General features: G+C 40.8%; 2 protein-coding genes across 4 annotated transcripts; one reads left to right on the forward strand and one right to left on the reverse strand.

Annotated features, from left to right (window-relative positions):
- Nucleotides 1-949: 949 nt before the first annotated feature.
- On the reverse strand, nucleotides 950-70,842 carry TAF4B (TATA-box binding protein associated factor 4b). Its single transcript, XM_032181134.1, has 15 exons — nucleotides 70,599-70,842; nucleotides 56,009-56,157; nucleotides 55,151-55,258; nucleotides 50,876-51,043; nucleotides 50,651-50,773; nucleotides 48,471-48,560; nucleotides 45,259-45,831; nucleotides 40,367-40,502; nucleotides 39,720-39,825; nucleotides 34,587-34,756; nucleotides 31,764-31,894; nucleotides 26,049-26,174; nucleotides 24,973-25,029; nucleotides 13,388-13,507; nucleotides 950-2,721 (listed from the first exon to the last, which is right to left on the reverse strand). Exons 1-15 carry the CDS (start codon nucleotides 70,840-70,842, stop codon nucleotides 2,554-2,556), a joined length of 2,469 nt encoding a protein of 822 aa, XP_032037025.1. The 3' UTR covers nucleotides 950-2,553.
- A 28,020-nt stretch (nucleotides 70,843-98,862) lies between these two features.
- SS18 (SS18 subunit of BAF chromatin remodeling complex) lies at nucleotides 98,863-137,536 on the forward strand. Of its 3 annotated transcripts, XM_032181662.1 has the most exons (11): nucleotides 98,863-98,953; nucleotides 99,532-99,608; nucleotides 100,784-100,868; nucleotides 112,827-112,980; nucleotides 118,323-118,544; nucleotides 127,072-127,239; nucleotides 127,939-128,043; nucleotides 130,184-130,276; nucleotides 130,998-131,120; nucleotides 133,616-133,749; nucleotides 135,859-137,536. In XM_032181662.1, the coding sequence occupies exons 1-11, from the start codon at nucleotides 98,885-98,887 to the stop codon at nucleotides 135,883-135,885; spliced, it is 1,257 nt and encodes a 418-aa protein (XP_032037553.1). In that variant the 5' UTR covers nucleotides 98,863-98,884; the 3' UTR covers nucleotides 135,886-137,536. The 3 variants fall into 3 exon arrangements, with proteins under 3 accessions (XP_032037553.1, XP_032037555.1, XP_032037556.1); XM_032181664.1 differs by lacking the exon at nucleotides 130,184-130,276; XM_032181665.1 differs by lacking the exons at nucleotides 127,939-128,043; nucleotides 130,184-130,276.
- The last annotated feature ends 6,643 nt before the right edge of the window (nucleotides 137,537-144,179 follow it).

Here is a 144,179-nt window from a genome sequence, read left to right on the forward strand (position 1 = left end):
TTTGAACCTGCAAAAGGCTTTGTCTGCTCCTGTCTGAAATTAGGCCTACGGACCAGCTGAAAAACTTTTTGAAAATGCCTGCTTTTCCTCACAGCCTGAAATTTTGAGGTTTCTTTGGAGGTGGGAAGGGAGAAACGAACTACCAAACAGAGCAAACTTGCTGTGACAGCAGTAATGAAAACATGTGACCTGCACTGCAGGCAGGCAAGCCCTAAAAGCAGTTGAATTACCTGTCATGCTTTATTACACGTATCTATTAATCAATTCTTTTCTCTGGTATCTCTCATTTCAAGTGTCTCGTTGGTTTGAAGAAGAGGCAGAGCCCATATGCAGATGCTCATCTTTGTTTTCCAACCTGCGCTTAATTAGCTGCGAGTTGCTTCAAGAACAATTTAGGACAATGCTTCCACTGCACATTGTTGAGGTCTGAGAAGCTTCCCGTGTTGCTGCTTCCCAGACACGTGCAAAGTGTTTACCTCTGCTCAGCTGTGGAAAAAAAAAAAAACCAGCCTCTGCACCAACTGACAGGGGGAAATCAGACAAATGAGGGGTTGCTTTTACTCCCTGTCCCCCTCTCCGCCCCCCACCTTCGAGCAATTCTTTCTCCGTCACCTAGTTCTGCTAAAAACCTTGGAAGACAGATGTTTATCGTTAACACTCCAAGTTGGGCAACCGTGCCAATCACTGTGATGGGCAGATAGCTGGGGCTTGCTCTCCGAACCACGCCATTAGTCACAGCGATGACAGCCTCAGACGCTGAGTATCTCAGGCTAGGAAACAGACAAAGGGAACTATTGCTTATTTTTAATAAAATAATTGCTTTAATGCAGTATTTAAAATAATTTTAAACATCTGATCAATAAGATACAGTACACAAATATGGAAAATGCTGCACTTTACATAAAAAGTAAAGCTAAGCATTTAATTATACAAAACAATTTTGCCTGACGCTATCAATATCTTGCAAACTATAGCTTAGTCAAAGTACTGCTTTTCTTTTATATATATATATATGCCATATATACATATATAAATAATTTACAGCATTCATTTGCTAGATTTATTATTCACTACTGTTTCAACACAAAAAACGTAACTGACTCAAAACTTACTGAATTTGGTAACTACCTGCAGTGGTTCTGATGGCAGAGGGCGTTTGAGTTATCTATCACTTTAAAGTTTTAAAGTTGCATGCCAAATAACCATAGGAAGCTTGTTCCTTAAAAGAAAAAAAGTTTCAGCAGGAAGCCATTCAATACAGTCAGTGCCTTTCCCACTGCTCCTGGGAAACAGCCATGCTATGCAGCACTGTGCCACGGGAGGCAAAATATTTGGAGGCTGGGGAGAAAGGTGACCAGGAGGCTTTCCCTTCTACCACAAGGCAGTCTTTACCAGCAGAGGAGATTTTTGAATCTATTCTAGCAGTCTTAATAATTTGGAGTCCTCCTCTTCATTGAACAGAAACCAGGCAACTGGCTGAACTAACTACTTTCTACTTGAAAAGTTTCCCTGTTATACCATATTAAGGTACTATAAACATTAAGATGACAACTAAATCAATACTCTCAATAAAGCAGTGAATCCTGTGCTTTCCAAATATTACTCTTCTCCTTAAGACTCTCCAGCTGTAAAGTTTCAGAACATTTACTAGATCTCAAGCTTTCATTTTTATATTTTTTTTTCAGTCAGCACAGGTTGTTTTGGTTCATTTCTTTCTAAATCTATACTTAGGCTCATTGCTATTTTTTGATATCTACATAAAGAAAAACATAAGGGATCAGTTAATGTGTTTTCTCTTCCTTTTTAGGCTCTTTCACTCCCTGTATTCAAGTTTAGTAACTGCACATTTTCCCAAACATCCAAGTATGCCCTGCCTACACCATTTGATGTACTTTAACCACAAGAACGACCAATTTGTTCACCTTCCCTCAGTCACTTCGTCAGCGAAAAGGGGAGGGCAGTTGAGGTGATGTAGGGAAGAGAAAGTGTCCCTTGTTCCTTTCACTTGCTACTCTGTTCTCCACAAAGTAGCACTCAGTAGTAATTCTAAACCCAGAAAACTGAGGGAGATGCTGAGTCAGACAGGCAATACATTAGCATGTTGACTGACTGCTGGTTCATGAATAAATACAGTTGTCATGCTATGCAGTGCCTTTAAAATGTTACTTGTTTCCCTATATAAGGTTGGATTAGAAGAAGGCACTACAGACAGAACAGATGTTGCAGACTCTGGAATACTGAAGCAAGTGACACACATAAACGAGGTACACATATCAAGCCCTCAGAGCCTGCGAGACAGTTAAATGCAAGCAGGTAGTCAGGTGCTTGTGTGTGCAGCTCAGTGTTTTCACTGGTTTACAGACTGGGTTAAACCAAGTATTATTAAAAACCCTACAGGTGCTAAGTTAGGTATTTAATAAAAATGTTTATCTGTAAACAAGAGTTATCCTTACAACGGATCATTTTCCAGAAATTGGAATTTCAAGACAGTGCAACAATGCTTCAGAGTGTTTTCTTTGGCAGTAGACAGCAAGTTGAAATGTAAAATTCAAATCACTTCAGAAGAGCACGGTACAAGGTAAGAGAGTGCTTCATCTCCCTCTCTTGCTCCATGCAGAATATCAAGTCCCTGAGACAGACACGGGTTATTCTTGGACGAAGCAGCTGCTTTGTAAGGCTAAAATTTGACGATCCAGGAGCGACTCCATTGCCATTCAAACCCTAAAAGTGGGAAGAGAGAAAAAAAATCATGTCAACACAAGTTTTTAAATCAAACTGGTTGGGTTGTACTGCTTGCTTGCATAAAAGTAACCTGTTGATGTTCAGCTTTACATGTCAGAAACCAGCCATCCAGATGTCCTTGTACATTAGATACTTCAAAAGACAAAGCAAATACCTGCCAGTTAATGGTTTACTTTAGTCAAAGCAATGAAATGACTTGTTAGAAAAAAAATCCTTCACTTTTTTTTTTTTAAACTATACTACTGTAAGATAAATAACTGCTGTTTCACCGAAGCCATACCACGAAGACCTGCACTGAGAAAGGACAAGCTCACTGTGAAAGTCGTACCACCACAGCTCCTGCGCAGAGCCCCAGGTTGTGCAAGGCTTTTGCTCCCAACTGCAAGCACCCAGTCTCCAGATGTTTGCACCTCTTCTTGAAGAAAACCACAGCTGAGAACAGGCACTAGCCTTGAAACATGGCCAGGAGACACTCTTATCCCAGCCATCACCTGTGAAACGTCCTTTAAGGAAGCAACAAATGCATGCAGTCAAAGTGTCCGGGTGTGCAGAGTGCTGTATCTAAGCCTATCCATCTCAGTCAGCTGCCTCACTCGGTTATGAAAGCACAGTCGGTGTGGAGATGATGTTTAGTAGTTGTACATTCAGGCTATTGGAATGAGCAACCCCCATGCATTCCAAAATGCCCCGAGATTTATTATTAGGGGTGGGGACGAGGAAGATTACCATGAGCTGCACAATAGACTGGCTACTTATCTTGGAGCCAATCTATGCTACACAGCCAGTCTCTTATCACTACTGGAGGGTTCTTGGTAATGAACGCAATTTGTACAAATACAAGTGCTCAGTCTCTGTAACTTCAGCAAGGCGATGCCTGCCAGCATCAACACCGCTTGGAGATGGTGCTGCTTGGATGCTGTGTTAACTATATCAATTCTTACCCTAACACTCTCTGCAAGACTTCAGCAAAATGACTTTGCCCACTTTGCTTAGAGAAATCTGGTTAAAAATATATATATTAAAAACAAATACCAGTGGTGGTCTATCTATAGTAGTGAACGCTACTGTTGTTAGGGGGAAAGCATTGAAATTTATTAAAAAAATAAAGATTCACCAGAGAGCACATACTAACCACAGAAAACCCAGGGCATATCACAGAAATGGAAGCTGTATTTCTTACTAGCAGCATGCAGGGTATTCAGCACCATTTCATTTGCTTTACAGTCAATACTATTAAACACTATGAAATGCCATCATTTGAAGCTTTCAGTTTGTTAAATGGCTTGGAACAAATGCGCGTGTGGGGAAGACTGCTGGCCACGCAGCACAGAGAGGGCACTGCTGTCCTGGTAAGACACAAAAGGGTCACAGTTCAAGTTTGTCATATGACAACCCCGAAGGATCCAGGGAAAAGATAGCTCTGCAATGCAGCTGCCAGCACGGGTTGAAAAGGAGGTCAATCCAACAGGATGCAGCAGAAGGCCTCAGGCAATGTTATAAATGAAACAAACCCCAAGGGTTTTCAGTAACCCAACAGCAATGTCCTTTATAATTCAAAGAACTTTCTGGAGGTGAAAGTATTTTCTCTCTAAATAGTCATTAGACCAGAAGCCTTACCTTTAAAAATATGCAAAACAAAGCCACCTCGATCCACTTATCTCCCTTACAAAAAGGAGGCAGACATCACAGATCCCTGAGCCTGCCCGGGAAGCTATCAGAGCTGCAAGATGTTACAGCAGAGCAGAAGCTCCGAGCCACCCATGTTTGAGACAGAGTTATGGATTTATTTATTCTTAAATTCTTACCCATCATACCAGGGCAGAGCCACGGAGCCACGTTGTGCTGTAAAATCACCTCCAAAGCCAAAGCTTATGTTGGACTTCTGTTTGCTGGATGCAGCTTGTATTTGCAGCTCGTATTTTTGTATTTCATGCAGCAAACGGGCTGATCAGAGCCGAGTACAGCATTTCAAGGGCTCTTCAACTAGTTACTGAGCACATCCAAAGCAATGACCACCACATCCAAGCCGAAAGAAAAGGCCCTTCTCTCGAGGTGCGGGATGGTTTAAAAATCAAAGAAGTCCGTCAGCATAGCCGACTCCAGTCCAGACTGGGACTGCAACTGGGCTTTGCCTGGTCAGGAAATTCACCCAACACATTATGGTAGGTTGCACAAAGCCTCCTGCACATGTCTCTGAACACAGCTTACACAGGGATGAGCACTAACCAACTGCATCAAAGTTCTGGCCTTTCATGGTTTTGTTCTGAACACCGGAAAAAATGGCAGAGGGTGATATACCTGTCTCTATAACAAATCATTTAAAGAACCTAATGGAAAAACATTTGAAGCTATGGTGCCATCTGCACACCAAAATAAACCATCACACATGCTTCAGTGTCCAGGACTTTAAGAAGTGCCCAGCTCTGAGCTCTTCAGCTGACACAAGGGAGGCTTCAGGGGAGGGCCCTCTGCAGCTGCATGCTCAGAAGCCTCCTCTTCAGCAAGTTCTGTCTGGGCAGCAGGTCAACAGCCCTGGGGTGCTATCAGTCCTTAAAAGAGAGGACTTATCTGGAGCATTAGCAGCCCTCCCCTTTCCATTTCACGTAGTCCTTGCCCAGAAGCTGCCCCATGCTGCTTTTCAGACCTTAGGACCTGCGCTAGAACACCAGCCCATGCCTTGCTCCCAGATCTCTCTATTACATTCCTCCAGTCGGGCAGCAAACTTCTTCCTAAGAAAAAAAAAAATATCTGCAGTCCTGTGTTTTGCTTATCCTCAGAGTCCAGTCAGATCAGCAACTCTGTCAGAGAAATACACTTCTGTGATCCTCACAGCCTTCTGTATATTCCTAGCAGAGATGAGTGACTGTCACCAATTCTGGCAAAAGAAAGCACCAAGGAGCTCCTGCAGTCGTCCCATATGTGTTTTGCAGCTAGCGTCAGGAGGTTGCTCCCAAAACGTGCCTTTAAGATCTTTAGAGCTCTCTCCAGTGGCTGGATGAAGAATTAAATACTGAATCTCTCTGGAAAGACAAGCATGAACTTGATTCAGAGCCACAGCTGTCATGAAAGGCAGTGAGACTTGCAGGACAAGAGTTGTCTTCTACCTGAGCTACCATCGTAGCCTGAATTCCTAGACTCCAAGGTATCTGGAGCACACGATCCAGAAGCCTGCATCTTGAGTACTGGCAGGAATATCAAAGTTGCTCGGAGCTACTGGATAGGACCTGAAACAACGTTCACGGAGGTCAGTAGAAACCTGCCTTCCCACCCACCTGGGCCAGGCCCAGTGGCCTGTTCCTGGCAGAGCACACGTTTCCTTCTCAAGTTTCGTGGCTGCACACAAACTGCATGCAGAATTTCAGACCTTTAGAGCAGAATTAGAGAGGGGCACTTTAAGGAAGCAAACTTCAGTCAGACGTTAAAAGTAAAGTCAAGAGCTCTCCTTTTAATTTCTGGTGAGGCATAAATACTTTTAAGTCTCCAAGCTAAGATCCCAAACAAGTGCATAACTGAGGCCAGAGAAAACAAAGTGAAAGAATACTCCAGTGACAAGCCAAGTGCACCGATGCCACCTATTCTACCAAGCCTCAGCTCAGTCTGCGAGAAATACTCCCACATTCGTAATGCTAAAATACTGCATTAAACAGTGTTTATAAAAACATGAGTTGTTTTTTAAAAAGCTGTTGCATCTTTTTTTAAAATCTTATAGGCCATTAGGATAGATCAAGCTGATGTCAAAAAGGCTTAGATCTCTATTTCCAGGCTGCTTCTCACGCAGCTGAAAACAAACATGTATATTTATGATGTTATCTGTAGCCTACAAAGAAGCCTCCCTGAGCTGTCAGATCCATACAACAGAGGATGCCGTTCAACTGCATGTTTTTCCTCAGATTTCAGTGCAACATTCCTGCAAGTCCCTTCAAACATAGGCAGCAGCACACTTTACATACTGAAACAAATTCCTGCGAGTGCGTCGTCAGTTTGTTCACCGTTGTGCCCGAGATTCATGTACGCACATCACCGCGCATGGCTACATCAGATGCTTAATCTGTACCTGGAGGTAATGACTACTATACAAATATATCATGTTAGTTAATAGACAATTATTAAGCTGAAATTTTCTGGCTCTTTGCCACATCATTTTAAGCATCGTATTGTCAACTAAATTATAAATCTCTTGACCCTTCACATGTCATCAACGTTTGCGCGTTACCAATATGTTCAGCCTAGAGCTACAACGCAATTAGTCATTTAAATTGCAGATATCTTTCACACATAAGAAGAATTAAGTTCATATCTAGCACAGAGAGAGCACGACACGGGCCGATGAACTGTACTTCTGAAGCTTATGACTGGCAGTCGAGAATATCTGTGCCTGTTTAAGAGGGGAAAGAATTCACGTCAAGTGTATGGCCTAGACTGACAGCAGCCAGGAAATTCGGAGCTGAAATTGAAACTCTCTAGCTGACAGGGGTGTGTGTGCTTAGGTCTTGCAGCACGTAAGATGCTGAAGCCGTATGTTATAATTAGAGCATGCTTTCAGCTCCCCTCTTCCCCAAAGGTACGACGATCCTTGTAGACTCTTCAGTTGTCCAACAGCTTGAATAAGAACTAGGAAGTGAAATCAAGAGTCTGCATACGTGAAGTAGAAAAAAAAAGAAAAAAACTCTCCTGTATCACTTCAGACTGAAGTCTCAAAATGAGCTGGGAAAGGGATAGTAGGGAGAGGGAGGCAGACACGTAAGAGAGATAGAGAGAAGAAAATCCCTCAAGTGTAGAAACAGATTTTGTAGTCTGGCTCTGAAGACCTACTTACATTCAAGTAGCCCAGGTCCAATTTAAAGTAATTGATTTCAAATTCATTTTCTGTACCTTTTAAGAAAATACCTTAGTAGACTATCAAGTACCAGTGCCTCTCTGTACCCCATGGATATACACAGGGCAGCAAGACCATCCTCATCCACTTTTTAAGTGGAGCCAAGTTTAAGTTCAATTAATTCATTCTGAGTCACTTCCTTTACACCAATAACAAAGCAGATGAATTATGCTAATGTATCCTCATTAGAGGAGCTTAAGGTCAGAAGGGTGACAGTAACTCCTAAAGCTACCACTTCCAGAAGTGCAAAGCCACTTATGTCCCTTCCCTTGACTATCACGCATCCCTCCCTCAAACACCAAAAAAACCCCAGTGATTTGATTGTCACGCAGTGGGAGAACAAAATGCTTCTCTTGCTCAATCATCTGTAAGGTGCAGGGTTTGCTTTCAGTTTGCAAAAAAGGACTTGTTGCTCGACAGCTTAGTTCTTCCTGGGTCAGCCTTAAGATCATTTCCAGAAGCTTAAACCTGCACCATACACAGAATGTGCTTGATCCACACACTGGCATCCCCATCCATAAAACAAGCAGGATAAATTTGAGTTCTATTAAGAATGATGAGATGTGGCACAGAGCTAGCCCTAAAAGAGAAGGTGACCAGCTTGCTTTCTCCACACACAACGGATATTAAAACTAGAGCAATGACTAGCACAGAAAACAAGGTATTTCTTCCATTTCTTCTTGCCAAACTTTCCACTAGGAAAGCACAAGCTTATTTGTGGCCCGCTGTATTGGAAGATGTGCATCACCCTGCAAGCATCGCCTTATTTTATGCTTGTTGACTGGGATTTGAATGCTCAGAAAGCATTTGAGCAGCTAGGCGCTGACCCCAGGATACTAGCTGCACCATTTACCTGAGCAGCGTGGAGGACCACAGGGCCTGCAGATCAGCTGAGGGCAGCATTTTGAGAAATACCTGCAGACCTCCTCAGCACTGCCGCTACAGCCAGAGGGATGGTGTGCAGATAGAGCTGCCTGGTGCTGGTGCACCTCTGCTTCCCATCCCTTCCATTGGGCAACTCAGCACAGCCACATTTACCCCAGAGAGACCTCCGGGACTCCCCAGGGGAAGGCTAAAAGATTATTTGTAAAATCATACTGACGACAGCCTACCGTATGGCAAGACCTACACTTATGGAGAGAGTAGCTAATCTAGGCTGCAGACTGAAGAGCCACCCACAGGATCTGGAGGAAGAACACTTCCTTTGCCATTGGATCATGCAAGAAATAAGAAGAGACAGAAGATTTACCTGTGATTCTGTCAACATGAGCAACCTGGGAGAATGTAAATGAAGGATACAACATCAAGGGCACTTTGGGGCACGGCAGACTGCATCTCTTCCAATTGTTTAGGGTGTTATCGTTGAGCCAGGAAACAGGTGAGAAAAAGCACTTCCCCAAAAAGTCAGACTGACTGGGAGGCATCCAAGTAAGTTTTCCCTTAGAAAGTGAAAGAATGGTCCTACCACAGCCTTTAGGTGCTTACCACAAGAGTAACGTTCGGCCTCCTAAATCAACTTTCAAAAATGTAGGTAGAGCTTTTTCCTCCCTACTGAGTGGTAACACACAAAAATGCTGCTCTCTGTTCAAGGCGGATGACAAGCTGGGAAACAGAATACCTTCAGTTGAGGAAGAAAGTTTACACTCAGAGCTGCAGCCTGTTTCCTCACAGGGAAAAAAAAAAAAAAAAAAAAGCTCATTTGCATGAGTTTTCAAACTTTTAAGACTCCAGTTATAGTGAGAACTAGACAAAGACATTCTGAAAATGGCTTTGTCATCAGAAAAGCAGAGAAACTTAAATCAAAAATAACCCTCAAATATTTCTCAATATTGGGAAGTGTTAAGGGGCATTGTACCAACCAATAAAGAATGATGAAACAGAACACAGAATCAGAAAAACAAATCTGTGGCTTCAAATTTACTTTTTCTGATTGTTTTTTTACAAGAAGCATTCTCCCTTTTCTTCAAGATGAGTTATGTTTGAAGTCTCCCCACCCTTTCATTCATTAGTATTCCCCACATGCACCCAAAATGGGAGAGATAACAAAGTGGGTAACAAATACACATACCCAAAAACACAAATTAATCAGATCTAAAAGACTGACTCATTTGTATCCAAAAGTGTCCAGAGGGACCAGAATGAGAGGGATGAAGATATTACCACCTCTGGAATACAAGTAGCACCAATTAGCACATTTTCACAATAGATGGATTTTCTTAGCAGGGTTTTTCTTAAATTATTCTCTCTGAACAATGCCATTCAAATGTTAAGTTGCAATAAAGTCAACAGGCAAAATAAAGACAATATGCAAAACTACCCCAACTAGTGTCTCAAGCAAGAAAGGCACAGGAATTCCCATTATAGTGTTTTTTGTTTTGTTTGTTTGCTTTCTAGGCTTAGAGCAAGCCTTATTTTTTCTATTCCATGATCTTCATGGAGTTCCCTCTACTGCTGTTTCAAGTGTAGCAATACATAGGCAATAACAAGGGCAGAATACATTTTACCCTTTTTTAGTCTTTTTTTTTTTTAATGCTTTAGGTCCAAAATAGTTGACAAACAAAGTCTCCTGGGCAAGAGCCTCTTTCTTCATTTGTCATCTGCCACTCTACAAAACGATGTGGCAGCTGGTAAGCAGGGTCTCAGTTGTAAAGCACATGTTTGTGCTATACCACATTTTAGTTCCCAGATTAAAATAATTTTTAACAGGTCATTTTAAGGGGCTAAGTAAAGAAACCATAATTTAAGAGAAGAAAGTGGGGTGACTGTGTAGGAATTAGATATTCAAATACGTGAGGAAAAAGACTTTCCAGAAGAGGTGCGAATCCAAGTGGTTGAGCGTGGAGTGAGCAGATAGCCGAGGTGGGGAGAACCATTCCAAACAGACAATTGTTTGTGGAGAAAAGAAAGAGTATGCTAACAAAATGCTGGTTTTCCACCCTTCACACTTACTGTTACTGCAAGAGAAAGCATCAGATCCATTCTGACCCAGTCTGTTGAGCTGCAGTCTTCCAGTACCAATTACCTTTTGGTACTGGGCAAAAGCATATATGATATAAATTTGCTTTCAGCATCTCGCTTTTTCAATACATAGTGTAACTGGTTATTTCTTCCCCGTCTCCCCAAATACCTCAGGGATTCCAGTTTACATCAATAATGGCTTGAAACCATTCATTTCCTTTAATTATTATGGTAGGCAATTATAAAAAGCTGAACACACAACTTCGTTCTAACACAGACTTAAGAAATACAAACACTGTACAAAGAACATTAGGCTAAGGCAAGCTGAAGAAGTCTTATATTAAAAAAAAAAACAAAACTAATATGGTTAACATCAGTGATTTCATTCAATACTATCAAAGGATCCTTCACATTCAGGAATAATTCCTTCCATCACACCTGTCTGCCAAGATATTAGGCTTTAAAAAATGGTCACAGGAGTATTATGCACAGATTTACTCTTTGACATTGCACAGTCAGGAAGTTCTGACATTTAAGATTACTTGTGAGTAAAGCTGTCTGTATTTGCAATTTGAAATGAGAAAGTACATCCTGCCTGCTTAAATTATTCTCAGACAGGTTGCCCAAAAAGATGATTTTAAAGATGCCCAAATGTGCATCAGCCTAAGGCCATATCGTACTTGCTTTCAGTTTCAAAGACCTCCTTTCATCTCTGAAGAATGGAATGTTGTTTACTGCTCAGAATGTTTTGCCATGTTATCATGAACGTATTACAAATGTTCTGCTTCTTGAAATATAGTGTTTGTCTAAACCATTTTTTATCCTACATGAGAAGTCTTAAGCCTTTTATAAATCTTGTTCAGATATATTGGGACACTTAAATGCTTAAGTCTAAACAGCCTTCACAAGTTTGTTATCCTGCATAATTTCACAAAATAAAAAAAAAAAAGAAAAAAAAGAAAGGTCCACAGAGAAGCAGAGAATTGCTTTCTGGTAGCATGAAGCCTAAGCACTAGGCACCGGAATGCAAAACTGCATGTGAGAAAAAGTAGTTTCACTAGCAGAATTACTTTCACCTACTGCCCTTACAACGCAGCCTAGTACGGCAACCTATGGGAGAAGCATCTTAAAACACAGCAGGTAAATTTGTGACAATGAAGTGCTATCAAGGTTTATGGTCAGTTTTACAGATGTGGTCTAAAAACATGCTCTTTTAAAATGGCAACGTAAATAATGGATCACCACCTTACCGTGTCAACACTGTTATGTTTCACTTTATTAAAGCTTTACAGACTTGTGCCAAAATAGACACATTGCAGATGATGAGAAATAACTGAAAAGCACCTAAACAGGCTGCCTTGTTAAATATTCAGAAACAAACCCGGCATAATTACAGAAAACCACTACGAAGAACAGGAATAGTTACTCGATAGATGCTTATGGGAAGAAAAGGACAAGGAAAACTGTTCTCATGATGAATTATTTTTTTTTTTTTAATTTTCCAAGGGTATTACAAAAAAAAAAATAACTGCACTTTCAGCTTCATGTGACAGTGCATTAAAAACATCAAAGTGAAGAGCAGCTACCAAAAAGCCTGGCATGTTGTTTTCTGTAGCTTGTTTAGATACTGATTTCTTCACTTCACTTGCTGTAAACAGTGAGCATTCAAGGAGTTGTTTGTGTCTGTGTCCATGTCAGAACAAAAATCAAAGAAACAAGTCGACCTTCTCTCCTCAGAGAGGAGTCTTGACACAGCCCAGGCTGAGGGGAAGCCTAAAGGCCAGGTGCCATTACTGTCCCTGTTACATTACAGGCATTAGCTGAGCTTTATTAAAGGTCTTTATGGACTCCACCATGCAAAAATGCTAGAGTACTTTCATTTATAGGCTTCCTAGGACACAGGGAGGGGGAAGGAAGCCTTAAGTTTTATTAGACAGGAAAACTTCACCACCATTTCCACCACACAAGTTACTTCCCAAGGCTTTTCTGCTCGTTGTGCCTGGGTCACACTCCAAGCACCCATTTGTTCACACGGCGTTGAGGCTTCCTGAGAAAGAATGGCAAAACTGGCAACAACACTTGTGGCGAGGCATTTCTCCCATCTCCAGCCAAGATGATGATCTCCAACAGAAGCAGGCTGTCAGACTCCTTGTAAGGAACTTCTGCAGCCTCGTAAGCTATCCAGGTCCTGGAAACAGCTAATCTCCAGCACAACACTAAGAGGTTCAGACCAAAATCTGTTAAAAGCACCTTCAAGGCATTTTTGAAGTGCTGGATGAGCCAGAAAAGGAGAACTGACACACTGCAGGAACTGAATGGTCTAGCAGTACATATTCATTTCTGGTGCTTTTTTGGTGACCCAGCCAAGGCAAACTCGCAGCACATTTGATAAGTCCCTACACACTGCATGTGGAAAAAGGCATACAGACAAATGTGAAAGAGCTGTTTCAAAAAGCCATCCAAAACTTGCATCATGAGTTCAACTGCTGGTCCATTACAACCAGCTGCTGAGGAAGACCACCACAGCAGTGTTACCCTTCCATTGCAGACAGAAGTTTTGAGCTACCATTTCATTTAATCCTTTACACACAGTGCTCTCACCCACAGTTCTTCATATCACACACAAACATACCCATTAACTTTACCAGAAATAAGCTTTCCAAGCATCTAGCCCCTGGACCACTTTGCTTACAGCAGGTAACCGGTCATTTTGTCAAAAGTATTTTCATTTTTTCCTACAGGGAGGGATGAAAATAATTTTATATGAAGATACACCACCACCACGCAAGTCATCACAAGAAATCTCAGTACCTCCAGCCCAGATCCAGCGTTTGATGAATCCAATGGCCTCTTCTTCCTCGGTCCAATGGCTGCCAAAGCTGTGAGGTTGGCTTCTCTTTGTTGCATTTGTGCTAACTCCAACTGTTGCATCTAGTTTAAAAAGAAAACACATTAATTGCAATGCAGAGTATCCTAAAGGGTTTGTTCTCTTTATCACAGCTTCAGACAATTCAGTAACGCTTACTGCAACAACTCATTTGACAGCATTTTTTCCTGTCTTTCTGGACACTCTTGACAAATTTCAGTAAGAAGTTGCTCTTAGAGCCTTGAAACGTTAACAGACCTACAGGAAACACTGCATAATAACACTTTTTATGGAGATTGCATCGTCGTATCAACACACTCAACTGGAGCCTCATTGCTGGTTCTTTAACTCCAAAGCCATTTCTGATTAATAGAAAATATTTCATCGGAACTGGTTTATGTAGCTGCATTAGTATTAAAAGTTGAAATCACCAAGCTCTGCGAAGCAGTCATATTCTTAATTCACAATGTCAACTCACAACTGTACAAAAGCAAGACATGCTCAGCTTCTCCAAACTGTTTTATATGAACCCTGAAACTCAGTATTACTGTTTTGAAACATATCTAACTGAACAGGTCGCTGTCAGTTCACCAATGTTGTCCCCACACCTGCCCCAGAATGTATTTGAATATTCAAATGCATCTGAAGTAAGTTAGAGATGCATTGCATACACTTATTTTCACTCAGCTCTAAAAACCCTCAACACAAAGATATCCTCTTTGAGAGGCAGAGAACCTCTGCTTGGGTTAGGTAGACTTTGGGTAGGATTATTTTTTATTTAAAGCCTGATAAATTAGCCAGCAAATCTCAACGATATTTTAATGAACTTCAAGTAGCACAACAAGGCTTCCTGTTCTTTTAAACATTTGGGGATAGGAAAAAGCCTATAGATCAGAAGAGGAAAGAGAAATCCTTAGTCAAGAGCAAAAAATAAAGGTTTATATTTGCATTTTGAGGTACATACTACGTCACTCTACTCAACTACAGATGCCAGTTGCTCTGGAGCTCAACCCCAGGCAAGCCTGCTAAGAGAGTTACTGGCCTGGGCTGCCCTCTTGCTAACACAGCTACACTGCATTCAGATCCTTCATCTGGGAGCACAGGTGGAGGGGAGCGCTCCCTCTGTGCAAAAGGAAGCATTTCTGTTTTGTCAGGCTGGGTTTGTCCTTCAGCACAAACCTCTGGGTTTGACATTAGTCCTTGGATGATCTGACACACAACTGCACCAGCTCCTTGGCCAATGCTCTCCCCACTCTCAGAGCTTACAAAATGTATTTGGAGCGGAGCTCTCTGCGTGCATGCACGTGTTTTTAGAAAAGAGCATACGGCCACATCATGGTAGTGAGTTATCCAATTCTCCTCCCTTCCTCACCCCCAGTCATTAAAAACATTAATTGGAATTCCTTGTGCAGTCAGTACAGATACTTCACTTACTAAGCCTGCAATGCACTATGTCTTTGCTTGATTTTCTGCTGTCAGAGATCCTGCTTGAAGAAAAATTCAGCTCGTAAGAAGACCTGAGCTTGTGGCACCTACATACACATTGCATATCTTCTCTCCTTGCTGTTACTACTAAAATAAGAATCCACAATAAAGAAGTACTGCTGTTTGTTGGGGAGGAAGTTATCGCTGTGGTTTGTTGGTGGTGGTTTGTTTTTTTTTTTTGTAAGTTGGCTAATTTTATTTGAGCAACCATTTTACTTCCGATAGGTAGACTCATTCTTTCTTCAACCACACTATCAGTTTCACATTGAGAATAGCATTAGCTAGGCTACTTTAAAAAAAAAAAAAAAAAAGGCATTTCAGCGCAAGAACCCTAAATGGACATCATTCCATTTAGGACTCCATTAATATATATGCTTGGGATTTTTCAACAGAAACTGTGGAACGCAAGACTTTGATATACATATGTTATGAGGAGTTTTTCTTTTCTGAGGATCAGACAAATCATTCAGTTACAAAAACACTACTTACAAGTCAGCTTTGATCACACTATGTAGGCTTTTGCTTAGAGAAACGTAGCAGCGATCCTGCAACACTAGGCACCATCATTCACCTACCGTACACACTACTCTTGCTATATATAAATATATAAATTGTTAGTTTAAAATGTATTGCATATTTTTATGTGCAATAAACATACAGCTTATTTATTATATTACAGCATACTTATTTTTTACAGCATAATTATATTCAGGAACACAATGCAAATATGACTATGGGGGGATATGGGAGAAATACGATTAAAAATCGACTCTGGGGGCCGATTAAATTCCAAGCTTCAAGAAAAGGCTCCAGTGGAAAAGAAAACCAAGGGGAAAAGATGATTCGCTTTACTTCCAGGAATCACTGCACCTGAAGGACTTTAAGATGACTGAACTTGAACAAAACAAAGTAAAAGCCTTTTATTAGCCCAAGCCTGTGCTTCCATCCTTGGGAGAGGCATTAGAAAGCACAGCACAGAATCATAGGATCACCCAGGTCAAAAGGGACCCACAAGGACCATTGAGTCCAACTCCTGGCTCCACACAGGACCACCCCAAAATTAGACCGCGTGTCTGAGGGAATTGGTTGAAGACTGGGTAATACACAGGCACGAGCACTCCCCTGCCTTGCACGATTCCAGCTGAGAAAGCACGCAGTCGATTTGGGCTCCCTGAGGGGGCAAGTGATGCTGCTGGAGGGCAGTGCTGGAAGAAAAGCCAGCCCCACGAAGGGCAGGATGACACTTGCTGGGAGGTATGAAAAGGATGCATTTTCTAGAAGCAGAACTGATGCATCTTTGACCACACAATTCCCAAAACGATGCTGAAAACACATCAGAGCTATACCATCTCTTCCCAGTAAGTTTTCCACCTCGTAAATTGTCATTTTTTTTCAAGTCAGTCAGAATCTGACCAAGGCTTCAGAGGAAAAGAAAAAAATAAAAATCACTCTTGTTCCATTCTAGACATCTCGGGGATTTTCTGAGAATATAATTAAGACAAATGAATTTAAACGCTCAATCTCTATAATGGACTCAACAGATCCCCATTAAGACACGTGGGCAGTCATCCAAATTACACTGCTGAAGCCAGCAAAATCATTTTTTCAACAAGTTTTGTTCCATTAAAAAGCATGGTATGAAGTGTCCAAACATCTTGTGAGCAGTTAAAGCAAAGAGGATAAGAAGATGATAACATCAAGGGACACCTGGGGGATACTGGCTGGCTTGCTACTGTTGGATTTTCCTAAACAAGATTAGGAAAGAGTAAGAGGCAACTACATCGAGTCAAATCGGTTTTTAACAGGTATTTCTGTAGTACACAAGTTAGGGCAGAAAGATCATTGCAACAAGTGAAAGACATTAAAAGTAGTATATAAGCTGCATTGAAATATGAAGCAGAGAAGTTGTATCTAGCATTGTTTCCCTTCCAGGGGCTGCTTTTTTTAATATCAGTATCTGACTATAAAAAAGGGTATAAATAGAAACTATCACACTCAGGTATGTACCTTGAAAACAGATTTTTTTTTTTCCCCTTCAAGATAGAAGTGTTTAACAGCAATTCGAGAGGAGCAGGGCAAACCTGTCATACATTGACCCGCAAACTAGCGGGTTTCCCCCTTCATCTCCCGACAGATGCTGTTGTTTCACCATGACACCGAAGTCGATTGCATGTTCTGCCCCAAATTCATTCCTTGGGAACAGCACGAAGAGCAGACAGGCTACAGGCAAGAGGCAAATGAATGCTCCTGCTCTCGCTCCCCCTTTCTGATTTTTACATACACAAAGAACCACAGTACAAAGAGTTCTAAAAACCTGTGTATAAAGATCAAATTGCTATGGAAAACGTCTCAGAACTTGTAAAATAGTCTTTGTTGCTGCTGGCCTTTTTAATAATAAAAATAGGGTTTAAAGTCTGGTCTTGCAGCAAGCAGGAATCTCTAGGGTGACACAATAACCATTTTAGTTAATCTGACCTGCAGCATAAATCAAGAAGTAAGGTATTTTTGAAAGTCCTCCCTTATAGTGAAATGGCATTTGCAGCATGGCTGTAATCACACAAAATGAAAGGTTTTAAAATTGACCTCTCTGTTCTTCACGCAGTCCTCTACCGAGAAAAACATTTCCTTTTCTGCTCGCAGAAACTGTATCTCGCTTACGATGCCTCGCGTTCCACGTTTCAGAAGATATGCATAATCTATTTTTACTATTACATCAATGGCGTTTTTGGTGGCATTTTAATATTAAAAATTAAATTTCAAGTCGCATAAGGAAACAAGAAGAACTTCAGCTATGAGACGTGGAGACTTTTTAAAGCGATACTACGTGTTGCTTTTGAGCTTTCTCAGTTAGGAAGTACATGATAAGCAATTGTTCAAGTAATCAGAGCTTCCTATCGAAGTCATGAAAATTTAGCAAGCTTTTCCCTGAACTCTGCAAGGAAGAATGCCTTAAACACAACAAATGAAGTCAACTCATTCACACTAACCAGTCCATGAAGTGTATAGCAGCAGGTGACTGTAATATCAAGTGGGCCAAAGGGGTAACAAAAGCCCTTGTGCTTAGCCACAAAGTGGAACAGGACTGGTGTAAGACTTCACAGAAGGCAAAATACATGAAACCTTTACTCTCTAGGTCTTCAAGAACAGTTTTACCAGGAAAGGTTTTTGTAAAGCTAGAGACAAGATGTTAAGCATCATTATTAGTCAGCATTTGTGGATCAATAACATGTCTGAGGTTAAAGAAAAGCCAAATAGATGGCACTTGTCCAGCATAATGCTGGCAGATAAGACGCACCTGAAGAAATTCATCCTGCTGCCCACATCTGCAGGAATTCCAATACACAAAGGTACTAGGAAAAACCTGGAGAAATATTTCTTTCATCCACTTCTCACGTTTAAGTGCTAGGAAGCTTTGTTTAGGAAAACAAAATAGTCTTAGCGATGCAATAGCAAGTCAATAGAGCCATGCGGATGGAAATGAGCTCACGAGAAATGCTTGTAAGACAGATACAGTGCTAAACACCGCAGTTGTGGATTTGGGTATAAATTATACAAAGGAAGAGACTGAAAAGCATACGTACATGATTCTGGGTTTAATATCAAGAAAAGAGAGCAGGGACTGGGATGTCTCCACCTGTGATATTGTAGGCTGACAGAGTATGGGACAGATTAAATAAAATATTTAAAGTAACAGAAGAACTGGCAGGAAAGGAAAGCAGGGAAGGCTGCAGACAAGTTAATGTATGCCTAAGGGTTATGTGTGCTATCCAGCAATAAGTACATCAGGAGTAATAAAAGCACTAAAGTAGATGAACAAGAATTTGTATAAGACTTGCAGGGGGAATAAAGCAAGAACTGTAGGCATACAAAAGAGGTAGAAGCCCCCAATTCTTCCAGCTTCCACAGTAAAGAAATAATAAATTTATGAATATTGAAATATTACAGATAAATCAAAGCACCTGTCACATGTCAACATTTCCTTTTTACCAGCTTGCATCCACGAAAAGGGAGCCTCAATGTATTTACTACAGCACTTCAGTATATATTTTAAAAGGTAACTTAACATTTAGTTCCTTAAAAGTGGGGCCACTTAGCGCCCTGAGTTCTCTCTCTCCTTTTTATCCATTCATTTTCCAACCACCTTTTTCAATTAAGTTTCACCGTGTTTTAATGCATCCTCCATCTAATGTTCTGAAACTGTTCTCAGTTGCTTCTCCCCTTCGTTGTCTTCTGAAGAAAGCACTCAATTTTTTTTTAATTTTTTTTTTTTTTGCATTCCCTTTAAGCATTTTATAGGAACTTGTGATGAAAATGAAAAATAAACCTTAACAATCTGTTTGCGGTTCCGAGCCTCTCACACTGGTTCTCATAAAGCTCAACGAGCACCACTGCCTCCAGCCTCTACCTTTTCCATAGGAAATTTTCTGCCCTACAGGTTGAGCGCCGCTGAATCGGAGTTCTCATATGGGGGGCATTCTCCGAGGAAAACTGACATTTGAAGGCTGCATATTTAAACACTTACCATCCTCTCCTCTTGCCTGTAATGCAATTTCTCTTCTCGCAATTGCTTCCTTTCAAACTGTTTTAATTAGCCATACGATTAGTTTCCAGTGACTTTTCCCTCTGTTGTAATTTAGATTTAAAACCAGAAAGGCAGAATAGCATGTGCCGAGCTGAAACGCAGCCTAACTCACAGAGTTGTACACCGTACTGTGGGTTTATTTCACATTGATATTCCCCACAGACGTTTCAGTGAGAAAAGTGCTTTTGTTTTATTTCTCCTTCAACCAATACTTGACATTTTCTAGCATATAAATAGTGAGGTAGCCACAAAACTTGAGAAAAAATCCAGGGTGCAGCAACTTCATGACTCCTAATTTTGCTCATTCTTGTAAGGATTTCCTAGGTTTAGAGTGCATGGTTTCCTTTTTCCAGCTTTTTAACAATTACAGGTGCATTTTTGTGCACTCTAGATCAACTAGAGTGTGGTTTAGCCTGTACAGTCCCATCAGCTTGCCTTACTTGGAGGCCCAGAGAAGTTCCTGGGTGTCTAATATCCAGCACAAAGATCTCTTTATGCATGTTGTTTTTGACACAGCCTAGGCTACTTTTGTTGTGAAGCCAAGAAATAGGCTACAGCACCACATCAAAGCAATATATCCAGTAGTTTTTATCATTTCAGATGCTATCCCTTTTGATAAAACTGCTCCATCGCTGTCAGCAGACTTGCATTATCACAACAGGACTGTGTCCAGCCCTTAAAAGACATCACTTTAAAACCATTACAGCTCCGGCAAACCCACACTATTTTGAATGATTTTCAGCTGATGTAGCACTGCGTGTTCTCCCATCCTCAAGGTCTCAAAACCAGAAAGCGCCTAAGACATCTTCCATGTGCAGGATCCTCCATCTCACCACACACTCTTCACCCAACATTTCTCGGTACAGAACTCTGGTTCTCAGCTCTCCATTATTGTATTTTTTGGTCATGTTTAGTGCTAACACGTTTAGTGCTAACACTTCTTCTGTTAGCGTTTCTAATCCAAGGCCATAGACTTTCAGATGGCTACACATTCATTACAGCTTCTTGGAGAAACTGCCAAAAGGCTATTTGAAAACCAAAGAACATGCTTAGTAGGGTGATGGGGGGCTTTTGTTTTTCAAAGATAAAGATAGTTGCTATCACTTCCCAGCCAGCTGGGAACTTCTTATCTTATTCTTCTTCATAACACAGCAATGAAGGCCACATAAATAGGGATTTGGTTCACTTTTCAGTTCATTTAATAATCTAACTTTTTACAGGATTTCCATTCTTAACATTCTGGAAGACTCCTAACATGGATTCTTAGACCCTTTCTTATCGGTAGGACAACTCTGCAGAGTAACAAAACGTATGCCTGTTCAATGGTCATCTTTTTTTCAAATCATGCAGAAGCAGGTAAGAAACACTACAGAAAAACAAAGGTGATATAAGTCAGTTAATTGAGTAGAAGCTCTCAGAATGTCACTGAAGGGTCATAAGAAGTCCATTGATTGTGATGAGAACTTACTTACTTTTTTGGCAGGTTATGTTTCACGAGGGAGTTTCCTTTTTTCCCTGCCACAAGAGTGGTCTTACAGAATTAGAACCATTAGGTTCAGAAGACTAAATACAGAAGCAGAAGAATTGGGGGCAGGAAAGGAAATAATTCAACAGCTTTAAAACTGAGGGCTGGGGATGGTAGGGAGAATCGGATTACAGCTGCTTGTTACCCAAGAATGCATGTGGGAGAAAAGGGAAAGCTAGGATGGACACATGTAATAGACTTCAGTGTTTACTGAGAAGTTTTGTTGTAACAGAAAACTAGAGTTTTCATCCCAATCAGTTGATAAGTCTTCCTAAGATCTCATCTGCTGCCATCTTGTGACATCCATGTCAAAAATCATAACAATAAAATGCACAAGTGTGTCCAGTCTGTACAAACAAGGGACTAAGAAGACCTGTGCAGTCATAAGATCTGTGCAAGCCAGAGCAGGAAGGGAGCAGGCAGGTTTGCTGCCTATCATCAGGTACTGCATATGCTCCTTCCCCTTCTTCAAGACGTGGCTGCTCGACTTTTTCATTGATAAAGGCTGCAAGATGCATCAAGGTAAGAGCAGAGGTGAAGGCAGCTGTTAGGGAAATAAATAAAGATACTATTAGTACAATACCCGTTTGCCTGCTCAATCCCGCAGGTATAATCTGAAAGGTACAAAAGATCAGAGTTTCTTTAAATTTACAGCACACTTGCATACTGCCTTTTTTACAGGTCCTCTTTGATGCACTGCTCACATCGCATGCTTGCTCATTTGATAGCATCCCACACCTATTCAATTTAAGTAAGCTCCTTTCAGGGAAGAAAGAAGTCTGCTGATAAGCTACAAATATAGCTGCAAGAATTATTGTATCAGCTTAACATTTTGTTTATAACTAGAGGTATAGGTGAAAGCAGAGCAGGACATAGCAGAAATCACCTAAGAAAATAAATTTTAAAAGGACAAGCATCAGGGACAACAGAGCAAGGACTGTATCCTCTCAGCCTGAAGTGGCAGATAAGGCTGAATGAAAAGCAGGGGCAATTTACCCAGGCTTTGGGAATGCTGCTACACAAAGAGCTGGCCTGTGAGGTGAGCAAGGACAAAATTCTTGAGTGGATAAAGGAGCAGCTTCGGGCAAGCCCAGCAGCTGTCTCAGAAGGAATGTGCACTTTCTGTAGGTATTAAAATTTGCTGAAACAGGAGAAAGGGGGAAGTAAGTACAGACTCAATTCGTGGCAAGCTACAGAGACTAAAAATACAGGGAAAACTGACTTATCACTGGGGAAGTATGAGGTAATAGGTTATGTGAAAAGGGACAAAAAAGGTCACAGCAATTATGTACAGCCTGTTGGATAAAAGAATCCACTGCCACGTCTCTGGATGCACTTCCAGCAATTTCAAGAAGTTGCCTACAGCTACTGGATGACAGCACATCCTGGATTTAAAAGTATTCATGGTCATCGTGTACACCTTGCATTCTGGGAAACATCCCTTTAGAACATGCTTGGGATGTCCAGTGGCATTACCCCACGCCCTCTCCCTCCTCCTAGTAGGTTACCATTAACATAGAGAAGACAGCTCTGAGGAAGAAAGACCCATATTTTTTAAGAACTATAAGGGGACAATCAGGTTAGGCGTTCCAGTGAATACTGGACCAGAATGGCCTGGAAAAGATCCATTTCCAGCTGACAGAGGTATCGAAATTCCCATCTCAAGTGAGCCTTTTCAGGCATTCACCCCAGTATACCCTGCACTTCTGAATTACCTGTTTCGGCCTCAGGATATTTGTTGATTTTTATTTTGATCTTATTCCAGTTCTACTCATGCTTGTACTTTTTTACGCAGATGTGAGCTGATCATTTACCTACAAACCACTGATGAAGTGTCAAGACTGACCAGCTGCATTGGGGCTCACTGCAACTCAGCCTTGAAGCAGACAGAAGAAAGCACTCATGGCACAGAAGGTGGGTGTCCTGCACATGAAACGCGGTGAGATTCTGGCTGCCTCGTGGTCAGGAAAGAAGAGGAAAAGGCAATACCAACACAAGAGATCTGCATTGTCCAAAGAGGAAAATCTGCCTCCTTCTCTTTTGATGAAGCAGTTGGAGATGATCACTGTGAGCAGCACAGCACAGACAACGCAGGACAGATGTGAGGAAAGCTGTGTTAACCTGGCACAAGATAAGGTATATGAAAGGATGCAAAGTAGAGAACTTAAAATAACACTGAGCACTAAGCTCAAGCACCCTTCTCCATGCTGTTGGCTCCTTTTTTGTTTACCTGTAAGCCACTTTTAAAGAGATCTCATTAGCAGCACAAATCAGTCCAAAACCAAACCAAAACGCACACCTAGCTTTCTTCTATTCTGAATATCCACATCACAGAACATTTTTCAAGACCCTATACATTATTGTTCAGAGGAAAACGGCAAAGCAGCTGCAAAAATGAATGGTTTAAATGCAGAACTGCAGTGTTTTATTAAAAAGAAAAACACCTCCAGAAACAGTCAGATGATGCAGAGGTAAAGCCACCTACAAGACAAAACAAATCAGCGTTTACCCACTGATTGTTGATCCTGGTGGCACTAGAGGCAAACTGGAAAGGGCTTTAAGGCAACTTCTGTACTCACAGATTGGAAGCATGAAGGAGGAGTTGTAAGGAGGAAAAAGAAGTAAAAGACAGATAGTAAAAAGCAAGTTCCTTCTCTCCTCTTCTTTTACAAATTTCTTCTACTTTGGTATAAATCCAGAGCATTGATTTTAATACTATTTTACTGGATTTCCATTTGTTTTGCCTCAGCTCCTACATTAATCCAAACAATAAGGGCCTTTAAAGCATTCATAAATAACCTGCTGCTGCTGCTGGCACCTAGGAGCCAAGTGCAGCAATGTTAAGCAGCAACAAATTTCATAGTTCAAGAGGCACAGTTAAGGAAAAAGGTTGCTCAGAAAATCACTCTCATTTAGCACAAAGATCCTTAAAAATTGCATGAAATCAGTCAAGTAACTATAGAAACCAATTTCTTCAGCTCTGTATCACACGTCTCACACCTCAATTGTCTTTATTATCGTCTGCTGTCAGATCCTTAATCAGAAATGTGAACAGGCTTGATGATTTATTCAGCAGGGAAAAGAATCTGTAGGTCAAGTGAAAAATTTCACACACACATACACACGCACACACATCTTCAACCTTAGGTACTTTCATTTCATTCTGTTCCCAGTAGCTCTGGGGGCAACTCCAGTGAGATCCAATATTAAGGCTCAATTAAAATAAGCTCCAATTAGTGGAGCTTTTTTCTCTCAGGCTAGAAAAGTCAGGAAATGGATATTGGGAAATGTAAAAAGTCAGCTACTGAGAGAAGGCTGCAGACATAAATGAACTTATTTGTTGATTTCTACAGTTGCTATGCAGAGGCCTCTGGGAGTAAAAGCTTAACCAGTCTAAGCTATAAACTAAAACCCCTGCAGCTAAACATGAACTGTGTGAAACAAGGGCTCCATTCCAGAACAGAAAACTGCTGGGCCCAGAAAATTAAAAGCCAGAGGCATTTTCCATTTAAAACTAAATCCCAGTACCGCCTCCCAGCCAAAGAATTATAAGCAGTATCAGATTTACAAAACGAACAATTACCCTGGAAAAATGTAGCCTATTGTACAGTCCCAGATGCTAAATCTCAAAGTTTCTTTTTTTTTTTTTTTTTTTTTCTAATCCCACATTATATTCCTACCAAGTGTACTGCTGTAAGTTTACAAAGAGCCATTTCTAGACAGGACTGAAACTATGAAAATAAAATGTTAAAAAAGAGAGCTCATAACTCATTGACCTCATTTGAAGCACTGCCCTTGCCTGTAGCAGTTCCTGTCCTTCCCCAAGGCCTCGGCAAATGGTATGCAACAGCAAAATAAACCCTGACCTAATTGCCAGGACAGGGCTGCCAACCTTCTCTCAACACACAAAGGCAAGCATGGTAACTTGAAAGTCCTACCTCTTTTGCTTTCTGCTTCAAACGCAGATGCTCTGGATCTTCTTTATTGGAACGGCTCTACCAAAGGAAGAGGAAAAAGATTGAACAGAAATTACCAGCATCCAAACACCGCTGCATCCGTTAAATATTTAATAAATGACAATTTTCTCTTGTGATTGAAAGATTTCGCTCCAGGGGTGAATGCCTCCATCCAGACTGGCTCCCCTCCCCCTCCACACACAGAACTCCCCCCTCCCTCATCTGGGCCGGCTGCCTCTGCTCTCGCCCGAAGCAAGATTAAGCTGAAAATGATGCTAACGCTGTCAGTCAGGTCCAGTCTAGGCATGATGCTGTTCATGTCAGCAGCAGACACTTACAAAGGACAGGAAGTGCAGGAAAGAAAAGGAGTCCTACTTGTGCAAGTACAACTCGATTCTTTCGAGTCTAGATTACACGTCCACCCAAGAGGCTCGAAACAGAAACAACAACGGGAAAGGATCAATTCCCATCTGATGTTGCAACAGCTACAGATCTGTTATTTACTCCTCTGTTCTTCAGGGGAGGTAATGAGGAAGGATACTTATTCTGTACTGTCACTGTCTTGGAGCAGGGATTCTCAGATGCAGGGGTACCAGGCTTGAAGGTAAACACTCTGATCTGACTACAGCAAAGAAATACACCTGGCAGAGCAGTGGATCTCACCAGACACCAGCCTGGACAAGTATAGAGAGTCCGTATTTTCTAACAATGCCAAGCACAGCTATGGAGAAAGGCACAACAGTTTTGGAACCAAAAACTGAGCCAGAAATTAAGTTTATGGCTATGTAAGTACTTACTTCATTTTGTCCAGTAGGAATAATCTTAAAAGAAGATCGAGATCTTCCCCTACCGCTTATCTAAAAGAAGTCCTGTGATCTTTAGAAGGTAAAAAGCTAAAATCCTTTTCTGCACAGCCCAAGCTGTCCTAACCATTAAATTTCTCCAGTTATAAGGTTACTGGTTATTGTATCTAAAGCAGAAACTGGAGAAGCCTACGGATGTTCACCAGTCTGAAGGACAACACTACTTCCTTGGAAAGCAAGGAATGATGTTCTTACCTTGGCTGCTCGTAGTAACATCTCACGTTCTTCTTCATCCTTTCTCTGTTTTTCTAGGTGATCAAGCTTTTCGAGAAATCTCAGCTGTGCTCTGGTATCACTAGATACGATATACTTATCGCTCCCCTGGAAAGAGAATGTTGTTATGGACAATCAGATTTCTTTTATACACTACTAGAGATAACAAATGGAAACAGCCTGAAAAGAAGAATATTCTTTTTTCAAAGCCTAAAAATTTAGGCTGTTCTAGGAAGATTTCAGGTGGCAAGTAGCCATTCACATATGTCCTCCCCACAAATCCATGCTTCTTTGGATCCATGACTAGTAAGAGGTTATGGAACAAGTGCCGTTATCAAGATCTAGTTCTACTGTCGATTGATTATAACAACAATATTAGAATTTTAGTCTTTACTAAAAGGCTATTATAAATAGCATTTTCATACGCAGTAAACATATATACAAGATTGTGTTCTTGATGGGTTATTAGGAGGAGAAAAAGAAAGCAGACCATCATATCCTTTCTCCTTTAAGGAGAAAAAAAAGATTAAAAATTAAAAGTTTCTGACATTTAATCCTGAATTTGAAATAAGCCTCACCTGGTGGGGAACAGAACTAGTGGTGATGAATCTTGGGGTAAGTAAAGTGAGGTGATTAATTACATATGGTTTACTGTAGCTTCAGGAATACACTATTCTGCATCAGTGTACGTTCTCAAGTCAGAGTGGTTTATTTTGGAAGGTAACCTGTGGAAGTCATCTGGTCCAACACTGTCCAAAGCTGGGCCAGAGAATACTAGCAACTGGTTCCAGCACTAGCTGAACATGCATGCACTGAAGCAAGCCTGCAGTCATTTTAGTTTAGATTGAAAAAAGCAGCCATCAGTAGTTTGATTTTCTGATCATCATCGCCCTCTCTGGAAAGTCTGAGTGAAGTGTAACCTTAGTTTGCCTAGATAGGAACTACAATGGCAAAAGGAAAGTTCTCAAGTGGTGTCAGCTGGCAGTGAAAACCTAGCTTTTAGTGCTTCTGCTCTTCCAGACAGGCCACTGAAGCCATAAATTAGTCAAACAGCACCAGACAAGACAAGGAGTCCGTTCCAGAAGAGGCACATCTGTGCCACCTAGCTGAACCACTCTTTCAAATGCACATCACTCTTCTGCCTCTGTTACTTCGTCAACTTCTCTCTTCCTAAGAAATTTACCTTTAGGCTTTTACCAGCCAAACACACTGCACATTTTCAAGCAACCCTTTTTCCTTCTACATTATCCCAGTCTCACACTTCAATGCAACAGCCCTGACATGCAATTATTCTGGAACAAGCACAACACATTTTACAATCACATTTTAGGCAAGAATATATTTTACATATATGAACTATCAATGAATTCCATTCCAAACATTTAGTTTTCAAACACAGCATACTCGAACTCTTGTTCCCACACCAGTCACATATTTTTTAGAAGCTGGAAGGAAAGTAAAAGTCCTGTTGTGGGGTACTGCTGTTTCCCAAGCTGAATTCTCACAACGCAGCCAAAGCATGAAATCAATCCCTCTTCTTGTATGAAGTTTGGTCTTTTCAGTGAGCCACCACATTGTCACGTATCACCAATTGTGGCTCAGACCACACCATGTGTTGCAACTAAGGAGACTTTGTCCTTCCCAAGAAGAGTCTGTGGTTCTGCAGAAGTCTGACAAGCCTTTTGCCCCCTCTTTTGTTACTGCTCTTGACTTTTTACTGCTCCCCACAAAACATACATTACTTCGTGAGTCAGCCTCAGCACACCAGTACAATTTGTTTTGGAGGAGTAGTTTATAATGCACCACCATGCTGCAACACTTTTAATGGGACAAAGAAGAAAGCTGTATTACCAGAAGATTATTTTTCAAAGTTTAAAAGTGCTTCTCTAGAATACTGAAACTCAGAGTTAGGTAATTAAGTTTTTAACATCAAATCAAAGACCCTATGCTAATTAGCAAAGCAAGTTGCCCAAACAGAAGCACTCCAAGGCTTCTTGTCCCCAACCTGTATGGGACAAAAGATACGAGCATTCTTTACACTATTTCCACTCAGGAAATACAGGTGTTTAAGATACCTGATTTCAAGTCTCCTAAGAACATCTGCAGTTATGTTTTGTCCTACCTACCCAGCTAACTTGCTCTCACTGATCTTTTAGCACCGTAATTGCTCAGACAGAAAGTACTGTGTTGTGCGCCTGTGCATAACCCATTACCATTATGATTACGAGGAAGCAAGCTGCATTCAGTTTTTGTTCATGTAACAGCTTAAATTTCTTCATGTAAGGCCAGATGGTTCCCAGATACAACAGCACAACCGCCACGAAAACCAGAGTTACAGTTAGTGATAGGTAATGCAGGTAACCCTAACACTAAGCATGGTTAGATTTGTACATGCCAAAGCTGAGCTTGCATATCTGACACTTTAGAAGTTGCTTTTACTTTAACAGAGCTAAATTTAATCTGGAGTTGACCATAAGTGAAAGTTTTCCCGCTGTCCTGCAACAAGTTACTCCTTTCATACAACAGCACATCAGTGCATCTGTACAGACTTACAAAATTAATTCCTCCACACCTTTTTCTTCAAGAGAAATGAATATATTTGAGACTTCTCCACAGATGTGCTTTAAAGTGCTGCCAACTTGTCCCAGAATTTGTACCTTAGCTTTGCACGTATTTGAAACACGCAGCATTGAGGCAAAATGTTCCCAGGTATGTCTTCAGTGAGAAGACCTGGCAACATTTTCAAAAAGAAGCTCTATGCCGTGTCCATGATTTGCAGGTTCCTTCCTAGATTGTCATGTACTTGACAATGAATCTGAAAATCTAAGGCATGGGCAGTTTAGCACCAAGAATATACTGTATGCCATGGGGCACAGAAAAAATAACAGGTGTGAGAATCACACTCTACTTCAGTCCACCTGGAAAGAAATTGGAAGAATCCCATACAGAACAGTTCTCCTACAGGAGCTCAACAACTTCAGTTGTGCTGAAAAGCCTTGCTGAGGACAGAGCGTGGACACCAGATGGTACAGAGGCGAAGCTATTACATGGGAACCTACACAGCCTTGGCTTTCTACAAGCAGTTCCTGAACCAAGTTCAGAACAGAAGTCTCTTTATCTCCGATGAGTTACTTCTGCACTCTACAGTTTGATGGCTTTGGGAAGAGAGCAGGCAGGAGGACAAGGGGAGGACGAGAAGAAAGGGAAGGCTGTTGGCTTTCACATCTAGGAGCATTTGCCCCTAAGCTATACTACAGTTTATTCCTTATGCCAATGGAGCTGCCACGTCATATTGCCAGTACTGACAGTACAGTGCAGGGTTGCCTTGTTTTACTGCTACTGCACACTAGGAAAACATGGTCTTTGAGCCCTGTTGACAACGCAGCACAGGATGCTCAAAGACAGGAGCTGAAGCCCCCAAGTACAGGAGCATATAACAGTCATCTCATGCTCTGCTGAATTCAACCACAATAAGCATGTTTTTAATCACTGTACTGTGTAATTGTCATGGCTAATTCAGGTCTTTACTATCACATGATGTCCCAAGTCTCCAGATTATAGGAGAGGAGCAGCTGAACCAGCTAGCTGATCATCTTCATGGTCTTACCTGGCCTCTATACAGGCACTGCAACTAGGAGCTGCAGCACAGGCAGCAGCTCACAGCAATTTGCAAGGCTGTTCACTGCTTGGGATAGAAAGGCCATTGTAACAATTCTACCCTAATTAATATAGTAACTTCTAATTACACACATACATGTGTGCACATATGTATTTATTTATAGTGAAAAAGGGCAAAAGTGAAAAAGTGTACGTAGCAGCAAGCTATGACATAAAGCTTTTACCCTGTCCACTCTCTCTGAAGGGCCAGCCACCAGATGGAAGCTTCTAGGCAACAGCTGAACAAACTGGGAAAAGTTTCCTGAGTAACAGCCTATGAATTACTGGCTGCTTACACCAACTCCTACCTTTACAATAGTTACCTCAGTTGCACAACACTTGCCATACTGCTATCTTTTTGTAATGAAGGCAGCCCCACGAAAAGCCTTGCAGGGCAACTAACCAATCCTCTTGGAAGGTCTCTGGATAATTCTCCAAAACATGAGTCCACATCACACAATGGTACCTGCCACGTGGCAAAAGAGCAGCAGCAAACACTGTGGGAGATGGAATACAGGAACACACAGATACGTAGCAGGGGGCTAAAAACCTGAAGTGTTCTGTTCTTGAAGGCAGGTTTCCAAAAACCTGTTGGCATGCTTTGCAATATTATTCATGTGGGAATGTTCACCCATGTCATCTTCTAGAGCACTCCCCTGCAGTGTAATACATCTTCCTGCCAAATGAGGGTACCCGTGTCTCTAAGATTAGTATGTCCAGTACAGCCTTTTCCTCTCTCTCTTTTTGAGGAAAGGAAAAGCAAATAAGTGTATTGCAGCCTTACTATCTTATCTTGGCTTCTGGCAACTCAATCAGACCAAAACCTATCAGATTTCCCATCATTTTAGTTCAATGAGGAAAGTTAGCTGTAGCCATATCAAGCCCACTGTCCCAAAACACCCCCTTGCCACCTCTGGTGTTTGCAAGACATTAAGTCCTACCAGTCCCTTAAGACTTCAGCTTCTACCTCATTTCTGTTCACAAACTTCAACAGATATCCCGCTTCACAGACAACGCAGAACACGCAGATTTCTAAAGACTTCTCATAGAAATTGTACACTTCTGCATTTTTTTGAACTCTTCTGGCAAAGAACAGCATACTCCAGCTGCTCTAGACATCACTATAAATACTTCAAAGTTTCTAAATAGTTCCTGCCCTTTAATATTGCTTCTCCTCTGTTTAGAAGCCTATAAAAAGCATTCTGTTCAAAAATAACTCCCACCCCATCAGTTGTTTATACTTTAATATAACAAGAGCAAAGTTCCTATTAAACATCACAAAAATTCAAAGTTGACTGATTTATAACTTTTCTTTTCCTAATACAGTTTGTTAATGAAAAAAAGATTCATATTAATTTAGGTAGACAAAAAAAAAGGCTTTGATGCACTTCTTTGGCCACTGTTAAGTTAGTGTTTCCCATTTGTACCATACAAACATCTTAAGGAAACCTGGCTCACTAGCACCTGATCTAGCTTATACTGAGTGGAGCTAATACCACAGGGAGGGAGGTAAACAGCATTGGTGGGACTAAAAATCTGGAGACTACGATCAAAAGGGTCTCTGCCTTCACCATTCACATGAAGCACTATAAAAATAAACTGCTCGATTCAGTTTCTCAAGGCCTTTAATGGAGACAATACTGCAGTTCCACCCACAGGACATGCATAAAACAAATACAAGCCCCTGGAACAACCCAACCACCACCAACAGCTTTGTTGGTGTTTACCAACTTACACTGGAGGTTACCAATTTAACGTTACCATGTAAGGGAGATTTTATATGACAACCACCACCTCTACGGAACAAGAAAAATGCATTTACTCTTACGGTGGGTTTTAAAGAGCGCTTATCCAACAAGTCGAATAGAAAGCGTAAGGCATAGTTAGAGGCTATAAACAGTTAAAACAAAAATCAGCCTTTGGTAGATACTGGAAATGCACATATTGCGTGTGATGTACCTATGCTTGGAAGAGGTTTAGCTTCAAGGCTGTAAAGCAGGAAAACTTTGGTGCAAAACTTGCTTAATGATTTCCTTTTACCTTGTGGGTTGATACTCTGTGCTGAGCAATTACAGTTAGTTTTTCTAGGAGCCCTCGTAATCTCTCCTGTGTAGCATGGGAGATCAAGTTCACAACATCAGAGTTAAGTTCCATAATGTCATGCCTTTTACCTGTGGAAGCAGAGAAAATCCATTACGTGTTTTAGTAGTAGCTGATAATTGAAATAATTAGCACAGCAGGTATTCTGTTCCCCCTGGAAGTCATACCCATTATGAATAAAGGTTTGGAGATTATGATTTTCCTGGTAAAGTCACAACTTCAAAGATCTTAGACATTACATTAATAAAACTTAGCCTGGAGCTTCAGAAAATATAGACATTGTTTCACTTAGCCTCTAGAATCACTCTCCTTGCAAGGTCATTTATAGGACAAAGTTAATAAGAACACAAATCAAGCTTCATGTTCGGGGATGGGGAGAAGTGGTAGCTGTAGAAATTAGTGCCATATTCTGTTAATTTCAGTAATTAAAAAAAATAGAGAATTACATTTTGCCCTGCTTGACACCGTGCTTGTTAACAACTCATGACATTTATTCAATGAATAGGGATATTTTTCGCAGCGCTCTCTGGGCGTGCAAGACTCAGCCCTCCTCTCGCCTACCTCGACCAAGCGGCACATGGCAGACTGACCCAAGCTGGCAACTTGGAAAATAAGGGATCTGATCCCATCGGGGTCATCATGCCATCGCCTCCAACCCACTCCCTGGCTGCCACTCTGCAACCTTCCTGCAGACTGCTGATGGAGAAGTGCTCCTGTGCTTGACGTGGTCGGTCACTCAACGTGGCTCCACCAGGACACCTGGACAGTGCTGACTTCTCCCTTATGGGCAAGGCAGGAGGCTGTTTCACCCACTTTATAAGTAGCACCCATCAAAAGCTCTTTTCCTTGCCCCTCACTGCATTTACAGTGGCTGTAAGACTTTATGATGCAGTACATAGCGTGCATTCAAAATCCATTTTGGTATTTATTGCCCAGTGAAGTGTTCAGAATGGATAAACAGCACACTGTAAAAAACTAATCACCTATTTCATTTGCCTTTATTACACATTTTTAGTTGGCACAGCAATCTCACCAGACAGGGAAAATCTACAATGTTTTTCCAGATAAAATCAAAACGTTCTCACTGTTTGATCTCGGCTGGTAAATATTAGGCTGCACTTTAGCTGAATGCAAAGCGCATTTTGCTCAAGCACCTTTCAACGCTTCCTCTGTAATTCACCACTAGACAATCAGGATACCTGAAACATCAACTTAAAAGCAAAATTAAGCCTCCCCAAACCTCAAGACCACCCTTCCACATGCAATTCCTGAACAGAAGAGGGCTCTCCATTCAAGACCAGAAGCATTTGTTTTCTAAATTGGTGCACTCCCAGACAGCATTCGTTTCCTTCCTATCAAAACATTCTTTCAATAATAATAGTTCATGTCATAAATGTGGAACAGCTATCATGCAAGCCTTCAAAGAGCTCTGCCTGTATTTCCTATCTTTAAATAAACTGTCCAAACACCACAAAACAGTTATTCTAGAAGTTATTCTCCTTCAGTTATTCTCCTTCCACTTTTTAAGAGATCCATTATTTCCTTATACCTGCCTCCCATAGATGACTGGTTAACCATCCATCAAACTTTGAAAAAAGCTTCTAAGGACCAGGTCCAAGATGTCTTTTTCCCCTTTCAACTGGTGAGGGGGCACCGACCCCACTGAACCATGCCCTGCGCAGCCCAGATGGCACATCAACCAGGCTAACTAGCGTGGGGTGTACAGAGGGAGCAGGTTACATACTCCTCACAAGCTAGCTGCTTTCCTTGGACTAGAAACAAGCTGCATGTAGAAACAGGAGGACTTTGTGACCGTGTGATTAGACCACTGCAACAGAATTAGGGCTGCACACATGAACAGCGGGCTTTCTTGAATGCTCAGCTGTGAGCCCACTGTTGCAGTGTGACACTGTACCAAGCAGTGAACATTAGCAAAGGATTGAGCAACATCCATCCAGTTTGCAGGAGATGGCAACGTGATGCTGCACCAATGCACACTCCCTGCTCAGACATAACACACCTTGCCAAGCACGGGTTACAGTTTTGCTCAGAAACTAATGGCTGAAGCAACCTATACAAAAAAAAAAAAAAACCAACACCTTCCTATTACATTTTAGGCTCAGGCATTCAACATTCATCCCACAGTAGTATTCACTGATACTATTCACTGATACAGACAGATACCTTTAACATCTCTTTTGTATAAAATCAATGAAAGATTCTTCCGCAGAGGGAGTCATTAACAGAAGTCTGCCCTGTGCATATTGGCAGTATGAAATTTCTTTCTAGCCACATGTGCAGGATGTGCAACATTGGGCAAGAGAGTACATATACCCAAAAAGGCTGCGGAATGCAAAAGCTGTTAAAAAAGCGAATTTAATATATCCAATCAGGAGCTGCGAGAACAGAAAAGCACACTTTAGTGTTTGAAATTAACATCTCTTATTTTTTTGTGTGTTCCAGTAAACGTAAAAGTAGTCAAGTTGCTCACTTCATCGAATTCTTACATGTAGAAGTGGCACCAGCTTCTTTTTCCTCTATTGGGCTTCAGACTACTTCCATGTAAAAAAAAAAAAAAAAAAAAGTGTATTTCTTGATTAGAGGGGAAGTAAAAACTCCGTATAGTTTGGTAGAAATTTGAATGGAGATAGCGGATCTTGGAGTTCCAGCTCCTTCTTCAAAGATCAGAGGTTGGCTGATAAAGGATGCAAGAATACAACATTATCTCCACACACACGTTAGTTACACGTGCTTTGTTCTCACCAATGTTCAAGATCTTCTTCTGAAGTGCTTCTGAAGAGAGAAAAGGTTCATCTGCACAAGAGCGGATCACTGTACCAATCAGTTCAGAATTTGTTGCCAGAATGCACTCGCTCTCCTCACTCAGGTTGACCCCAGCCATAGAAGTCACATCATTTATGTCATCTTCATCTCTACCAAAGAGAAAAACAAGAATGTTTTATGTTTCATTCAGAATGCATATAAAGACAAAACCTCTTCTATCAACAAACAGCCATGTTCACATATTTTGGAGGCTCTCTACACAATACATTTTTGGTATGGGAGTGGACAGGGAAAGAAGACTCCTATAAAGCTTTCACAATTCTCTCACGTAGCTCAAACATTAGCTTGATCAATGCCTCAGTTGCTAGGTACGAAAGTTATGTAGAAGAAAGTCAAATTTTGAACAATCTTGGAAACAACGAGCTGAGGTAAACCTGGGTTAAAAAGCCCCACAAGCTTCCCCTCCACCACTGATCTTCTAGCAGTGGAATTTATCAGCAATAGTATTCAGAAAGCAAAGTCAAAGTTACTGCTGGAGTCACAAAGTTAATGTCACAAGTAAACTGAGAGCTGTTCTAGAAATCCAATTCACTGGGCAGCACCAAGTGTAGAACAAAGTTGAATATCGCCTCATGAAACTATGAACAACTCCATTTTCTAACAATGCCTATCCTATCAACTGAAGCTTATCACAGAAGCATATTAACAGAAACGTGGTTAACTATTCTGTCGGTGAGTTCCCTTAAAAATACAACAAATACTTCTTGTCTGTACACTACAACCAACCCAGACCTTGCTCTTTGAATTGGTTGTGTTGTACAATACTTCTGCACAGAGCAGGGAAGATGCTGTGCTTCTGCAGAACAGCAGCAGAGGTCTAATTCTCAACATTCCTTCGTTACCTGGATTCTGTTGCAGCAGCTTTGGACTACATGCTCAAAATAAAAATCCAAGTCTGGCATAGCTTGTACTAGCAGTAACAGCCAGCTACCACCATTGCAAAGCTCGTGTTAAGCAAATTTTGTTAGAATACTTAATAAATCTTGTATGGGAAGTTTTTGGAGGAATTTTACAATGAAACAGTTATTTTCAGAAAAGCTTAGATCACCAAGAGAAAGCCTTTTTGCTTCATGAAGTGACAAAGGTCCTAATGTTGGCCTCAAGGGTTTAGGACCGATCCATAATAGAGGTCTGCAGTATTAGTACAGACAAGTGGAAGCACTCAATCTGAAAGTATTTTGATCTGGAATAAAAAAAAAAAGTATTTGGAAATGTGCTCTCTGGCAAGGTTCAACTACAGAAGTCACTGTATGGCCTAAGTAACTCTTGAACAAGGGGCAGGTCAGAAACTTCCCATTCTCAGGTTAAATGGGATCTCTTGGAGGCTGTTTCCTGACTGGCATTAAGAAGCTAAAGTTATCAGAAGATGGCTTGGGCTTGAGAGATGCTCAAAAGACACAAGAAAGCACTGTGTCTTTGTGTGTGTGTGTGTTTTTCCTTTAAGCTATAAATGGATTTTCTCCTTCAGACTTCAGTAGGTTTCCTTGGTGTAAAGACTTCTCCCATAACATTCTGAACAGGAGTCTGGCTAGGAAAGGAATCCAGGTGTTCCCTACCCCTCCTGCCTTTCATTTGTGTACTCTCATAGCAGGCAGCTTCTATATAATTTGTTTAGGGGAAAAGGAGACCCAACGGATTCTCAAACTGGCTTCGTTCATTACGTCTAACTAGACATAGCTTCCTGACTGTGCTTGTGCCCCAGATTTATCACTTTAAGGAAAGCACTAAGTCCCAGCATTGTCAGAACAGCTGTATGATCACCCTTACAACTTAAAGTCACCACTGTCAGAAGATTTTCCCACCATTTAACCCTTCAAAACTAGCAATTCAACTATTCCAAGAGTACAGTCGTACTCTATCAGCTTCAGTTCTCTACATTTATCCTTTATCGAGTGACTATTTTCTTTTATCTTTCCAACCACAGTCTCTCTTGTGAGTGCACACATAAGAACTTACAGGTAAGCACGTTTTTGCCTGTACTGGTTTTGAAGACCAATTCCAACTTCTTCACTGCTGGACATAAGATTGCATTAAGTCACCAAGTCACTAGCCTTTATGACAGATTAATTTGCACAACGGTAAACACTGCTGCACTTATTTTATTTAACCCAAAGAACCTACCCCTAAATGTTCTTAATGGTAGTGCTTACTACAGATTAACATAACTTTCAAAGGACCTGTGAAGTTTGCACTCTTTACTATTATTTTGTCCATGCTATTTGAACAAACCTCAATCATTGTAAGTATCACATTACATATTTAGAGTAAGTTATTAAAATCATTCTATTAAAGTGATACATTAAAAATATTCCCTGTATTTTGGCTGGATACTGACGTGCTTTCATTTTCAAACTCTCCACGAAGTCCCTCTTCTGCACTACATCCATTAATACTTTTTGCACATTCCTATCACACCCAGAAACCAACAAGAAACACTCTCCTAGCTGTTACAAGCCTCCAGCAATTGAAGTTGTCAGTACAAAGGGGAAAACAGCACACAGTTCTCTATGCTACCCTGTACAGAGTCAGATTTGACATGCAAATTGAATATTCAACTGGAAAAAGCAGCTCAAGCAATGCAGACGCACCTCGCATCTACGAATTTGGTTGTAGTGGCTGAAAAGCGAGTCTGTGGCACCCTCTGGTGTTGGAACAATGCACATGTTTTCTTCTCAACCTATCTATTTAATACGTTTTAATTGTAGAAATGATAAAACTACATAGGTATCTTTAACCCAAAACTCTGTGCATTGTCACAAACAATGACACGGGACAGAACAATTCCAGCAGAGCAAGAGCCACCAGAGCTCTGCTCCCAAGCACCACAGGGCAGGAGGCACAGCTGCCCAGATGTTCTCCACCGCTGCCTCACTCCTGGCTTGCCCAGTAGTTGTGATTTCTGGCACCTCCCAGACTAAATGCACTTTTGAAAATAAAAGTATTAAGTATTATACGTAAGTGTTCTAAGATGCAAATATGTGTCTTATTTTTTCCAGGGTGCTCTGGCATACACTTTACTTTTAGGTATGTAAAGCCATTTATAAAAACTCTCGATGCTTTTACAGCAGACCGCCCTTTACAATGCATGCCATAGGACAACCAAGTGCCAGCAATGCACAAACTTATGTTACTTTCCCATTTTTGGGAGGATTCCTTTTCACTGGAACAAGAAAATCATCTTTCCCCCCCTCCATCCCTTTCTCTAGCAACAACAACACAAAACATTAAAGAGCAAAAACAAGATCAAATTGCAGCTTATTAAGTAGAGTTTGGCAAGTATTATACTCTCAAATCCTAACCTAAATTAGGCACACAATGGCAAAGGGATTCAGGATTGACATTACACTGCAGTGAGAGGCCACAGTTGTACACGGACACAAAATCACATCAGGTATGAAGACATGCTCTCTGCCCATAACAAATCCCATCACAAAACCTGAAAGGGAGCCATGGTGTTCTCTGCCTCATACATGATCAGCTAGTTGATGGATCATGGGTCACAAAGAATAGCTGTGATGAGAATATTAAAAGTTGGGATAGAAGAAAGCAAAACACTTCACAGTTTACTGGGGAATGTCTATTGCCCAGGCCAGAACAACACTACGTGGAGCTAGACCTCTTTGGTCACACTGGGCTGTGGAAGCATCAGGGATGTATACAAAGAGAAGTTCTTCAGAGACTAGAGACTTATAGAAAAACGTTAGGTAAGCTAGAGATTTCACATCTGAATTATCATGGACTTGAGAGACTTCAAAATTCCTAGTCCAAAAGTAGGAAGAGAAATCTATTTTGGTTCATACTGGAGAAGCAGAGTTTTTCCTAAATAACTCCCTACAAACTTGGTAAATTGAAGAAATAAGCTTAATTCAAACTTTTTAATCCAAGACAGTTGATACATTCTGATCGGAAGAGCACAGAAAAATCTTGTTTCTAGCGAGGTTTTTGTTATTTTTTTATTTTTTTTTTAATGATGATATTTGTAAAGTAAAGCTTGGTTTGTGTTTTTTTTTGTTGTTGTTTTTGTTTTGTTTTGTTTTTGAGGGATGTGTTGTTTTTTTCCCCAAACATCACTACACAAAATTACATCCCAACTTATATTCTGAAGTTTATTTCATAAGAGCTTGAGGGAGCTAAACAGAGCAATTGCTTTAACATCTTTTTCTTTCAATTTCTGACTACCAATGCTTTAAGTATTTTGTATGAACTGTATGTTACTATAAATAACAACAGGTGTCTGTATCTGTCCACACCAAGCTGCAGCTTTCAAGAGAGAAGTCAATTGGTCAACAAGAAACAGGTATAATAACTGCTTTTATCCCTGCAAGACTAACTTCAAGTCTGCCTTAAGGTCTTAAGACCAGTAATGCATCCTCACGACAGTTTACACTTCTGTCCTAACATTAGATTTTAGAGCTACAAAAATCACTTCTTTTGAAAAGTGAATCAGTTATCAGAACTAAAAGCTTCCAGTGTTCTTCTAATCTGAAGGTCTAGAGAATATGCCAGAAGCCATAATTAGAGATGTAGTCAAAGACTTTCACCTCTACATACAGAAATGAGCTTGTACAAAGAACTAATAAAGATATTGTAATACAGCACACAGCTTTAAACAGGTTACTAGCCAGCCCAAATTACAGCTCAATGCTATCTGGCTGTCTGTTAAAAGCAGAAGTTGTATCTGATTCAATCCTGTGGAAAGCTTTTAATACAAGGTAACTTTATATTAGTTAATAGTATTCACAGGATCAAGATCAATATGCCTCCTCCACAAGTGAGGAACTGATACATACCGATGCACACTGTTTGTGGAATTACATTTGTGTAAAATCACATGATGAAAACCCTAACTCATCAGGACAGTTTTCCTATAATAAGAGTAATTAAGATCTGCTATGAGGTCATAGTTTTTAGGTCCCCCTTGCCAATTCATATTATACATCAATTGTAAGTCTCTAGAGAAAGCTGCTTTCATCTGGGCTCTGTTCCCACCTCTACATGTGCTGTCTGTTTCTTTTGTTCCTTCCAACAGTAAACTATATTGTTCATTTTTACCTGAAGGATGTTGTTCCATTCTCCTTTATTTTAGTTTTCTGAACAGGAGATGCTTGAAGCGACAGAATTTTATTTCCTGGCAGGGTAACTTGTTTCAGGATGGAACCTAGAACAAAACAAAGAGCACGCCATAATGGAACGCAAAATGCTCAGGCAACTGTTTAATCAGTTCATACGTCTAACAAAGGCTACTGCAGACTCAGTAACAACTAATTAGGTCCATTTGAAAACCAGACACTCTAGAGTACTACGTTCTACATGTTCTGTATAGCCCAAACTCCTACACTCTCCAACACCCTCTGTGCTGATCAGCAGAAGGCTTTATTGAGAACTGGCTTTTGAAGGAAAAAGTAAAGTCTGATGAAGTGATGCTCAAAAGCACGACAGTTCAAAGAAAGTTTATTGCAAGGAGCAATAGTACATTAAAATACCACAGTATTTTAAAAAGTAACAATACTACGGAGCGACATGTTCTTAACAGGCAATGGAGGCAGCCATGGCGCTGAGCTACTCATCTGTACACCAGTAAATCACAATCTAAGTAAAATTAATACAGAAATGTTTCTCTCGACAGACAGCCACCTTCCTACAATCTACCAAGAGTCTGTACTTATTTCTGCACCCCCATAATAAAGGTACCACCATACCTGCAGGAAATTTGTTGGTTTGAACAAGCGTATTCAGCGGCATCCTCTTCTCAGCAGATGTCTGGAGAGTCAGCGTTGAGGGCTGTGGGAGTGTGGATACTTGCTTTACAATGGCTCCTGACGGTTGTTGGACTACCTGCAAGTGGAATATCCAATATCAAGAGTGAGAAGAGCTAAATATACAGAGAAGTAAATAGTATCAACATGTTCATTCAGCCAGAAGTGCTGCAGGGCAGGCATGCATGTCTAGCTTTCAGTTTATAACAAACAGCATGCTCAAAAAAAAAAAAAAAAAAAAAAAAAAAATCAACCATCACTGCTTTTGACTTTAGTGACGAGAAACAAAATCTTAGCAACTGGTGGTGAGCTTAAAGCTCCAGCTCATTCAGCAAGCTTTAAGAGACATTTCACCCCTACTCTCTATTTATAGCTATACCAGAAAATTTTCACTGAATACCACACGATCTGTTACACTAAGAGACTTTCCTCTCTAGGCCTCGTTTAACAGACTGCCAATTGAATATTGTGTCTGCCTGCCAACGAGTTCAAAAGGGTAGGTATCACATACATCTAGTTTAAAGAAAAATAAAATAATAATAAAAAAAAAGACACAGCTAAAAGTCTTGCAATAAATTCTTTTCCTGTCATGAGGAATCCACCCTACGAAGTTCCTAATGCATTCGTGGAGCTGCAAGGTCAATCGTAAATTGAGATGCTGAGCTTCAAAGTGCTAAACAACAGTACACTGAGCATACCAGTCAGTCGGAGGGCACACCAAGTGCTAACCAGCAGCACCTACACTGCGTAGAGCCTCTACACAAAAAGTGGTACACTGCTGAAGGGTGAAAAGGAAGAGGGTCGATAGTTTTGTTTAAAGAGGTTGTTGAGAGAAACAACACCAGCCAGCAGGGTGTCATCACAACAGACCTATAGGCACAGCCTATAAGTACTGATTCTTCCTCTTCAGGAGCAGCCATTAAAATGCATGGAAGGAATAAAAATGCAGTATTCCCAAAAGCTTCATGCTCTAAGCCTCCTTGGAAAAGCAGAATATGGACTGCAGCTTCTGATACATCCTTTGCAAAATTCTTGATTACAAGGAGTCAAAAGACTTTTTACCAAACGCACAAAATTTATCAACATCTCCAGATTGAATCCCAGCTGGTTAGGGGCAAAAAAAGCCAATACAATGAGTTTAAATGGTTGAGGAAACTTCTTCTCTAAAGTCTTTTAGTCTAACTTCAGGAAGTCAGAATACGCCCCCCCAGTTATTACTGCTCACAGCATGATGGCTTGGCATCGCGGTGGTAATGCAGAACAGCCGAGCTGAAGGTGGTGTTCGAAAACCAGACAAAGAACAGACAACTCTTGAAGGGAAGAAAAACAAGCACACACAAGATCCATCTCTCCGAGTTTGCAGGCAGATGGAAGAACCACAGGAATACAGGCACTGATAGGGGACAGGGTCAGGTCTCACACATACAGCACTTCATCACAAACGAGTACAGGCACTAACATTTGCTTCTACTGGGGTTTTAACCAAAGACACAACTTGATCTTTCTGAAAGATCCAGCTTCCACAGGCTGGAAGTCCATGAACAACGTGGGGAGCACAGTTTGTACGTTCGGGTAAGTACTGAACCACCAAGCAGCTTGGACAAACTACTCACAGGATCTGCCAGCATCCATGCTGGCATGCACCTAGAGATCCTCCCTACTGCCAGTGAGAATGAGGCTTCATCTTCAGCATACAAAAAACTGAAACAGCACAGGAGGAAACGTAAGCATTGGAGAGCACTGAGTGGCAGACAAAAGAACAAGAGATAGGCAATGTAAAGTCAATAGCCTAGGTGGAGGCTGGGAAATACATCAAGTCACGGAGGACACTAGATCAACCAGGAGCAGAAAGGAAGGGCTGGCAGTAAAGCTGATTTTCTCTTTGCCATTCTAGCTGCTAGACTTACAAAAGCTGGACATCCCTGGTACTGGCAAAGGGCATGGTGCTAGCAATTTCAACAGGGACCTAATGCCCCCAAAAAGTATTACAAAAACAGTATCTATGAGCATTAGTTTCTATTACTTCTTGCTGCTAACCTGAAGAAGAAAGAAGAGGGACTGTTGCTTCAACCCCCTTGAGTAAGTTCATAAAGACATCAGCATAAAAAGCAGCAACACTTGAGCAAAAAAAGCGCAGTGCAACGTCCAGCTGACAGCATGAAAGGCAGCTGCCTGGTGGAGGCGTTGAATAGCACGAATGTGTTGTACCTTCATAAAGCAAAGCTCGGAGATCAGCTGCGAGGTGTTAAAGTATCAGCGTGCACCAGAAGCGACACCGCTTTATGAAGGAAGCCCTGGGAGCAAAAGCATGCACCCAGGACAAAGCGCAGGCTTTTTCCTCATGGTCTTCATGCTTAGCAAAGCTCTAGTTTCGTAGCAGCATTATCACCATCAGAGACAGGGGCTAGTAATATAATATTTAATTTTATTATGCTTTACTATGGCAAGACACGCTTTATTTCTAAGGTGAAACTTCTTTGGAAGTCAATGCCCTTAAAGGAGTCCGTGTTAATAAAATCACACGGGGGGCACCCTGCAGAACATGCAGCTGCCAGAGAAGCCACGAGCAATGCTCACAACCCAAAACAGACCCCTCAGTGCCCACCACACAGACCCAGAATCCCAATAACCGTGTCATGAAAAGAAATGGGTCACATGCAGCATCTCTCCCATCACATTTTTCATCCAAGACCGCTGCAGTGTTGCATTCTTAAGCATCACAGATGGAGCTAGCACATGAAAGCACAGAAGATGCTTCCTTTCCACTCCTCAAGCACAAGAGACAAATTAGGAACGGGCATGCAGAGGGAGCGTGTGGCATCAGACAACCCCGAGGGCTGGAAAGGGAAAAAAAATTGCTGGCAGCACTGTACGGACAGATTTGCACAGCTGGCGTGTGCTTCCTTTCAGCTGGCAGCAGCACCCTCCTATTTAGGGAGGTGAGGTCCTGCTTTGTTTCCGTGTGGGAGCGGACAGGCCCTCTGTGCTTTTAAAAGGAAAGTCATGGGGGAAGCCCTAGAAGATGCAGCCTCTCCTACCAACTTGCTAACAGGCTGCCTGAACAAACACCGAGCTCCTGATATGGCTGAGCCGCCAGTGGTCAGCTCCGTCCCGCGACTACATCCAAGACCAAAATTAAACAGCAGCTCTGAAGAGCAAGAATTATAATCACTATGCCTGGGATCCACCCAAATGAGGATAAAACATGCTTTGTATGCAGGTCAATGTTTGTAACACACAGTAAAGAAAAGCATTGGGCTGCCACGCTGCCGTACTGGAGGAGGCAGAAGTCACTTCTTGAGCTCACCAAAATGCTATTCAAGAAGCATCTTGACTCCACAGCATAGAGTTAAGCTTCCTCATCTATTTGTACAGATGGTCAGTCTTTCCCCTGGATTACAAGGCTTGCTGTGGAGCCAACAAACCTCTCTCCAGCTCTTGTACAACCTAAGCAGCCCTCATTTTCTTCTGGCTAGAAATTCAGATACAGTCCTTGAAGGCAACAAGGGTAGCAACTCTTTTTCCAATTTGGCTGTAGCAACTACTACCAAAGTTTTAGTACATACGCAACAGCAGTTGTTTAAAAAAACAAACCAAAATACAACAACAAACCCACTCATAAAAAGAAATCTCCCCATATAGTTCGGTGCTTTCTTTGTTTTAAAAAAGTCTGAAAAGGTGAAAAGCTGGCAGAATAAGCTCTTCACTTAGAAGACATTCTTGTACTACATCCACCTTATGTGCTTTGAAAAAAAAAAAAAAAAAAAAAGGAAAAATGTGGAACACTGGTTGGTCTGAATACTGTTAAATCAAGTATACAAATAAACTACTAATGGAAATACACACAATACAATAGCTGTGGAAAGTAAGTCTAGCTTCAGAGGAAGTCTCACATTTTCCCTTTGTTGGAAGGAACAAATCTTTACAAGGAAGTCCTATTCAAGAAGAATCATCTGCCAAAGGAGATAGCTCTCCTGATAGTCCTGAGAGCACTACATGCAGTAGACACAGCACACTGCTCAGTACCTCAAACACCCATAAACCAAACCTAACTTATTTTACAGTGGTGCTCTGCTGGGTATGCTGGTGATCCACAGCTTGCTGGCATTTAACACTAGCATCAGTGAGAAATTAACCTGTGCCAAGAGAAGAACGTTAATGCGTTGCTTCTGAGCGTATTGTTTTAATACAGCATTTATTCCTTCTGAAATCTGTTAGCTAATGAGGCCTGATAGAAAAAATTGACTTTTTGATGACTTCATAATTAACAGGTCTTAGTAAATCTGGAGGTCTGAGCTCTCCTCGAGCTTGTTAATACATTCCAGTTAGCGTATCACTACAGATCATCACACTACCTATTCCTGCAAAGCATCCAGTGCAGGATCTATGAAGGTAAGGAAACTGGAACCCCTGGGGGCCAGCTGAGGCACAGCCCTCACAGGGCATCTAACAGTAATTAACGTAAGCATCCCATCATCAATTTGTTTCTGACACAGGCATTTCCTGCCTTTTCCTTCTCATACCAACCGAGCCCAGCTGCACACGCACCAGGAGTCCATGCACATTCCCTCCTGTCTCTATCTGGATGGTCAGGCTGGTTGAATGGTGGTCAGCTCATCTTGCAAGAGACCTAGCTTACAGAGTGGCTTTAGATTCACCTCTTTGGCAAGCGTGCAACACTTCACAACTCTCACAAATGTAACTGGTTAACTCATGACAGGGGGCTTCATATGACAGAAACACACCTAAGATGCAAATTGGTATCACCCTGACAAAATGTTAAGAGTCAAAGCAAAAGAAGCCCAGTTCCAGAGAAGGAGAGAAATTCATCTTACCAACTGTTTCACTTTTACCACCTGCTGAGCGCCCGCTGACTGCGCGACGATGGAGTTTGGCTGGGAGATTTTAATACTGATGGGGGTGCCGATGACTGGTTTCAAAGGCTGGAGAGGGGTTGCTGCTGAGGACGCCACCGCGGAGACAAGCACTGGCTTTACAGGCTGGAGAGAGGATGTTGCTACAGCAGAGGTGAAGACCGGCTTCACAGTTTGGATAGCAGTCAGCCCCGATGTCACTGTCGTCGTGGTGAGGACTGAAGCTGCAGGACGGAGAGAGGCTGTCACCACTGCAGAGGCAGGAACAGGCTTCACAGTCTGCAGAGAGGCTGTCACCGGGGCACTGGGAAGGACTGGTTTTGTGACTGGAGAGGCTGCGACAGTTGCAGAGGCAGACGCTGGTTTTATAACTGGAAGAGAATTTGTTGCTACAGCTGAGGCCGCCACTGCTGCAGGAGTTGGTGCAGAGGTACAAGTTGAAACAGCTTCTTGGGTTGGGGCTGGCTGCTGCATACACTGCTGGATAAAGCTTTGGGCATTTGGCATCAGCTGCCGTAAGGCAAGCATGCTTTTCTAGAAGACAAGAAGAAAAAACAAGAAGAAAAAGTGGCTGTAGCACCAGAACAGTCTCCCACAATACCAGATCTTACATTAGCAACTGAACCTTCTTCCTCAGCTTTTAATTCTTTTTTTTTTTTTCCATGAGGCAATAAGCTGGTCATTCCAGACAAGAAGTTCTGCGACAATTCAGGTAGCACAAATACAAGTGCTCTTAAACTGATGAAAGTTTAAGTTACAAATCACCAACACAGGCTGAGCAAAGATCAACAGTCACCGTGTCTTCCCTCCCTGGAGCAAACCCCATCTGTAGGGAAATTTACCCCAAAATTTGTTCTTTCATTTAGATTGTTTCAACGTGGAACTTATGCACCAGAGCAAGACCAGCTTAACTATGCTACTATCTCAATTTTTTTTTTGTTTTGCCGACAAAACTGCTCTCTCATAACAGCTGTGTTTATTCCATTGAGCTCCTCCAACAGAGAACTACAAATTATCCAATAAAATCAGAAACAAGCTCTGAAGACGCATGCACTTGTACACCAATACAGCTGTACCTACACTAGGGGGGGATACCACTTTACTAATGTCTGAATCGCTGCAGCAGCACAGCTTAAGCCGGAGAAGTTCCCTGCAACAGGAGAACATTAGTAAAAGTATCTGGCAACATCTCATTTTTAGTACAGCTATGTTTGAGAAGGTTAATGGACAGAATAATCTTCAAGCCCTCTACAGATTTCCTCCTTGACTATTTGCAATCTGTTATGGCTCAGAACCAGGGGAAATCATTTCTGCAGCTACCAGTATATTCTCACAAAACTTTTTTCCCCTGACAGTTTTTGAAGTCTGTAAGAGCCTCCAGCATAGTGCTGTTGCTCTGGGCTTCATATGAAAAGGAACACGTTATCTCACTTGCTAATATATCGAGTGAACAAATCGTTTGTACATCTGGACTTGCCATGGCACTTCTATCTTTAATGTTACCTTCCCTTTCTTTCAAAAGGCTGCTTAGCTTTCCTCATGCTCTTGATGCAGTTTATTCACCAAAAGCATCCAGCAGATTTGAAAATAAAGTTGGCTTTACAGTGTGTTTTTTTTTTCCAATTTTTCTGTTGTTTTTTTAGAATGTGTTTTTTTCCAAGTTATTGGAACAGGCAAAACCAAAAACATGCAACAGCTCTGTCAAAAACCTGAAGCGCAAGAGATAAGAGCCAACTCCACCGAGAATCCTCCCTAAAACTCCACTTTACTAGCTAGAAATGTATTGCTGCTTCAGGGTCTTTGCACCAAACCTACCAATTCTCCGTGTTGGGGGACAACTTAGGAACCCAGGTAGAGCACTTTCACAACTTCTGAAGCCAAACTTGTCCTGGCAGCTAGCAGAGCTCGAAGACAAGCTCTGCCCATTGTGCTGACCCTGCATGCACAGCCTGGTCACCCTGCAGCCAGAATGAAACCGTCCACAAGTAACAGAGCTGCCCGTGCTGCGGTTGTTGCGCGGACTGCTCTAGGAAGAAACATGAAAACTCTGAACTGCAATAGGCTGTAATAGTGCAGATTGGTTTTATTTTATTATTTTTTACTTTTTTTTTTTTCCAGGGGCTTTTAAAAAACACCAGGAATTACATTTTCGAAAATATAACAAATACTGACATCTCAAGCCCTGCAGAGAAGACCCTAGTCTCCTGACAAACTTACTAGCAAAGCATTTAAAGGCTGTCACTGTAACAGAAATATTCATCCCATACTTGAAGGGATTAGCACCAGCTATCTAAAGCAATAGCAGCATTATCAGATGTATTGTTACGTGGACTGTCAAATACAAAGAAAGAGGGCAAACGCCCGGAAAACCTCTATCACAGCTTTACCACGTAACCATTCTTCCTTGATTCTCTGCTGTGCCTTTAATGAATGTCAGAGGAAAGTACAGATCTATCAGGTCTAACAACGCTGTGTGCATTGCAGTTAAGCAAATACAGCCAAGTTTTCCAAGTTTGCACTGGGATTTGGCGGTCGCTATATAACAAAGATGTTCATTTTTATTTTGACTGCCAATAAATTCTATTCTACAACATGCTTTCAAGAAAAAATTAAAGACAGCACTTTCTTATTTTCATGATTACTTGCTTGAACAGCGTGGAGTTATCCCGGGTTACTCTTCTTAAGTGGCAGGAGTCCCGTGGGACATTTTCTGGGGAAAGGGGTGGTTTTTAACCCCGCCTCCCGTTAAACAGAAGCCAGCAGATGAGTGAATATGAGCATTATGCAAATTCTTTAAGGTCAAGTACTGCATAAGCTGGGCACAGCCTCTATTGTCACTCTTCTGTATTAGAATTCAAACCAGCTACAGTTTTGCTAAGGAAGTAAAAGGTCATCTTCGCGTAGCTGCTCTACGGTAGATGTACCAGCTTCCAAAAGACTTGTCTCCAGTAGTTACTGGAGAGTAATTATGCTCCAACATGAGAATACAACTGAAGTTAACTCTTCTGAAATCCCTCACAAAAGTCTCTCCATCCTTCCAAGAGCAGCAGTCAGACAGGGTCAGGCTAAGCACCATTTCCTCAACTGATCTGAGCAAACAACTACTTGAAAACTCTCTTTTCGGGTCCTCCTTCCCCCCATTAAATACCATATATCCACAATCAGACACTTACCTTAAGAAAAGGAACTAAATACGGCTGTGGAGAAGACTTGAGCTCTATGTACAGCTTCTTTGTAAATTCTTCTGGTTCAATTTTTGCTTCCTAAGAGGGAAATATAATTACAACAGTAATTTATAACTGAACCTATCTCCCTTCCTCCCCCCAATATGTGTATTAACAATTCATGGAAGTTTACATTATCACGGTGTTATTCAATTTCAGTATTCTCAAATGCTTTTTTCCTCCTGTATATTTAAAGAACACATTTTAGGATAGAATGATGTTATAATTTAGATACGCTATTTTAAAATTAAATTCCTTTGTTCAACTACAGGCAGTTAATACACTTAAGGATATCTGTTCAAACACCCATTCACTGAAGTGAACTGATAGAAACAAATTTATAAGTAACACTGATCCTTTTGAATATCTCTTTTATGCAGAAATATTTTAAATCCATCAAGAGTACTTTATGCCGTAAAGGTAGTTTATCTGCATAAGGATCAAAATTTCAATAGATCGGAGACAAAAGACAACTCAGTGCTGTTTTTGTTAAACAATTCCAGTCTAATGCTCACTAAAGCATAATAAAGCAGCATACTTAACGCCTTCTTTCTAAAGCGGGAGAAGCCAAACATCAGAACATCACTTTTGCATGCCATCAGGGCAACACTCCTCTGGCTCACAGAGCACAGTCTCCTTGGTGGGGCTCAACAAAAACCTTCACAAACACCTGTTTCAGGGGCCCGAGAGGGTTAGGAAGCCACAGCAGCCTTCTGGGACCCCCTTGCATCAGTGCCACAGCAGTGGGGCTGAGGAGTGGGTAGCCCCAGACACTGCTGCCACTTCTCACCCTCCTAGGTGAGACCATACCTTCTTCGGGAAGGTACAGAAACACATGAAGAACAGGGACCCTAGTGCCAGTCTCTCCATCAGCAGAAAAATTATGCCTTTCAACCTTATCCCCCCTGAGGACAGCTGTTCCAAGGAGCTCCGTGGTGAGAGGAGGGGGTTTAAGGACCAGATATTTCTTAGAAGAGAACTTTGGGCAGCTCTCCTTTTCAGTGGGAGCTGCAGATACAGGTTCCCCCTGACACAAAGGCAATGATTTGGTACACCACATCTCAGTGCAAATAAGGTGCTTGACACCCACTCCATGAAATGCAGCCTTAAGGACCACTTTGCTTCACAGCTGGTGTTTACTTGTTTCCCTCATGCATATGAAACATTAATTTATTTTGCATTTACATCATACACACAGACTGAATGGCAGAAGAACAGCATTTTAAAAATACTGTAAAAAAAGCAAAGAAATGCACAGTTAAACAATTTATTAATGGCTGGTAATTACTGTTCTTTTTAAAAAAGCACTGTAAGCACAAGAAGGATTAATTCTCATATGTTCCCATGGAAGCATGGTGTATAGTCCAGCAGGGACACACAGGCAATAGAAGAAGGGGAATCAAGTATTTCTGCAAGCCCGCATCTTAAAACAATCTGTTCCCTGAAAGGATCCTTCTTTCACACCTTGCTTTTCCAGACCAAAATATTCCTTTAGTAACACAAAGCTGTCCCCCTCTAGCTGCACACAGCCTTCTGCGAAAGTGGAACAAAACTGCAGCAGTGGTCAAATGCCAAGACCAGGAGTGGCAGAAGAAACTATTACCAAGAAAACCCAGCTGTGCTGAGGTACACCACAAGGCAAGGAAAGAGACATTGGCAAGCCACCACATTATTTTCTCCATCCTGTTGTCTAACGACAGATAATTTCACGCTTGCTTCACTGGAGCTTCACCACCAACGTGCAACTTGGGAGTGAAGAAGTGAAATGGACTCAGTACTGTACTAAAACCTCCAGAGTAAAACCCTTGCCACTGAGGACCCAAAACTACACTAGCGTGAAAAAGCAGCTCAGACCCAAAAGCTATGTAAAACATATCAATGCTTCCTGTCATCAGATACCTGTGTGCATGAAATGAAATGGGAGTGCGAGGGAGAAAATACAGTATGGGATCCAGCTAAAATGAGTGTTATAACGTAAGACTTAAGAGGCTCAGATGTATTCTGCCATAAATCCAGCTCTTTAGCTGCTAAAAAGAAAAAAGCAGAAAGAAAAGGAACAGGTTTACAAGGCAATGTCAAAAACAATATACAAATGACAGGCACTGCTTTAAAAAAAAAAAAAGTCTCACCAAAAGATTTTGCACCAGATTCTTCACATTCTGCCCCATCTCAGGGGCTTGAGGTCCACTAGATGCCAATTTTATCAGCGTAGCAAGGAAATTCTTGCATTTCTTCACATTCTCTAACATTTCCTAGCGCGGAAATAAAGAGAAGACTGTTAGGTGTTGCATTGGCTCTCCAACCTCTGATGAATATAGAGAATGTTAATTTTTAATTAAATTTTTTTTCCTTACTGCAGAAGCGCTGGTCTGTGCTACTGTTGTGCCCTCTGCTTTCACAGAGACTGCCTTCTGGGAGATGGATTGTGCAGGTGGTCCTGTAACTGGAAGTTTTACAGGTGTTCCAGTACTCGAAGGCTTTACAGCAGTAACTGTAGTAACACTAGCTGTTGCAGCTGCTGGCTGAATAGAAAAATTAACACTTTTTAAACCAAAGATTAATATGACAAACACATACTGTATTCTGCTAGCATACTAAGTAGCATCTTTCCTCCACACTCGAGATTACTATTTAAAACATAAATGAGCAAGTCTTCCGATTGTTTTTACAACTTCTGATTCATTTCCTTTGAGAAGCTCTATTTAATGCAGTAAGTGACAAAACCAGCACAGCCATCATTCTGTTTTTGAGTCAGTGGGTGATGGGGAAGGACAGAGGCTCACACAGTCCGAAGTCACTGCCTACAACTTCAAGTGAAAAGAGAAAGGTAAAGCTGTCTTGAAGAAACCTAGGCCTAACTAAGCCTTCACTTTGTCAAGCTTCTACAGTTTAAGACTAATCAATTTAATTCTAAGCCAAGTTATACTACTCTGAAGATAAAATATGACTTCAAGTGATTATTTATCTCACTTTTTTCCCCCGCAGCTCCTCTCTCAGTTGCAATACCCCTTACATTTTCCTGTCATGCATGCACCAGGTTAAAGATGTCTTCTGTCCACTTTAGAAGGATGAACGTGCTAGTGAAAGCAGCCAGTCAAGCAGAAATACCCAAGTTGTTCCTGCTTTTTCCTTGTGGACACCGATTTGGATCTCTCTCAAATCAGCCCAGACACATAACCTTTCAAAACTCGTTTATGGGACTTTCAGGTCTTTTTCAAACCTCTTTATCTATCAACAGATTCAGACACTCCAGCAGCACAAGAGTCGTGAAGGTTTACAGAAAAAAAATGAACTACAATTACCCTTTGCAAAGCAGGATGAAAAATAATAGCTGCCAAAGAAAACTTACTAAACGTGAGCATTAGTATTTCAGATACATTAAAAAAAAAAAAAACAAAAACGAACTGTTCTTCTGATATAATGGTACAAGTAATAGATTTTGTCTCTAAAGAAAATTAAAAATATGCTTTTTTTTTTTTTTTTTTTAATGTGTTAACTAAAAAGCCATAGATTGACCCAACAGAAACAAGTAAAAATTCCAGTTCAGATTTGAAGCCTGAAAGTACGTAGTTTTTTCCCTCCACCCATTACTCATAAGGTGGTAATGCAACAGCCCAGCTTACCCTGTCACAGATAAAACAATAACAAATCAGAACTGGATAGAGTTCATGTAGAATATCAAAGTGTCTTTAAACCCATCAGAACAGGGAAAATTAGCGAGCCAACCTTTAGAGCTAGAGCAAAACACTGGCACTTCTGTCAGGCTCTTTTTCCTGGGTGGATCCTTCTCCCCCACTACACCTCCCCAGGCTGCTGCCAGCTTGACATGAAAGAAGCAGGCAGCTACCAGAAAGCTTTCCAGCTTCGGCTCCCACTGTTGGTAACACTTTAATAGCTCTCTGCAGGATCTTTGCCACCACCACTGCCTCTTCCAAGGATGAGGCTCAACAGCTCGAAGACCACAGGGAGGCAAACTGGGCACGAGAATCCCACAAACAGATGGGAGGGAGGAAGGCGGAAGGGGACAGAGCACAGAACTGTCAAGCTGCAATGCCTTGGGCTTTTAAAAAACGAAAACATGAGGTTTGCTGGAGCTGCTCTCTTGCAAATTCCAGTGTGTTTACACATCAAGACCAGAACAGTATTTTATCAGCTGAGGGAGGGAACAACGGGAAGTCTGCTGGACCCTTTTCCCAGAAAGATGAATATATGGGAATTAACTTCTGTCATCTGCCCTCAACCTTTCTCGCTGCTGACAATTCTCATTCTCACTTTGAGCAACAGAGAAACAGTCACCACACACAAAAAAATGGCATTAATCCTGCATATTTTGAAGTCATTTCAAGAGAAGTGCTCTGCATCTAAATGAAAGTGCCCCAGCATGATGCTAATTAGATACTTTGCAACTCTGTTATCCCATCTGGGAAGAAGGTAAAAAGATTTTTTTAAAAAGAAGTACAGGTATTTTGTCCAACCTCTGAGCTCAAACACTCAGGAATGATGACTAACATATGCTTTTGTGGATGAGAAGAATAACCCTGCAGTCAGTAAAAGGAGAGAGTTTTGCATGCGGTAGTGTACCAAGTAACATTCAGCACAGGATAAGAGACACAATCAAGCCAAGTACTTTTTCCTCTCCACCGTCTCCCACTTTTTGTCATGACATTGTATCTCTACACCAACACTCCTCTTCTGTTATCTCAAAAACCCTCAAGCCTAACACTATCAAGTTCTTTTAGGACTGATGAATGAGACAGCTGCCAAGGAAGCCAGGCCCAAGGGTTCTTCCTTTCCTTCCCTAGGCAGTTCCTGCAACCTGCCACATGGGCTCCCTTGTCAGACCTCTTTCATCTCACCTGCCCCAGGATGAGGACTGAAGCAGCCCTGTGATAGCAGTATGGATCCATACGAACCTATTTACTCTTTATTGTAAAAGAGACTTGTACAGAGGGGTTTGCAATAGTCTACAGACAGGCAGGCTCAGAGGAAGCTGTTATGAACAAAACAGCAGCGTGCATTTTTCCTAGAGTCATCCTTCTGGCTACTCAAATCCAGCCCCACACTCATTAGAAGTGTTTAGGTTTTTACAGCCAAAAAAAATAATTAAAAAAAATGCCAAAAATACCCTGCCTCTTGAAGTATCTCAGAAAAATCACAAGTTGAACTGATTATAGCAAAACTGAACTAAGAAAGTACAGAAGAACCAAGTCAAAAATGAAAGTTAAAAACAGAGGTTAATAGCATGATGATCCTCAACATTGATTCACATTAGACTGTGAGGATGCAGGCAGCTTCATCCATCAGATGCAAGAAAACTCTCTTTTTTCCAGGTAGTACAATAGATGACTATTATTTTTATATCCTAAAGACTTCTTTCTATGTGGAGACCATGAACACATGGTTTGCAAGCTAGTAATCCAAAATAAAAATAGGTCAGGAATACATGCTACTGTTCTTGTTAGACAAGAAGAATGTGTTGTTTCTACTCTAAGTAAAACAGAAAAGGTATTAAGAGATTTCTGGGTTTCCCCCTTTAAACCCAACATTATCCATTTGTAGTGAGAAGGAAGAGAGAAAAGATCACAGACAGAGCTGCAAGTAATTTTCAGTTACTAATACAGAAAAACAGCAGGAGGACAAATCTGTAAGTCAGACTGTTAGTTACTGCTGTCAGCAAACTTATCTCCCCATCTTCCCATCTTTCAAATACACTCAAGGTCAAGAACATGCATCCAACATGAGTTTGTTGTTGTTTTTTTTTTTTTTTTTGCTCATTTTCTGAATGCTTGGTCAACCACTCCAGTCCCCCTTCAACCAGTCCCCCTTTAAGCTCTTCTACAAAAAAAAATTTAAAAAAAAAGTGAGTACAAGAAAAAAATTCTCCAGGGATAACAGTATACTTGAGCTGCAGAAAGAAGCATTTTCATCACACAGTGCATACCCAGAAATCTGGTGCCCAAGAACAGAGAAAGAAATGGACCCAGAACTCTCATGCTGTACAAGTAGAAAGGGCCTCTCCAGAAGAGTCCTACAGCATTTTCCTCTGGTAAAAAGAAATAAGTTGGAAAAATAAAAATAATGCGGCATTTCCAATCACTATCTACAGTCATATCTTTGGAATCTGTCTCCCAAATTCATGTAGAGAACTGATGTTTTCAGCTATGATCTTCCTTCAGCCTTTAGTAAGAAAAACAAAAAAAAAGTATCAAAAGTGCAAACTTGAAAAACAGTGTGACTGGTGCAGCTAGCTCATCTTCCCCTCAGCAACATCTTAAGTATACTTGTTCCCCCTAAGAAATTAGGGAACCTAAACAAGAAAGCATTAGAAAGCCTCCATCCCCCAGAAAAAGCCTCATCTAGAGCTTGAAGGAGCTCAATCACAAGGCACAAATGCACTGAAAATGGTTCTTTAAACTATTTATTTTACCCATTGTTCACTGACATTCTGCAAGTGTTTTCTCCAGCAATAAGGGAAGACCTGATATGCACTGGCAGAAGCATCATTAAATTAAGAGCAGAAGTTACAAGGTTAGTGAAAACCACAGAGTTAGAAATAACAAGAACATATCCATCCTTTTTCCAGTTTTCTCCATTACTTATTCCTTTGTGCAATGAAGCTTGCTACCTACCTGTATTACAGCAGTTGGCTGAACAGTAGAAACCACAGCATTTGTTGTTTGAGATAATGTTTTCACAGGAGTAACTACTGCTTTCTTTAGTAACTGGGTGCCAGAGTTCTTAAAAAAGAATAAATACATAAATAACAATTATGCACACACAGAAAACACAGGCACTGAAGTTACTACCTGCTCTTGTTCGATATAAACCAAGACACCTGTTCTTACAGTAATGAGACAAATATCTTTCATATAACCCGTATTGTGAAAACACTTTTCAACAAAGCTATTTGCCTAATAGTTTATGTAAGAACATACTCAGGGACATTTAGCCACAATGCCTAATCAGAATAAAATGGTTAAAGGATAAGCTTTTGGGGAGTATTATGCAGATGGTTACTTTTCTGAACCTTTTACTTTGTGTGCTGACTACATAACAGAAGATGGAAGCAAGAAGCCAGCAGAGCTTAGGGAAGGAGAAGGAAAATCCTGGGGACCTGGGAAAGGTTCTCAGCTTCACTTTGCTTCAGAGAAGTATCCCATAAGAAGATCGGAAGGTTGCAGTTATACTAGCCGTACCCATATAGGTAGTGTGGGTGGGTTTTTTTGTTTTGTTTTGTTTGTTTTTTTTAAACAAACATCTTCTTTCTCATAATAGAGGAAATCCTTAAGTTGAACTATACCATATGCAATGACTAGCAATTCGAAAAACCTAAAAAGCAAAGCACAATTATTATGTGCAAAACCCACCAACCACGATACTCAGGAAACATTCAAATGCTTAGTTAACCCATAATAGCGTATTTGCAAACCCAGTTATGACCATGTAATATACAGCTACATGAAATGTTTAATTAGGAGACACTTTACCTGTACAGCACATATTCTGACTGTAGGTGTGCTGCTAGGTACAGACGGTTGTACGCTTGTGTTATTTTGTGGCTGAGTCTGTGCTCGTGCTATTGCTTGTTGAGATACCAGCATTAGTTGACCATTACTGCTTCTGATAAGAACAGTTCCTGTTGGAGAAAAACATCCAGACTGTTAGAAATTCAGCGATATTATGGCTTTGCTATACATCTGTGGAAGAAATAGCTAGACCGCACTGATAAGCTAATGTAATATTTAGCTTCTTACTCCAAGGAACAATTGCCAAGAAATATAAGAACTAGAAAGCCTACATCAGTTTTACACTGCATTTTATCATAGAAAGCAACTCCCGAAGTCAAGTGACAAACTTGACTAGACAGCCATATCAAAACGTTATGTGTGTACAAGATACAAATTGCAAAGCAATTCATTATTTGAGTCAAAAGATGTTTGGAACATGAAAAAAAAAAAAAAAAAGACATTTCCCCCACCAGGACACACACACACTGGAATTACTTTAACTGTAGCCTCTTCACACAGTCCTTCAGCCTACAAAAAGGCATATCACCACTACTGCATGGACTTCAGTGCCTCTATGAACATTTTCCCTTCCCGAGCATTCAGGCACAAGCTTGCAGGTGAAGATGCAGTTTAGAGGAAACCTGCAACGGGAACTGCAGCCTGAGTAATACCAGCCTACACCAAGACCATGCTGCCCCTCAGAGGGCAGTGGTCCCCACCAAAAGTCATTTCAGACATTTCCAGCTGTCCCTCTGTCAAGGATCTGTCCACAATTATTTGAATTCATGGATATAAGCAAAGTTGCTTACAGCCAAATAGGAAGATCCCCATGAAAAAGTAACTCTCCTGCCTTGTTTCCTTGGGTTTCATTTTTCTCTTTAAACATACAGCAATGTCAGCCCAGCATGATTGCTCCTACAGCCCCCCTCCTGACCCACCAGCTATAACGACCAACAATTGAACAGTTAACAAACAATGAGGTATTTTTACTCAAGCTTTCGAATTACAAGCACTCTGAGGGGAATCAGACGCCACAACAGAGTCCCAGCTGCTCTGCATTTGGGAGCCACTCAGCTACCAGTGCCACCTCCTTCCTCCCCGTCCCCCCACGGGTTGGACTGTGGAAATCCAGACATTTCAGCAGGGTCACAACTACAAAAAGCCAGCTGGGTTCCTGGCCTGGTCCCCTGCAGATCTTCCACAGGAGCTACAGATACAGAGCACCTTCCCTTCGGCCTCACCTCCTTTACCTTCAACAGCCGCCAAGTCCACCGCTACCATGCCCACCACTGCCCCTTGCGCGCAGCTGGTTAATGAGGGCCTCATGCAGGAAAGGAGGAAATGTACAGAAGAATGCTAGATAGGTAAATAAGAGTACTTCATTTTAAAATATATGTATTTTATGTATTTATTTTGAGGACCACACAGATCTGTCTTGCAGGTTAGCCAAGGTTTGAAAAACCCCAGTTCTTCTGCCACGCTCGTGGCATTTGCCCGTGTGTAACAACTCTGCATCATGGAATGGTCTTCACTGGCTGGTTCATCTGGAAGCCCTCAAAACACGCCACACAACCCAACCTAAGCCAATTTTAACCGAGTTGAAATTAATAGAGCAGTTAGAGCCGCCGGCTCCTAAAAAAAAAAAAGTTGATAAATGTGAAACTATAGCCAGGTGCTTAGAGGAAGCTTTTCATCCTTCACATCTAAAAGCATAAGGCAACAAAAAACTTCATCTAAAATCCTGTAAGACCAGCATCCTGCCATTTACACAGCACAAACTAAGGCTGCCAGGGCTGCATCTAGATGATTCCCCCCATTCTCAACCAGCCTTTACTTGGTGAGGTTGTGTATCTTGAAAAAAACTGATACTCCATCCAGCAACTCAGCTTTCCCCTTCTTCACTGAAATCTTGACTGTAGTTACATTTAGGTACAGATGGATCTTTTAAATTAATCAGTGAATGCCTGGAATCACAGAAGATTTTCAGTTTTCTTCTCGTGATGTCTTATTTAGACAGCAATTCATAGCATGCAATTTCCCATCAGTCAAAAAAAATGCCTTTTTCCTTGTTCACATCACATGCTGATGATGCCACACATTTAGATAGCAAAAGCCTCTCTCTTTGCTCTAGGTCTACAGTCAGGATTGTAGAAGCAATGCTGCTGGAGGTGTTAGGTTTACCTTTCTCAGCTTGCTGAAAAACATCATTGCTACCTCTAGTCTTATAAGTTTATCATTTAATTCCTTTAGATAATTGGAATGCATTACATTTGTTTTCAAGTATTTGGGTATTTTTGTCACTAGCCATTGTATTTGATGTTGGTTTGTTTTTTAAGCGTAACTGAGAGAAGCACAAATTGTACTTCACTGAATCATACTGCATACAAGACACAGGTTCATTACCAGCCAACCTAATTAATTATAAGGGTGGTTTTCATACTACTGTCATGAAATTTCATTTAAGCTCTGCCAGAAACAAAGACCATGCCTGAAGAGCATCCCTTCCTCCAGTCACTCGAACAGGGAGGGCTTCCAGCAGGCTCCCCTTGGTGGGAAATTAACTCAGATACAACACAGCTGGAGAGCTCGTGCAAATACTACACAGGGCAGTGTTGTTCAGTATTTTGAACAACAAAAAAAGCACACAAAAACCAACCCTCTCCACCAGGGGACAGGTCCCAGTAGCCGCTTTACATTTGACCACGACAGCAATGGATTAGCTTATACAAGGACACTCATGCTTCATCAAAACAGTTCAAGAAGTCCTTAAGTCTTTTAAGTTAGTGCACCAGGTGATAGCACACACAGAAGTTACCCAAGGCCACTCCAGTGCAGTCACACAGAACACCCCAGTGTAATACAAACCTTTCCACCTGGAGCAAACTTATATTTTGCTATAATTGTACCTTTTGGCAATTTTTATAAGGTGGTAGCCTATTCATATGTTAATAGCTTTTTGTGACAGCTAGTGAAAGCAGAACTGTGAAACCAACAAACCCAACACGATGGTAATCTGCTACAACTGCTCTTGCAGGAGCAGCACTAGAAAAGACTGATACCAGCACAAATAAAGATGAAGACAAACTTGAAGACAAACTACTACAAATCTATACAGTGAAAAGCCACAAGATATCACCTCAAAGCCTCAAACACAAGAGTTCGGGCAGTTACAACCTGATGTTGTGAAGTGACAGCAAACGCATGGATCGTCTGAAACGACTTGAAAGCTGCTGAGAAGGGCATTTTCCACTTCTGGTTGTGGTAAGCTACACCTTTTCATAGCTGAAAACAAAAAAACACAAACTTTTGATACTTCCTTTCTGCCTCGAAAGAAATGCAATGGCCCAGTGACGAAGTCAATAATGAAGGCTCCAAGAAGAGACATAGGAGATAACTTCTGCCAGGGCAAAATTGCACAGCGCTCAGATCTTCATGCACTGCATATAGCTGCATGAGTGTGAAATAAAAGAAAAGCAGGCAATGGTATCCCTGAGGTTCTCCAGGGAAACTCACTACAGACTTGTGCAGCTACCAAGATAATACTATTGGAACCGACAAGAAAAATATTGCTTATCAGGAGCTCTTTTCACATTCACTAGAAAGCAATTTCTTGCCAAACTACGCAGATCAACTCTTGCAGTCAGTCACTACAATGTAACTCCACAGAAATAGAGGGGAAAAAAAACCCTGAAGAGGTGAAACTCAGGTTTCAGGCTACCACCACCCAGCACTTTTAAAATCTGAAGAGATACCTGTGATCTCTGCCCAAAATATTGAACATATTTACTGAACAGTGCTAGGCATCTTCCTAACACCAAAGGTGCCTCTTTCAGGCAGCACTGCCAAGACAGCAATGCTTACAGGAGATGCAGCTTGATAGTTTTACACAAGTTGCTTCAGTGAAAAGAGCTAACACATTCCTACACTTTAGTAGCCAGCCCAAGGCACAATCCCTTCAGGGTTGCAAGGCTGTTGTTCCTATTTTCAGATCCCAGGCAGAAAATGTAAGTGACCAGGTTACTGGCAGGGATGAGTTATTCATGGGCTTCCTTGGAAGCCTCTGGTGCCTCTCTCAGATTAGAGGCCGTTTTTACAATTCACTGACTTCTGTCACTAGGAATGCTGCCTGCCCCTGCCAGAAACACCTTTTGGGAAGCTACTTATTTTTCCTGACTGCCATTGAACCCGTCTGAAATAAGATCAGCCACTTCATGTAAACCTTGTGCTCCCTGCACACCCACCTTCAGCCATAGTCCTGCAGGAAGGAGCTGACGATGGACACCTTACCTCAGCTTCCCTCAGAGCTAACCTGAAGGAGCCAGGCTACAGCTTCACAACTTAGGGTCTCACTGGGAGCCTTGCCCTTCATCCCCAGCGAGCTGCCTTCTCCTGAAGAGGAGCTGCTCCTTCAGAAAGAGCACCTGGGGTCACTCCGACAGGGCATAGACCGCCACCACCCACAGCAGCCTTTACACATAGGCACACCAGCAGCACGTGCCCTGGAAAACCACAAAATAAGCCTGAAGCCATTTCAGAAGGAGGACATCCACAAGGAGTTTCTGTCATTTTGTTTCCCAGGTTTCACCTGAGGTGAACTAGCTAGCAGGGGTGCTCCTGTGGAGGCACCGGTCCCTCCTTACGTGGGAAGCTCAAATTGTCACGTTAAATCACCACTTTGCTCACACAATTTCCAACACAACCGCTTAACACAACAGCTCTTTAGCACTGCTTTGCCACGGCACACTGCAGCACAACACAAGAAAGCAAAAACCAGTCTCCTACTTAGGAAATCATACCTTTCACGCCTGCCCCCTCAAAAAACATACAGGCAAGAACCAACAAAATCCGACCCACCTCGTTTAAGAGTTACCACAGCTGCTTTCAAACAAGGGCGAGTTGTTTATATTGAAAGGAGGGGTGCATGCATCAGATTTGTTCCCAATGTTAGCAAAGTTCCCTTCAGGAGTGCATTGAAATGCAGAATATAGGTAAAAAACAGGAATTATAAAAAACCCCGGGTTTAAATGAGACTTGCAGATCCCAAATCGATGAGTGAATAGTTTAACAACAAAAACATTACTGCTGTTTTCAAACACGTAAGCGCTCTCTGTTCCTAAACAAGTCTCCTATTTTCACTGAGCTTCTCAAAACAAAGGGACAGCTTTAAAGGCAATTACAAGGTACAAACAAGTTTTCAAGGGGATGTTTTTAGCAGGAGCTGAACGTCAGCTTGAAAGGAAAATTAGTTTTAAGTTTCTTAGCCTGCCTGTTTAGGATGAATCAAAATCCACAAAATAAAGAGCCAAATATTGATAATCCATGCAGCTACTCTGAAAACAGTTTCTCCCTCTAAATGCATCCTTAAAAAAAAAAAAAAAAAAAAAAGGCATTTTTTCTTCTTCAATCCTGCTTCGATCATTTAAAAGTTACAAAAAACACATTAGAGGACTAAGACCGATCTAAAATAGACCTTATTAGAGACTAACTATTTAAATGGTGACCATACCAAGGTGCATTGTGTTGTGGACTGGCTGTAAAAGACTGCTAGACAGGCAGGAAGTGTTAATGAAATACTGCAAAAGACCCGGCAGGTGAGTTAGATACCGGTGTGGCCCACTTTTGCACAACTCATATAACCACTGATACATTGGAGTCCTGTTTTCAGGTGAAGTATGGACTGTGCTGCATGCAAGCTAACTGCTTACTTGCTCACCTGCTACTTGAGTTTTCCTCAATGTTGACTGCAGATTCCTGTACTGAAGAAGAAAAAAGGATGAAAGCCCAATCTGGGGGCAACACCAGTGACAAGTGCAGCCTCTCGCTACCTTAAGAATGATGCTACGACAGTGGTTTGGCTGCCACCTGAGGTGACCCAGCCACAAGCTCCCAGTGACGAGTGCCATCTTCTATTCCTAAATCGAACACAGTTGTGTTTAAACAACTGATCTTCCGGGGAGGCCATGAATATTTCCTGCTCAGGGACATCTTGAGGGAAAACATGTGATTGCTCTTAGATTTCCTAGACAAGCAGGACAGAGGGCTTGTCTACACATGGGCCACACTGAGTTGCTCAGCTTGCAGTGCACTCCATTCACAAAGCACTTTATTGCACATGACAGATCATCACCAACCTCTGGAAGTCAATGTTTGTAGAGGCAAAAGGAATTCAGCCATGGTCAACCAATAATCACACCGGTCTGGTAGCAACCACAACCACTCACCACAGACCCAGGCCTCCAAGCAGTTGATTCTCTTCGTATGTCATTTCACTAACTGCATAATTACATATCTCAGAAGTCACTCTTTGCATTCTTTCCTTGTTCCTTTGTATACTAATAGGTCTTTGTACCAGTGGCTCAGAAACTGTGACTAGCATGGGGATGCTGTGGTACCACCGTGAGGCATCCAATTTTTAGTTCTAATTCAAGACACCTTGTTTTGCCCATAGGTATGGAAGTACGTGAATTTCCAGGTCAGGAAAAGCATTCAAAGGTCGTAATTCCCACTTGCTCTCATGCAACAACAGAATAGAGAGAGGCTCAACAACATGCAAGGGTGCAGAGAAATGCCACATCCCACAAGTACTTTAGAGGAGCTGACTGCACCTTTGCCAATCACACAAATCATGCAGACTCTGGCCTACAGCTTTTAATGTTGCACCAGCTGTGGATGTCTGGTTGCATCTCAAAGCATTTCAAAGCCAGCTTTACCCACACATATCGCTGCCCAGGTGATAACAGTACTGTTTTACTAGAGGCACAGTTTCCCGGATTACCTGTATTATTGTGAACAGGTTCTTGAAGCACTACGCACCCACAGCTCTGTCACACTAATGGCTCAAGGGCTGCACAGCCCAAACCTCCTGAAACGCCAACCTTTCTCCAGTAAGCTTCTGGACTGACACTGGGCACCAGCTCCTGAGATGCCCTGCACAGGCACAGCCTTCTCAAGCATACAGAGCCAACAAAGGGATGAAGAAATCTACTGCGTGCAGGACAGAGCAGAGTCAGGTAACCTATTATTTCAAGTAATTTGGCATAACAGATATTGTGCATCTTTCTGAAGAGTACAAAGCCCCCTCTCCCTCCCCTACTCCAGGAAATAGACTGAAAATGCGAATACTTGAAGCCAAGTTTCACAAGTTTCATAAGTCTTATCCAAAGTGCTGGAGCCTAGCTGCTCACCAGTGCATTTTTGGGGATATCCGTTCCATGGACTAGCAGTGGGGTCCCCCAATAGCACTGATGCCTTTTCAAGGAATAAAGGCCCATGCTCCCATCAAGAGTTCTCCTAGGCTCACACACAGTTGAGCTTCATTATTTGAAAGTACATATTACTGAGTTACAGTAGAACTCCTATGCAAAAATATGACTGTCCCAGATGCAAGGTAGAGTACCTTTTATTTATAGCAAACAACAGATGTCCATACCAAACATCTGAAGAAAATCTGGACATTGCACTGATTCTTGGAGGGGCTGTAAATAACTGAGATCATAGATGTTTTCTGGGCATAGTTCCAAGATGGCACTACTGTTTCTGTTCAAATTCAAAGTGTATTTATTACACTTGAATCCCAAGAGTTTCTGTTTTTATTATGGGTAGGCATATGGGATTCCAGGCCAACTCTGCGTTCCACGAAGCAGTCTTATTTGATACCGTGAGAACATCCAGCTTTTGTCCTTGAACCACAGCTTTCATCCTCTGGGATTGTTTCCCATCAGCATTTCCCCATCTCATCCTTGTGGCTTGCAACTCTTCTACTTGAGGCTTGGTTGCTTTCCTGCCTAAGTAATCAGGCAGTTCCAGGACTGTCTACAGATAAGATAAACTGACTTCGAGTTCTCATGGACCCAAGTTACTTCATGAAGCAGCTCTGTGTATTTGCAGAGAACTCAGCTGATGGCAACGATACAGTCTCTCAAAGGAGCTAAAGTGACATTTCCTTACCTTCAAGGGAACTCCTACTGCAACAAGCCACTGAATCCATACACCACACCCTCCTCTAGCTTGCTGCGACCTCCTAGTATTCGCTGGAGTCAAATTCCTTAAATAGGGAGTTCAAAGTCTGACACATGGCAACACACAGCTCTATAACAGGCACAAGGTATGCCAATACCCTGCACTTAGCACTTCTAGAACACCAGGAGGCAATAAGCTGTTACAGGGAAATCTGAAAATTATGGTGTGTTTAATTATGAATTTTAATTTTAGATCAAGAGATGCTAAAATCTGAACCGGTGCCTTGACAGAGTTCTAATAAAAGGCAGTATCACCGCCCCCCCCCCCCCCCTTTAAATCTGTCTCCATTAAATAAGAGGAGAATTAACTCAATTAATCCAGACTAAGCTTGCAATGAGACACTTGTTCCCTTGATGTTCACATGGGGACCAACAGCAGGTTGAATTGCACTTGATTTCCTCTAAATGCACGCATTTACCCCTTCGTTGCATGGATTTCCACGTATTTCAGAAAGGCAAGCATGGAGATCAACACAGGATTTTTTTTTTAACACTGGTTATCCCCTTCTCCTAAATGGGATAGGACTAACAAAAATCCGTGCAGAAGACAGCAAATCTTTCACAGAAGTATTAGCTCCTGTCTACATGGATACTGTTGGAACTGTCACCAGAACTGTGTGGTATTTGTGATTAGGATACAAGCACTATACAGGTGTTTTGAATACACCCACCATCAGCTGCCCTGAGAGGACTCCCTCCTGATACACCAAACAGCAGGACCTGACTTCTAGAGGGCTCCGCTGTAGCTAAAAGGCACCTGCCACTTGGCAAGCTGCAAATGAAAGCCTTCAAGAGCTCTGCCAACCAGGACACCCTGCGTCACCCACTTCTTAACCCTGAACATCCACACAAGGAACCTAAATTTTCCAGGCATCACCTAGGAGCAGCCAGTACCAACAAACCCATCTCCTCTGCCTCCACCCAACTGGGGGTGTGCACTAGATCGTACCTGCAGACATAAGTCATGAAAAACAAAAAACAACTGCTCTTAGTTCAACAACTTACCCAGAAAGATCACTGGGCTCCATGAGTTCTGCAGTCTTAACAGAAATTAGACCTGCTCATGAGTAACAAGGGTTTTCCATCTGCCATCGGATTTTCCCTACTTCAGTTCTGATCACAGTATTTCCCTGAGACAAGACCTGCTAGTGGACTTCATTCGAAAGGTGACAAGAGATAGCAACACAGACCTGAATCATCTCAATCTGGATAACAAGCAGCTTACCTACATCTACTGAGCTCTTTTCTGCTTTGCAAATTAAACAGTTTTCTTGTAAGATCACCAGAATTTTCAGAGAAGTAGCTTCATGCAAAAAAAATTAAGATGTCAGAAACACACAAATACTTCAAGGGCATAGGGCAGGACATATTACTCATTTTTGATACATGCCAGAAGCTTTGCAATTTACAGCCAGACTTGCACAAACAACTCCATGGTACAGTCCTACCCAATAAACATAGCACAGATTTCCATCACATGACAGGGCAAATACTTGGTGCTCTAAGAGAACTTAAAAAAGGCTGGTATTGCAAACTGCTTGATATAACAACTCAGGAGCTTACCTACTTTCTCAGCAACTTTGGAAAAATAATTTTGAAATATATTTAGTATTTTTTCAGCTGTCTCTTGTGCAAGGATGATGCTATTTTTACTGCTATAAGCATCCTTTAAATTCAGCAAAAGCAACAGAAGTCAGGCTCGAGTTCTCTCTTCTAATGATTAAAAAAAAAGTTTAACATTCACCAATCATTAGTTGATTGTAAAATCTGAATAGCAGATAACATTAATTTTACTGTGCATCATATTTCAGTGCTCCAGTATTCACAATGCATCTGCTTTTATGTGAAAACCATAAATACAGAAATCAGCTTTATATCTACTGCCAAGATTTAAATCATAATTCCCATAAGGCAGTGCCTTTAACGATATGAAGGCATTGTTTCACCAGACACATTCAGTCACAAAAGTAAAACCAAACCCTACAGACCAGCTGAAGTTTCTACTGGTTGCAGCCGAAGACATTTACTCACTGTCTTTTAAGTGTGTTTTAGTTCCACAGATCTGCCACAGCTTTGCTGACCCCTCCTCAGAAAAAAGGTGACTGGCGTTGCCTCTTGTGAAGAGAGGAGTTGGCAAACAATCCATCCTGATAGAACTACTAAACAGAGGATACTACTTGGATAAAAAAAGGTTAAAACCATGATCATTTAGCAGCTACCGGTCATCCTACAGTGTAAGCATTACGCTTAGACTTCAGGAAATTATCTACATTGAGAAACAGAAGACTTTGAAGGAAAGCCTCTAGTTTCTTGACACGTTGAAACAAGAACGCTTTGGATATCCTCCTCCTACACAATCAAAGTAGAAAATAAGAACTTATTTTTAAAATCAGCACTTCCTTCTATTCCAAAGTGAACGACCCGATGCAAATATGAAAACATCAAATTCCTCCTGCAGTTTTACAACCAAGAGACAACAAATAGGACAGGAGGAGGGAGACAGGAGATGCTGTACTTGAGAGCCCCTCAGCCAGCTTCAGGAGGCGGCAGTGTGCAGTTTTGCTCGCCCTCACCTCCGCAGATGACCTTAGAGCTACACAATTAAGAGAAACCCGAAGAGATCGAGCCCTGTGCCAGACAGCAGCAGAGCTGGGACACTGCATAACCTTCCTCCCTCCCTCCTTCCCACCCACAGGTGCCTGCTTGCTGGCTGCCTGTCTTCTGCCAGAAAGCAGAACCGTGCTTCCCAGTTACTCCCTATCAGCCCAGATAAGCTGTAGGCAGAAGAGAACTCGGCAGAGACAGGCCAAAATACACAAGTGAAGACAACTGAGCTGCAAACAGGAGCCACGGACCTGTACCTGCTGTTGTTTTGCCTCTGAGGAGGATGGAAGGGAGCAATTATACAGCAGCTGAGCCTTGCACCAGCCTGCCAGCCTAGAGCAAGGCACAGCATGGACCCTGCCAGTGGACATCTTCAGCAATAGTTTAACAATACAGACCTGAGCCAGGTGAACCAGCGCTCTTCTAAGGTAACAACAGAGGACGCTCAGCATCCAGCTGAGTTCTGCATTTTGTTGTCCCATCACAAGAGCAGGTCCAGAGGAGGGCCACGAGGATGATCAGAGAGCTGGATATAAGGACAGGCTGAGGGAGTTGGGGTTGTTCAGCCTGGAGAAGGGAGGGCTCCGGGGAGACCTCATAGTGTCCTTCCACTACCTAAAGGGTGCCTACAGGAAAGCTGGGGAGGGACTTTTTGTCAAGACAAGGGGGAATGCCTTTAAACTAAAAGAGGGGCAATTTAGATTAGGCATCAGGACGAAATTCTTCACTCAGAGGGTGGTGAGGCCCTGGCACAGGCTGTCCAGAGAAGCTGTGGATGCCCCATCCCTGGAGGTGTTCAAGGCCAGGCTGAATGGGGCTTTGGGCAACCTGGTCTGGTGGGAGGTGTCCCTGCCCAGGGCAGGGGCATGAAAGTAGATGTGCTTTAAGGTCCCTTCCAACCCCAACCCTTCTGTGATGCTATGTCTAACTGTCCTTTCAACACCTGCCTGTCATCGATGCTGTTACACTGCCCACAGCATTTGAGGCCAGGGAATAACTTAAAACCCACATGGGCAGACACAGAAGGGACAGACGTTCAAGAACAGTTAAGAAGGAAACCATGGAACAACACTCCCTCATTGTTTTTATGCTCCTTCTCGACCTTCCACCTGTCCCAAGTGGCGTCAGGCCCAAACACACTAAGGTGAGCTATGAACATACCTCACGGCCCTTGAAAACATTTAAAATTACTTCATTAACATAATTTGTCCTACTTGGCTATGACAGAGAAGAACCAGAAATGCCATAAGTGTTAAGAGAAACCTCGCCACTTCTTCCCCTTCCCAAGCCTTTAGCTATTTCCTCCTGTTAGCAGCACAGCCCAACCATTTCCCCCCCACAACAATAAGCTTCAGTTAACCGAGGGTATTATAAAGCCCTGTTGAAAAGCCCCACCATCCAGTCTGAGAGTATTTAAGGCCAAAACGCCACAACCAAAGCTCCAACCTGTCCTGTTGGAGGCACATAAAAGACAGCCCCCAGCTGAAAACACTGCACAGACCTGCATGGTCTCCCACCTCATCACTGCTGGTACACGAGATACCCTTAAGGGCAAAGGAGGAAGGCCCTGAGTACACAGCACTAGTCCTACAGCTGGCTACTCAGCCCCAAACCTGCATTTCACAGAACATGCTGGAAAACCCTTGTTACTCATGAGCAAGTCCGGGTGCTGTATGCACTAGAGAACATGTGAAGCTCAGTGATCTTCCTTGGGAAGCTTGGTAAACTTTGGCAGGAGGATAATCTGTGCTCAGAGAAGTGAAGAGCCGTATCTGCTCATCAGCCAGTAACTCCCCCACCTCCTGGCTCTGCTGTGAGCGAGGGAGAGAAAAGTAGAAGCTGAAAAAGAAAAAAACAGCCCAAATCCATGATTTTCAAGAGCCCTCGCTGCCCCTGAACAACGTGGTTGAACACAGCTATCCTGGGTGCCTCACTTTTCCCCAAACTGCAGCCCTCTGCAAGCACAGGTGCAACACCTGCTCCAGGCTGCACTAAGTTCCCAAGTACTGCAAAATGCCTGCTAAGAGCACTCCCATCCACACTTTCTCAAAACAAGCCAATGCAAACATCCCTGCCTGAAGCTCAGAGCGAGCCTACTGTCTGCATGCATTTCTCATTACAGCTTCCACGGGTACCACAGGTTGAATGCCATGGTTTTAAAGCCAGCTGAATTATCCCCTGCCAATTTTAGTCTGCGCGGCTAGATTTTATCATTTCTTTGAAACAAACTTATCAGGATTCAGTGGTTTTATTCCACTGTCTTTTCTAAGCAGATCAGCACTTGCAGCTCTCATGCTATACATCTTGCAGTTAAGTATCTGGATGATGTTTATATGGATTCCATATTTAACAAGTAATAAAGACAGAGGTGGAACATTAACAGTTTATCAAGCAAGAATGCATTTCTAAGTTGTCTGTAGGATGATTATTTTGAGAAATTTCCCTGATCCATGTGAAATCTGATGACAACTGTGCTCCTTCTGCAGTATTAAACTCCCTGCAGTTACTTACAGTTCGCAGTGCTGCACTGCACTGGCACCTCTCAACTTCAACACAAAGTCTGCTTTCTTCATTTCTTGTCCCAAGAGCAAGGAAAACAAGCTGATGCAACAGAAAGGTAATGCTCCTCCTGCTGCATCTGCCTACCGTCACAAACACAAGTCAGGTTACACGCAGGGTGCCCTCACATCACGAAACCAAGCTCACAGGAAAACGACGACGAGAAGTACTGCAGAGCTGTACTTCCCAAATACCAGCGCCTCGCACGTGCCTTCCTTCACCTGCACGGAAAGACGTTTAACTGAACATCTGCCAGTTAAACCAGTACGTTCTGAGGGTCAAAATACCATGTAGAAAACCCGAAGATACAGGGGCCCGTACTATTAAATAACAATATTTCCATTGTGGTTCATTTCTGAGGAAAGCTGGCAAGGAGTTAAGACTCATCCTTGACTGCTGAATCCTCAGATGTTATAGCATAATGCGTGTGTGAGTGCTGGGAAATCTGATGGAAAACTTACTTAATGAAGACTTATTTTTCCTTATTAACTTCTTAAAGTTCCTGGAGAGGCATATGTCTTTGATACAGACGCGTGAAAAGAAAAATGAAAAAGAAACGAAAAAGAGGAAATGCACACATGCAGCAGCAGCAGAGGAATTAATGTTAAGTCATCCATCTAGGCAACATCCCACCTGAAAGTAATTGCAAGAGATGCTCCAACAAAGGAACTGTCCTGGCAGAAAGTACTTACAGCAACAGCAGCACTGAACAGTAACATAGCCTGGGATGTCAATGTAGTAAGAATAAGGTTAGTGGAACCGGTCACTGTATTTAAATGCTTAAAATAAAGGAGTCTGGCAGTGAGGAGGAGGAAGATCAGAACCAACAGCACGATCCTCTTGGGACAAAGCGCAGGAAGGACCACCTGGCTAAGCTCCGTTAGCATCCGAAGCACTAAGCCATCTTTATCACCACTGCATGCTTCCTACCCTAACCTTTCCTTTGCTGCTGCTCTAGGAAGCATGCCCACAAATGTGGTGCTTCTCTGAACTCTGTGTTTGTGTTTCCCACCGATGCTTTATGAAAAGGGAAGCTTTTCAGGCTTCATCGCAGACCTCATGCGGAGCAATGCTTCGCCTCGGCGATGGTCCGTGGTGGCCTGGCTGGCTGTAGCAGCAAAAACAGCCCCTCCAGAAGTGCCTGATAAGAGCAACTCCTCCGAAACAGCCTGCTTGGAGTAGAAGTAGCAGGAGACTTGCATGCTGAGGGCAGGTCACTTCCACAGCTTCTGACACAGGTCCACGCTTCGCATTATTCATCCCTCCATGCAAGCCTCAGCCTTCAAGTCCCAAACTACCCCATAACTCAGCCGGAGGGCAAGGCTCCCGCCCCAAAACCCCCCCAAGCCAAGAGCAGCGCGCCCCACGCAGCCCCCTGAGCGACTCACCTGGGGGCAGCTGCAGGCTGGCGGGCAGCTGGATGGTGGCGGCGGGCGGCCCCTTGGGAGCCACCGCCGGCCGCGGAGCCCCCCCGGCGGCCACCCGCAGCACCGCGGCGGGCGGCGGGGCGGAGGGCGCCTTGGACGAGGAGGAGGAGGAGGAGGAAGAAGAGGAGGCAGCCGCGGTGCTCGCCGCCTGCTCCGGGTGGCCGGCGGGCAGCAGCCCGGCTGGGGCGGCCGCCGGGGCGCTCATGGAGGAGGAGGAGGCGGCGCTGGGGGACGGGAGAGCGGGGGCGGCCGCGCGGCGTGCAGCCCGGCGGCGCCCCGCAGCATCGCTCAGGCGCTGCCCCGGCGGCGGGCACACATGGCCGGCTCGGTCACCCCGCCGCTCACCGCTGCTGGCGGTGGCGCACACGTGGGCCCGGCCTCCCCTGCCGGCGGCGAGAAGGAGGGGAAGGGAAGGGAAAGGAAAGGAAAGGAGGCGGGCGGAGGGCGGGTTGGGGCCGCCCAGCTCGCCCTACTGCGGCGGCGCCTTCCCCGCCGCCCCGCGGAGCGCTGTGGCTGGGTGTCGGAGTGACCTTGGGGTGCTGGAGGGGTTGGGGGCAAGCCCCGAGCACCTGCTACGAGGTGGTTGTAGGGTGGGGGCTCGCTGCCCGTCTGGGTTAACGGGGAGAGCAGGAGTCGAGGCCTGGTGTGCAGCACGGTGCCGCTGAGCAAGCCCCGCTGAAGCCAGCCGAAAAGTTTCGTTTCAGAGCCCCTGAGGTTGCTCGCCCGTCGCAACCGGCTGGAAATGTGCACAAGAAACGCACATTTGGGGATGGAGTGGGTGTGAACCCAATACAGTGTGAACCCAGTACAGTGCAGCGCTGCTCCGTGCCCTGGCAGATAGCTCCGAGCGCTGCTGCTCATCGCCTTGTCACGCTGCAGCAGGAGGAGAAATGCTCCTTCTCTTGCCATTGCCACCACAACCTTGCTCGGTTTCAGTGTTACAGCTTTAAAATGCTGTCAGCAGCAGCTGGAATGGCAACAGAGCAGGAATCGCTTGAGGACCACCAGCACGTGGCCACAGCGCAGGTAGCCAGACCCTCCCAAACTTTGCTGGTACGGACAGCAACAGGCTTGAGGACACGTCGCAGGGGCTACCTGAGGAAGTGCCTCGATGTTTATACGCACGTCCAGCACGATCTGCCACACTTTCACCACTGTTGTAACACCGGTAGCTGGAACAGGCTGCAGAAAGTCCTGCTATCCCACCTTCATTTCAACATACCAGCTAAGAGAAATGGCACCAGAGACACATATTCCTAAATCCAGGAACCTAGCAGAACTACTTAGGATCCAAACTTACTGTTCGCTCGCTCACACAGCATCCCCTCACCCTCATCACCATGGCCTTTCCCTTGCCTCAGGCATTCTGCCCTTCCAGAACAAACTTGGGCCAAAATCCCAGAGAGGCAGCAGCAATACCTAGTTTCAAAGTGCACAAGTGGAGTAGAAAGACTCTGGAAGAGGATGCCATGGGGTATGGCAGGGAGGAGGTAGTCTCTGCACCCCTTTCAGATCTGCCAAGTCTGAGCTAATTAAATTGCAATTACATGCATGAGCCAATGTTACACGCCCAAGGTAACAACCAGGGTATTAGTTACCTCCCATGTGCCCAAGGATGCTCAGAGAACAGAAAGGGAAACCTCTTCCAGCAAAAAAAGAATGACAGTGACTGATGACAGAAGGAGTTGGATGCACAGGCAGGCACGCTGTCCTCAGAATAAGCTCTGCTCTTGTGGGACTTGAGAGCAGAATGGAGTTGGCTCATTACTTAAGACCAAGTTTCCTCTTCTTGAGGCCATTCAATTTCTGAAGGAATCTTTGAGACCACTATGAGAGTCCTCAGAAGGGAAAGCATACCTGAAAGAGAAGAAGAAGGAACTGAAGTGAAAGGGTATGCACTAAAGCTGGAAGGAACCACAGTGTGAAAAGAGAAAGGGGAAAATACAGCACAGTGTGAGAAAACATCCTGCAAAGCAGCAATGGGAGTGATATGAAAGACAACACAGGAGATGGTATAGCACATTGATAATAAAGAGGAAAAAATAAAAGAAACACTGAACAAATCCCAGAAGATTTAGAAATATACACATCTTTAAAATAGTTTTAAAAATTACTGGGCTAAGTTAAGTGCCATAAACGTCCTCTCCAAACAAAGCAGGCGTACCTGTTGTTCTATGAAACTGCACAGGAAATAAAAGGAAGAGTTCTTTCTCCACACTGTGAAAATGTGCTATAATAAAGGAACTCATATTCCACAATTCCTGTCCAGACAGCAGTCCTTAACTCTTTCAGAAACAGACCTTTATAAAGTCCGTAGATCTGAAGGCAGTTTCACATCCAACACTTTGTTTTAGTTTCCTACAACACTATAATCCATCTAACGTGCTTCAGGGTTTTTAATCTGTCAGTAATCCTCTTTACAAAAGTTTTATTTTCTCTCTGATTGATAAATCATCAATGAAATACAACCAGCAAATTAGCTGGAATGAGAAACTTGTAATATTTGCCTTAAGCTTTTCTTAAATGACAGAGACTTGGCAGCACTATAGAACTAACTTATGCATGTAACTGTGACACAAAGGGAAGAAACGTGTGAAGATTTAATCTCATTAGTTAAAATAGACAATTTTAATGGGACAAATGGAAGGGTCATAACTAGGTTTACCATGAAATGTGTTAAATAGCAACAAAGAACATGAGCTCTTCTGGAAAAGATGCTGAAAGAAGTGAGATACTGTAGATAAGAGTAAAAAACATCAGGGAAGAGAAAATTTCACACCAAATAAAAAGAAAATAGAAAAAAGGAAAAGAACGAGAATGAGTAGGTTGGAAATGAAGAAATAGAAGATATAACCAAAAACATTAAACAATGAGAATGCATTTGAAAATGTGAATTTATTTGCTAATGAAAATGGCCAAGTAAAATTATGACTGGCTACTTAATATCCTCAGGAACTACACCTCTACATTAAGTTTGCAATTTGAGTAGACTTCTTTTATTTATTTATTTATTTATTTATTTATTTATTTATAGTCAGTGTCACAATCTGCCTTGTTTTTCCTTGACTGATGATCTTTTATGGAGGAGACTTTTTCTCTTTGGACATTCAGGCTGACAGATGCCAAAGCAAATATTGCACTTCCATACACTTACACACAAACACATAAGTCAAACTCTTTGTTGTATGAGGTACAGTACACTGCAGCTTTAAACCTTACAAAACATTCACAAGTAGAACAATAAGGTAGAACAAAAGGCTTGGGCTTATACTTTTATTTTGTTCTAGGCTATAAAGCTTGCTTGACTATCCTGAGCTACTAATAACGAGCGAGGTTCCTGAGCACGGAGCTTAGCCATTAGGTAAGCCACATTAAGCAGAAGAAAGCCTACCTGGATGTGCACCTGCTGGTTTGGGAAACCCAAAGCTACATTATGAAGCTACAGAAGTGATCTGATGCAACGTGAAGGTCAGGCAAGCATATGCATCTCAGAAACTAGATTTTAAATGAGGAAAATGGATCAGAAAGCTAAACAAAGGGAGAGAAGGGAGGGATGAGCACAAGCAATAGAAATGTGTAACTGAAAATATGCAGAAGCAAGGAATAGGTACAATTAAAATGCCTCTGAAAGAAAGATTCACAGAATTAAAGTCTTAGTTATAGGCAGAAATATATACTTAATGGAATGCCGAGATCAATGTTACTGTTCTTTTGCTAAGGCTTAGCATTGTAAGAATTGTATAACTGTATTAAGGAGTCAGGCAGGACACCACTTGCTTTCCGGTAAAATTCACTAAGAGAAAGCAGTTTCCATCAGCTCCTGGAAAACACGTTAATAAATTTTTGTGGCAAATAACATGTGCACGCAAAAAAGAACAGGTGAATGAATGCCTCTTTGCACAGCATACAGTGAACAAGCATCTTAGGTTTAGCACAACTGTAGCTCCATCAAGTTTCAGGAAAACTACAGAGTTCAGTTTAGGAAGAAACAAATCTGTTCAGCAGCTATAGGCCCTGTAGACAATTACTGCCTATGAGAATTTCAAAAACATTGTAACAGCCATCACAACTGTTCTGTGACTTGGGTATTTTTCTTCTGTTTCTTTTCAGATTCTTTTTCACCTCGCTATTTCTGAAATTTGCATTTCAGCATCTGTTATACTAAAAACTTGAAATGAGACAAAAAAAAACACAGTATCACTGATTTCCATATGTGATGCTATAATCTATTTATTCAGTTATGTTCCTTAGCAAAAACTGTGCTGCTAAATATTTGTGAAACATTTCAAAGAAAAATCAACCATCAGAATCAGATTTCATAGAATCATAAATCATTAATGCCAGAGAAGACCTCCAAGATCACCTAGTCCAATTGTTCCCCTGCTGCCAATATTGCCCATTTGCTTGATTCTGACATGAGAATTGGATGATGGTCGATGAAGAGACTACCTGCAAAGAGCAGTAGGGTCACCAGAGGGACTGAATGGGACCTTTCCACCCTTTATCGCTGTGCAGCAAGCATAGTCTGTGTTACGAAGCAAACCAGCAGCTGAGGATCACCCTAGCCACAATAAGGCTGAGCAAAAGCTCTGACACATGTGCTATCTATCAGATGCAGACAAATCAAAACTGGCATTGTCAATCACCTACATCCTTGAGCAGACACTGGAATTCTGTTGCAGTAGATAGGGCGTCTTCCTGTGCCCTGGTATGAAACAAGTTTAGATGTCAGGTGGAACTGTACTCCACTGGTCACTTTCCAAAACTTAAAAACATGTGCTCTATTTAATTGTGTCAATCAGCATTTTATAAGCACAAAGGCAGCCATCCCAGCTTTTAGACATTTTTATTTCTAAATGAAAACAGAAACCTCAAGAAATAACATTCTAATGAATATTCCACCTTTGCTGGGAAAATAAGTCTACAGTACAAAGTTATTTTTCTATGGAAAAAAAAAAAAAAAAAAAAAAAAAAAAAAAGAAGTTTTATCAGGGTACATCATGAATTCTCCTTCAAAAGACAAGTTTGTCTCCTTTCTTTCCTGGATCCTCAGAAGTCTCATGTTGTAGGAAACCATTGCTGGAGTGCTGCACTCATTTAATTTCCACCTTCTCATGCTTGAATATTGTCTCGGATTAAGTATGTGCATGTTTTTTAGCTGAACGTGTTTTTTTAGCTGGGCTTCTGCTGGCAATTTGTAATTTGATTCACCCTTAATACATACAATACACAAAAGTATGGAAATACCCAATTTCTGAATCTGAACTGTGATCTTTCTTCCTCCTTTTAGTTCCATGGATGTTTCACACAAGTTGGTTTACTTGGTCAGAAATAAAAAGAACACCTAGATTTACCTTCTTTATTGTTTTGGTGAATAATAAAAATACAGATTTTTTTCTTCTCTCTTCTTCACCTTCCCCCCCCACACATACTTCTCATATTTGGAGGGACAGAGAGGGATTATTAGCTCATTTTAAACTTAGAAAAACTAAGAAAAAACAAAAACAAAAAACAAACCACTAATATCAAAAGCATTAATGCAGAGCAAATGAATTAACTTTTTTTGCATACTTGGGAAAGTGTGTCTACTTACTGCTCCTTCTCCCTTTTTCTTTTTTTTTTTTTTTTTTTTTAACAATGAACACAGTTTCAAAGATTGTGCTTTTTAATATTTTATTTTATTTTCACTGGCAGAATCACAGAGTGGCTGAGGTGGGAAGGGACCTCTGGAGGCCAAGTGCTCCAACCCCTTGCTCCAGCAGGGCTGCCCAGAGCAGGGTGCTCAGGACACTGTAGGCAGCATTTGAAGATCTCCAAGGAGGAGACCCTACAGCCTCTCTGGGCAGCCTGTGCCAGTGCTCAGTCACCTGCACAACACACAAGTGCTGCCTGATGTTCAGAGGGACCCTCCGGTGTTCCTGTTTGTGCCCATCACCTCTTGCCCTGGCCTTGGCACCACTGAAAAGAGCCCAGCTCTGACCTCTCTGCTCCCTCCCTTCAGGTCTTTATACACACTGATAAGATCCTCCCGAGCCTCTCTTCTCCAGGCTGGACAGTCCCAGCTCTCTCAGCCTCTCCTCAGAGGAGAGATGCTCCAGTCCCTTCATCATCTTGTTGGCCTTTGTCGGATGGTCTCCAGGAGCTCCAGGTCTGTGTTGTACTGGGGAGCCCCAAACTGGACCTAGCACTCCAGGCATGGCCTCGCCAGTTCTGCTGGCAGCACTTTGCCTGATGAAGCCCAGGATAACTCTAGCTTTCCTTGCTACCAGGACACATGGGCGGCTAATGTGCCTTTCTCTTAAATAGTCAAAATATTTTGTTTATCGAGACCCATCTCTAGAGCTGGACTTCTTTAAGATACAGGATAAATAATTGCAAGCTACAACATTAATATTTTCCTTTGAGACTGTGTTGTTTGGTAGCTTAATAAAGTCCTGGGTAGCTCAGTTCAGTATTTTATGTATCCTCTTTTTGTAACACAGTTTTGAGAACGCAGCTGTTTGAAAAAGGCAAATAAAACAGAACAAAAAAGCCCTACTGCATTCTCATCACACTTTTAATGTGAATTTTTGTATATACTTTAAAGCCTGCATTTTCTACTTGTGAGGGAAATGGAAGCTATTAAGCTATGAAGGGACCACAGCATGTCAGAAATACGGTGATAAGGATCGCTACAGGATAAAACATTCCTAGCACTTTCATCATTTTCAAAAATAATGATAATGTCTTATAACCAATGCAAATAGCATGTTGCCATACACCTTCCTACACGGCTTTTTGGATGAAATGTTCCCAGCAGTGTCTTACACTATTATAAATTAGCAGCAATCACTATAGCTCCCAGCACTATCAATCTACAGAGACACTACAAAAGTTACCTAACATTGTACCAGCAGATGTTAGGGGAGATTTCATACATCAGGCTGAATGAACAGGTGTCACCTGGAATAATTTGTGAGATTTTGTATAAAGTTTTATACTTATTTCCTACAAAGTCATTACCACATACCTGTGGTGGCTCGTTTCTCCTTATTATAGGAAGCTCAATGTTTTTTTTCAACCAGATTTCAGAGTGCAGTGTACAACAGAATCATTAAAACAAGTATCTTTACCAAGCATTTTACATTTTCACAAATGAAAGGAACCCAAGCTTTTCTTGAAGCATTTATCACACGCTTTGTCCTGGATCATTTACTTCTAGCAAGGATGATGGTGTCCTTTTGAGCTTTCTTTTCAAAAAAAACCTATTACACAATTTTAGCATCACATTGGCCTATTGAGTACAGAAAAGGAGTCATAGATCTCACCAAAACGTTAACTAATTTATCTGCTGGAATCAATCTTATAAAGGCCTGTATACATTTCACCCTGGGATTCCCCAAATATCACTATGCAATATGCAGATCAGAAATTGCCTCTCTGCCAGGCAAGATTTCCCCTTGCAACTTCTACTTGGAGTCTGATAATGTTTCAAGATTTGATCGTATGTTTATGTTCCCAGATACTCTACTGGAACAGCAGTTCTCCATCTTTTCATGCCACACAACTTTGTCTTTACATTTACTACACTAGCATCTCTGTATTTGCTGAAACAACTTCTGATACAGAGCTAGTGGAAGGGCATAAATTTCAAAACCCTTCAACACTGTTCTCTGAGCAACAGTTGAAGAAACTCAGTCTGTCTAAGAGAAAAGCATTCTGAGTAAGCACAATGTAGAATACATCACTAACCAATGTAGATCCATATTCAGCATTTTACAAACACCCTTTTTGTGTGTGTGCAAAAAGAATTTCTGTTCTGAAGAACAGTCAAAATTTGGTACCTATTTCTTTACATCTGATAGGAGGGGAAAAAAATAATAACAGGATTTTCCTCAAATGGAATTCAAAACTTACTGACTTCTGAATTATTATCATAGTTTCCTGGTGAATAGTGTGGACATCTAAATTACTATCATAGTCTCATGTGTTTTGTGTGCAAGATTGGCTTCTAGTGCTGAAGCTATAGTCTTTTCTTGCAATATCTAGGGAATAAATATTTGTAGCAATTCAAGGGTTATCTTTCCCATTCTAAAGTTTAATAAAAACATAATAAGAATAGTAAAACTCTAGCACTCGTTCTTTTAAAGGAAAAGGTGGGCAGAAGTTTCATCTGGGTTTACTGAGGAGCTGATTACAACAACCCTGACGCATGGCATTGCCAACTAACCATATCCCTGTTGGCCCAAGTGCTAACGCACCACTGCCAATCCTGTGGTCAAGGATCCATCAACACTTTCTCAAATGATAAAGAAAAGGGCAAAATTGGGCTTGGCACTGTTTACAGTGAAACAAGTACATTCAGAAGGGATCTTTTTTCATGTTTACAACACAGTCATTAGTAAAACAGTTGTCAGATTCTGTAAATCCTCAGCTTTTCAGGGGCTCATTGCTTGATCTATCTAATGCCTATCTGTAGGCCCCAGAATTCTTGCCCAGCTAGCTCAAAAGCTCCTTTGAAGTATTATGGTAGCTCGTGAGTACTGTGGTCTGTGTTTTGGTCTGAGTTCATTAAAGATGAAAGAAATCCACAGGAAAAGGGAAAAGCAGATGGTGACTAGAACTTTCCTCCTTTCTGGCTCTTGGGAATCAAGCAGAGAACATGAGCTGTAATCCAATTAACTACACCCTTGAGGCAAAAAAAATAGGGAATAAGAAGCAACTACAGGCAGGTCCTGGCAGGAGAGGGAACCAAAAGAAAGTGTGATGGGCATATCACAGTAAAGAACAATAGAAGACTGCAAAGGAAAAACACTGCCACTTGCATCACTATGTTAACTTGGATACTCTACACCCACCTTTGGAAAAATAATAATTAAAAAAAAATGCCAGAAGAAAGAAAGGAGGAAACAAGGAATTAGGTCTTCTCCTTGCCTTTTGACTGTAACATCCAAGGAGATAATGGTAATGGCAGGAATAGCTAATACCTGGCATATTAAAAATATTGGGAGGAGGGAGATACCTTTTATGTTAAACAATGACAACACAAAATGTTTATTTACTTGCCAATACCAGCAGCTATGTTAAAGCCATCAAAGGCATTAAGAAGTGTTAGGAAAGGACAAAAATATCAAATTGATAAAACTAGCATTTACAGTATCAACACAATAATGAGAAAAAATTACAGCATTACGACTATCCACTTGGAAACAAAGACAGGCCAATACAGAAGTGATATTCACATTTTAACTTTCTCTTTTGATTGTTTATTCCATTGGTAGCAAGAAATTCATAAAATACACAGAAATATATGTACAACTAGCGTAAGACTTTAAAGAAACATTATGCCTTTCAGTCCTTTGCCTCAAAGCAAACACGATCTCTGATGTTCGCTTCACTAAGGCATTTACAGTTCTAATCCACTCTGAAAAAAATGGTTCTGATTTACAAGTAACCAAAACACGGAAGGTATTAAAATGTGTTGGCTTACTGTCTTTCTCCCTCCTCTCCTACTACGTGTAGAAGGTCCCTGTATCTTCCTACCACAGAAAATTAAACCAAGCCATTCTGAATGGTAAAGGTGGACGCTGCTCCTGTCTGCGCTGGAGAGATCAATCAGCTGCAGCAGCTAAGGTGCAGCCACCTCAGCTGTACCTATGCCAGAAAAGAGTTGTCAGTGCATGGGCCCAGACACTGGGACTGGATTATCTCTATTGCTACAAGGGTCTGTGGCAGTCTTTCAATATTTAAAGGGGTCTTACAAAAAAAGATGTAGAAGGACTCTTACTTGGGTAGATAAGGATTGGACAAAGGGGAATGGTGGTGGTTTTACTTGGGTGGACAGCCAAGCTTCACCTCAGCCACTCTCACTCCCTCTCCTCAAAGAGGAAGGGGGAGAAAATACAATACAAAAGACTCAAGGGTTGAGATAAGGACAGGGAGATCGCTCAACAATTATCGTGTCGGGCAAAACAGACGCAGAGTAGGGAGATAGTAAGATTTACTGCCTATTGCTAACAAGCTAGATAAGTGAGAAACAAATGAAAGAAACCAAAAACACCTCCTCCACATCCACCCTCTTCCACCTCCTCCCCCTGAGCAGTGCAGGGGAACAGGCAATGAGGGCTGTGGTCAGTCCCTGATGCTTCATCTCCACCGCTCCTTCATGGTCACTCTCTGCCCCTGCTCCCCGTGGGGTCCCTCCCACAGGATGCCGTCCTTCCCCAGCTGAGCCTGCAGGGGCTGCCCACAGGCAGCAGCTCTTCAAGCACTGCTCCCACACAGCTCTGTACCACGGGCTTTGTCTGTCATGAGCAAACTGCTCCAAAACGGGTCCTCCACAGGCTGCAGCTCCAGCCCGGGGCCTGCTCCTGCGGGGGCTCTCCATGGGCCGCAGCCTCCTCCAGGCCACATCCACCCGCTGCACAGGGAGCTCCTCCACGGGCCACGGGCTGCTCCATGTGGGACCCATGGGCTGCAGGGGGACAGCCTGCTCCACCAGGGGCCTCTCCACAGGCTGCAGGGGAACTGCTGCTGTGTGCCTGGAGCACCTCCTGCCCTCCTGCTGCCCTCGTCTTGGCGGCTGCAGGGCTGCTTCTCACTCCTCTCTCTCTCCCAGCTGCTCTGTAGCAGCATTTTTTTTTTTTTTTCCCTTTCTTTAATCTGCTCTCCCAGAGGCACAAACAACATCACTTATTGGCTCAGCTCTGGCCAGCAGCAGAGCCCTTATCTAACATGGGACAGCTTCTAGATTCTTCTCACAGAAGCCACCCCTATGCCCCCCTGCTACCAAAACCTTGCCTTGTAAACCCACTGCAGCCTTAAACTAAAAGAGGATAGATTTAGATTAGACATTAGGTGGAAATTATTCACTGTAAGGGTAGTAAAGCCCTGGCACAGGCTGCCCAGAGAAGCTGTGGATGCCCCATCCCTGGAGGTGTTCAAGGCCAGGCTGGATGGGGCCCAGGGCAACCTGATCTAGTGGGTGGCATCCCTGCATATGGCAGGGGGGTTGGAACCAGGTGATCTTTAAGGTCCCTTCCAAACCAAGTCATTTGATGACCCTTTGTTTCAGCTTAACCAGTGCTCTCCCAGACAATTCCCCAGCAGCATTCAGGAACAGCATGTGTTGGGAATGCTCAGCCAGGATACAGGTTGTCCATTTCAGAAACAAGGTATGACTATGGTGTTGGGGACACAACTTGGCCTTTGGCAGTCTTGTTCACTAAAAGAGATGTACCCCATGAGCTCATGCACTGGAAGAGCCTTCAGAAACCACTAGGCACAAAGCCAGCAATGAATTTACTCCAGTAAGTTAAGGTGGTAAATAGCCAAGTACAAAGTACAGACTGAAATGGGTGAAACCACTTCTTCAGCCAGGGTACTTCCCCAGCCCTGCCTCAATGTGTCTTCCTTTAATAATAATAATAAATAAAATAGATACTCTTGGTCATAGCTTCTATGATCAACCAACATATTCAACAATTTCTCTGCAGTTGGACTGGAAACCTAAGTGTAATCGTACAGATGAGTTCTCTCACTGCTGCTTTCAGTGGCACAGCTGCAACACCAATAAGGAAATCTTTTAGTTTAATCAAGCACTTCACACAAGGGAACCCACAGCATATGTGTTCCAGGCCATTGTGAGTCAATTATGAAGCCCATGATCAAGAGCAAGATGTGACTCAAAATCCACTACCACAAAACTTCTTGTAATGTTGTCCACTACCACAAAACTTCTTGTAATGTCCTCTTAGTTGCTGTTGGTGTCCCTTCAAATACAGTTAATGTGAGTTTTCAATATCTATAAAGAAAAGTTTCTATAAAAAACAACAAGTAAACAAAAGAACCATAAAGAAACACAAGACAAATTTCAGATTGAATCCACTTATTTTTTGGTGTATGAACAGGCTACCATTTCTTGAGGCAAGTATCAAGAAAAGCTTGGTAAAGCTTTTATAGCTATTCATGTATCTTTGTTGTAACTTATTATAAATGTATTTCCCAAACATAGTATGCTTCCATAGCTCGCTCCACTTGAACTTTCTTTCTAATCCTGCTGGTGTTTGGTTCAGAATTCAACATCCAATTTTTGATAAATGCACTGACTATGCAAATACTTTTGTTGCGTAGAAGTGATTGTTCATATGGTCCATACATGCAGTATGTACTTACTATATATACATACATTAAGTTAACACTAACCTTCCAAAACTGTTAGCTACCCAACAAATCTACCCAGTACAGCCCAGGACTCCCACTGATATCAAAACCCACAATCAAAGGAGATGCACTAAAAAGTCTACAGCCATTGTTTTGTGTCCAGCATTGTGAAGAGGCCAACCAGTAGTGGCATTCCAGAAAAGTAAGATTTTTACACAGGAAAACCACAAAACTGAAAAAGCTGGGTACAGGTACTCACCACAGAGCTACTCATTTCTGATAGACCAATAAATTATTTTGGGTCTTGTCCTGGTTTCAGTTAGAACAGAATTAATTTTCTTCCTAGTAGCTGGTGGAATGCTGTGTTTTGGCTTAGGATGAGAAGAGTGCTGATAACACCCCGATGTTTTAATTGTTGCAGAGCAGTGCTTATACCAAGCCAAGGACATCTCAGCCTTTTGCTCTGTCCTGCCAACAGGCAGGCTGGTGGTGCAGTAAGAGCTGGGAGGGGACAGACCCAGGACAGGTGACCCAAACTAGCCAAAGGGGTATTCCATACCATCTGACGTCATGCTAAACAATATATAGGGGTGGCTAGCCGGGGGGAGGGGGCCGGACTGCTCGGGGTTAAGCTGGGCATCGGTCAGCGGGTGGTGAGCAATTGCATTGTGCATCACTTGTTTGTACATATTATTATTACTTTCCTATTATCACCATTGTAACATTATTGTTATTATTGTTATTATTATTTTGTTATTATTATTTTCCTGTCTTATTAAACTGTCTTTATCTCAACTCACGGGCTTCACTTTCCATTTCTCTCCCCCGTCCCAGAGAGGGAGGGGGGAGGGTGAGCGAACGGCTGCGTGGTGTTTAGCTGCCAGCCGGGTTAAACCATGACAGGTCTTCAGAGGCTGGTTTATGGTCAGCATTCCAGTTTTGCCCTTACACTCAAGGCACACAGAAATAACTAGTGAAAAACTAGTTTCGTAATGCACTGTGCATTCATTCCCTGTTAAAATCACACAGACCTCAGAAATTAAGGCTTAGTCACATTATCCTTTAATGTGACCTCAGGCACAGTCGTGAACAGATTCAAAGGAATATCTCTGATGGTTGTGATCAATCCACTCACTAACAGGTCTTCAGCATTTGAAATTAAGAATCCATATCTACTAGTTTTCCTTTCAGCTTTGCTGTTCACACTGCTCTCTTTTGAAAGAGATTTTATCATTGTTTTCTTTTTAAGTTTACAAGTTTAGCTCAACTCTTTTATATAGTAATATTGTTTGGTGTCTCTCTGCATTATTATTTCCAAATTACACAAGAAAGTTATTCGTCAGATCTGTATACAAGGAACAGATATGTTTGCTGATGCTCCTTAAAAGAGGTAATAATAAAAAAATATATATTTTATTGTGAAAAACAGTTGTTCTTCTCAAGGGATATTCACATTTTTAAAGAAGTCATGCAAAGAAAACTTAACCTGACTTCCTCTTTTTACAGGTAAAAATAGAAGCAACTGGTTTGTTTTTGATGCAAAGGATCATCTGAGGCTTTTACACAAAAGTCTAAAAATGTCAGACTGTTTACCTGCTACAGTTGCAATGCTGTGTAGGATGTATTTGACTATTTCTGGACCCTCAAGAGCCCATTAATGGTTCTGTTAATCACTACTCTGGCATCAGCAGTCATGTCTGCATAAGCATAATGCTAAAGAAATCGCAATGACTCTTTTGTTAGCTAACAACAAATTAATATTCACGAAGGAGCAAACTATTGCAAGGATTTATTTAAGTCAGAAACTGCTGAAACAGCAACGTAGGTGAGGTCAGAAACACAAATTTAAAGCAGTGCACGGAAGTAACTTTCCTATTCTAACTGAAAACCTGAAATTTTAAATAAATTTCAGGCCATAAAAGATTTTTAAGTTTACTGAAAGTTAATGTAGAGCATTAAGTACGGATTTAGAGCCTCCAAAGCCATGTTAAAAATAGCCAGCTCCCTACCATACCACACGTCGTGGCTGTGGCATTGTACCACTGCCTGCACCTCACAGCACCAGGAAATTGGGGTGACAGGACCAAGAAGAGAAGGAGATAAGGTTGCCAACGTGCATCCTTGTTCTTCTTCACTACGAGGTACTGTAGAAAATCCAAGACACAGTTTCAGATTATAACTTTCCTGACAGTAAGGCCAGTTGAATAGGTTTCTGATTTCCCAATTTTTTAGTCAGTTATCCACTCTGACTGTGTTAGCTCTCACCTGGTCTGGGTGAGACACTGCACGAAACATTTCTGCCTGGCTTATCTGTCCAGCAGCCAGACTTCTAGCCTGGCTTATGCCTCAGCCAGGCAGCAAAGCCACCCCAAACATGACAATGGAAGAGGACAACCTTCATCTTGTAGTGGCAGAGAGCCATGACCAGTCAGTTTAGAGGTCACACCAAGATGAGGTGTACACTCCAGGCAGATGTGCTAATGAATCTGTTGAGTTTCCATGCTATCCCTCCTTCATTCAATCCTCATCTGAAGACAGACATTGTTTGAGGAGACAGATGTTCACAAGGGTTAGTTCATTTATGGTACAGGGGTCTCATAAATGAGAAGGCCCTGTCAAGAGGTAGGTCGGAGGGCAGAGGAGGAGGACAACAGCACAGGTTGAAGCCCAGAGTTCTCTTCCAACTCTCCAGGAATATTTCCAATATCATCCTGATTTGTTCTGCTTAATTTATTCTCTGGATTTGCCTTTCTCCACCCCTCCAGTCTGCTTACTGGGGTTGCAACCAGTCCAGAGCAGCTTATGCTCTCCAAGGGGCTTATCCCAGCTGATGACATGCAAACAGCCCAGTGTAAGATGTTTTAAAAAAATAACAAGATATCAACAAGTGTTAAAGATCAAAATACTTCCCACTGGCCCCATAAGAATCCTTCTGCTATATTCAAATCAGTTATGTAGGAACCCAAGCTTTCATTTCCTAATACCAAGCTCCTAAATCACTGTGTCTGTGTCCACAATGTATTTCATAAATGCAGCCTTTAAAGCCCTTTTTCATACCCCATACCCACAGAACATATAATGGAGCCATAACACTAGGAACAATACCTGCACAGGCCAAACAGACATGACCATCAAGTGTATAAAGTTTACAGTTCTTTCCTCCTGAAGGTTGGTGACAGATTTTTCTCTACGTACCCAGCACAGTTGTATACAGCCCTCAAATTCCAAACTGCTAGATGAGAATAAAGAAATTCTTCTTATTTCCAGTATTAACTTTATTTATATTATGCAGAGGAGGTGTGATAATACTAAGCCTTTTTACAATGACATGGACAAACAGCTCTGTGAAGGCCATGTCATCCTCCCCAACCAGTAACTAATAATGTCTGACAACTGTTAGGAAGGAAAGATGATACGGTGTGGTAAAACATCACAGCAAAAATTTCACAGTTTCAAAATTTGTGGTTTACATATACACTACGGAGAGGCAACCCCTGAACAAAATGCTTACAACTAAAGTAGCAGACAAAGGAAATAAGGTGGTTACAGGCACATGGGCCCAGGGAGATAGCAGATCAATGTGATAAGCAGCATTCTCGGTATACTAGCTATTTATAGTTGCAGTCATGGCTAAGCTGATCTAAAAGCTAACTTCTGACAAAGAAGGGTGATTCTGCTCCACTTTTGTGCCCCAGTAATTGCCTTCGTTTGCTTTGACACTGAAACTCATCTGCTCCCAATTTGTGAAATTCAACGGGCAGAAATCTACTTGTATAGAAAAGCAATTGTTTTTCTGCTCATTTAGCTTACTTACCCATCTCACTGCAAGATCAGATGAGTAACAGTGATGGCACAGGAGGCAAAGTGGGAACGTGCAGCCACAAGTGAGCGTGGAGGGGGCTGAAGGGAAAAACATGGCCTTTGGAAACAGCTAGCTGTGAGGTTTACTTGGCTATACGATAATGCCAGACTGCGACTCATATGCTGTCACCGGTTTCATGGGTATTTCAGTGGGGAAAGGTTTTAAGGGTGGCAGTGATGTAATGTGGATGTTTATGAGAAGCTCCTTCCATATTATACTGGTAGAAGGAAAGAAACATGAAAACCACTGCTTGGAAAACTTCTAAGAAAAGCTAATGGAGAGGATGCTAGACTCAACACCATAAGAGCTGATAAGAACCTTGTTTCTTTAGTGGTTGGTATGAACTTCAGTATTTCCCCTCATAAAGCCTTTTTCTTAGAACACATAAATCAATCCATGCTGAAAAAGAAAGAAAATTTTGTTCTGTGCTTTGTCAGATCCAGAAATGGGTAGAAGAAAATAAATGAGTGATGTGAGTGAACAGTGATAATTTAAACAAGGATTTTAAGCTGAAAGTCTCAGGCTTGACTGAGATAGAATATAAGCATCCCTTCCTTCGCTTTCTCAAAGTCTTCCTAAAAGATTCTCTCCTACCAACACTTAGGAATTGATGAAAAACAGGACTTACAGGAACAAAGGAGTAGCCCTTTCCTTGCAGAAATTTATCTTCTGGTCCAGCACTCAAGAAAGAAAATCTCGTTGAGTACCTTATGTACAAAACTCATCCATTTTTCACGTGGCTTCCTCGTGATAAATATTACCTGTATCACTTGACTAAGACCAAAGCTTGGCTACATCGCAATGTTAAACTTCTCACCATTTCTATTTTATATAGAAAACACACAATGTAAAACACTATGCAAATAAATGCAGAAAACTGTACATTACTTTGAAAGATATAAGCTGGTATCTTTGCACATTTGGGAAAAATGCAGATTGTAGTTTCATACTATAACATGTTTGCTCTTAAAAAAGTCCAAACCAACAGGTACTTAAAATCTACCCATCAATTCCATGTTTTAGAGCTCATACAACTGCCATTTTAAATAGGCCAGCAAAAGTTTCCACAGGTAATTTCTTGTTACGTTTTCAATCCATTACAATATTTCTTCTCTGTTCTAGCTCTGCAATGCATTACTTTGCTCTCTAACCAATAAATGCCAGTAAACACTCATCTGCTTCTCTTCACTAGATGCAAACACTGTCTCTTCCTCTTGTCTCTCCTGGTCATAATTTCTGATGAATTTCCATCTTTTGTTTCCTATTCTCAGAGAGCAAAATTACCCTTTCATGGCAATTATTCATTCGTGGTAATTATTCATTAACCCATATTCATGGGTTATAATTTATTGTCTGTGTAAGCGTCTAGTAAATTTTTCAATTTGATATTGACCAAACACTACAAGAAACTCTGGGAAAGACAAGTGTCAACCAAAAATAAAATCTGCATTTAAAATTTTCCATAAATATATAATCCCTGAATCCTACAAACCAGACTTGTTCCAAACTGAATTGTTCCCCGTGGCTAAATCACCAACGTAAAGCTATGCATCACACGTGGCAGAATGAAGACCCACTTGGAAGGAGTAGGAAAGAATGGGGTGTTTAGAAAACTGCATAATGAACTTATGTGAGCTGCAGTACCTCATTCCTGCAAAAATATGTGCATAGTAATAGCCAAACTGTGAATGTATTTAGAAAGTTATGCAAAATCATATTTTATCATTATCAGAAGACTAGTAGTCTTTAATAATAATGTTTAAAATATGTTATTGAACAAAAGGCTCATTTTTAATGCTATAGAATCAATACAAGAGAGGCACAGGTGTTATTATTGCCCTCTTTCCCCTCAGCAAGGCTTCTAATTAGTCTTTTAATCTACAATTTTTCTTACTGATAATCAGAGCAAACTCAACTTGATTTTCCAACAGATTCAATAGTAAGATAAATTGCTATTTCACTTGCAAAAGAATATACAGCAATTATGGAATAACACCACGATACTTTTCTAGAGTATCTTTTTAGACTACAGTCATGCTTTCAAATTTCATGCAAAATAAAAGGAAAAGATGGGGAGTGGTAAAAAGGACTGTTACATACTTAAAGCACAGTAAATATTAGAAATCAACACAGTTACTATATTTTTTTCCATTTTTGTATGTTGCCTAGAGAAAATTACAGTTAATTCCTGTCTGTACAGTAGTTCAAAGGGCATTTACCTCTTTCTAGCATGCATCCCTTATTGCCTTTATTTCAGACAAGGCAACACCAAGGCCTATAATAATTATTTTGCAATTTTCCACCTTGATGCAAGCACCAGCTATTGACATTGGAATTAAAGTCTGTTTGTGTGTGCTCCCTGCTTCTTGTAGAGCTCAACCTTTCCACCACCTTTTGGTGTGCCTGCTCCTGTGAGCACGCAGGGAAGTTCTCCTGGGCAGGCAGGAGGACACCTCACATGCCAGGGGAATACCTGAACAGTTTGTCATCATTAGGATGCGAGTAAATGGCTCCAAGTTGCTCCAGGGGAGGTTTAGATTAGAAGTCAGGAAGATTTTCTTCATGGAAAGAGTAAAGAGTGAAGAGAGGCACTGGAATGGGTTGCCAAGGGAAGCAGTGGAGTAACCATCCCTGGAGGTATTTAAGAGACCCGTGGATGTGGTGCTTAGGGACATGGTTTAAGGGTGGACTTGGTAGTGTTAGGTGATGGTTGACTTGATGATCTTATGGGCCTTTTCCAACCTAAACGATTCTATGATTACACATGCCAGGACTGGTTGCACATCTGCTTTCCTCAGTGGCTTAAGGGGAAAGGGCAGTGTTCCAGTAGCCCCATGGTCCCCATGGTCCAGACTTCACCCCATGAATGCAATCTTCTGTTTGCAGCAGGCCTCCTGTACTCTGGGACCCTCCTCTCACAGACTGCACACACAACACAAAGTATCTTCCTTCTCCTTTCTTTTGCTTCTGCTTGAAAAGAAACACACCTGTATAGATGCATATTTTATACATATATCTGTGTAACACAGGTTAGAGACACTACCATTTCAAGTGACCATTCCCTGTACCTCCACAGTCTACGTTAGAAATTTGGAGTAAAAGAAACATTTCAAAATATCTTAGTCATTTTTCCTAGTGATTTTTTTGGCTCTTGAAAATACATACCACCTCTGTTTTCACTGATGTTGGGACTGCTCAGGACAGAAAGGTATAAACGAATAAAATTTCACAGGAAAGGAGTTTTGGCCTTCAGTGAGTCAGGTGCCTTATGAAGTCCTGGTGGCTAAATTACTGCACACATACCAAATGCAGAAATGGGGTCAAAGAGAAATGGGGACCCTTCCATAAGGCTGAAGACGATGGTACAAACAATGATGTGATATGTGTCTTCAACATAAGTTTATCTAGATTTCTTCTTAAACATTGTAAAATTGGAATATGCTGTATCTCTCACTCCAAGCTAAGAGTGAAATGCATACATAGTGTGTGTGAGAAGTGTTAAAGAGTCTCACCCTGCAACTGGATCTCCCGTCGTAATTATTTTATCCTTGAAAACATTTGGAAGGTAGAAAAAAGCAAGCAATAAGCAAAAATCCCACAGACATTGAAAGTGGAAAACAATAAATGTACATTCAGTACAACAAGATTTCAGTTAGCGTATATTTTCCCAAATTGGTTTCAAGCACAGTAATACTCACAGATCTTATTTACAGGAATCTGAGTATATTGTTTCTTTGCTGTGTTTTGTTGTCACTAAGGTGCTGTATAAGAGAAATGGCACCACTGGTTATTAACAGTGACAAGACTCTCTCTGTAATCTATTTTTGAACAGATATAACTGTATTCCCTGATTTATATTTCATTTCATAATTTATTATTTTTTATTTATCAAGAGAATAAATTTCAAAGACCTTCTGATAAAATATACAGTGACTTTGAGATATCCTACGTATAGAAAGTTAAGGAACACAGTGTTAAATGGCAATGTTATTCTTCTGTGATTTAAAAAGCAATACATAGAGTACATAAAGAATCAGCAGACAGAAGAGAACAAAAACAAATGCCATTTATGTGTGACAACAGCAGAAATGGTGCGTGGGGCTCTGCCTTGGGATGGATGAGGCATCAACTCAGTTCGATTTGTCCAAAAAGTAGATTACAGAGAGAGTCTTGTCACTGACAATGACCACTAGTGCAATTTCTCTTATACAGCACCTCAGTGAAAACAAGAGGTGCAGAACAACATTGGTGAAGTTGTTCCTTCTGATCACGAAGAAGAAGTAGATGAGGCCTTCTTCAGATGGATGGAAGAAGCCTCATGTTTGCAAGCTCTGATCCTCATGGAGGACTTTATCTGTCTTGGTATCCACTAGTGGAGCACCACAACAAGGCATGAGCAATGCCTTGGAGAGTGCATAGATGACAAATTCCTAAGAAAGATGAGCAATGAGCCAACAAGGAGAGGTGCTCAGATGGACCTCACACTTACAAACATGGAAGGATTTGTCAGGGATGGGAAGGTCCAGGAGATTTCAGGAGAGCAGAATTCGGCAGAGCCCCATGGGATATGGCCCTGGAGAGAAGAGGGATCCATGAGAGATGGTCAGTTTTCAAAGATCATCTTCTCCAAACTCAATAATGGTCAAGCCCTACATGTGGGAAGTTGAGCAAGGAGACCTGAACAAGGAGCCTCCTTGAATGAACAAGGAGCTCCTGACAAAACCCAAAGATAAAAAGGGTGGAAGCAAGGACAGAGGAGGAGTCCTGGAGGAACACAGAGACACTGCAGGGATGGGGTTAGGAAAGCCAAAGCCAGCCTAGCATTGAATCTGCTGAGGGATGTGAAGCACAAGAAAAGCTTCCATGAGTCTATCAGCAGCAAAAGGAAGGCTGTAGAAAATGTGGGCCCACTGATGACTGTGGCAGGGACCTGGTGACAAAGGACACTATAAAAGCTGAGGTACTGGATACCTTTTGTCCCTTGATCCTTAGAGTAAGACCAGCTTCCAAAAATCTCCACTCCTCAAGACACATGGGAAACTCTGCAGCAAGAACAACATGGTGGAGAAGGATCAGGTCAGGGAATACTTAAACTAAGTGGACTTACACAGGTCCATGGGATCTGAAGCACTCACAAATGCTGAGGTAGTTGTTTGATGTTGTTGTAAGCCCACTTGATTATCTCTGAAAGTTCAAGAGAGGTTCCTGAGGACTAGCAGAAAGGCAGTGTCACTCCTATCTTCATGAAGAGCAAGAGGGAGGACCCAGGGAACTACAGGCCATTCAGACTCACCTCGTTCCCCAGGAACGTGATGGAGCAAGTCATCCTGGAAACCTTTTCTAAGAATATTAAGAACAAGAAGGTGGTGGGGAGTAGTCTGCACGGATTTATGAAGGTTACCCTTCATAGCACTTGGCCAACTCGATAGCCTTTTGGTTTGGTGGATAAGGGGACCGTCGCGCGTTTTTTTAATCTCACCCTTAATAAGACTTCAAACAGTATCTCCCATAGCATCCTCATAGACAAACTGCTGCAATACAGGCTATGTAAGAGTACATTAAGGTGTACTGAAGGTTAGCAGAACTGCCATGCTCATAGGGTTTTGATCTGTGGCATGGAGTCCAGCTGAAGAAATGGCAGATATGAACCTCCTGAAGTTCAGCAAAGGGCAGTGCAAAGTCCTGCACCTGGGTAAGAATAACCACACACACCAGTACACGCTGGGGGCAGGCTGCCTGGAAAGCAGCTTGGCAGAAAAGGATGTGGGGGCTCTTGGTGGACAAGCTGAGCATGAGTCAGCAGTGTGCCCTCGTGGCAAAGGACAACAGCATCCCGGGCAGCACTGGAAATAGCACTGCCAGAGGAATGAGGGAGGCCTTCTTCAGGTCATGGGATCAGGCCGTCTGAAAGCAAACTGCACTTGATATAATTATCTTTCTGTATTCCCTCAGCAAGGTGTTGATTAGAATTCTGATGACGAGGTAGAAGTACTGTCCTGCAGCTGCCCGGCTGTCCTTCCTCTGTCCTTCATATGGCCATGAGTCTTCAAAAGGCCAGCGATGATGCAGAAGTGGGAGCCCCCAGAAGCATCTCCAGAATACTACACCTCTCCATTGCAACTCCTAACATTGCCTTTAACAGACAAGAATATTACGTTATATTCAAGATCATCCATACCTTTTCTTCAGCACTGCTTGGCAGTGCTTTCTCAGGTTTATCTGTTCTGCTTTGCTTTTGACATTCAAAAAAAAAAAAAAATAAAAATCAGTAAGCTACAGTACTTTGCTTCTGTGTCCTACAATAAAATATTAACCTCCAAGAATTCTCGAAGAATTTTCAGCCCCACGGAGGCTTAGATTAGATTTTCTGCTATTCTTTATTTATTGCATACATTCCTTCTAGCTTCAGATTCCCCTTTGAAGAATAAAATCAGGACACAGAAAGATTTTCTCACTGCAGCTGCTGCACTTACTCCCATTAGTGCAAACTGCTGAACACGGTGTGAGTGCCTTTATTCTAAATATTTGTATTTTCACACTAAAATGACAGATACAAGAATAAAAATTTAGCATCATGTTGACTTTTTCTGGTTTTGTTATTGCCCCTCTGGAATATGGCAGAGCCACCAATTTCCTTGCAGCGTGCAATGCTGTTTGAATACTTCACTTTATATCAGAACATATAGGCTTGCTTTTTAGGTGCTACTTCTTATTAATATTCTATACTATAGCCAGTGCAACATATGCATGGCAAAATTGAAAGAACCAGACAAGAAGCTGACAGAATAAATTCAAGACAAATTCAAGCAACAAGCATAATTTATCCTAATACCAGTTTGATATTGTCACGTAATTTGATAACAAATTACTGTTTATTAAATAGACTCTGAATCATTTTTTGAGGCTGCTTGCTAGCAGGCAGATGCTAGCTCCATTTTCACAAAATCACACAATCACAGAATGGTAGAGGTTGGAAGGGACATCTGGAGATGATCTGGTCCAAACTAGAGCATGTTGCCAACAGATTTTTGGAACAGCCCAAACATCCATGAAGACAGGGCATGTAGGAAATCCCACTGAAGTTACGAGATCAGTAACTGATCATCAAGATCAGTTGGTAAAGACAGACTAAACCAAAAATAGCAGTTCTTCCTTTTGCTATCTTCCTTCTTCGTCTACCAAAAGAAGCGACTTCCTTGGGATTTGCTGTAACTGTCACTTGGTTGTATTGCTGATGTTTCCAAACACATGCAGAAATGCCCTTCTTTTTAAATTGCAAGAGGAAATGGTCCATGTTGGAAAAAAAGAGCCTGCAATTTGCCCTTGCATCCTAGTAGCAGAAGATCCTGAGCTATCATACTTACTAGAGTAAGGAAAGTGATTTTATTTATTTTATTTATTTATTTAGTCAATTGGAAATGCATACAGAAAATTAGGTGCTGTCACCAGCATGTTAAGGGCTTTATTCAAGAAACATCTAACTCTTAGGGTCATTCTCAGAAAACATTCTCAAATGAGACCTTTCAGTCAAGCAGTTGTAAACAGAGAAGACTACCATAACATTATATGTTATTGTCTTTCCTGTATATAGCTTGGTAAATACCAATTCTGACATTTGAAATTTAAATCTAAGTTTGAAAATAAAGATGAATCAGCATTCTGTGTTTGTCTGCTTGTGGAAGGGAGTGGTTGCCAATTCCTTCTTGTTACCATCTCTTCCAGAGAATTTATGGAAACTCAAGTAATGACAGAAAACACAAGCAGAGACCAATGAGGGCTTACAATTTTTTCTTCAGATTGTCGGAAGATGGGGTCATTCCAAATATCACAGGTTTCTCAGGAACTAGCTGAAATATAGCCCTCTGCAATAAGGAATATTGACACAATCCCAAGAAGACTAAAATCACTCTACTTTTATGCACTTCCTTTCAGCTAGTTATATCAAAGAATCAATTGTTAAAGCTTTCTAGACCCTAGTCTCAGGGACTTTATCTTTACCTACTACTTGTCGTTAAAAAATGTGACTTGGAAGCTTGGGAAATAATCTCTCAGAAAAGGGCCCATCCTTCTCTATGCATGTTTGTATCTCTCCAGAAGATACAACATACTCAAATGCACATCAACAAAAAAGACGCTATGCTGATAAAGTCAGAACAGAGGTGAAAGAAAGATCAGGATGAAACATATTTGTGTTTGAAACTCTTGGTGATGACCTAGATTTATGCATCTAAATTACAATTAAATAATGTTAAGGTTGCGAGTGACTCACAAGAGCAAAGAAATGTGCAATTAAAGAGAAAATACACCATATGTCCTTTGATATCTAGGCATATTGCTGTGCATTAAGAAAGTCATAAAAGAGACACCCTGTTGTGGTTATGTGTTCTGAGACATGTGGCACATTTCCATTGTAGCTATCTATTTCCCTGCTTGTACGCATCTGTGCCATTATTTACATGTTGATTTTAAAATGGAGCTGTGGAGTCTTTTTCCAATATTTCTTTAGAACTGTTGCTATTTATGAATGTGTAAGTCCAACATTTTAAACATATGAATGAAAAGTCATCACAAAGGAAAGGGAAATAAAGGGATTTCATTTAATTGTCAGGCAAAGCCAGGCAAAAGAGATGGGTTTAGTTATTACAAATGAATGAAATTACGTGTCCGTCTTTCCCTAAAATCAGATATAGTTGAATTCCAAATACCATTCTCCCATATTTTGCATAGAAATAGGAAGGAATGAAAAAGTTTCTCACATTCAATTTGGACCACCTTTGTGAAATTTGACAGGCAATTACTCCTTTCATTTTAAAGTTCCTCACCTGTGGAACCCCACAAGCCTATTTTTTCCTCTGCTCATCATCAACCAGAAAATGTGGGGGGAACGTAAAGCAACATTCAGGTCTTAAAAGCAGTATTTATGTGGCTGACATCTAACCAATATTGTCTCCAATACTGTGATCACCAAGATACCCCCCATGCAAAATATCCTGCAAACAGTGGTTGGGTAACCAGAACGTGAGAGGAAGCTAAGTTATACTTGTGGGGAAACACTCTGCTGAATCCTGAGTGTCCAGACTACTTCGTGAGAGCGTTTGCCTTCTGGTTACTGAAGGTGCCTGCAGCTTTAGGACACTTTTAGACACCTCAGCAGTTCTCAAGAGCCAAGTGCTGTTCTTCTGCTTCTTCTGCTGAAGAATTAAGTCCTCGTTCTTCTATTTGCAAGTGGCTAGGAGATAGCACCTCCTCGTTACACTCTGGTCACAGTTGTCTTGCCTTCTTCAGTCTTAGGATTCCTTATCGTCATCTGTGATATCTAGAAAAAGTATAAATTTGAGCACAGAGCTATTGCAACCATTATCCTATGAGTTTACTCGAAGAACATTGAGCAATAACCATGAATCACAATGAATCATAGAATCATAGAATATCCTGAGTTGGAAGGGACCCTCAAGGATCATCAAGTCCAACTCTTGACACCGCACAGGTCTACCCAAAAGTTCAGACCATGTGCCTAAGTTCACAGTCCAATCTCTTCTTAAATTCAGACAGGCTCGGTGCAGTGACCACTTCCCTGGGGAGCCTGTTCCAGTGTGCAACCACCCTCTCTGTGAAGAACCCCCTCCTGACGTCAAGCCTAAATTTCCCCTGCCTCAGCTTAACCCCGTTCCCGCGGGTCCTGTCACTAGTGTTAATGGAGAAAAGGTCTCCTGCCTCTCGACACCCCCTTACGAGGAAGTTGTAGACTGTGATGAGGTCCCCCCTCAGCCTCCTCTTCTCCAGGCTGAACAGGCCCAGTGACCTCAGCCGTTCCTCGTACGTCTTCCCCTCAAGGCCTTTCACCATCTTCGTAGCCCTCCTCTGGACACTTTCCAACAGTTTCATGTCCTTTTTATACTGTGGTGCCCAGAACTGCACACAGTACTCGAGGTGAGGCCGCACCAGCGCAGAGTAGAGCGGGACAATCACCTCCCTTGACCTACTAGCGATGCCGTGCTTGATGCACCCCAGGACACGATTGGCCCTCCTGGCTGCCAGGGCACACTGCTGGCTCATATTCAAGCCTATCAACTTCAGAAAAATGGGTTTCTTCGACCCTTTCTCCTTTGCATTTGGTTTCCTACAAGCATGATAGTGAGGATGATGATAAAGTGTGTGTGGAGACAAGAGAAAAAAAAAATCCTGTTAGTATAAATAAAGTAAAACGGGCCCAGATACCACGGGGATGAGTGAAATGGTTAGAAACAAACAGCCTAATGGATGTGCTGGCATCACTCCTCCTCCTTAGAATGACCTACAGGGAAAGGACTGGGCCAGAGACGTTTTCGGGAGAGGACAGCAAGCCAGATTACCGGCACATTGAGTCAGGGTGCCATGTAATCAGGGCATGGAGGGGAACAGGCCTAAAAAAGGGGCCTTGGAGAGGGGGATGCAGTGGGAGTGCAGCAGCTTGGGGACAGCAGTCTGGGAACAGGGGAATGAGGGCGATGGGCAGCGGCAGTCAGTGCCAGGACAGCGGAGCCAGGAAGAGCAATCTGGATGGGGAGAGGAGGCAGCCTCGGAGAAGCAGGAAGCAGGGAAGGAGGCAGCACTCGTGGCCCATTGCTCAGCACATAGAGAAGTGGACGTGCCTGGAGAAAATAAAGCATTTTCCAAAACTTCGGCTGTGCATCTTCTGCCTCGCTTTGCAACTGCCCTCTGCGACTCCCAGCCCTGCCAGGAACTGAAGACTTGGCAAATCTGCACAGGAGGATCCGCGGTGAGGCCAGAGCCCCCCCAGCAGCAGCAGTGGAAAAGCGGGGCTGCAGTGGGTGACCTGACCCTTGGCAGCGAGCGCTTCTCCTCGCCCACTTCGCTTGGTAAGGGGGAAGCTGCAGAGGCTGGTGCTGAAAGCAGCCCCACACCAAGCAGCTGGGGGCTTGGGCTGCCCGCTGCTGCTCCCCCAAAACTTTTATTTTATTTTATTTTATTTTATTTTATTTTATTTTATTTTATTTTATTTTATTTTATTTTATTTTATTTTATTTTATTTTATTTTATTTTATTTTATTTTATTTTATTTTATTTTACCTTATTTTATTTTATTTTATTTTATTTTACCTTATTTTATTTTACCTTACTTTAATTTATTTTTACCTTACTTTATTTTACCTTACTTTACATTAATTTACCTTACTTTCTTCTATTTTACCTTTTATTTTATTTTATTTTATTTTATTTTATTTTATTTTATTTTATTTTATTTTATTTTACTTATTCGATTTATTTTACTAATTTTATTTCTTATTTTATTTTACCTTATTTTATTTTACTTATTTTATTTTACTTATTTTATTTCTTTTTTTATTTTACCTTATTTTAATTTATTTTTACCTTGCTTTATTTTACATTACTTTCTTTTCTTTTACTTATTTTTCTTTTATGTGTTCTTTTTTCCTTTCCTTTCCTTTCCTTTCCTTTCCTTTCCTTTCCTTTCCTTTCCTTTCCTTTCCTTTCCTTTCCTTTCCTTTCCTTTCCTTTCCTTTCCTTATTTTACTTATTTTGTTCCTTATTTTATTTTACCTATTTTATTTTATTTATTTTAACTTTTATTTTATTTTATTTTATTTTATTTTATTTTATTTTATTTTATTTTATTTTATTTTATTTTATTTTATTTTATTTTATTTTATTTATTTTATTTTATTTTCTCCACCTGTCAGTTTTGGCAGCCGCTCGGAGCGGGCTCTGCGCTTCCCCGCCCCCTCCCCCCTCGCCCCGCCCCTCACCTCCCCCCGCCCCGCCCCTCTCCCCGTCGCGGGCTGCCCGGGCGCGACCAAGTGCCGCGAAGGGCGGAGGGGGGAGCAGCGCGGCCCTTGTAACATCAGCCCCGCAGAGCACCCATCCCCCCTCCCCCCTCCCCCCCCCGCTGGCTGTACCACTTCGCCGCCCGTCCGGCGCTAGGGAGACTTGGGACGGAACGTACCATTAGCACACGGGGTGGAAGGGGTGTCCGGGCAGGCGGCGTGACAAATAGCGGTGTCAATCAAACAGCGCACCGCCATCCCAGCCTCCCACTCCTTTATAAAGTATCTCTGAAATGACTTCGGCTCCTTCGCTCCCCTCCTCCCTGCTCCAAAGCGCGAGAAAACCCCCTCTCCTTTCCTCCCCCCCCCGGCGGGCTGGCGATGGTGCGTCCCGCCGTGTCGGGGCGCCTTAAGGGGCGGGGGCGGGCGGGGGCCGTGCTGCCAGCGGCGCCGCCGCCATGTCGGTGGCCTTCGCGGCCCCCCGGCAGCGGGGCAAGGGCGAGATCACGCCGGCCGCCATACAGAAGGTGGGCGGGGGGGGAATGGGGCCCACGGCGGGGTTATGGGGCCGGTTTGGGCGGCTGGTGGCTGGGTGCGAGCCCGCGGGGGGCTGCGGAGGCCTCGGGCCCGCTGCGCGGGGAGGGTGCGCGGCTGAGGGGGCGGGATCGGGCCCTGCCAACGGCCGTTTCGGGGCCTCTGGGGACCGGGTTTAGTTCACGGCTGTGCCCTGTGGAAGGGGGGGAATAAACTCGGGGTGTGCGCTTTTAAGTATGTTTCTTGGCAGAGGTTAAGTGAAGAAACTGAAAAACTGCTTGTAGATCAAGCACAGGTGGCTGAATGGGGAACTACACAAACATAACCATAACAGTGGCTTAAAACCTTTAAACTTCAGTCTCTAACTTCAATCACTTCAATTTCTAAAGCTAAGAGGGAAGGCTAACAGTGTTCTATAACTAACTGGTGAAATTAGAGCTTTCTGCAATGCTAACTTTTCTTAAAGGAAAAAAAAAACAACAAACCTCTAAGGATAGGAGCAAGACCCAAATTTATTTTCAGTATCCCCTAAACAAACCTAAACTTAATTCACGCTTCTTTATCGTTTCAGATGTTGGATGAGAATAACCACCTTATTCAGTGCATAATGGACTATCAGAACAAAGGAAAGACATCTGAATGCTCGCAGTAAGATACTGGTCCAAATCCTGTGGACAGGATAAATTTTCATCCAGATCACAGTTGTTGATTTGTTTAGCTCGCATTGAAGGAAAACTGCTGGGAGGAATAGCAGAGTATTGCTGCAGATACTGCACTTTGGTTTTTTTTTGTTTTTTTTTTTTTGCTGTATAGCTATTGCTTTTGTCAATTAAATGTTGCAAATTGATTACTGCAAGTTGGTAGTATGATGATGCTAATAAAAATGGGGTTGTATAACTGAGATAATCTCCTGTATCATAATTAAGCTTTGGGAAGGAGGGACTCCTGCCTAAGAACAAACAAGATCTATCCTAAAAGTCTGGCTTGCTAAAGTATCCCCTGCAGATCTGTTGCCTACTGGGCTTTCTGGGGAGTGATCAGGGAGACAGCTGCGGAAGGAGGGAATTATTTTCCCATTACTTGGACAAATATTCCATCATGTGATGACAGTGGAGTACCACAGTATGGCTCTTGAGGCCCTTCTGAAGAGAACTGGTAGTCTGGGGGGAAGATGGGGTCGTACATCAGTGTTTTGGCTTTATGGGAATGCTTTTGTTTATACGAGTAGGGTGTAGCACAGTTACTATATTAAGCTGCATGCAAGCGTGTAGCTACATATTTGTACTCTGTTCCTGCGACTGTGGGCTGGATGTTGAGACTCTGGAATGTCGTTCTGTTGCAAAAAAATAAAAATCCCCCAGCAAACTTCCAAAGTTCAGGGTCCTGATGGAACGTTTGCACTGTTCTTGGTTGTGATTCATATTAAAGTGATACCTTGCATCTGGGGACGTAGCAAAAGCAGCTCCCTTTCCCTAGTGTTTCTGATAGAAATGACACCAAACAGCCACGCTTACTCTAGATGTCTCCTGGTGACTTGGTTTGAGGCAGGAAGTGAAACAGTTGAGAGCAGCATCGCCATGTTTTAGACTTGCACTACCAAGATAGGAGCTGTAGAGAACAGGCACAGATGTCACAGAAGATCTGGGAAAGGTGGGGCAACAGAGAAGCGTGGGACAAAGGTGTAGGATTCCTGGTAATGGTACCCTTGTCTCTTTAATTTTACTTTACATAAGTAGCTTTCTTGACATGCATGGAGTTGAAGTAAATGAGGTAACATTGTCTTGTGACTTAATGTCTTTTTTTCCTGTTGTTCTCTGTGGTAGGTACCAGCAGATGCTGCACACAAACTTGGTTTACCTAGCCACTATAGCTGACTCCAACCAGAACATGCAGTCTCTACTACCAGCAGTAAGTATGGAATGGTGTAAAACTGAGGGAAGAGATTTTATTTGGGCTACTGGGGTGGGTAAGAAGGTATTTAAGGTACTATACAGTGAATACAAGCTGCAGTGTCTCTTTGTGCTATGTTTAGAGTCTGATGTTCTCACTGCTTCGGTCAAGCTCACAATCTGACCGGTTTAGCTGAAGACTGATATTCTGGGATGCAGCATGCAAAGGCTAGCTAATAAGTTAAGCCAGACAACCTGTGTGTACTGCATTTTCTCACCTGAGTTTTCCTTGTGCGTCTCATCACCTCACATAACAGTACTGTTTTTTTCCCTTGCTACTGTAGGGAAAGGTTGGGAGTTCAGGGGATTTTCCACTTTTTTTTTCTGGAATATCATCCATTCTTCCGCCTCTATGGAGCGAGGTGGTTGGATAAATGTCTGCTTTGCAGGATTTTAGGGATGTCTTAAATGTTTTGCTTCTCTCCTTTATCTGAAAGTGACCTTTGTGGTAGATAGTGATGTGTAAGAAATAAGGTCATGCAGACTCATTCTGAGAAACTGCATAGCTTTACAAATGAAACATTTGTTGGATTTGCCTTTTGTTTAATTGATAGTTTCTCTGAATTGGTATTTCTGAACTTGTATTTCGTATCATACCACCAATTTTTACTTCTTTTCCCCTCCTTTCCATTCCATATGGAATGGTAAGGAAAGATACAACAAACATGAAAATAGCTTGCTGTCTTTTTGTATGTGTTAATCAGAAAGCTTGGGGAGTTCATTGTGAGTAACACGAGTAAGTTCTTTGTTTTTTTGGTAATAAGACTTTTCTTGAATTAATATAGTCTTGATTCATTTCTGTAATATGAAGCTAAAAAGAATGTCTATAAAACAGCCATTCCTAGATACTAGTTCTCACCAACTGAAATTGAATTACTTTTTCTTTGGTCTCTGGAGGAGTGTTCTCCAGTCATTGCTACTAGCAAAGAATCTTTTCAAGTTGGTACCTAGAGGACTATAGAAACCAGTGCTTCATTACGTCCAACCTGTTGTGCCTGCAGAGGCTTCTCTTTTTATAAATCCAAGCTTGTAGCTGTGGGGGAAGGGAAAGAAACCTTTAAGAGGGTTGTGCATTACTCAGCTAATGTTTTTTTGGAGGCTTAATTCATATCCTGGTTCTGATGACAACTGGAAATGAATTTGACCTTATTGTAGTCCCTGGTGCACAGCCCTGTTCTCACTGTTGAATGTGGTGACATTCTTTTAAGAAAAAAATGAAGATAGGGCTGGGAAAGACTCTTGCAGATCAGGACTGAAGTACACTTCTGATATTGCATTTGAAGTGTAGTCTGTAGTAGTGACAAAATTAGCTTTTCCTTCTTTGGATTACCGTGTGGGGGATAGAAAGGCAGCTTCCAAGTTTTTCTTCTACGATAAAATACAAAATGAGATTTCAGTGTTCAGCCTTACTGAAATGTAAAGGCAGTGACCTACCAAGTCAAATCTTTGAAGATCTGCCTGAGATGTGGTAATTTCATCAGTTAAGCATGACTTTTAGCTGAGGCATTTGGAAAATCATTCTTTATGGTAGCTATCTTCCCAACGCATTTTAGCCAGGGAAATTTGGGAACATGCAAGCTACAGCTTTTTTGAATGTAAAACTTGTTCAGACTTCATTTGTTATCCACTTCAGACCTGAGGAAGCTTAAACTGACTTGGAAGTCACTTGGCATGTGCTTCTCTGCCAGCTGTTGAACAGTCTTACTAAATTCAAGGGTTGTGGCAGGCAGCAATGCAATGTGGAGTAAGATGCTGGGTGTGTAAAAACCTATGTTTTTTTAATAGAATATATAAACTTTATGTGGAAAGCTACTGCAATGGTAGTAACAGTGTAGTGAACCAACTGTGTTGTGCAGAGAAATGCTTTGATGAAGGGCTTAGAGGTGAGGAAGAGGTGAAACTAAGCATTGCAGGCTGTGGTTGAAGAGATCTAGAAAGACTTGAAGCTCCAACAAAGTTCTTGTTGTCTTTGTATGCACAGTAGATGTTGAATATTATATTTACTCATGATAAGAGGCCTTCTTCACATCAGAAGACAAAGGAAATGTTCATCTCCTTGAGCTGACCAGTCTATTTGTTGAGTTGACCAGGGCTATTTTGTCCTGTCTTCTGAACAGGATGGGAGCAGTGGCTAAGTCTGCAGTTGATGCAGCTTTTGGTGCCTCTGAATGAGTTACGACGGTTCTTTTCTTGGACAGCAGTGGAAAGTCTATTTACTGTCATGGTATAGGGTCAGCTTCCCAAAAAGGGTTTGTGTAATCGAGAAACTGAACACATGTTTCACTTCCATTTGTCTGCTTTTAAGGAAGGCAACAGCAAAATACCAGTTTTCTTGAAGTGTAGAGAACAAAGATGCAGTTAAAAGGTGGTTACTGGGACTTCCAAGACCAACCCCCCAAAAACAGCGGTGTGCACAGAAGCAGTATGCACACAGTGTGTGTTCCTAACTACGTGGTGTCTCAAACTGCAAAGCAGGCATCTTGTCCTTCCCAACTTTTAATTCTTATGCTTTCTTGAGACAATGCTTTAGTGACATTAAAAACTATCGCTAACTATTGAATGAAAACAGCCTTATCTCCTCAGGCCTTCTCTCTTCCCCATGCTGCTTCTTTTTACCAAGTATTTATAAGAAAACAACTCATGGCTGTCACGTTTCTGGAAGAAATAGAAGGAAGTTCTTGTACTGCACTTGAATGTGTTCTTTTTGGCATATTTATAATGGGCAAATATGGAAGTTTGCAGGAATTATGTGATAGGAAAGGTTTTTTCTTTTTAAACACAGAAAAACTTAATTCTTCAGACTTGCTCATGCAATGCTGCTTGCCTTCTGCCAGTATGTGGAGCAATTGATTTCAGTGTGTATTTCAAGAATGATGAAGATAAAGGGTTATGATGATTATTCACTTCTGTAACATACTATCTTCACTATCTTATAAAAAGTGCTAGTTTATTCCACCAGCAAGGTAAATTCTGTATGTGAAGTGACTTGTAAGAAAATTCACTGAGTTGCAAAAAAAAAAAATATGCCTTCATTAAACATCTCATTAATTTTTTAATAACCTTTCCAATATTACTAAATTGAAGACATTGAAGTGACTTTTCTTGAGAATTTTCTCTCAGAAGTGAATCCTTTTTATAGGACTAGTCATCCCTTCTGTATTCTTCACAATCTAGTCTCAGTCTTGTCACAGGCTGTCATTATAGTTACAAAACACATTATACAGTGATGATGGATGTTTATAAAAACAAACGTCAATAAAATGAAATATTGGTTACTTCCAAAGAACCTGATTCAAGAGGTAACAATCATTACAACATCTTAAAAGTACTTCAGTACTTTTCAAATGGGTACTGTTCCCTCTGTGCTTCTAATGTACTTGTGACATGATTAGCTTATAGGAAAAATTGTCTTAGGAACTGAAGAACATGCTTTACTTCCAGTCCTTCATTCTGAATATAAAATTGTTTAAAATATGCTAATTGAAAAAAAGCACCCAGGAAATCCAACTGTGACTGATGTTCAATAACTTAAAATTTACAAATTCCTCATTCTTACCAAGAATGGGGGATCCTAAATTAATGAAGTTCATGTCCGAGTGCATGCTAAGTGCTTGGTAAAGTCTGGTCTCTGTGACACCACACTAGAAAATCTATTAGTGGTATCTTCTTTCCTAATGATCACAGTTGGCACTGGTCTTTGAACCTCTGGCTTAATTCTTTATGTAGTGAGGAGTAGGGTAAGTGTTGATAACATTATTTTTTGAAACAGATGCAGAAAGCACTATGGTATATTGTTCTGGATTAGCCTTTCAGAACACAAGTCCATGCCAAACTCAAGTTCAAGTGTAAATTGAACTAATAACAAATGGCATAAAAAATGTTGAATGTTTCCTGCCATAAGGCAAGTGAGCTATTAGTCAGAAGTGGAATGTGAATTTTGAAGAATAATTGCTCTAATTAAAGGTTTGATAAACAGTTCTCAAAAACTAATTTCTAGAACACTTTTTGAAAGGCAAACACTCCATAGGAGGTGATGACAGGAGCATGAAACTAGCTAATGTTCCTGAGAAAAGGAGGAATAGTGTTGGCGTTCATAACCATCATGTTATGCAGGTACACTCCAAGGAGGATTTCTTCCACTGTCAGCAATTGTACTCTTTTAAAAAAAAAAAAAAAATTTAGATACTTTTCAATGGAGTTTCATGTTAGAGAAACTTTAACAAAAGAGCAATTTTCCAGCTGCTCTTTGAATGAGGCAAGTGGAGCAACTCTGGGATAGGGAAAAGAAATTAAGCTTTGTGTTTCTGTACTGTTACTAGGAATTCTCAAGCTGGTGTAAATCCTTATTTGATAAAAGGTAACTTATTTGTGTCTGCAGTCTCAGCAAAGAATATAGTTTCTTCCATTATTTCTTCTTTAAATTCTTTTTTCATTCTACTTTATTTGCTGTTTTGTGCACCCAAGTCAGAAGGGGTAAGGCTCCAACAGTAATAATGTCTCTAGTAGACAGTTTTAGGCCATCTTTGTTGCTAAGGAATGAGAAATTAAGGAACATTTAGGTTCCTTTTGTAGTACTACAGTTCTAATAATTTAGCATTAACATTGAGTATCTCAGTCTAAACACTTCACAATGAAATGGTGAAGAAGATTTTTTTTCTTAAGGTTTTACGGTTCTATTAGAGATGAGATGTAATTACTTCCATTAGACTAGTTCCTAGTTAGGACTAATAACCAGTCCTAAAATCAATGCATCATTGTGGAGCTGTGTAAGTCCTTTCAGAGGTATAGCGTGTCTGTATCAATTAATCCTTTGCTCTATGGATCTACTGTACCTGTTTCCTTTGCTTGAGGCTTTGAGTGCTATTTGAGTTGACCTCTGGATGAACACTGATTTCTACGTAAGATGAACGTGGAGGCAATGTGGTTATGGCGTATTAACCAAATGAACTAGTTTTACAAATAACTAGTCAGATTTTCTTTATTTACTTGCTTTAAGCAGAGCATGGAAGGCATCTGTCATGACAGAACTGAGAAACTTCGCTTTATTAGAAGGATAGGAGATCTTGTAGAACTGTTAATGTGGTGTTTTTTTTTTTTTTCCTAGGAAAACTTAAGGGCAAAATAACTAAATTGCCTATAATATAGGGTTTGTGAGTTGCTACTTACCTAGTCTTTTGCTGAGTCTCTTCAACATCACTAGTACATACGTTGCTTTGTACCTTTTGGGGCTAGTAGAGTCATTCTGCTTTAGCAAAAGGGAATTAAATATGATGCATTTTTAAAAAAATTTCAGACTGTGGACCCTCGGGTTACCCATGTGTGTTGTAATCTGGTAATAAAAATTGCTTTTCCAGGTTGATTGTTTTGCTCTGGAGAGGCTTTTAAATGTTGGAAAGAAGTCTGGCTGTTTGACAAATTTCCTGTTCCCTGTCCCTGGTTAAGCTGATATAACCAGTGCTGTTCTCTCATCAGCTGTGGTTCTGCTGTTTGCTGTTTTAGTGTTTCTGTGTGATGAACCCATCTGGAGAATCAGTCCAGGTTAATTACAAGGGAAGGTGGATATTCTCCATCTGGGTTAGTTCAGATTAACTGCAGGGCTGTGTTGGTAAGACTGAAAGGGAGATGATGAGCAGCTGCAGGGATCTGCTTAAGCCAGAACTTCGACTAAAAGAAATTCTTACCAGAGCATGGGGTTGAAGATGTTACCATGTAAGGGGTGAGTTCAGACAGTGTGCTACTGCAGGTGAAATAGGAGAATCACTCCAACTTCTGAGAGCTGCTGTGCCTATATTGCTAATCAAGTGTCCACATGGGGAGCTAGTGCACTGTGCGCAAGAAACTATGTTGCCTGCTAACTTCTGAAGCTGTTTCAGAAATCACTAAAAGCTAACAGCCAATTTCATTAAGGATTATGCTCCAAAATGTAATTCTCCTGTACTTGAAGATGTGATTTGCCTCTCTCCAGTAGTGTCTGTACAGTATGTGTCTGTTTCAGCCCTAGACAGTTTGCTGAGGGTGGTACCAGGCACTCTGGTAGCATCAATGTTGTTGTATGGACACCAGTCCTTCTGGCTGCACCATTTTGCTGTTGCCCCAATCCTTGTGCCTTAATTGTGTTTGCTGAAGGTCTTCTGCCTGGAATAGAGGTAGAATTCTTCTCCAGGGTTATTGAATGCAAGCAAAACTTGTAAATATTGGACCAGATATTAAAGCATCTTAAAAGCCAAAGAGGCAGGGTGTAAATGGCTGTGGAACAGGAAGTTCCTGCTTTTGAAGATAGATACGAACTGTGTTTTATGGAGCTGTGAAGTACCTTTAATTTGCCTAGTTTCTATAGCTGAGGGTTCCCCAAGCTAATGCCTACAGTTAACTTATTCCTAGCCTCTCACATCAAAATCTGAATTTGTACCAGATCATTTAACTTGATTTAAATAATTTCTAGTTGTATTGGGAGTTAAGAATTGTGTGATGACTTCAAGTAAGAGAAGAGCTATTGCTATGGAGGCATTAAGTAATTTAGGGTTAAATTTTTCTGTTACTTAAAATGATGTTAAGGAATATTTGTACAGTGAGATATTTTTGTGAAGCCATTTGTACAGTTTGAAACAACTAAAGATTGCAGTTTCTTCTTTGAGTAAAATGCTTAATTACTATGTCACAAAATACTGTAACATTTTGTTCAAATATCAAGTCAAGAATTTTTCTGGTTATTGGAGGTAGTGATGTAAATCAAGACTGAGGAACTGGCTGTTAAATTACAATTCCTTACTGCTGCTGTCACAACTCATACTTCTGATAATGGTAGCACAAATTACATTTGTAATTAACAGTGGTACATTAATTAGTAGAGGCCATTGTAAATATTTTCCACATATAAATTCCCTCTCTCCAAGTATTACTGAGAGGTGATTCATTTTTTTTTTCATTTTTAGTGGTGGTTCATTTTTTCATTTAAGATGTTCTCAGTACAAGGTACCCTGCACCTGATAAAGAAGAGTCACAGCCCAATTACGTGTATCCTGGTGATTTCAAATCTCAGAAATGTATCCCTTTATGATCTTATTTCCCACTCCGACACCTCAGGAAGTGCTCTGCAGGTGCCATCACTGTCTGTCAACAAGGTACTGTTCTCTGAGACTGGGACAGGTGCTGTGATATTAGCAATGTGATATTCACAGGGCACGGTATCTCTTGGGATGGGATATCTTGCTTTGTAGAACAGGGTATTTGAGGACTGAAAATAAAGATGACTGATTAAATTCTGAGTTAGGGCTTCTCTTAGATTAGAAAGCTTTTATGCTTGCACTGCATGTAGTTCTTAATTGCTATTCTAAGACAATTTCAAGAAAATTGTGTTTGTGGTAGTGTACTTTCAGTATTTTGTTAGATGTATTGATTAGTGATACTTTTTTTTAGTGTGCTGAACACTATTTCTTGTATTTTACATTTTTACTGCTTTAGGAATGTTGACTACTGAATTGGTATTCGGCATCAGTTGATATAACAATAAATTTTCCATAAACAAATCTTTCAACCTGCTATTGATGGTAAGAGAAATCTGATAATTTGACAGAGGGCAGGGAAGAAATGATAGATAAAAGTTCCAGATGTACCATTCCACTATAATAGATTTTTATTGTTTGCTGTTGTGCATTTGATCTATTCTATAGTTTATTCTTAAAAGTTTATGCTTTCAAATAACTTTTGGGATTTGTACGATTTCGCTGAAAGTTGTCAGTTAAAAATGTTTATTTTTCTTGTCTCAGTTTTTATTAATTTATAATTGCAGGCAAATTTAATTCTTTATCTAGTTTAGCTTACCAGAATTAGGCAGAATAGTTCTTTGTTTTTCATGCTCTGATAAATTTTAAATGCTTGTAGCAATAAATTATATTTGGTATGTTTGGGGAAGTAAGCCAGAAAGTAGTGTTTAACAAGTTAAGCGATGTCTGACACTACCTTACTTGTAATTCTTTGATTTTTTCTTGTAGTAAAATTTCAAATTTTCTACTAAATAACTGGAATAAAATTAGTAGAGATCTTAACTTGCTTTCTGTCACTTAGCCAGCAAAATAAGAAGTGGCCTTTCCTCTGGTTCTGTCAACCCACCTACAAGCGGATGTAATCTCATCCGAATGATGGAGATTAGGATTCATGTTGGGTCACTTTGCTTTCACAAACTGTGCGGGTTTTCTTTTTTATTTTTTAACTTCTTAAAAAAAATATTTGGCTTTTGAATATTACGTGGTCATTTTGGACTTCAAAAGGTCTTCATTGTGCCTAGTGCATATTACCTGGGATAATCAATTTCCTCAACTTCTGTAAAGAACAAAAAAGGCTAAATGACCCAAGGTTATACTCCTTTAATTAAAGGTGATTTAAAAGAAGTTTATTACCTCTAGAAGAGTGGAATAACTGATAGAAATAGGGAAATTGCCATTTTAAAATATTTTTCCTTGTTTTCTTCTGGGTGTAGCCAGTAGAAAAATGCTCTGGCAGAATTTCACTGGGGAATAATTATATCTGCAGCAGACACTTCTTTTTAATTACTACTGGGTAGTGATTGGTTTATGACCCTGACATAAAGGCTTATATCATGCTTAAAAATATTCTATATAATCTAACTCTGTTTCTATTGCATATATGTATGTGTAATTATCTCCAAATCCTATTTAAACCTTGCTCTCATGTCCTGTGTTGATGAATTCCTCAGGTTTATGTGATTTATGTGGTGTCTTATATGTTTAATGTTATTCCTCAATTTATTGACTGTTCTCCTGGGGTTTTCTTTGTTGTTAAAGCATAAATTGGATGATCTACTTTTTCTGTGGATCATACATTAAATTGTATTTCTGTCATATCCTTTTACGTTCATTTCCTCTCTGTTTAAAAAAAAATTGTCCTTTTTGACTTGTTTTGTGTAAAAGGCATTCAGTCTTTAATCACTAGTTGCCTGTCTTTGGAGTCCTTCTGCTTTTATAGTATTTTTTTTGTGATTGCTTTCCCCAAACCAAACATGTACCACAGTCACCAATACCATGGCGTTTTGTTCCTTGTGTTGTGTGCCTCACTGTTGTTATATCAAGTGCTGCAGACTGGCAGCTTGGAGAACAGGGTTCGCAATCTGAGAGCTCTGTGATTCCCAGAATCAATCCTGCTACTTAAAAGGGTACAGGGTTTGCTACCTCCTGGTTTTCTTATGGGATAGTTTATATTAATGAAAGATTACATTTATTAGCAGCTTGGACCTTTTTCTTAACATTATTTTCAATGCTCTCAAATGGGTTCACACAGGTCTTTGTCCCTTTCTGTATGTAGAAACTTCTTTTGCTAAATTATCTGGTAGTACCTTTTTGGGTGCTTTAATTACTCCTACTCCCAGTTCCCTGTGGTTTGAAGCCTTTTGCGGGGTTTTGCACCTATTGGGATTTTAAAAATCCTCAGTGGTGGTGTTTTTTTTTTCCCCCTTGTCCTTGAATGTTCTCTGAACACTTTCTTATCCCTGCAGCATCTGTCTTAGTATTTAACAATAGCTGACTTCAAGTTAGAATAGATTTCAGAGTTGGAATATATAGTTTTGTCTCAAACAAGCTTTGGAGTTTTTTAGTCCATCTTTCTATGCATAAGGGCATGCATGTGTCCGTGCAGTGGCATTTGCAGAATAAAACCCAACTATTAGGTAATTTTTTTTAGGACTTCACAGTATTTTTCAGTATCAACATGTTGTATGAACATCAGATTTAATTGAGATTTATAGTTGGAATCTAAGAAGTTCATCTTAGTTTTGACAAGTGCTAACAGGACTTGCTAGCATTCAGCTGGAATGCTTTTTTGGTTTTCATCTGTTTCCTAGTACTGGGTTGTTGTTATTCCCTGAGCTCCAGCTCCTCATGCAGAACCACCAAGTATTGGTTTTCCTTGTATGCCAAAAAATACTTCCTAAATAAAATCTAAAATGTGTGTGTTCTCATTTGTTTCTCTGTACGTTGGTTTTAGATAATTGGTAGATGGAAAGGTAGGACGATAGCGGACTTTAAAAGGTGAAGGAAAGGAAAACTTAGCTCATGTGGCCTTACTCATCCCTTCTGCTGCTCACTAGTGGAGGAAGATGAAGCAAAACAGAGCTGCATTTCACTCACTGTTCACAGCTGCCTTTCACTTCCACCTTCACCTTCTGCTTCTATTATAGGTTGAGGAAGAAGCTTGCTCATGAAAGGTCATTCTCTTTGTTGTGGAGGAGTGGAAGGAATTTAATAAGAGTCATCTACTTGCACTTTTCTTTATCTCCTTCCTTCCTCCTCCTGAGAAAAAGTATTTTACTAATTTCTTGAGGTATTTCTAAGACTATTGCAGGGAAAATAATACCTGCTTGAGCCATCTGAAAGAATGTTGAGAGAATAAACCAGTACTGCTCCCTCCTCCCCTCTCCCTAAGAAGTGAATACATGTCTCTATTGCACACATGTCTTAAAACCATCAAATATCTGGAGTTGGGAGGGACCCACAAGGACCATTGACTCCAACTCCTGGCTCCACACAGAACCACCTAAAAATCAGACCACGTGTCTGAGAGTGTCTGAACACTTCTTGAACTCCAGCAGCTTGGTGCTGTGACCACTGCCCTGGGAGCCTGTCCCAGTGCCCGACCCCCCTCTGGGTGCAGCACCTTTCCCTAACCCCCAGCCTGACCCTGCCCTGTCCCAGCTCCATGCTGTTCCCTCGGGTCCTGTCGCTGTCCCCAGAGAGCAGAGCTCAGCGCCTGCCCCTCCTGCTTAGCACTCCTGCTGCATGGGTGTTACACATTGCTATTAAGAGCCTTGTAATGAGGAGATGTAGTGGTATGGGGAGCTATGCTAGACAAGAACTTAGTTCACCCCCTCTGTTCTTTCTCTGAAGAGTTTCTGAAAAATACACCCATCCCTCTCTCATGGGAAGGGCTTTTGCATGAATAGTTACAGCTTTTTAGATGGGGTCCTCAATTCCAGAAACCCATGCTTTCTCTATCACAGAGATTTTTATTCCCCTGAAAGCGTTTGGCTAGGATTCGTGAGGAGGCTAGCGTGCTCTCACAGGGGTTTTTAATAGGAAAATGAAGCTGGCTACTGGCCGTTCCTTTGCCTCCTTCCATCGCCGAGCGTAGAACCTAATAGCGAATTCCCCCTTGTATTTGTTGTTTTTCTTGCTCTCCCTCTTTGAACTCTCAAGGTTATTCAGTTATTTTCCTCACAATTTCATTAGGAAATTTGCCAAAAACATCCTTTCTAGGCAGCTGTCTCTGGACCTTTGGAGGCCAGCACTAATGTGCTTCCAGTCTGTAGGGGGTGTTCGGCACAAAATTATGAACTAGGCCTTCGGTGCTTCAGGGGAGAGAGGAGCGATCTCAAACATTTTACCACACCCAGGTGCAAATTTTTTTTGCTGGTCTACGAGCATTTAGAGGCTTTCATCTCTTGTTGTACCTGTTTTGTCCTGGTGCGAGGTCTGTTCACGGCCACAAAGCGGTGATAGGAGAGGGCTGTGACGGAGGAGTTATTTTTCCATTGAACAAACGTTGCCTTGAAGGAGAGCTGCCATGTGGGAGGGAGCAGTTCTGGCAGTCTCGAACTGTTCAGGTATAATTTTTTAATGAGGCATTGATCTGTGTTTTTTTTTTAATTCTGAAGCAATGCTCGAAGGTGCGGTAGCGCTGTCTGCCTGTAATACCTCATGTAAAATTGATAGAAATATTAAATGTTTGGCGAAAATTAATACTGAGTTAAGCGTATGAGGGGGGGGAAAGCCAGAACGGCTTCCCTGTGCCTCCTCCTCGCCCGCCGCCTGACAATATAGGCACGCAAGCAGCCGCCGTGCCATATGTAGGTATAATATATTTGTCAGCCTAACTGCTTCCCGTGTTTGACTAAACTGTCTCCTTTCAGCCACCCACACAGAATATGCCTATGGGTCCGGGAGGGATGAGTCAGAGCGGCCCTCCCCCGCCGCCGCGCTCGCACAACATGTCTTCCGACGGGCTGGTAGGTGGGGGCCCTCCTGCACCACACATGCAGAACCAGATGAACGGCCAGATGCCTGGTAAGTTTTTCTCCTCCAAGACATTAACACCAGCGTCGCTTAGCAACGGGAACGACATGGGGGCTCAGGGGATACTAGATTGTTGATGACAAAACTGCTTTGAATGCCCCCGAGTACGAGCTCTCTTAGAGTTTGTTAGCTACAGAGCTACGTGACCTGTATTCAGTGTTTATCAGGCTGCCCTTGGGCTTTGATGTAGCTGACACACAGCATTCCTCTGATGAACAGAACTGGCTAAATTTAGTCTGTTTGAAACCATGCAGTACAGCTGGCTTTAGGAGGCTTACTGGGGAAAGGTATTGGCCTGTGGCTGAGCGAATGCAAATCCTTCCATAAAAAGGTGATGTGAAATGGTCACGGCTAAATAATTAGATAATAAAACACATCTTAAAGCGTGAATTTTGGACGTGGGTAAATATTTAAAAATAAAAAGTTAAAAAAAAAAAAAAGATTAGATCACTACTTTACAGAAAGTCATCCAGTTGCCGCTAATCCTCTGTGTTCTTTATTATGGAAGATGCGTTGAATGGTAAGGTATTTGTAGAGAAATGGCCTCCAGATTATTGTTCTAGGTATAAATATTGTCGGTTTTTATACCATCCTATTTTGCAATAAAAAGAAAAGTGCTTGAGAAGTCAAAAACAAAGCAGTGAAACAAGACAGTAAAATTCCACATCGTGCCTACTGGTACTGGCTGTGGAGTAACTACTCCCTCCAGCAGTCAGATCAGAAAGAAGGGAGCCCTGGAAAAGCATGCGTCTTTATAGAGAGGCTGTTTTCCAGGATTTCCACTCATAAAGTCGAACTGCCTATTTTGTGTGAATTGGCTTTCAACTTAAAATTGCATTCACAGGATTCCTTTTGTTCAGGACTCCTTCGTTGTTCTGTATGGAAGAACTTGTCATACAAAAGCTCTTCAGGGTACTGATTCTTCCAGGAAAGGAATCTGTGGTCAAAGGATCTTTGAAAATTTCACCTCTCAGTGGTCACGAGGATAAGCCCCATGATAATAAACACAGTAAACAACTATGCAAAACTATAGCAATTGCTACAATTTTTGCTTAAGTCTCTAATTTGTGTTCAAATCTTGATAAAATGGACTCGATAGTGACAGCTTTTCTAGGAAGAGTAGCTGAATAAAGTCCATAGGTTTTTTGTAAGTATAGTAAAAGATCTAGAGATGTTAGTTTCATCATACATGTTGGTCATGGTCTGCATTTGGAAGTGCAAAGAGCAATATATACTGCTCCCTAAGTAGGGCAGAGATACTCTGGTTAAGGAGTCCTCTATCCATCTAGGATCCATCAGCTCCCATGGAGAATAGCATTGCTTCTCACAAATCAGTCTCTTTGACCCTCCAGTGTAATCATATTATTGTTATTATAATGATCTTTTCCAAGGAGAAGGATTACTAAGTCACAATGTGAGCATAATGACTTCACTGCAGAGCCACAGGGGAGAAAAGTCACTCCTTAAACATACATATTTTGTAATTAGATGGAGTAAGAAGAGTGCTTATGAAGATACGTGAAAGGTAAATAGATTTGTTTGGGTATTCACCTAGACAGATACTTAAATAGGGTTTCCAACAAAGCTTTAATTTAGCCTTTCTTCCAACATACACCTCTTTTGAATGTCTGTTCCTTCCCTTCTCTGTTTAAGGTTGTCTCTGAGGATGTGAAGATAAACAGCTTAGGATGAGGGCATCTCTTATATCGGGAAGGCATGCTAAAATCATTTCAGAGTTACACTCTGGAGAAGGGGAAAGAGAATCGTCTTGTTAAGTGGATAGCTGAATAATTTTTCTTAAGTGTTAGCTTGCTTCTATGTGAGCCTTTCCATATTTCATGGATGCATATTTGCAATTTATTCAATCTGTGTAGTTTTCTTTTTATAGTTTTCTCTTTATAGGGTACTTAATGTAAAACTGCACAGATACTTTGTCACAGACACCAGACACAAAACTTGAAATACCTGAAGAGATGATCTGTCCAAAAGGAGTTAGGTTGCTAGTGGGTAAGCGAAGAGAATCCAGGGTCAACAAGTGCAAGTTGACTAGCCTAGAAGTAAAACGCGTTCTCTTAAAAATGCTAGATAAGGATTTCTGGAAGGCCTTATCCAAGTAGGGGCTTCCACAGGCCTGAGCGTCGGTGGAAGGGCTGATGTAAAAGGGCTACAGAAGGGCTGTAAGTAGACAGTTCCTCTTCAGCTGATCAGAAGAGTTGTCCAGTAACACTCAGCGCATGAGTTGCTGGAAAGTTTTTGCCACAGCCCTCTCCCCTTATGTGAAGGGCAAAGAGTGATTTTTCTCATGTTTGTTCTGGTCAATAGAGAGCCTAAACTACCGTTGAGGCCCTTAATTGCACCCAATGACAGGTGAGTGTCTGTATCCTCTTGCTGGGGAAGACAGCCATGACAAGCATTGTTCAGGTTGTAGTGCAATTCAGTGTTATCTGTACCTGTGACAAATAATGGGTTTTACCTTAAAATTTAAAAACAAATCTTGTTTGAAGAGGTGTATTCACTGAGTTTGTGTGATGTCAAGTGTAAGGGTGGTCTAGGTTTGGATGGAGATGATGAATAGTGTTTTTCTGGTGTGAAGTTACCTTCCTGATTTCTTCAGCTTGTTTAATAATCTTCAGAAAGTCAAAAGGTAAGCCTAGCCGTAGGATTCTGTGATCTTTGTCTTGGCAGTGGTAGGTGTCCTTCCTAAGCAGTAGATTCTTGAGTATTTTAAGTGAGTTCTCCCAAATTCTTTGCTTCTTGCATGTGTAGTCTCAAACGCACTTAGGCTGACTTGCAACTTAGTCTCAAGGCTACTATACTGACCACTAGTAGTTGAGAGGAAAAAGGACTTCCTGTTATAGTTAGGTAAGGTTCTTACTCCACTAACTTGAGGATAACAAATCTCATACAGCATTTAAAGCAGTTACTTTAATGACAGTTTTGCACTTCATGTGTCATTCATACTCCATTCTTCATTCATATAAAAAAAAAATGTATTCTTATGCAGAACCTCCTGTTGTCAAACTGTATTAAAAAATTGTTTTTCAGATATGTTCATGCTATTTTTCATTCAGTGTTTTTATTTTCATACTGCGGTATTAGCTTTACCTCTGTCCTTGTCTCTAGCTAACCACTAACAAACTTCCTGCTCTAGATCCCAGAACAAGTCTGATATTTCCTCTGCCCGCTTGTTCTTATGAGTGCTTTCTCCTATTTTGGCTTACACTTCATGGCTAGGGTAGCACCAGCCCATTAGGGAAGCTATGAGTTCAGCAATTTCTTTCTTGTGGTGCTTTGTATCTTCCTCATTTTGCTTCACATATTACTGGTTTTGAAAAACTTACTCCACTGTATCGTTGGTGAGCTCTCTTAATACCTGTTACAGATAACTTCTTTAAAAAAATATATATATATCCCACTCCCAGATCCTGACTTTCTGGTACTAATCCTGTGTCTTCCTTCCTTTTCTTAGGAAAGAAATTGAGAGAGTAGTCTTCTCTCAGTCCTTTAATAGTTGCTTGGCACCATGGTCTGGAGATTTCTTCACCTTAGCTTTGCTTCAGCACATTAATGATCACATCGTTAGAGATGAGCTCATTTTTCCTAATTGAACAGTCTCCCTGTTCTATCTATTACAGGGTTAGACTGTGTTAAATTGAAGAAGGCACAGTGCTGGCAACTGTACTTCTCTGTCATGGTCATAGTCCTATTCACTGTCTCTTTTTCCTGTATTTGTGGATGATTTGCCTCTGTACAATTCAGCAATCTCTGCTTACCTTGTTTTGCAGGAACAGTGAACTGCATGTATGATACCTTTTATTTTCCTTTTCACTTTCCTCAATATAATCCTATCTATTCATTTCAGTGAAGTGTGTTGAAAAGGTCAAGTGGATAAACATATTCTTAAATGTATTTTCTTTCTTGGTGTTTGCTTTTAGTAGCTGTATTCCTTAACTTGTTACCTTTTTGTTACCTTTTTATTGTGTTTTTGTTTACAGGTCAGTTGGTATTGCCTCTGTGACCTTGTGTACAGCTTTTAGCTCAAGTCCTTATTTTTGCCTTCATTCTGTTCTAGATTAGCCCAGCTATTTCCTTAGCCAGGGCAGAACACAGGAGCTGTTTACATGTGAAGGCAGATGCTTTCTGTGCGTGTGGAGATGCATAACCAGATCACTGTCCTCCTGCAGCTCTACTGGAATAGTTTCCTTTATGTTCTTTTAAGTTCTCTGTATTCCTTCTCTCTATGTTAATGAGAGAAGCCTGTGGCATGTTTGGCAACAATGGTGTCTTTTTGGTGAACTGTGTCAATGCTTCCCTTGTTTACAGTTGACCTCTTCTCTCTCACATACTCTAGTTGTACATGTCTTCATAAACTCTTCGTGTGATGCTTGTCATATGCATAATCCTTGCCTTTCATTTACTTTTCTCACTTCTTGTATTTATATCTAGTCTCTTACTAATTTTACTCCTAATAGCTGTTCACTTCTCCCAGATGAAGTAAAGAGAAAACAGCTCAGATGGTATTGTAGCATGATGTAATTAATGTTTGTACTTCTTGAAATATCCATTTAGAGTAGATCCAAGTCAAAAAAACAGTCCAGTTACAACCTGGGTTTCAGAAAGAGGGGGATTAAATTAAAATATATAGATGGCCTTGTGGATATAAGAACAGGTTGCTCTTCCTCTGTCGGCATGAGAAGGGAGCTGATAAATTGTTGGCAGTCCTTTTAGTCATCATCTCCCACCCTAATAATCTGTACGTACAGTTGCAGAATATGGACTATAGTTTTTATGTTAAAACAACGTTAAATATGACTACAACCCTTTTTGTTCTACACTTATTTGTACCATGTCAGTGTTAACACTGTCTGACTTTAGAAAAAATGTTACCTTTCAGAAATATCTAGTATATTCATTCAAATAAACAAATGTTATAGTAGTTGTAACAACTAAGCTTCAATAGAGCTACTGAGCTCTAACTAAATTAACTGGTCCTGTGCTTGATCTTGTGCTGTTAAGGGTGAAATTTTGGGTGTCTTGTGTGAGTACTAAAAAGACAAGTTTTGTTATGGTTGTAAGATGAGCTGTAAGATAATTCACACCTTTGTTTTAGTAGCTTCAGCTGCTCTACAAAAGAAAATATATTGTATAGTAGAACTGCACTTTGATATTGTTTTTAAGTTAAAAAGGTGGGAACGTTGTGAGCAAATACTTCTTTTTTAAGGTAATTGTATTTAATAACTTCTATTTAGTTTTGTGATTCAGTGTTCATATTTGCTTGTTTTATAGTGCTTAATGTAGAACCTTCCCTCCTCTCCCCGCTTTTCTTTCCGAAGGACCTAACCATATGCCTATGCAAGGACCTGGACCTAACCAACTCAACATGACGAACAGTTCCATGAACATGCCTTCGAGTAGCCATGGGTCGATGGGCGGCTATAATCACTCGGTGCCATCCTCGCAGAGTGTGCCCGTGCAGAATCAGATGACTATGAGCCAGGGGCAGCCGATGGGCAACTATGGTCCCAGACCAAACATGAACATGCAACCGAACCAAGGTAAATGAGGTGCCTGTATGCTTCCACAGAAGTGCCTTGTTCAAACTTTATTAGTTGGTCTTTTTCTTGTGGATTTCCTACTCTAAATACCCTTGTCCTATGTTTGTAGGACCCTATGTTCCTGTTCTCCAATGTGCCAGTGACTTTTTATTTATTTACAGACACTGAACTGTGTTCAGGTGTTGTGTGAGAATCTGGGATTTCATCTGCTTTCAGGAGTTGCAAATTTGAACTGCTGTTTATTTTCCTCAGACTTCAGGCTTCTAAGTGTAATTATTGCTCGGGTTGATAAAATACATCTCTGTACTCTTCAGTCTCTTGAGTGAATTGAAAAATTAGTCAGGTAGCCCTCAGATTTTTGTACCTAATTAATCTTTGTTCTTTGCTGCATGCTGGTTTAGCTTGGAATGTCTGTTAATCTTCAGAAATAAAATTCAGTTCCAGGACCAAATCTGCTACTCCCTACTGTTTTCAGTAGATGTCCTTGTGTGTATATAGTAAAATTCAAAACTAATTTTGTTTCTAGGATATTTACGTAGCACAAACAGATGATGTATCCTGTCTACAGTCTGGTCTTTACTGAAGTGCAAGGACATCACAGAATTAAAATATTGTCTTAGAGTCACAGCAGATCAAATTATTAAATTGCCTCTATCCTGTCTATTCTTATAAGTGTCCTTTACAAGTCAGCAAACAGTATTTTCTGCTTAACTGTTAAATCTGCTTCTATGTTGAATCTGGACACCACCCACTAGAACACAGAGTGTTGATTTTTATGCAAGGCTTTTGGTGAAGTTTTGGTTTTGTTCTTCAGTCTGTGTGAACTTAAGCATGCTTACTAGCTGAAGGGTATTACTTGAGTCAAGGTTTTAGTCTTTTTTTTTTCTGATGCTGTGGAACATGTTTTTTTCTTTTTCAGGGCTATCTTTCTGGTCATGGGGGGGAACATCTAGTGGCATTGTCTTGATGAGTCTTCTGTTGTCCACATAATTAATAGCATTTTTCTTGAAATGTAACAGTAAAGGAGACAAACGATAGGCACATAGCAGAGGAAACCATTACAAATATTCATATTTTTGACTCTCTGAACTCACAAGTTATCTCTGTATTCTGGGCAATCCACAATAGAGTAATTTTGTAGGCATTGTAGGATGCAGTAGAAAAGCCCCATACATGTTCAGTTGAAACTTCTTGGTTGCAGAGAGTTAACAGTAAATATGTAGCAGTATGCGTGAGGGAGCCATCAACTGAGTTGTTCCACCAAAACCAACTTACTTCGTATGACTGGCTTACAATTTAGGACCAGTGATTATTCCATCTCAAAACAATGTTCTTTACTCTTCCTCATAATATTCCCATGCTGCATTTTCAGTACTCTTTGAAACTTGAAAATTGTTCATTAGAAATTAGGCAGAAAGATACTGAAAAGGTTTCTGTTCTGAACAAATAATAGTGTGGGCTTTGGGGAATAAAGAATAAAAATAGGCTTTGTGGAATAAAGAATCAAATGGTATCTAACCAAATTATAGGCTCAAGAACAAGAGTAAAATCTCCTGTTAGAGCAAGAGCTAGCACCATTGCCTGCACGTAAGGACACAGTAAGCTTTCCCATTAAGGTTCAGATTCTTTCCATCTCAAATGTCTGCTTCAAGGTTGAATACTTCATGGAAGCTTCACAGAAGTGGAGAATCAGATTAATTTCAGATAGCGGGGTTAAAAATTGCATTTTAAAGATATTTTAGTATGGCACAGAAATACTAGTAAATAGAGGACTTAATTTGTAAATCATAGGATGATTTGGGTTGGGAGGGACCTTCAAAGATCATCTAATCCAGCTCCATTGCTTCAGAGCAAGGCTTTGAAACTGGTCCATTATGCCATTAAGGTGCTGTTTGCTTTTGCTGTTTCAATGAAAATGTTGTCAGAAACTAGTCAATTTTCAACTGTTGGGGTAGGCAATGTCCTTCTAAAGATGTGCATGGTTGTTAGGTATTGATAGTGAAGATTTTTGACGTGGAAGTATTCCAAGACATGTTTACGTAATACCTTTCTGCCACTTTCTACTCTTGCTTGTTGCATTTGTTTTGAGATTTGTTAGCAAATTAGTGGAAATGTAGGTCTATCTTCCCTCTCTTGTGACTCCGAATGGCAGTTACGTCTGTGGTAAGTCTGCTGAGACCATGATAGATATAAGTAGGTGGCCAAGACTTCTTAATCAGTAGTGTGTGCTGCCATCCAGAATGAAACAGTTCTCAGAACTTCAGTATTGCTGTCAGGAAGCATTTGTGAACGCCTAGGCATGCTTTGTTTCTTTGCTTTATGAAGAGGTGATCCATACTGAGAATGAGAGATTCTATTGTTTCTGTCAGTTAATAACGGCACCAGCTTAATATAATGTTGCATATTCTGAAAGGTAAGGTCTTAGCATCTCAAGTTGGCTGTTAACATGTTTTTACCTTAATCTTTCCCTGCATGTGTTCCCCATCTGCAAAGGAGTGAGTCGGATGGTGAGGTTATAATGCCATCTGATTTCACGGGAGTGTTGTGAAAGCATATTCTTTGTGAAGATTTGGGCTTTTCAGTCATGAGTGCCGTAAGAAAGCCCATGAGTAAATTAATAATTCTGTCCTGAAAGCTGTGTTTGAATAGGCATGGCATCTCACCTTGAACAGTTAGGAGGAAAAAAAATGTTGAGTAACTTCTCAGTGAATAATATCTACTGTTACTGGATGAGGCCAGGACTTGTAGAAAAGTGTGCTATTATGTAACAGAAGACACCATAACATGCAAAAAGGTTTGATTTGAGTGTTTTTAACGTAACATTTTATGTGCAGACTCTAGCAAAATGTCTTACTGCATATGTAGTTCTTGAGGTAGATGGAATTGGTAGGAAGAAAATTAGAACTTAAGGAATATAATGCATAGTAACAAAACCCATTGTTGGATTTATTTTTGGTCTTCTCCATACTCATTGATTTGTCTCTCAATAAAAAAGCTACTGTAGCAGCCAGAAGAAGATAGGAAGCAGCAGGAGCTGATTGGATGTAGAAGCTCTTTTTTATGGGTGCATTTCTTTTGTATGGTAAGGTTTAGTTGCATGAAGGCAAAAATTCTTGCCAGTGTTTGACTTCTCAGATGGGAGGGGTAACCGTAATTTTCTGGAACCTGAAACTTGTATGGAAATTCCTCCTATTTATACTGAACAGGTCTTTTACAGTGATAGATTTATAATTCAAATGCTTTAAGAGTAAGAACCAAGAAAGTAATACCTTTGCCATCTAAAATTTTGTTTCTCATATTCTCTTGCTAGAGTCCATTCCCTTGCCAGAAGTGCTTGAAGCAAGTTGCCCAACTCCCTCAGTAATGATTTAATAAGCATTACACATTTCTTTGAGGGAGGAGCAGAACAGGTTTCCTTTTAACAGCTGAAGTCTACATGGAAATGGGTTGTTGACTTGGTCACTTGAAGAAGACAAATTTTGCAGTCTGAAATTTTTTTCATGACAGTCTCATTTATATTAGCTTATGAAACTTCCACTGAAGTTTTAGGGGTCTTCTGATTATAAATTAATAGGAAGAGATCACAAAGGTTGCTTACTAGGCTAGTGGGGAATCCCTTTTGTTATCCACACAGAGAAAGGAGCAGCAAGATGGGAAGGAACATTCGAAGTTAGATGAAATGCAAACACACTCAGGGTATGAGAGATCAGGATGAAATGTTTTCTGAGGGTGAGGATCTCTGGTGAGTGTCTTTCCGTCTGTTTATTCCCATGTAAGCGAAGTCTTAGTTTCAATATCTCAACTGCTTACAGCAGCAGTGGTGCCGTGGACAAAGCAGAGCAATCTCATTTTTTTGACATCTAATCTCTTCAGGAAAAATAAAATTGCTTTCACACTCTGAAGTGGAAGTGTGCTGTTGCTGGCTTTGTAGGATGTCTAGCTGGAGAAGACACTGCAGTTCCAATGTCTTGGAAAAACAGGTGTAAAGAGGTGTCATGGTTCTGTTGTCTTCCTGAAGAGGCATAAAAGGCAATAATGGTAACTAACGGATTTCTTTTTTATGATATGCTTTTAATCTTTTTTTTATCATGTATTTATTTTTCCCTTAAGTGGCACCTTAGGTAATGGTTCAGTTTGAGAAAAACTTTGTGGGGTAAGCAGTGTTTCAATGATCTTTAATTTGCAGCCTAATTTGTAGGAGTAGCAAAAAAATTACATATCCTGCAAGTCTTTCTAAAAAGTGTGTAAACTTCTTCTAATGTTAAAACAATGTTGGGATTGTGGTTTGACAAGGGCATCTGAATTCTAACTTCTCTCAAGAATCTTGAGAAAACTGGAATTTACCCTTTTGTAGAGTTTCTAAAGCTAGCTCTTGAAAGTATTATCATCAGTGTCTGATTGAAAATAAGTATTTATTGTATATTTTTGTAACCCTAAAGGAAAACACTGACAATAAAGGTTTTGTTGAGGGCTGCTGTATTTCTAGGCTTACACTTCATTATTTTTATACAACAGGGGACACAAAGGTGAGATTTAGCACTTAGCAGGGTGCATTTTGCTGATACTCTAGATGTGAATACCTGATTGCTTTATTGTTATCTGTGCGCATTGTGAAACACCGTAAAAATAGACTTTTTTTAGCAGTAAGACCTACACATTTAAGACTGAAGAAACAACAGTTTGCTTTTTGGTTATAGCCAGCCTTTCCTTTAGCTTTTCAGTCAGAATAGCAGAGCTGTTCATGAATATGGTTCCTCATTGCTCTTCTCCCCCTCCAGAAGCTTCAACCATGTCTGTTATTCCTGTCTCTTCTGCTGAAACAGATACTGGAGGACAAGGCTAAGGAAGCATTTTGAACACCTAAGCTTTCCTACAGCTTGTTCATCCTTAGTGCACTTCACAGATTTGTCAGTTTTATTGGAGGCTATTGTAAAGTTTAAATTTATTCTCCCCTTCTGCTTTGTGTATGACTATTGACAGGTTCCCCATGTAATTTCTTGCCACAAGATTAGCTGGAATTATAAGATCGATTACCCAACCTATTGTTACTTAAATCCTCACACCAAATCCTCACCCCTTTTCTTCCCTATACACTTGTTCTCCTTACGAGACACTTGGCTGGAGCAAGGACAGGGTTTTTGTATTTACTTGGTATAGAAGACTTCTTGAATTGAGCAGTTGAGGAGAATATTGTGCTTTCTTGATAATGCAGACTTAAACTTAACATTGAAAAGTACATTTTTCACTTGTTGTCTGACTTTGTTTATACACTTACTTTGCAAGCATGATTTGGGTTTACATTGTGCATGTTTCATATGCCTCTTTAGTGTCTATGAAAAACACCTGCACTCTTCACAGGCCATACTGTATGAATTCTTGCCATCTTTTTCAGACGATTATCCCAAGAATGATTCCCATATACTGACATGTGAAGGCAGCTTCCTTAACGTAAAGAATCATTTGTAGGGCATATCTTGGGTTTGCGTTACCAAAGTTAGAGTTGTTCCTTGGAAGTACAGCAGTCTGCCTCTGTACCTGCATATTCACTGTGACAGCCCTACACAATATTTTCTTAAACTCAGCTTGGATGCTATGCAAATCAGATATCTTGTTCCCTCTGCAATAAAAGTACTAAAGTTTGCTGAAGAACAATTGTCTGTGAAAGGAGTTTTTGAGATCAGTGACCATTCTGTCACAGTACGTGTTTTTTTGAACTTCTCTGTGATATCTCCAATTCTGCAAGAAATCGTAAAATGACTTCCACTGACTATAGTTTGATTTGACCTGGCTGGAATTTCAAGAGCTATATTTTAAGTGGAATGTAAAAATGCACTATAAATCACAGAATCACAATTACCTAGGTTGGAAGAGACCTCCCAGATCACCTAATCCAACCTCTGACCTAACACTAACCAGTCCTCCACTAAACCATATCACTAAGTTCAACATCTAAACGCCTTTTAAAGACCTTCAGGGATGGTGACTCAACCGCTTCCAATGCCTCACAACACTCTCAGTAAAGAAGTTTTTCCTAATAACCAAACTAAACTTCCCCTGGCACAACTTTATCCCGTTCCCCCTCATCCTGTCACCAGACACATGGTAGAATAGACCAACCCCCACCTCGCCACAGCCTCCTTTAAGGTACCTATAGAGAGCGATAAGGTCGCCCCTGAGCCTCCTCTTCTCCAGGCTGAACAAGCCCAGCTCCCTCAGCCGCTCCTCGTAGGACTTGTTCTCCAGGCCCCTCACCAGCTTCGTCACCCTTCTCTGCACCCGCTCAAGCACCTCCATGTCCTTCTTGTAGCGAGGGGCCCAAAACTGAACACAGTACTCGAGGTGCGGCCTCACCAGAGCTGAGTACAGGGGGACGATCACCTCCCTAGCCCTGCTGGCCACACTGTTTCCTAGAAACTCTTAGATTACGAACTAATGATCTTAAGTTTTTGACCTAAGCTTTGCAGAGGGGTTTTCTTGGTTACAGTTTTGTCATATAAGCATTAAATTCTGAGTATAGGTAGTTTTATTGTTCAAAAAATCAAAGTTCAATCACCCCTCAAAAGTACTACATAAAGGGGTTCTGTTGTGTGAGCTGATGGAGGACCACGCTCCTCTGCGAGGCATCTTCATAGTAGGAGAGAGCTGTTGAACCAAACTGGAAGGAGGCCAGGCGCGCAGTTATTAACACAATGCACAGTCTGATACAGGGAAGTGAATTCTCATTGTGGCTCTACAAAGCGTTAATGAAGTTCTAATTTAAAAAGCAAACAGAAAACCTCTACATTGCACCGTGGGGACCCAACACATTTTATCACATTGTATTGTGACTAATATTAATATTGTTAATTAACAAGCTTTCTTGAGATCTAGGAATATTACGGCAACAAGTTCTTATTTTTTTTTTTTTTCAAGGCTGCCTAATCTTTCTCAGTACCTCTAAACAGGAAATCAGTGAAATGGAATGATCTAAATTACCTACTTGTTCAGAAGATGGAAAAAAAGAACTATATTTTAAGTGAAAAATAATTACAGCGTCTCAATTTAAACTGCTTTTTTAACTTTAATATTGGCATGCGGAAACTGTCGTGCTGAAGAATAGAAGCAGAACTAGATCATCTTAAGAGCGGCCAATATTTATCTTCAGAGGAAAATTAAGCTTAACGTAGCTAAGGCCACTTCACTTCTCACTGAGAGATTCCACACAGGGGTTTAATGGGATTTAACTAACGCACTTTGAATTCATACCATTAATTAATTTGGCTTAACTTTCTCTTGTAACCCCACACAGAGAGGGCCTAAGTGCCTGTGTTCCATTCCTTACGTGAATCCATTGCTACTGACTACACCTAGCCAATTTGCTAGTGCTGCGGTTTCGATATAGGACCTTCTGCTTGTGCTCCAGCACCTAGTTATTAAAAAATAAAAATAAAAAATGCAATGGCAGAACTTACCTAGGTTTACTCTGTGCTATCTTCCTTTTTGTCTTGATATGGAGGGACAAGGAGTGGCTGAACTAGTTTAATATTTTGATTTGTTCTGTTTTTTAGTGTGATTACTTAATTTGTTGCTTTGTGATGTATTTTAAAAAGAGCTTAGGGTTTCACCGATATAAAATGCGTAATGTGCATTAATTTGTTTGAATTAGCACATTATAAAAATGTTGTTTAAAAAGTATAGCTCATTGTTAGACCTTCCCATGTTTTTAATACTGAAATAACTCTTGTGAAGTGGTGCTTCAGAGGAAGTGAGGAGGCTATACTTCTTAAAAGTTATGTCAACATAACCTGCAATCACATAATAAAATGGCTTAATCATCATTTTCATTGCTATGTGGTGTCAGCAAGACGCTCTTTAACAGTCTGCTTTTATTACTGGTTTGCGTTTCTCTAAGTCTTAACCAGATTTTCTTGGTTGATAAGACGTGGGCAGTGCTTCATCTCTGCTGGTCTCTTCCTGTGGCTCGTAGAAACTTTCTGCAGCTTAGTATGGAAGATTTCTCTAACCTAGGCCTTTTCTAGGCCTTGTGGGTCTGTCTTCATAATGCATATTGTGTGATTGTCTGACTCGGTACAAGCGGTTCGTCTTTACAGGCTAGGTAAAACTGTTTGCTTTGTGATAACAGCTAGGTGGTTTGTTCATGGACTATAACAACTACATGTGTATTAAAACTATGCCCTAAGGAATTCGTAATGTTAAATAACGTTTCTATAACTTGTTGAGTTTTCACCACCAGGTATTCATCTATGCTTTCTTTGAAGATGATTTAAAAAAAAAAAATGTTTCAGTTCAGTTGAAAGCAGTTTTGCTTATGCTTAGTTCTATTTTGTAACTTGCTTACTGAGTTGCTTGCCTACGTTCGTTGCATGCATGTCTGTCCAGAAACAAGCAATCCTTCTGAGAGCGTTAGAAGCACAGAGTTTTTTGATCTGTTTGTTTAAGGTTGAGCTTTCCTTGATAGATTTTTTTTTTTAAAGATCTAGTCACGAATCATGTCTTACAGAAAACATGTGCTGTTTTTGTTTCATAGGTCCAATGATGCACCAGCAGCCTCCTTCCCAGCAATACAACATGCCACAAGCAGGTGGCCAGCATTACCAGGGACAGCAGCCACCCATGGGAATGATGGGCCAAGTTAACCAAGGAAATCACATGATGGGTCAGAGACAGATTCCTCCGTACAGACCACCACAGCAAGGTAGGACTTCACTTCAGTGTTCTTACATGGATTTTAAATAACCATTAAAATAATTATTTTGAATCATGTTCTTGCTTACACCAGATTTCAGTCAAATCATTGGGTGTCCAAGTTACAGACTGTTTGCATACTCTTTGTTATCTTCATAAGGGTGGTTCTTGAAGCAACGGGTTACTGGTATCACCATGAAACATGAAGATGAGTTTTTCTTTTGAATTCTTTCTGATAAAAAGCATCTAAAAACATGCATCTTGTATGCTGATGCAGAATTCTGTTTCAATATTAAAGTGAGAGGTATAGAAAAGGAACTAAGTACCTATGTAGTTCTGAATTTGCTCAATTACAAAAAAGGAACAGTGTTGTGCAATATTGCTTTTTTGTGCTTTTTTTCCAGTCCTTTTAGAAAAGGAGTAAATTTATTTTTAACACCTTGGTGATGTTAAATGCATGTTCCTAAAATGAGCTCAGAACTGAAGTTTGATACATATGTGCTTAATCTACTGCAGCCAAACGACTGTGTGTGTATATAGATGTATTTTTTAAGAAAAAAGTCAATCAGATTACATGTTGTCTGAGATGCAGCAATATATGGGTGGGGAGTACATCTGAGAAATATTTCTCATAGTAAAATCAGAAAATAGCAGGCTTTATAATAGAGAAAACAAGTTATTTACGTATTGACTGGTTGTGGTTTTTCAGGCCCACCACAGCAGTACTCAGGCCAGGAAGACTATTATGGGGACCAATACAGTCATGGTGGACAAGGTCCTCCAGAAGGCATGAACCAGCAATATTACCCTGATGGTAATCTCTCATAAATGTTAACTTTCCCGTTTTCTATACCTGCCCAATATTAATGTAGACAAATGCCCAAAGTTAGGGAATGGGACAGCAGTAGTAATTGAGTATCGTATCTCACATTGACAAAAGCTTCCAAATTCAGAATTGTTACTGCAGTTTTAAGGTACTGTGACTAGCTAAATACTCTGAGGAAGTTGTAAAATTAATTTGTAGTAATTTTATTTGAAACTGTAACAACAGTATTTCAAAATGAAAATTCTGTAATTGGTGTATCTAAGGAACCCTCCATGCTTTTAGCATATCTAGTATAATGGAGATTAATTAAAGCAGCTACCATAACTCTATTATAAATAAGAAAGGGGGTGATATCCTTTTATTAAGGAGTCTATTGAAATGGAAAAACTTGCTTAAAAGAAGTTTTTTCTGTAAATGTTCTATTTTTTAACTTAGTGCTTAGTTCTAATGCTGCACAAATGTATTATTGCGGCTATTGGTATGGGCCTTTAGTGTAATTTTTACAAAGGAATAAAATGGTCCCTGCCCTGAGGATCTTGTAATTGTGAATCCTCTTTCGAACTCCCCCCAGTGCGTTCAAGACAAGACCATAACTTTGAATTGCATAAATCTGTCCTACCTCATGGAATTTAGAGTTCTGAAAGCTATTGGATTGTGTTATAAGTTAGAAAAGTTGTGAATAACCTGTTTTTAGGCTGAGCAGAGGCTGGGAGAACAAAGGTGTTGACTCATGACTACTGTGAGAACCGTGTGCAACTTAATGGTATCTTACGAAGTTCAAGGAATGTGGTAGATGTTGATGTTTAAGGGGGGAAAAAAAAAACACACATACAAAGCAAAGTTAAGTAATTGCCAAAGTAACTACTCATTGCAAATAGAAGGACACAAGTTAGCTGTCTGAATTTTAAGTTCTATTAAATTGACTTTAAGATGCATCAAGCTATATCTATAGAAGTTTACAGGCGTTATTTTTGGAGCTAAATGTGCAGTTATTTTACAAGTTGCATAGCTTGTAATTATTCACCTTCTGTTTTGGAACTTGTGTTACACAAGAACGTGAAATGGTTGTGATGAGTTTACCGTAGTAAGGGCAATTGGACATTACCATTGACAGCTCTGTGGCAGCACCTATGAATCCAAAAACCTATTCCTTCTAAAGATTCATTTCTAATCACTACCTCATTATTCCTCTTCAATAGAATATAAAGAGCATATGTTTTAAGGCTTGTGTTAATGGTTATGTATTTATATTAAATTCAGTCAATGAAGTATTGTAGAGTTCCAGATTACTCATTAGTTTCAAAACTGTTTTCTCCTAGACTACGTTCTTGATACAATTTTATTCCAGCTATAAACACAATTTTGGCTTGTTTTTTTTGACCAGGGTAGCAATGCAATATATTTTCTGTCATCTGTAAGACACATTTGTTCTTAAAGCAACAAAGAGGTAGGGTGCTTACTGAATGTATTGGTTTCGTAATCAGAGATGCCTGTAGCATCTGAAAAGGAAGGCTCACTTGTAATGATTTCTACTCAGGATTGGAATGTAAGAGGAAAAGTTTACTTCTAAGCTTTGTAGGAATCCTGTTTGTAGGGAAAAGTTGACCTTGAGAATGTTATTTTTCTGTCACTTCAAAGTTTAATGTAGACTGTGGTTCATAACTTCATCGAGCTTTATTTGTTATATTTCACACCGCTTTTAGCATATGCTTTTGAATTGGAGATCAGCAGAACAGGTGTTAGACAAAGTATGATAATTGCTTTCTTTGTTCATTCTAATTTAATTCAGGTTATTTACATGTGAAAGGCCTAAATGCTTTCATTTTTTTTGAGTGAAAGATAAAGTACTTTTTTTTCCCCCAACAAGGATTATCAGAAGGTTAAGACCATCCCTTGCTGTGATGTTGCTAAAACTAGTGCTTTAAGCCTTTTTTTTTTTCCTGTCACATGTTAATTCAGTATGAAAGGAAATCATATTAATAAATCTTTGGCTAATACAATTGAAAATTATTTTCCATGTATATCCAGTTGAAAACTTTTTTTCCTTTTTCTGAGAAATGAAATATTCTTAGGGTTTTCACTCAGAGGCCATTAACGTTTCTTCCTGTCTCTTGTCGAATTGATGTAGGTCATAATGATTACGGTTATCAGCAACCGTCGTATCCTGAACAAGGCTACGATAGGCCTTATGAGGATTCCTCACAACATTACTACGAAGGAGGTATCTATATACCTTCACACACATACGCACATACATTCCCTTTCCTCCCCCACCCGCAACGGGAACAAAAACTCCTGCACAACACAACTTATACCCATGCAAAGCTCTTGTAGAATACTAGTTGCTGGCTGTCTTGAAAATTGCAGGGAACTTGGAGCATTCAGAATAATTTCTTGCAAACACCTAAAATATATAACCACAATTTGCCATTTCTAACAACAGTAAAATGACTAAAACACTTTAGAGATTTTTTTAATCTCAATGGAAATTTTTATTTAAACATAAATTTGTTGGTTCAGTTGTATATCTTTTTGTGTGTGTATATATTTTGTATAATTATAGTGCTGTTAGGAAACAGCTTGCTGATCTTGTGTAGCTAGTCTGTGCTCTTGTAGCTGTCCTTAATTTTGTCTTTTTTTTTTTTATTTTATTTAGCATAGTCATGATCTTATGACTGTGGTGTTCCAGTAAATGTAATGCTCGTTTGGCAGAGATGCTGAAAATGCTGCAGTTCAACTTTGCAAAATTGGCTTTAACTGCAGTTTGTTTGGCCGAATTCCTTCTGTTTGGTTTGAGTTTTCTTTGTTTCGTTCAGTTTTTGAAATCAATATTGCATTTTCATTTTGTTCTTGTGTTGTTGGCTGTGCATCTTAGAAGGAAAAATATTTAATGAAAGTAAGTATCTTCAGTTGTTCTCTTCTTTCTTGCAATCATCTTACAGGAAACTCACAATATGGTCAGCAGCAAGATGCATATCAAGGACCACCCCAACAGCAGGGTTATCCGCCACAACAGCAGCAATATCCAGGCCAACAAGGCTATCCTGGACAGCAGCAGGGTTATGGTAAGAGCCTGAGGATGCAGACAGTAATCGCAGGAAAGACTAACTGGTCCTCATATGTTATTCTCTCCTTGTTTTACTGGGTTGAAAGGCCAAGCTTGTGCAAGAATCCTATTTCATTGGACCAAAACAAAGTGTAGAAGATAGTATCTGTTGGGAAGTAGGTCTCTTGGCAAGCTTGGATTATGTAGTTGCACATAAAGCTGAACAGTGGCCAGATAATGTTTTCACAAGTGTCTGTAACTTAGAAAGGGTTCACTCTTTTGTGTCCTCTGTAGGTGAACATAGAATCCAGAGGGCACAAAGATGGCACAGAGCCACGTATACCCCTTCGCCTCTGGATTTGGCATTTAAAACAAGATTTTAAAAAACTATTTAAAAATTTCATCAAACATAAATGAATCATTCTACTAACATTCATTTCTCTACTGATGAGTACAAGAATAGCATTAGCTATGATGCTTTCTAAGAATTGGTCTTAGAAATGTTTGCACAGACAGTGCAAACCTTGCAATGTATGTCAGGAACGAGAAACCCTCTGCCACAAGTGAGACTATGTATCCTTTGGATTCAAGGAGAATCTCCCAAACAGGAAACTTAGAATAGTAGTATGGAATTTTTGTGCATTATTTTTGAAAGCTGTGAGAAAATCATACTGAAAATACTGATCTTAAGTTTTTGCTTGGTTGCATATTGTAAAGCTGTACCTATTTATCTTAAAAGGTACAGAATATGAGAAGGAATCTCTGAAATCTACTTCCATATATTCTGACTTTTAGGTTTGTGGTGGGTTTATATGCTAAGACTTCCAGCATTATGGGTAAACTTGGAATTCCATCGCTGACTACTTTGCCATGGAGATAAAATCCCATGGCATTTCCAAGATTTGCATTAAATCCAGTTATGTTGAGTTGAGTTTTAAGGGCATACACTGAGATTTTAAAAATTCCTCCTTTGGTATGTTATACATAAATTAATAGTTCTAAAATGTTTGTATACTTAAATTCTTCTAAGCTTAACATAATAACAGACTGGAGATCTGTCTAGCTTACTATTCTGAATGTCGTCAGAAAAGAAAAATTTTATTCTGAAGACTTAGGTTAAGAAATAGTAGAGGAAAGGGATAACGATATCCATTGGAGTTACTTAGAGCATTTTTAACACAAACTTTTCAATTTTTTAAAGCAAAAATAGATATCAAAGTCCCAAATTAATAGTTTCCATTTTTATTTTATAAAATCTATCACTGAATATTTAGAATTCAACCATAAAGAATTACCATGAATAAATAAAGCTAAGTTTCATTTGTCAGATGAACACAGCACTTTTTAGGATATAGTACCCTTGCTCGATTTAATATTTAATTGCTTTCTAATTTGCAAAAATAAATCAGCATCTCAGTCATTATTATAAATCTTTAAGATTTTCGTCCCACTGTTCAAAGCTGAAACTGCATAGTTCAAGGAGACTTGAGACCTGAGGAGAATGGTAATAGGCTGTGGAGCTTTTCTTTGGTAGATCATCTTTCTGACCATTTCATGGATCCAGAATTACTAAAAGTTACCAGGTGATGTGGTTTTGATTTTAAAGAAGGCACATGCGTGGAGTCTCAGCTCTTCCGTACTATCTGTGCCAGTTTTTAAGACACGGTGTTGAAATAGCTAGTGGCATTGAAGTACTCTGTACTTCCTATCTCCCAAGGCAGGAAGGGATGAGGTTAATTTTACTTGGAATACGTCTGCTTTGCTTGATGGTAGCAACGTGCAGCTTCCCCGTGGTAGGCAGGCTGAGTCCCTGTGAACAGTGACAGTTTGTCCTGATCAAAGAGCTGCTGCTTCTTACAGCCAAAAAAGGCTGGAACCAAAGTTCTTTTCTATCCTATTCCTGGAAAGTTAAGATGACTAGAAGAGTAGGGAGTAGACGGTGCCCTTTTTTCATCCTACAATAGCATTTACCGGTTGTCACAGCTCACATTTTATGCATGTAACTCGCTTGCCTGACATCCCATTTATGATTGCCTGCTGTGGTGTGAGAACTGACTTTTTGGCAGTGCAGCACTACTGATCTCTTCAGAGTCCAAATACTAAATGCAGTTGATCATATGGCTGCTCCTGGCATTAGGAAGTCCTGAACTGGAGTAGCACACCGCAGGAGGAGAGTGTGCCCCCTAAATGGAGAGTGCCCGTGTTTATAGTTTATCCTTCTTGCCTTGTTCTTCTCTGTTCTGTGACCTCATGTGTGGGACTATGTGCACTGGGAATTAAAAATAAAAAATAAAAAAATCAATGGTTGGAGCACAGGCCATGTCAGGTAAGGTGCTTTTTTAAGGGTGAGAGGACGACTGCTGATCCCTAACGTGTTCTTAGATGGAAGACCTAGTTGCATGGTTATGACACTTAGTCCTGCTCGGTTGTAAAAATCCAATGCTTTTCCTGTTTGTTTCCTAACTACTTAAGCAATCTTTTTCTTCTTTTCATTTCCATGTTAACATTCTCCAGGCCCTTCCCAGAGTGGTCCTGGACCTCAGTATCCCAATTACCCACAAGGACAAGGCCAGCAGTATGGGGGATACAGACCCACACAGCCTGGGCCACCACAGCCACCACAGCAGAGGCCTTATGGATATGACCAGGTATTCCCTCATTCAGTCACAAAGTTATGATTCTTACACATTCCTTCGGAACTTTAGTTTCTTGTGACACTTAAACTGACAAATGTGAGGACATGATCTCTGGTGTGTATGTGTAGTTCTCTTGGGTGTTGTTTCCAGGTGAGATATCCAGAAGCGTTTGTCTAGAGGTGTGTTTAATCATTCTTCCCCGAGTTTGCAAAGTTTAATGCGATTTGGCAAAGTGAGACCCTCCAGATAATACTCGTGGACTGTAAAAATTAAGTTGATCCATTTCATAGACTAATACGGAATGACAAATATGAAAATTGAGGTTGCTAAATCTCATGCTGGATCATAACTGCGTTGCAGTAAAAATGATTTAATTGATTTTTCCACAAACAGGAATCCAGTAATCCTTGTTTCCAGTTGCAGAAGCACCTCAGGTGTACAACTTCGTGCTGTAGAGCTGTGTGAGGAGATGGCAAGCCTTTTTTGAACAGGCTTCCTCTGAGCAGTATTAGAGGGACACTAAACATGGGAATGAAGTGACCAGAAAATCAACTTTCTTTTCCATTGCTTCTAAGATAAGTTTAAAACAAATAAAAATACCCCACCAAAACACTAGGCTGGAGTTGTACTGGAGGACTCCTGGGGGGAAGAAAAACAAGAAACACAATCTGTAGTCCTAAAGTATAAAATAGATGTTATTCCTGTAGGATGTACTGAACCCTAAAAAATCAAATCCTTGCAGTATAAATAGTTCAGGAATGTCACTGAAACATACAGTATTATTTTCCCTGCCATAAATTACATTTTATTTATCTTCATTTTAAGATACAGTTGAGATTTTAGTGTTTAAAAAATAATAATAAATTCCTGATAATGTCAGTAGAAGATCAGTTGAATTTAAGAACTCTCCTTTAGAAGTTGGAGTAGCAGCAATTACCTGCATTTCTAAAGGAGAGCAGTTGGCTCCCTCTCTACAGAAATTAGAAGAGGCAAGGAGGAAGAAACAGACAAAACTCTTTTAGCGTGGTAATTCAGAGATACATTTATAATTATTGAAATGAAAATAAGATGCTCATGCACTGACCTAATAGCTTCCTCATATAAAGAATGAGCTAAACGAAAGTGCTGAGGTGGTGGCACATGTAGAGTTAAGGAATCAATTTCAGTTTGAGTTTTTTCCAGCTTTCTTTGCAATAGAAGTTGATAACCCTCTGTAGGTATGCTCTAGTCCTTCAGTTTGTGCAATCTAAGTTCTACAGGGAAACAGAATTATAAAAGACCTCTCCACACTTTTGTGCTAGCCATTCCCAGAGGAATTGCACTGCTTAAGTTCTCATCTGGTCTGAATTTTTTCTTCCCGATTGGCATAATACACTGGAAAAAACTGACACTGTAACATAAAAATGAAATTTAAAGTATTGCCATATTGTGATGGTACTTAACGTGGAATAGTGCTGAGGCTGCGCTTTGGAGAATGTTGGCTTCGTAGCACTCTCCTTGTTGCTACAAACCTTGAACCCTGTGGTGAAGGATCATGGTAAGCTTGTAGCACTGATGCTTTCACCTCTGCTCTCCTCTGCAGTATGTGATGTTATCAATGATGGTAATAGTTCTGTGAAATGGATTTATGGAATAATTGATTCTAGTAGGATAAGCTTACTAATTCTTTGTGTACCTTGGTGTTTGAGCTACATATCGGTCTATTCCGTGATGCTTGATAGATGAATTTTTTAGGTATCTCTGGAAGCAGGTTAGCCTTCTAAATTGCTTGAATTTAGGTGACCTTGTCTTTTTAAGATAAGTTTTTGAAGTTTAGGGGGGAAATAATTACTGTCTTTCAGTTTCGGTGGTGTTCTGCAAATTTTACAGCAGTGTGTTAAGTTTAAAGGCAAACCATTCTGATCAAATTAGATTCCTTGCTTTAAATCCATTTAATCTTGCATTAAAACGAATGATTTTTACTGAGCTGAAGCTCTATACTTAGTCAACTCAGTTTACCATTTGCTGTCATTTGTGTCCACCTCTTAACATCATAGTTTCTTTAGAAGATGATCCGATTTCAGCTTTTAATACAGTATAAGATACCTTGTGGTCTAATTATGTTTTGAATTTTCTTTTTAGGGTCAGTATGGAAATTACCAACAGTGAAAAGTATTCACATTCCGGTAGGCAATATCTATTAGCAGCCGTATTGTCTTCTCAGCACTGTGGACACCTTCCTGAGATGAGAACCTCCCATTCCATCTAGTTTTTGGAAAAATCTTGTGGCTGTTTTACGGTATACAGTCTTTATGGGTTAATTGTTAAAGACTGTAGCTTCTCAGAAACTGATTTCACGTCTCTACTCTAGATGGCAATATTGGACAGAAAATATGTGACATAACAATTTGCAGTGAGTTGAGAACTGTATATCAAATAGACTGTTACAGACTGAAAGGTGCGAACAGCTTTGTATGTTTATGAAGGTTATGGGAATTTAATATTTTTTCCACAGATTTCTTTTGTAGGGGAAAAGGGGAAATGCACACTTTTTACAGCAGCAATATTTTGTATATTATGTTTTTCATGTGGTGAATATGCAAGACAGTACACTACTCGCTGGGCAGGATAAGAAATCCACAGTTAAAAATGGGTAGGGGCATAAGTGCTTGGTCGTGTAAGTCTCGAAATGGTGTACAATAAAGATAACAGTGAAAAAAGATGAAGAGCATCACACATCATTGATAGGTTCATGTACAAAGAATAAGAATCCCAGTTAACTAAATGGGAACGTCATTAAGAACGGTATAGTCTTGTGCAAAGATTAATTTTTTAAGCTTTTCGATTTTTCTGAGTGAAGCATTTTTGTAAAAATGGTTTCTAACATAGTTTGACAATTTTCTGCGACATTTTTTGGGTAACAAGATAAACATTTGGGTTGTATTTCTCAAGTGTTTTGTCACAGCTTCACATAAGCAAGCTGTAATCCCTCTTAATAATTGCAATAACAAAGAATGAGAAGTGTTAATTTTACTTGGCTTGAATATGCAAAGAACTTGAAAAAGAATATGGAGGACAGGACTGTATTGTATAAGTGTATTTTAACCTTTAGTTGAATAATTTGTATGTATCAAAATAGCCTAGAAGACTTTGTAAAACCTATCTAAACTTTCCTGAGTGGGAGTTAATATCTTTAGAAAGGGGGCATTTTGTGTGTGTGTCCATTTTTCTTATTGGTTAACATGAGACCAAGGGACGTTTTACAACATCAAATATAAAACCTGTTGGTGAGGTAAATGCCAAATTTTGTTTTGAACTGCATTAATGCTTATAGTGTTGCATGTGAGATAGAGGCAGCACCTTGATCAGTAGCATAGTACACAAAAAAAAAAATGGGTTTGAGACTGTCCTGCAACAGTGTATCAGATAAATGAATATTCTTTTGTGCAGGGATGTGTATTCAAGAATTCCTGGCAATGTTTATAAAGGACAAAATTGAAGACTAGCCCAGGAGTAAAATCTTATTTTTTCAGTTGGTGATCATGGTAGGGGAAAAAAAATGGTGTCCATATTATGTGTGACAATATATATGGAAGACAAGATTTTCAGTTTACTCACTTTTAAAGGGAAAACAATTTTTTCTTAAAGTGGTTTGATAGAAAATACACATCAAGATTTGAACAGATACGGCATGAGGAACGTTATTATGAATGAAATGCTTGTAGGTTCTGTGCCAATTTTCCACCACTGTGTACTTCATTGCTATTTAAAACTGTACTCCATCAATTCTAACGGAAGAATAAATTATTTGTGATTTTAATTTTCTCATTTGTTTCTTTAAATTAGATCCCTATCACTCTGATGTCTCATCTGGAGACTCTGCTGTGGGTTTTTATTTTAGAGAAGTTTGGCCAGGATAGCCAAACTGTATTTGAATTCGAGGACTTTATCAAAATTCTCTTGCCATAGCCAAGTTAATTAGAATTAACTGTTCAGTAATCAGCATGTTGTGTAGGTTGTTTGTTACGAAATTCTTCCTCTGAAAATGAAGGTCCATGAGGCTATAATCAAGATGACTGAATTAGATAAATGAGTTGAGGAGGCAACAATGTGTTGAACCCAACCTGGTGTAGATACGTTATCTCATTTGAAATAAGCTCAACTGACATTAAGAAATAATTTGTCTTGCCAGCCCATCTTCTGTTGTCTTATTCTCCTTTTTAATGGAAACTAAAATTGCAATTTTAATAAGCAGAATTTCCTCCAGGGTTTCCCTCCTAGAGACTACTGCATTTTCAAGGTTTAATTGTTTTATAACGGTCCTGTTTCGTAAAACTTTTTAATTGGTGGTGACAAAAATTACCTTATTCCTCTGATACTATGCCAGCAGAGCAACTCAAGAGGAAACGGCTCCACTCAAAAGTGAGTATTCCTACCAAAATTATATATTAAAAAAGAACCAATTTTCCCTAAGCAAAAAGAAGCTGGCACGCACGACAGGAGCATGATGATGAAACAGCAAGATACAAGGTTCATTTTAGTAATTATTATTTATTAACTAAAAACCAACCAATAGCAAACTTGTGAAAAAGGTGTTATATAAAAGGTGTTACATTTTACAGAGTGTAAAAAATAAGAGCTACATGGGAGACTGACAAAGCATATGAAGTATGTGAACAGAAATGGTACAAATTTCCAAAGAGTAAAGAAGAGTAGTTAACGAATTAAATGATTTTTAATTATTGAAGTGCTGTGACTTCTGCCATCATATTTTGCTCTTACTTTCCAGACAGTTTTGTCATCTTTTCTGCTCTGTTAAGGAGTCAGAATAGGCAAAAAATGGTGAGCTGTTTGGAATTAAATTGACTTCACCGTGTTCTAACATCTGTAAGCAAGCATGCTGTTTTATAAAGCAGAACAAGTATATCTTTCTGCAAATAGACCCTCTTTTATTTTCCTAAAATCAGTTTTAAATGTTTAAAGTAATTGAGTTTTTAAGAAAATACTCCTGGTAAAGAAGGGCAAGAGACTTCAATGCAAAAATATCATTGTACTTCTGCAGCTCTTACCATAGAGAATGCTGGAACATATTTTCATGTCGTTTTTAAAAATAAAAAGTATCTCAGATTCCAAAAAGGTGGCAATACTTAAATTTATAAAAATGAAGAGAAATTGTTACATCAGCAAGTCCAGGCGGAATTCAGCCAGAAGCCCTGAAGAAATTTAAAAAGTAAGTAGCTGATACTTCCATGCAGGCAACAGTTCCTGTAACATAAAATATGAGGTGAAGTTGCTGTATTATAAAATAACTTAAATCCTATGAAATGAACCCAGATGCACCTTCTAAAGTAAAAAGAAAACTGAATAAAGTAGTAAGTTTAAAAAAAAAAAAAAAAAAGTATAGATTTAAACATTAGTCATCTTATAGTACTTTATATTAAAGAAATAGTATACTAGATGATAAATAAAAACAATAAAACTATCTTAATTGATTAGGATTACTTTAAGAGATTTGTAATAAAATCCAGTGGAATTACGCTTTTTACATTCACAGTTCTTGAAAATCTCTGAGAAGCTACCATAAAGATGGAATATCCAGTAGGGTGGACTCTGAAGCACTGGAAATCAGATGAAGTGGGAGGGGAGGACAGTAGGAATAAATGTTAAATATAAAAAATGATGAAGATTGGTAACAAATTATGCCAGAGATCTGTTGGGACCACTGATTAACACTTAATAAATGAAATGGAGAAAAGAATACATGTTCAGGTATTACAGTGAAGTGGAAATGGTGCTACTTAGATTATTCAGCACCTAAAACTTTGAGGAAATGCAGCTGACCACAGCAGAACTTACTAAATGGTTATGTGTACAAATACAACATAGTAACAACGTAGTAGGTACTGGGTAAGATAATTCCAGCTTAATCATACAGAGTTAATTAAATGTCAGGAGAAGTTCTGTGGCTAGTTCAGTAAACTTCTGTTCAGTGGGTATGGGGTTTCTTTATTTCAAAAATCAGTACATGTAAAACAATTTATGTAATAAACAGTAGATTTTGGAAGGGTGCAGACAATACGATGAAAACGGAAGGTAACGCCTTTAAATCTGTAATAAGAAATGTTTTTTACAATGTGCACAACTGCAAACTCAATCCAGTGTATTCTTAGGGCTAGGGGTGTAGGATTTAAAAAAAAGGAAATTATATATACAAATATGTACAGTTGCATTAGATCAGATTAAATGGTTTCTTTTGAAATAATACGAAGTCTCGTGCTTTGCAGCTTTATGCAATGAGCAGCGTGATAGAGTTTAGAAGAAATTTCTGATGGTTCCTTCTTGACAGTCAGTATTAGGTGTATACTGAGATTTTTTTTATTTTTTATTTTTCTGAATTTTCAGAATCTTACTCTGCCAAAGCAGGTAATGGGCATCATTAGCACCAGGCTGTTGCTTTAGGTTGCAGAACTAAACCGAACTGAACCGGAGGTGCACTGCTCTGTTCAGAAAACTATTTTTTTCCCAGTTACAAGGTGTAACTGCTGGGATATAGTTAATTTTCTTCCTAGTAGCCAGTAAGGGTCTGCTTGGATTGAGGATGAGAATAATGCTGGTAACACAGCGATGTTTTAGTCGCTGCAGAGTGGCGCTTACACTAAGTCAAGGACTTCACAGCTCCTCACACTGCCCTGCCAGGAGGAGGCTGGGGGTGTGCACGGAGCTGGGAGTGGAGCTGACCCCGACTGGCCAAGGGATATCCCACAGCATATGGTGCTGTGTGAACAATAAAGTGGGGGGAGGTGGTCGGGGGGCGGCTGCTGCTCGGAGACTAGCTGGGCATCAATTAGCTGCTGGTGAGCAATTGCATTGTGCATCACTTGTGTTTTGTTTGTTTGTTTGTTTCTCTTTAATTTTTTTTAAGCTGTCCTTATATTAACTGTTGTGTTCTCACACTTTACCTTATTCTGTTCTCCATTTACAATGAGATAGAGAGTGAGTAAAAGGCTGTGTGGTGCTTAGCTGCTGGCCAGGTTAAACCACAGCATGGTGGGATATATCACGAAACTTACATGATCAATGAGGTACTTCTATTTCAAACTTGCTGGATGCTTTCAGTCAATTCTCATAATCCTTCTGTGATAGTTTTTCAAGTTCTTGACTAATTTATCAGAATGTATGTATGTGTTTCCATGCCTGTTTTTCTATCTTGATTGCTTTACAGGAGATGTTTTCATTTTTCCATAGATCATGTTTTCTAATTTTCCTTTACCATTCTTCACTTGGTATTAAGAAATGGTAGGTAGTTCAGTATGTAGGTGGCTTTGCATGTTCTCACATCAGGTTTCAGATGGGAAAGAGCTTGGGGATGGAAAGAAAGCTGCTAGAACACCAGTACTGTTAGTCTGAGTCCTTCAGAACACAGCATTATACTCACTTGACACTTTTTAAACAAATGGGGTAGGTGAATTGCCATATAAATGCTTTTGCATTTTGGTTCATAATTTTCATTGCGTCTGAAAGTTAATTTTACACAGCATAAATTCTAATCACCTGCTGCAGTTGGTGTTGCCAGAAGTGTGCTGGCATCTTGACGCAGGTCCATTACAGATGCATTTGTAGAAAAATGCCATTTGCTAGGGCAGGTTTGGTAGAAATACACGTTTTGTTTCCATGAAATTGTTACACCAGTTCTGTCTCCTGAAGTGTTTTTCAGCAAACTTCAGGTCAAGTGAAGAATTTTCCGTCTCCAGTAACAGCGCTGCTCATCCCAGATCCTTCAGACTTGTTCTCTGCAGGGCTACGGTATAAACAAGTGCCATCCTTCTTAGAGTTTGTCTAAATACTTGTTAATGGCCTTACTTGTTAAGGTAGTTTCTTGTCAAGCTGACATGGTGTCAGTCTCAAAGGTTAATGATCTGTGTATCCTTTTTTTTATCTTTGTTTCCCTAGCAATGGTAGAGATCATTTCAGAGCTAGCTTTTTTATATGAGCACCTACCTCACTACATCTATATGGTTGCTCCCAAGGCTCTTCTGCCATGAAATATATTACTTAAAACATTTGGGGAAAAAAGCTCTGCTAATAAATGCCAGAGGTTTTATTTTTTTAAGCCCAATGCGGGCACACATGAGTATGGCAAGGTTTTCACTGTCCTGATGCTGGTTTCATATGTATCATTTGTTTTGCTATTCATATAGGCAGTGAAGAGAAGAACACAGCAAAACTGAGGTAACTGTGTGGGTTTCTGTTGTATCCCCCAAAGTTTTTGCTGATGGCAAGTGGTTGATTTTTAGGACTGCAGATGAAAGGATGCCTGGTGGGTACCAGGAAATCCGTAACCACTACAAATACCTTGCGTGCAGGCTAACATCTCTAATGGAGCCTGGTGTTCACTGGTGCTTGTTATGATTGTTGCTATGCTGTTGCTATAAAGGCAGCACTGATACTTTATTACCGCAGAAACTTGGTTCTGCTTGTATTCCTTGCCATTCTATTTTCCATTATTTTGTGTTTTCCTGCTCTCTGGGCAGGAGGGCAGAAAGCTAGGATCGTATGTGAGACCCACTCTGAGGAGTGAGTAAGGAACATGGAGGTGAATGAGTTCAGCTGCATTAGTTTAAGACGTGGTAGACCTGAGGTCTATGGGCCAAGCATGATGATAGTGACCTGGCAACTAAGTTTTATTGATAATCTCCCCCATTATAATTACTTTAATGACATTGGCAGCTGGTCACTATTGAACGAACACTTGGCAGTACGTCTGCACTACCACTTCGTAGCAGTCTTTGAAGTGAGCTGGTGGGCTGAAGCACCTTTTGTTGGGCTGCTTCTTTTTCCACTGACAGTTGTTGCTGGATGCTGTTGTATATGTCATGCTGGCTGGAGTGTATTTGCATCTATGCAGCATGTGGGTCATACAACAGTAAATGTAGACTACCCTATGTTATTAGCTGTGCCTACAAATAGTATATTTAGGTGAAAAACAAGAAGATCTCTCTTTTGTTGCTGTTGCGTGCTCTCATCATGGAACCACGTTGGTCATCTTTCCAGTTTCCTTTTGTAAGGCATGATAGCTCAACTTTTGGCCATGCTCGTCTTCCAGAAGAACAGCAGGTGAGACTCACCTTGAAATTTGGCATGGATGTAAAGGTACAATTGCTGGTGGAGTTGCTGGAAAATGCCTGCAATGGTAGCAGTTCTTTGTGGAGCTTCCCCCATTGATAAGATCATCTGTAGTTACTCCTTTGATACGTGTTTTGAGACCACCTTCTCTCCTGGTCTGGGAAGGCTCTGTGTAAAATTCCACATGTCTGTGTGTAAATGCAATAAATAGAGGGATATACAGAAAGATGCTCTGAGTATCATCAAAATCACAACTGTTTCTACAAAAAGATGTTTATATTTACAAGGCTTGAGTATTAATATATGCAGAACTTCTTCAGGAAGGACAAGCATATCAGTGAATTCGCCAGTGTATCAGGCATGCAGAAAATAGACCAATTGTGAATCTGTGGCAGTAATAAATGAGAAGAGAGCAAATGCTGTCATTGTGGCGAGAGCCTGCTCTAGACTTCAGACTAGATCTGCTTGAGGTGCACTGGGGCATTCTGCGACTAACCGAGCTGAATAATCTGAAATGCAGGTGTTGATGGTAATGAGGAATTGTATCTATGCAAGCATCTCTTGGGAAGTGAATGCAGCAACGTACAGGTGGGTTCTTAGGAGAGTTTTGATACGGGAGGTATGGGGAAAGCAGCCAAATGGAGAAGGTCTTCACTTGTGAGAATGAACACAGAAGAGGAATCAACGCATCTCTTGAGTTAAGAGATCATGAGGTGATAAGAGTCCGCTCTTAGAAAAGGAAAGAGAGAAGCAAGTAATTTTTTGAACAGCAGAGCCAATATTTCTCACTTTTTGCATGGTAGTGTCAATTAAATTTATGGTTGGATTCTCTGATGCCGAACAAGTGTTGAGCTCTCACTTTTTTTTCAACTAAAAAAAAATAATAAATCTATTCAGCTGTTGATGAATTGAAGTATTTATCAAATCTCTCATAGTAGGGTTGTTTTGTGACCTGCGTGGAAAAGTAATGTCTCAAAATGACCCTCTCAGCATTTGGTGAAATTTGTCAATTAGGTTGAAATTGATGGAAGTCCACTTTTCCTCAGGAAGCCTAACAAACACTAAACTTCCGCAAAGACAAATTCTGTGGTCTCAGAAGATGAAAAGGAAACACAGCATGGGGAAAAAAAGTCTACAGAAAAGAGTTCAGTAGAGTTTGCAAGTCCCTAAAGCAATTCTACTACAGGTAGAGGTACAAATCATCACTGTATGGAGGTTCAAGTGTTCATCAGTGCCTCCAAACAAAAGAGGAAGTGCCCTGAAAGGTCTAATTATTAGGATTAAGCTTAAAAGGATGCTAAAACATTGAAATAAAACCAAGGCAAGCAACAAAAAGAAAT

The sequence above is a fragment of the Aythya fuligula genome, chromosome 2, assembly GCF_009819795.1.
Source record: "Aythya fuligula isolate bAytFul2 chromosome 2, bAytFul2.pri, whole genome shotgun sequence".
In the NCBI taxonomy this organism is placed as follows: domain Eukaryota; kingdom Metazoa; phylum Chordata; class Aves; order Anseriformes; family Anatidae; genus Aythya; species Aythya fuligula.

What these genes read in the sequence shown, in the direction of transcription:
- TAF4B (XM_032181134.1), bottom strand. Translation starts at nt 70,842, where the DNA reads ATGAGCGCCCCGGCGGCCGCCCCAGCCGGGCTGCTGCCCGCCGGCCAC. An exon ending in TCAGAATATGTGCTGTACAG is followed by an intron (nt 55,259 to 56,008) that starts GTAAAGTGTCTC and finishes TTCTTTTTTAAG; the next exon opens with AACTCTGGCACCCAGTTACT. An exon ending in TGTTACTACGAGCAGCCAAG is followed by an intron (nt 25,030 to 26,048) that starts GTAAGAACATCA and finishes TTCCTTTGGTAG; the next exon opens with AGCCGTTCCAATAAAGAAGA.
- SS18 (XM_032181662.1), top strand. Translation starts at nt 98,885, where the DNA reads ATGTCGGTGGCCTTCGCGGCCCCCCGGCAGCGGGGCAAGGGCGAGATC. An exon ending in TGGACAGCAGCAGGGTTATG is followed by an intron (nt 131,121 to 133,615) that starts GTAAGAGCCTGA and finishes AACATTCTCCAG; the next exon opens with GCCCTTCCCAGAGTGGTCCT. An exon ending in GGCCTTATGGATATGACCAG is followed by an intron (nt 133,750 to 135,858) that starts GTATTCCCTCAT and finishes TTTTCTTTTTAG; the next exon opens with GGTCAGTATGGAAATTACCA.